This window comes from Bidens hawaiensis, unplaced genomic scaffold (assembly GCF_021521415.1).
Source record: "Bidens hawaiensis isolate Kalapana, Puna unplaced genomic scaffold, B.hawaiensis_p1.1 tig00024057_1, whole genome shotgun sequence".
Taxonomy (NCBI): domain Eukaryota; kingdom Viridiplantae; phylum Streptophyta; class Magnoliopsida; order Asterales; family Asteraceae; genus Bidens; species Bidens hawaiensis.
Genome location: NW_027493795.1, coordinates 36145 through 180323, shown reverse-complemented (window position 1 = coordinate 180323; position 144179 = coordinate 36145). Strand labels below are relative to the sequence as shown.

The 144179-nt window shown below is 39.4% G+C and overlaps 9 protein-coding genes and 2 pseudogenes across 11 annotated transcripts in view; 4 read left to right on the top strand and 7 right to left on the bottom strand.

Annotated features, from left to right (window-relative positions):
- LOC143568692 (U-box domain-containing protein 5-like) overlaps positions 1-1060 on the bottom strand; it is a 4711-nt gene extending 3651 nt beyond the window's left edge. The window contains exons 1-2 of the mRNA XM_077054780.1: positions 654-1060; positions 72-152 (exon numbers count right to left, since the gene is read on the bottom strand). Of these exons, the coding sequence (XP_076910895.1) occupies positions 72-128 (57 nt within the window). The 5' untranslated portion in view covers positions 129-152; positions 654-1060. The remainder of the gene's footprint in view (positions 1-71; positions 153-653) is intronic.
- A 47431-nt stretch (positions 1061-48491) lies between these two features.
- LOC143568684 (protein RADIALIS-like 3 pseudogene) lies at positions 48492-49003 on the top strand (annotated as a pseudogene).
- Positions 49004-50730: 1727 nt separating this feature from the next.
- LOC143568683 (GATA transcription factor 18-like) lies at positions 50731-52217 on the bottom strand. Its single transcript, XM_077054774.1, has 2 exons — positions 51679-52217; positions 50731-51354 (listed from the first exon to the last, which is right to left on the bottom strand). The coding sequence occupies exons 1-2, from the start codon at positions 52096-52098 to the stop codon at positions 51064-51066; spliced, it is 711 nt and encodes a 236-aa protein (XP_076910889.1). The 5' UTR covers positions 52099-52217; the 3' UTR covers positions 50731-51063.
- A 15056-nt stretch (positions 52218-67273) lies between these two features.
- Positions 67274-69252, bottom strand: LOC143568702 (rRNA biogenesis protein RRP5-like). Its single transcript, XM_077054788.1, has 5 exons — positions 68399-69252; positions 68112-68320; positions 67825-67968; positions 67529-67702; positions 67274-67291 (listed from the first exon to the last, which is right to left on the bottom strand). Exons 1-5 carry the CDS (start codon positions 68622-68624, stop codon positions 67274-67276), a joined length of 771 nt encoding a protein of 256 aa, XP_076910903.1. The 5' UTR covers positions 68625-69252.
- A 2536-nt stretch (positions 69253-71788) lies between these two features.
- Positions 71789-74630, top strand: LOC143568682 (uncharacterized). 2 transcript variants are annotated; one of them, XM_077054773.1, is made up of 8 exons: positions 71789-71929; positions 72729-72803; positions 72915-72998; positions 73118-73187; positions 73296-73387; positions 73492-73533; positions 74346-74426; positions 74525-74630. In XM_077054773.1, exons 1-8 carry the CDS (start codon positions 71879-71881, stop codon positions 74600-74602), a joined length of 573 nt encoding a protein of 190 aa, XP_076910888.1. In that variant the 5' UTR covers positions 71789-71878; the 3' UTR covers positions 74603-74630. The 2 variants fall into 2 exon arrangements, with proteins under 2 accessions (XP_076910888.1, XP_076910886.1); XM_077054771.1 differs by having other exon boundaries at positions 72915-73025.
- Positions 74631-76770: 2140 nt separating this feature from the next.
- Positions 76771-81958, bottom strand: LOC143568691 (ATP-dependent DNA helicase DDM1-like). Its single transcript, XM_077054779.1, has 16 exons — positions 81886-81958; positions 81666-81749; positions 80301-80547; positions 79720-79817; positions 79270-79616; positions 78999-79188; positions 78734-78909; positions 78598-78655; positions 78285-78474; positions 78096-78191; positions 77917-78011; positions 77720-77839; positions 77511-77630; positions 77323-77421; positions 77150-77251; positions 76771-77073 (listed from the first exon to the last, which is right to left on the bottom strand). The coding sequence occupies exons 2-16, from the start codon at positions 81732-81734 to the stop codon at positions 76828-76830; spliced, it is 2253 nt and encodes a 750-aa protein (XP_076910894.1). The 5' UTR covers positions 81735-81749; positions 81886-81958; the 3' UTR covers positions 76771-76827.
- Positions 81959-83757: 1799 nt separating this feature from the next.
- LOC143568690 (U1 small nuclear ribonucleoprotein 70 kDa-like) lies at positions 83758-88703 on the bottom strand. Its single transcript, XM_077054778.1, has 10 exons — positions 88438-88703; positions 87419-87533; positions 87250-87329; positions 86822-86897; positions 86668-86732; positions 86511-86573; positions 85120-85201; positions 84863-85025; positions 84645-84710; positions 83758-84559 (listed from the first exon to the last, which is right to left on the bottom strand). Exons 1-10 carry the CDS (start codon positions 88534-88536, stop codon positions 83950-83952), a joined length of 1419 nt encoding a protein of 472 aa, XP_076910893.1. The 5' UTR covers positions 88537-88703; the 3' UTR covers positions 83758-83949.
- A 1208-nt stretch (positions 88704-89911) lies between these two features.
- Positions 89912-93140, bottom strand: LOC143568681 (proline-rich receptor-like protein kinase PERK5). Its single transcript, XM_077054770.1, has 7 exons — positions 91899-93140; positions 91708-91794; positions 91429-91499; positions 91276-91352; positions 91038-91185; positions 90502-90663; positions 89912-90251 (listed from the first exon to the last, which is right to left on the bottom strand). Exons 1-7 carry the CDS (start codon positions 93004-93006, stop codon positions 90063-90065), a joined length of 1842 nt encoding a protein of 613 aa, XP_076910885.1. The 5' UTR covers positions 93007-93140; the 3' UTR covers positions 89912-90062.
- Positions 93141-95631: 2491 nt separating this feature from the next.
- Positions 95632-96695, bottom strand: LOC143568701 (uncharacterized). The gene is made up of 3 exons (XM_077054787.1): positions 96286-96695; positions 96041-96068; positions 95632-95970 (listed from the first exon to the last, which is right to left on the bottom strand). Exons 1-3 carry the CDS (start codon positions 96642-96644, stop codon positions 95635-95637), a joined length of 723 nt encoding a protein of 240 aa, XP_076910902.1. The 5' UTR covers positions 96645-96695; the 3' UTR covers positions 95632-95634.
- A 3690-nt stretch (positions 96696-100385) lies between these two features.
- Positions 100386-103093, top strand: LOC143568699 (U-box domain-containing protein 4 pseudogene; annotated as a pseudogene). The gene is made up of 3 exons (XR_013141610.1): positions 100386-100514; positions 101029-102596; positions 102827-103093. The product of XR_013141610.1 is annotated as a U-box domain-containing protein 4 pseudogene (transcript).
- Positions 103094-141913: 38820 nt separating this feature from the next.
- LOC143568698 (putative F-box/FBD/LRR-repeat protein At4g03220) lies at positions 141914-143440 on the top strand. The gene has a single exon (XM_077054786.1). The coding sequence runs from the start codon at positions 141914-141916 to the stop codon at positions 143438-143440; it is 1527 nt and encodes a 508-aa protein (XP_076910901.1).
- Positions 143441-144179: the final 739 nt, after the last annotated feature.

The window sequence follows — 144179 nt, the reverse complement described above, 5'->3', positions numbered from 1 at the left end:
CACATGAGCTCGAAACTCGATAATACAATGGTAAATTACATAATTAATCATAACTAGCAAGAAATTTGTACCTTGATGTCACTCGGTGACGGTAATTGCACCACAACTCCAGTTTCATCAGTCCCCATTAGTGTAACAGAGATATCTTAATCCTGCAACAAGGTTGAAACTTGAAACACCAGTTTTTTTTACCAAATTCTTCTCTTTGAAATTTGTAGAAAAATAATTGTATTTGGCACTGCTTTATAATATGAGGAATTCGAGAAAGACCGAAAGTTCTTTTTTTTACGGAATTTACGCAACATAATCTGCAACTTTCGGTAAGATATAACTCTTATACAATATTTTTATTTATAAAAAAGGTAAGATTAAATATCAAAGACACCAAAATAAGGGAAATAAATGAGTATTAAAATGTATTGATTGTGATTTATGGAGATATTTATTTACAATATATGAAGTATGAACCAATAAAAAAAATACCAAAATCTAAGTGAGAAACCAATTGCAATATAGAAATATGCAAGACTGAGTTTAACAAAGACCGGTCTCTATAGCAGTTCTTAAGTAGAAGAAATAATCATAAATAATGAATAATAAACCCTCATAAACACAAGAAACACTTCATCAAGTTAAATAATGAATAATCTTACCTATTGATTATGATCACCAAGGGACTCTGATTATATGGATACACTCACAACCCTAAAGATTCTTCTTTGTCAAAGATGAGCAAAACCCCAATTCAGAATTGCATCCCAAGATGCAAAATGATCACAAAATCTTGATTATTTCAAAGAAATTCAAGAATTGGTACACAAGAAGCTTTCTTGATCAAAAAAAGACTTCAAAATAAGAAAAGCAAACACCTTTTTTCCTTATCCAAAACCCCAATTCAGAATTGTTCTCCAAGATGTAAAATGATCACAAAATCTTGATTTTTTCAAAGAAAATCAAGAAACTGTACACAAGAAGCTTTCTTGATCATAAACAAGCTGCAAAATCAGAAAATAAAACCTTTTTTTTCTTTATTCAAAACCCCAATTCAGAATTGTACCACAATATGATTAAGAATTGGTACACAATATGATTACAAAATCTTGATTTTTTTAAAGAAAATCAAGAATTGGTACACAAGAAGCTTCCTTGATGATAAAAAGACTGCAAAACCAGAAAACAAAAACCCTTTTTTCTTTATCCAAACACCCCAACTTCTAGTCTATTTCCTGCCAACCAAACACCCTCAAAGGATTAAACACAATTAGCAAGGTCAAATCCAACAACCACCAATAAAACTCAACAAATCAAAGAATTTTTGTTGATAATAAAGTTGTTGTTGTTTAGCTAAAGGTGCCCAGAAAAGAAGGGAAAAGAATAATAATATTTTATAAGTAAGATAGCACAAGAAGATGAAAGGCTAATTAATCAGAAAGAAACTAGAGAGGTTTGTCATGGGGTCAGTGATAAATATTGGCATCTTTAAGGGATAGGAGATGATGGGATGTGAGATGGGTCTACCACCTTGAGCTAAAGCTAAAGCTACAAGAAATGATTCTCAAACAGAGGAAAAGTATTATAGAGGTTGACACAACACCATAAGTTGAAACTTGAAACTAGGAGTTAAGTTTACATATATTGTCCTTACGGCCATCTCCACTTTGGTGGGATGGTAAAGGCTTTGGCCTTTGGGTGAGAGGTCCAGGGTTCGACTCCTGGCAATATGTGGTATAATGTAAATAGTAGGAGGTAGGCTTTAACATTCAAAAAAAAAATATATTCTCCTTATGGTATATATGTTTCATGGTTTTAATCTTTTTGTCTTTTTATAATATATGTTACATATGGTGTGTAACTATTATACTATCTGCTGTAGGGCTTCGTTGGTCCTGGATTCATCCTTCAATATTGTGTTATATCGTGCTAACTAGACGTTGACTAGGATTTAGATAAAGCCCATGTTCACTCACTTGACACTGTTGTGAATAAAGTTTCTACTCGCGAGCCACTTTCCCAAACATTTTCCTCCAATTTAGCGCCCGTGAGTGGGCTCGCGCTTACCTGTCTCTAACACCTGTTGCGGTGTTTGCGAGTGACATGGCAAAAAGCCACCCTTTGCGCTCCTATTGAAGCTTCGACAACGGATGGTTTTAGTTGAATTATAGCTTCCTTGGTATTAACACCTATTAACTCGATGTTGAATGATTGTTATACCCTTTAACGTATAATCATTGTCGTTCTTTAAGGTTGTTTGTGGGGATTAACGTCGGGGGCGTTAACCTCATGCACATAAGTCATAGCTCCATAATGGCCACCCTCACACTTTTTCCATAGTTAACCCAATGCACCCCCCACCCACCCTTACCGCCCCACAACGTCCCTCTGGTGTAGTGTTTAACATCTCGTAATGCCCTTAAACCTGCAACGGGTGCCACATGGCTATTTAATGTCGTGGAGGTACCCCCCCCCCAACATTCAGTCTAATCATCGTCTTACACGTCCATCTATATCAAGGACGACCCAATTAATAGGCGCCCTTGACAGCTGAGCATGGTTTTCCTTATTTCGGAACTAAACTCTTCTAACGCAACAACATCGTTGTGGTTTTCGCTAATGCTTAGGAGTGAAATAAAACCCGGTAACATATATATTACTTGAAAATCTTTTCTTACTTTTTTCTTCGTTGTCCCGTTGATTTTTTATATTATACAAAGTTATCATAAAAGGTTTAATAAAGGTTAAATCAAACTCATAAGCAATTTCTCTTCTAACAACTACATTTTTTGCTCTCATCAAATAAAAAGAAACAATGATAAGTTATGGGTTGCATAAATCCAGCTTATAGATTTTTTTTACCTATCCAATGATTTATTCTTAAAACATATTTCTGGTTATCGGTTAAGTTTGAGTTTTGACTAAGACATTGTACTAAGGTGTCAATTTACTGTGCAATTAGATATTTTGTGCTCATTCAAACAACAACTTCAAATAGACATATGTTGCATACCAATGCTACTTTTATAATGTTTGAAATACCAACAAGGGTTAACATGATAAAATACCATAGGAGATTATATAGACCAACGATGGGTTATGATACATGAAAACTTGATTAGAGTTTCTAAACGAAAAGACTGGGTGATTAGGTGTAAAAGAACGAGTATATAAAATGGGTCATGAAATTTTCGACTATCTTTAAGACTTTGAGATGAGATGAGAGATGGTTTAACAAACAATAAAGATTGTATCCGAAATCCGGAAAAAAATATTAAAATATCATAAACATAATATTGGTAAATTATAGGGATCATTTATGTAATTTATTTTAAATTTTAAAACAATAAAAAACACAATGTTTTGATGAACGACAAAAGTTTATTTGGTCAAACGAATGCAGCCAAACAACAATTGGGCTCATTGAATGGAACTTAATTGCCCCTATAGCCTCCTTTTGTGAATTTGCTTAATTTATATTTGCGCGTTATAAAATTACACACATACTTTTCCTAGTTAAAATACAAATATATTTTTACAATAAATAAAAGGTATCTATATTTTCCTTGCATGGAAAAATGATTTTAATTAGATGGGTTAACTGATTATTTATACGAGTATATGATAGGAATCAAACACTCATTCATGTTAAACTTGTCTTACTCGACGTTGTGTTAGAGGAACCGTAGTTTGATTTTTGGACCAATGATGGTATGGACGAATCGACGATACATAATGGTTAATTCATATGGAAACCAAAAACACGAAATTATGATAAAACAAAACCTAACATGTCCAAATCATGTAAAAGGTACATATGACTAAATCTATTAAATTCTTTATAACGCGTAGTTTCGTATATAAAAGACTAGTACTAGACAACGTTACTAGAAGTAGGGTGTGTTTTTATTTGGCAAAATATATAAGACCATGTGTAGTGGTGGCTTTGCCACCTGCGTTATGGCTCAAAACGCGGGGGTACCCCCCCCCCCCCACGTTATGTTGATTTCAATTTTGCAAGCGTTTTATATACAACGCTGATAATGGCACGAAATCCAAAGTTACCGTTGCAAAATTGACCGTTGGAAAATTAAAAAAAAAAATTATTTCCTATATATTAAACCATTTCATCCCCAATCAAACCTCATTAAATTTATAAAAATTTTCTCTTTCAACTCTATAAAAATTCCTTTACACCAAATTCACTATATATGGATCCTCCATCTATATATAAACAGTTTTTCGGGCCCGACCAACAAGCCGAGGACGTGGAGGAGGAACGGGCGGTTACGAGTGCGATTATGCTCGCGACACAGTATATGAGTTCCGTTACAGGTGCGATTAGCTCTCCACCCCCCGTTTCAACAAGAGCATATATCGAACGAGATAGTGCCGAAGCCAACAACCGGTTGATGGCGGATTACTTCTGCGACACGCCGAGATACAAGAACCCGAAGACCTTTAGGCGTCGTTTTCGGATGTCTAAAAATTTATTTATGCGCATCACCAATGATTTGGAGCGTGAGTTTGATTACTTTAAGCAAAAGGCTGACGCTCGAGGGACGCTAGGATTCACGGCTATTCAGAAGGTTACGTCAGCCGTGCGCGTGCTCGCCTACGGAAACACGACCGACATCAACGACGAGTATTTAAAGATGGCCGAAAAAACAACTCGGGACACCTTGAAGTATTTTTGTTACGGTACGTTTTGTTTTTTTTTAAATAGTTTATCACTTGTTTATTGTGATCATTTATTTTTATAAAAATTTCGTAAAATATAGGAATATTTAAACTATATGGACCACATTATCTGAGAGAGCCCAACGTTAACGATCTACAACGTCTTTACGAGGCACATACAAGGGTACATGGTTTCCCCGGCATGATAGGAAGTGTAGATTGCATGCATTGGGATGGGCTAATTGTCCAACTGCATGGCGAGGTCAATTCACACGAGGTGACCAAAAGGGACCAACGGTCAGCCTTCAAGCGATCGCTTCATACGACCTTTGGATTTGGTCGGCATTCTTTGGTGTTCCCGGTTCCAACAATGACATAACCGTCTTAGAGCAGTCTCCTGTGATGGAGAGTTACATATCTGGGACCGTTCCCGTCGCTTCGTTTTTGGCTAACGATAACTTCTACGATCATGGGTACTATCTGGGTGATGGAATATATCCAGAGTTCGCGATAATTGTTAAAACATTCAGAGACCCAATGGATGAAAAAAGACAGTATTTTAAGAAAGTGCAAGAGTCTACGAGAAAGGATATCGAGAGGTGTTTTGGTGTTCTTCAACAACGATGGCATTATGTTAAAAATCCTTATCGTCTGTGGTCTTTAGAAAGAATGAGATGTGCTATGTATGCGTGTATCATAATGCATAACATGATCATCGAGGACGAGGGAAAAGCAATATGTCCAACTTTCATACCGGACCCGGATCCACCACGGACTCCGGCAAGTATGGAGCAACGACTCGAAAACTCAGATTCCGTGCGGTCAAGAGAGATACATAACGCACTAAAGGAGGATTTGGTCCAACATCTTTGGATGTATCGGCCTCTGCCTGGTGAAAACGATGAGGAGGACGAGGACGACGACGAAGAGGGCGAAGACGACGACGACGACAACGACGAATAGTTTTTTTTTATTTTTTCTTGTAATATTTATTTAATAAAATATTATTGTTATTTGATTTTTCTTATTAAAAATTAAAAAAAAAAAACAAAAAGTGTAAAAGTGACTGGGCGTCACGTGGCGCATAACCCCTGGATGTGGAGAGTTATGACTACAGCCTGTTTTTGTACAAAACCATAACTCTGACTGGGCGCCACATGACGCATAACCCCTGGATGTGAAGCTTTATGACTACACATGGTCTAATCGTCAATTCAATCTTCATGATGCTTTAAATTACATATATTTAAATAAGAGAATGTGTGGTAGTTTATACTTCTATAATTATATTTCATCAGCATAACGCGTCAACTTTAAATTAATAAAATGAAATATTGATTATCTGAACAGTGACTAACAATTTATATAAAGTGATTTAATTACATTATGACTGAAGAAACACTAATCGACCCCGGGCAGATTACGGATAATCTGGGGGTTAAATAGATGTTTCCCACGAGGGGTTAGATCCAGCGAAGATGGTTCTTCTGATAACCTGCAAAACAGACACCGTGAGCTCGTCACTGAGAAGAGGGGGTACCTCCTTGTGACCACCCTCCGGCGTGAGAATCAGACTAGATTGCTCTTGAATATAAGTGTATATTAAGAGAATGACTAGAGCAGATATCAGGTAATATATCAAGATATGAGATGAGATAAGATAATACCATTCCAAGGTGTTGGAGTATTTATAGCCGAAGGTAGGTTTCCAAGCAGGTACAGCCGGCTGAATAGTGTTCCTGTTCTGCCAACTGTGGGCTACGCACATGCCGTGCTGGTGGTTGGTGGGTAGGCAGCGCTGATAGTGACCAGGCCGGCTGTGTACTATTCCTGTCCCACCAACTGCAGGCTACGCACGTCCTCCGACAGGTTGGTGAGTAGGCAGCGGCTAATAGTGACATACAGTACAAGAGCGTGCTGCTCGTCATACTGTTGTCAGTGAGCTGTCGTATCCTTGGTCAGATCTTTTGTCCATACCTCGTCAGGTACAGTACAAAAGATCCTCCAGTATCGTACGGACTGGCTCATTTGGGCGGGAGTTTTCCCGGCTTTGTGCGGGAGTGTTCCCGGCTTGCTCACTCCTTCTTCAGGTGACATTACTGAATTATTTAAGAGTTAAGTGCCTTGTGCGTGTAGCCTTACTGCGCGGGTAGCCTTCCCTGATGGCTTGTATCCGCAGCTGCGGGAACAGGCGGGGTACTTCACCATTGGGAGGTATTTCCTGCGGGAACAGCTTGCGTACTGCGCGTAAGGACGTCACGTCTCTGAGCATGGTGGGTCCTGCGGATCCAGTTGGTTTCTGCGCAGACGTCCCTCTTCAAGGTGAGTTCTGCGAGTTTAGCCTTTGCGCAGACGTCCCTGTTGAAGGTGAGTCTTGCGGGTTCAACTACGCAGGCTTCCCTCTTTGAGTGAGTCTTGCGGGTCCAACTGGGCTCTGCTGGGACCTACCTCTTCAAGTCCCCCCAGTCCAATGTTCTTCTCATGAATTGTTAATAAGTGAGGTGAGCTTTTGGACTTAAGCAAAGGGTTTTGAAAAGGGTTTAGTTTTAAGGTTTTCCATGGGGATTCTTCCCGCGGAAGTCCTAATGTCACGTGCAGAAATTCCCGACTTTCCTGCTTGATCTTTGGGTATGATGCGGGTAGGTCTGTAACCTCCTCGCAAGTCAGGAGCGTTGAGTCCCACTTGTGTAGATTCTCCATGAGGTTTTGGTAGTTTTGAACATAGTGATCAATTATGTTAAAACAACCAATTCCATCTTGGAGCTTCAAACAATTTAGTTCTCGACGTTCCCGCTATGCGGGGATGTTATTCCCGTTTCCGCAAGCATGGCCCAGAAGATCCTTCTTGGTTTCAATTCCCTGCGGAGTGCTAGGTATGTGAAGGGTTTTGCCTTGACACTGTACCCGCACTCGTCTTATAGTTACTTTACTTCCAAGGTATTCCTGGCTTCAATTCCCTGCGGGTGCTAAGTATGTGAAGGGTTTTGCCTTGACACTGTACCCGCACCTGTCTTATAGTTACTTGGTTGCCGAGGTATTCTTGGCTTCAATTCCCTGCAGGTGCTAAGTATGTGAAGGGTTTTGCCTTAACACTGTACTCGCACCTGTCTTATAGTTACTTGGTTGCCAAGGTAAGGGGTATAGTCCCGCTTACTTTTGAATCTTTGTGACTTGCGTCATAAACGTTACATGACTTGCGCATGTATATTTTAGTTTATTTTAGCAATTTTCCCAGTGTTTTGAATAAGTTAACCGTTCGACGCGCGGCTGTCAATAGGTTAGTGTTCAGTTTCCTCTATCATGATTGTGCGGGTAGGACCGTCACTTTCATTTAGTGGGATGACCAATCTTCACCTATAACTGACCTGCGTGAAGGTTTGCCGTTTTTTGTGTTTATGCGGGTTTTGCCGCCGTCCACACGCAACGACTTCTTTCCATATTTATGCGGTGAATACCGGCATACCGTCCGGAAAGTTTATAAGTGTAAATGTAAAGCGATCAATACAATGTGAAAGGAGAATCATTTCCATTAGAAGTGGCTCCAGGCCGTTTCTTTATAAATTTGGAATTGATCTACATGTAACACTTGCGTAATTGAGCTCCATTCCACGTTCTTGGGATGGGGGTGCCATCGAGCCTTTCGAGCCGGTATGCGCCCTTTCCCAAAACTTCTTTGATAATGTATGGCCCCTCCCAGACAGGGGCCAGCTTTCCTGGGCGTTCTTGGTTCGAAGCCTCGTTGTTACGCAGTATGTAGTCTCCGACATTGAAGTTGCAGAGTTTTACCCGCGTGTTGTAGTACTTTTGCATCTGTCGCTTGTAGTTCTCTTCACGCGCTGCGGCTAAGTCTCTGCGTTCCTCGGTTAGCATAAGGTCTAACCGTCTTTCCGCATCATTGTCCTCTGGTTGAATCAAGACCCTTGGTGAGGGTAGACCAATTTCGACCGGGACCATGGATTCAGTGCCATAAGTGAGGCTGAACGGGGTTTCTCCCGTACTTGCCTTTTTCATTGTTCTGTGTGCCCAAAGGACGTGTGGAACTTCGTCCACCCAGCCGGATCTGTGTTCCAATAGTCTTCTCTTTATGCCGTCGACGATGCTCCTATTTGCTCTTTCCACCTCACCATTACCCTGCGGGTGCGCCACTGAGGTAAAGTTGTGGGTGATTTGAAGTTCTTTCAGCCACTGTTGTAGCTTCTTGTCAGCAAAGTTGGTGCCGTTATCGCTCACCAAATTCTGTGGAAGCCCGAAACGACAAATAATAAATTCCCAAATGAATTTTTTGATATGTTTTGCGGTCGTTTGGGCTAAGGGTTTTGCTTCTATCCACTTGGTGAAGTAGTCGATGGCGACCACTAGAAACTGGACGTTCCCTGCTGCTGTGGGAAATGGGCCTGTCACGTCGATGGCCCACTTCTGAAATGGCCATGAAGAGTTAACTGGAACAAGTTCGTTCTTCGGGCGATGCGTGTTAGGTGCGTAGAGTTTTTTTTTTATTTTTTCTTGTAATATTTATTTAATAAAATATTATTGTTATTTGATTTTTCTTATTAAAAATTAAAAAAAAAACAAAAAGTGTAAAAGTGACTGGGCGCCACGTGGCGCATAACCCCTGGATGTGGAGAGTTATGACTACAGCCTGTTTTTGTACAAAACCATAACTCTGACTGGGCGCCACATGACGCATAACCCCTAGATGTGAAGCTTTATGACTACACATGGTCTAATCGTCAATTCAATCTTCATGATGCTTTAAATTACATATATTTAAATAAGAGAATGTGTGGTAGTTTATACTTCTATAATTATATTTCATCAGCATAACGCGTCAACTTTAAATTAATAAAATGAAATATTGATTATCTGAACAGTGACTAACAATTTATATAAAGTGATTTAATTACATTATGACTGAAGAAACACTAATCGACCCCGGGCAGATTACGGATAATCTGGGGGTTAAATAGATGTTTCCCACGAGGGGTTAGATCCAGCGAAGATGGTTCTTCTGATAACCTGCAAAACAGACACCGTGAGCTCGTCACTGAGAAGGGGGGGTACCTCCTTGTGACCACCCTCCGGCGTGAGAATCAGACTAGATTGCTCTTGAATATAAGTGTATATTAAGAGAATGACTAGAGCAGATATCAGGTAATATATCAAGATATGAGATGAGATAAGATAATACCATTCCAAGGTGTTGGAGTATTTATAGCCGAAGGTAGGTTTCCAAGCAGGTACAGCCGGCTGAATAGTGTTCCTGTTCTGCCAACTGTGGGCTACGCACATGCCGTGCTGGTGGTTGGTGGGTAGGCAGCGGCTGATAGTGACCAGGCCGGCTGTGTACTATTCCTGTCCCACCAACTGCAGGCTACGCACGTCCTCCGACAGGTTGGTGAGTAGGCAACGGCTAATAGTGACTTACATTACAAGAGCGTGCTGCTCGTCATACTGTTGTCAGTGAGCTGTCGTATCCTTGGTCAGATCTTTTGTCCATACCTCGTCAGGTATACAAAAGATCCTCCAGTATCGTACGGACTGGCTCATTTGGGCGGGAGTTTTCCCGGCTTTGTGCGGGAGTGTTCCCGGCTTGCTCACTCCTTCTTCAGGTGACATTACTGAATTATTTAAGAGTTAAGTGCTTTGTGCGTGTAGCCTTGCTGCGCGGGTAGCCTTCCCTGATGGCTTGTATCCGCAGCTGCGGGAACAGGCGGGGTACTTCACCATTGGGAGGCATTTCCTGCGGGAACAGCTTGCGTACTGCGCGTAAGGACGTCACGTCTCTGAGCATGGTGGGTCCTGCGGATCCAGTTGGTTTCTGCGCAGACGTCCCTCTTCAAGGTGAGTTCTGCGAGTTTAGCCTTTGCGCAGACGTCCCTGTTGAAGGTGAGTCTTACGGGTTCAACTACGCAGGCTTCCCTCTTTGAGGTGAGTCTTGCGGGTCCAACTGGGCTCTGCTGGGACCTACCTCTTCAAGTTTTTTCAAAACTTCTGGAAAGATGGTTAAGGTTACTCCTGGAAAGATGGTTAAGGTTACTCCACGTGTAGTCATTGGCGCCATCCGTGCTGAGGTGAATTGACGATTAGACCAACTGGGCTCTGCTGGGACCTACGCAGGCTTCCCTCTTTGAGGTGAATTGACGATTAGACCATGTGTAGTCATTGGCGCCATCCGTGCATAAAAGCTAGAACTTATTCTTTTTCAGTTTTTTCAAAACTTCTGGAAGGATGGTTAAGGTTACTCCGTTGCCAAGATCAACGAGTGACCAAGAAGCCCCGGTAACCACAACCCCAGCGACTGGGGGGAATACCGGCGAGTACACAAATTTTACGAACACTACCCCGGTTATCCAAGCCGGGGCAAGTGCAGTAAATTTTACGAACACTACCCCGGTTACCCAAGCCGGGGCAAGTGCAGTAAACAATCATCCCTTGGGATTCATTAATGCCCAGGCGGAAAGACAACGGACGAGGCTCCCCCGCCAAACACTTGATCAAGTTAAAGCGTGGGCTGAAGCACGTCAGAAGGAATTCCAAGCTGAGTTGGACGAACGCTTACGTTCACTCCAACAGGCTGACGAGTTCGGAAGCACTCGACAACAGCTCAACATGAGCAATGAGTGCGAATCCTCGGACGATGATCGGGAGGAATCCGACAGTGACGCAAACCCTCGCCATAGGGCGAAAGGGAAGCGTAACGAAACGGACTTCCAACCGAGAAGGAATTTTGGAGAAACCTTCAAACGGAACGCGGGGGGAAACCCACGTGACTTCTCCAAAACCTTCAGACCCACTGCTGCAAATGCGGGAACATCCAAGTTTGCAAGGGACATTGCGGAAGCAATCGCCCCGAAAAGTGCCAAGTAGATGCCCAACATCGGCACTTATGATGGTATATCTGACCCAGATGATCACCTGAACAGATTCATAGCGGGGGCAACCGTCAGCAACTGGACGGAACCCACGTGGTGTTTTATGTTCCAGATGACGCTGGTCGGAGCGGCTAGAGCGTGGTTTGACCGTCTACCGGTCCACCACATCTACGATTGGGCGGACTTCCAACAAAAGTTCAGCCAACACTTCAGTCAACAGGGGAAATATACTGAAGAGCAGTGGACGATCCTCAACTGCGTTAGAGAGGTGGATGAATCCTTACTAGACTTCATCACTCGCTTTAACTCGAAAAAGTTGAGTCTGGGCGTTATAAGCGAAGACCTTGTTCGCGCCGCTTTCATCCAGGGCGCCGAATACCCAGAGCTTATCCGCACGTTGACGGGTAAGGACGGCATGCCATCCACATGGGATGCCATCATGACGGCGGCCAAGCGCTTTGCTGAAACAGAGAAGCAACTGGGTGGGGATCTGTCCCAGACTACAAATCTCTATACGCAGAGGACTAGAGAAAACAACGTCCGGACTGCCTGGCAAAACAAAAAGAGGAAGCTAGGCATGTGGCAGTCAAGGGTAAACTTTGACACCTCATCCAGCTCTCGCTCCCTAGTAGGCGGAAGGGATAACACGCACCCATCAAGCCGACACCCCAGGTGGACGCCACTCACCAAAAGCGTCACGGAGATATTTGCCACCGAAAAACTCCCATGGCCAAAAGCTCCAACAGTCCGGCAGCGACCTAACGTGGACCAGAGCAAATCCTGTGACTTCCACGGAGCAAAGGGTCACACCACTGAGGAGTGTACATCCTTGAGGAATATTATTGAAACATTCGTCAAGGAGGGCAAACTTACACACCTGGTGGCATCAATCAAGAATGGGGGGAAGAATGACAACCGATACAAAAGCAACGGACGAAAGCCCGTTGACGCATCCACATGGTTCATAGTAACATCAGAGGAAGAAAATGACGGACGACAGAACCATGCGCATGGAAGGAAGCTGAGGTCCGCTTCCCGCGAGTGCCAGGAGGACCCAGCAAAGAAGGCCCTATCGTCATCAAAAGCCAGCTGGGGCATTACATCACTTCCCGCACTCTTGTTGACAACGGCGCCTCGTCAACGGTTATGTACAGGCAGTTCTTCGACAAGCTAGATGACGAAGACAAGGAACGCCTGGAAACGGTCTACGCCTTGGTGGAAGGGTTCGACGGCAGCACAAACACCCCTATGGGTATCCTATCTTTCCCCGTCACTCTCACAGACGGAAAACACTCCCGCACAGAGGATGTGGACTTTGTCGTAATGAGGAAGCCACACCACACATACGACATTCTCTTCGGGAGAGACGGGATGGCAAGATTCAATGTCGTGGTATCTTCAGTTCACGGCATGATGGGATGGCCAACAGCTGAGGGCGTGGCGATGGTCACTGGTATTCCCCAGGTATGCATCGCATCTGTCTCATCAACACCCAAACCAAAGATGGCTAAACCCACAATCACCGAACCAGAAGAATGGGCTTTCAATGGCAAATACCCCGACCAGGCGGTTACCATTGGCCCAACAATCACTGATCCTACGCGCACCTTACTCAAACACTTACTACAGAAAAACGCTGACATCTTCGCATGGAAACCAGCTGACATGACTGGTGTACCTCGAAGTAAGGCAGAGCATAAGCTCAAGTGTGACCCGGCTTTTACGCCGGTCATACAAAAGCGTAGAGTAATGGGGGCGGAACAAGCTAACGCGTGTAGAACCCAAGTCAAGGAACTCCTTGACGCGGGCATCGTACGCGTTAGCAGATATCAAACTTGGGTTGCAAATCCCGTTATGGTACCGAAGTCTAACAAGCAATGGCGCATGTGCATAGATTTCAAAGACTTGAACAAAGCATGCCCCAAAGATTGTTACCCGTTACCCGAAATTGATCTTAAGGTAGATTCGTTAGCACCGTTTCGCCTTAAATGCTTCCTTGATGCGTATAAAGGGTACCATCAAATCCACATGGCCGTTGACGATCAGGACAAAACCGCATTTCGGACGCCCGATGGCACATTCTGTTATCAAATGATGCCATTCGGACTTAAAAATGCCGGGTCCACATACCAACGCCTGATGGACAAAGAGTTTCATGCCCAAATTGGAAGGAACTTGGAAGTCTACATGGATGACCTGGTCATCAAAAGCCTTGACCCAGAAGCGATGTTGAAAGACATCGAAGAAACATTCAACACACTCAGAAGGATAAACATGAAGCTCAACCCGAGCAATTGTTCCTTTGGGATGGAAGAAGGGAAGTTCTTAGGAGTCATTGTTACAAAAGATGGCTTCAGAGCGAACCCTGAAAAGGTCGAAGCCATTATCAAAATGGAATCACCTACTACCATCAAGCAAGCTCAGACACTGAACGGACGCCTAGTTGCACTTAACCGCTTCTTGGCAAATCATGCGGATAGGTCGTTCCCATTTGTGTCGACGCTGAGAAACTGTTTAAAGAAAACGCACTTCCGCTGGACACCAGAAGCGGAAGCAGCTTTTCAGGAAATTCGGTCACGCTTGATCGAACTCCCAACGCTCACAGCACCAGAAGCGGGAGAGGAATTAATCTTATACCTCTCCGCCACAGATAGAGCGACTGGGGCCGTCCTGCTAGTCGAGCGAAAAGGCATCCAGATGCCAATCTACTATGTTAGCCGTCTCCTAACAGACGTCGAAACCCGGTACTCTACCCTGGAAAAATTAGTCTTAGCACTTGTACAGGCTTCATGCAGGCTAAGACGATATTTCCAAGGTCACCCAATCACTATTCTCACCAACTTCAAACTTGCAAACGTTTTAGGCAAACCCGAACTGTCGGGACGCCTAGCCAAATGGGCAATAGAATTGGGAGAATACGCGATAAAGTACAAGCCAAGGCCAGCCATAAAAGGCCAGGTCTTGGCCGACTTTATTGCCGAAGTCCCCGCCTCGCGGGAGAAAGAGTGCCAGGACGAGGCTCAACCCTCTCCAGCACAGGACATCGATGATGTCTGGCGACTCTACACTGATGGAGCAGCCAGCAACGAGGGCTCAGGCGCAGGGTTAAAACTAACCAACCCAGCAGGCCAAGAATACACTTACGCTATTCGACTAGATTTTCCAAGTACGAATAACGAAGCTGAGTATGAAGCATTCTTGGCCGGGTTGAGGATTGCGCGTAAGATGGGAGTAAAGAACTTGGAAGCCCATGTGGATTCCATGTTAGTAGCCAATCAGATAAACGGGACGTACACGGCCGTGAACGACACAATGGCCCTGTACCTTGCTCAAGCAAAAACCCTCATGCGCGATTTTAATGATTGTAAAGTCATACACGTCAAGCGTAGCGAAAACAAATCTGCGGATGCGTTAAGCAAGCTTGCGTCATTGGCTTTCACCCACTTGGGAAAGGACATCCGCATTGAACTCCTTGGAGCACCATCAGTCCCACACAAGGAAGTCTGTGTCATCCAAACCGGCACGGAAACATGGATGACACCAATAATAAATTACCTTGCGGCGGGTATACTACCAGAGTCGAAAACACAGGCAAGAAAACTACGCTGTAAAGCACTGAACTATCAACTCATCGATGACATCCTTTACAGACGTAACTTTCTTGGCCCACTCCTCAGATGCGTTGACGACCAAGATGCCGACTACCTACTAAGGGAAGTACACGAAGGCATCTGTGGGATACACGCAGGTCCATGCGCAGTTGTAGCTAAGCTAAACAACGCGGGATACTTTTGGCCAGGGATGCATACGGATGCACTGGCATACATCAGAAAGTGTAGGTCTTGCCAACTCTACGCACCTAACACGCATCGCCCGAAGAACGAACTTGTTCCAGTTACCTCTTCATGGCCATTTCAGAAGTGGGCCATCGACGTGACAGGCCCATTTCCCACAGCAGCAGGGAACGTCCAGTTTCTAGTGGTCGCCATCGACTACTTCACCAAGTGGATAGAAGCAAAACCCTTAGCCCAAACGACCGCAAAACATATCAAAAAATTCATTTGGGAATTTATTATTTGTCGTTTCAGGCTTCCACAGAATTTGGTGAGCGATAACGGCACCAACTTTGCTGACAAGAAGCTACAACAATGGCTGAAAGAACTTCAAATCACCCACACCTTTACCTCAGTGGCGCACCCGCAGGGTAATGGTGAGGTGGAAAGAGCAAATAGAAGCATCGTCGACGGCATAAAGAGAAGACTATTGGAACACAGATCCGGCTGGGTGGACGAAGTTCCACACGTCCTTTGGGCACACAGAACAATGAAAAAGGCAAGTACGGGAGAAACCCCGTTCAGCCTCACTTATGGCACTGAAGCCATGGTCCCGGTCGAAATTGGTCTACCTCACCAAGGGTCTTGATTCAACCAGAGGACAATGATGCGGAAAGACGGTTAGACCTTATGCTAACCGAGGAACGCAGAGACTTAGCCGCAGCGCGTGAAGAGAACTACAAGCGACAGATGCAAAAGTACTACAACACGCGGGTAAAACTCTGCAACTTCAATGTCGGAGACTACATACTGCGTAACAACGAGGCTTCGAACCAAGAACGCCCAGGAAAGCTGGCCCCTGTCTGGGAGGGGCCATACATTATCAAAGAAGTTTTGGGAAAGGGCGCATACCGGCTCGAAAGGCTCGATGGCACCCCCATCCCAAGAACGTGGAATGGAGCTCAATTACGCAAGTGTTACATGTAGATCAATTCCAAATTTATAAAGAAACGGCCTGGAGCCACTTCTAATGGAAATGATTCTCCTTTCACATTGTATTGATCGCTTTACATTTACACTTATAAACTTTCCGGACGGTATGCCGGTATTCACCGCATAAATATGGAAAGAAGTCGTTGCGTGTGGACGGCGGCAAAACCCGCATAAACACAAAAAACGGCAAACCTTCACGCAGGTCAGTTATAGGTGAAGATTGGTCATCCCACTAAATGAAAGTGACGGTCCTACCCGCACAATCATGATAGAGGAAACTGAACACTAACCTATTGACAGCCGCTCGTCAAACGGTTAACTTATTCAAAACACTGGGAAAATTGCTAAAATAAACTAAAATATACATGCGCAAGTCATGTAACGTTTATGACGCAAGTCACAAAGATTCAAAAGTAAGCGGGACTATACCCCTTACCTTGGCAACCAAGTAACTATAAGACAGGTGCGAGTACAGTGTTAAGGCAAAACCCTTCACATACTTAGCACCTGCAGGGAATTGAAGCCAAGAATACCTCGGCAACCAAGTAACTATAAGACGGGTGCGGGTACAGTGTCAAGGCAAAACCCTTCACATACTTAGCACCCGCAGGGAATTGAAGCCAGGAATACCTTGGAAGTAGAGTAACTATAAGACGAGTGCGGGTACAGTGTCAAGGCAAAACCCTTCACATACCTAGCACTCCGCAGGAAATTGAAACCAAGAAGGATCTTCTGGGCCATGCTTGCGGAAACGGGAATAACATCCCCGCATAGCGGGAACGTCGAGAACTAGATTGTTTGAAGCTCCAAGATGGAATTTGTTGTTTTAACATAATTGATCACTATGTTCAAAACTACCAAAACCTCATGGAGAATCTACACAAGTGGGACTCAACGCTCCTGACTTGCGAGGAGGTTACAGACCTACCCGCATCATACCCAAAGATCAAGCAGGAAAGTCGGGAATTTCTGCACGTGACATTAGGACTTCCGCGGGAAGAATCCCCATGGAAAACCTTAAAACTAAACCCTTTTCAAAACCCTTTGCTTAAGTCCAAAAGTTCACTTCACTTATTAACAATTCATGAGAAGAACATTGGACTGGGGGGACTTGAAGAGGTAGGTCCCAGCAGAGCCCAGTTGGACCCGCAAGACTCACCTCAAAGAGGGAAGCATGCGTAGTTGAACCCGCAAGACTCACCTTCAACAGGGACGTCTGCGCAAAGGCTAAACTCGCAGAACTCACCTTGAAGAGGGACGTCTGCACAGAAACCAACTGGATCCGCAGGACCCACCATGCTCAGAGACGTGACGTCCTTACGCGCAGTACGCAAGCTGTTCCCGCAGGAAAAGCCTCCCAATGGTGAAGTACCCCGCCTGTTCCCGCAGCTGCGGATACAAGCCATCAGGGAAGGCTACCCGCGCAGCAAGGCTACACGCACAAGGCACTTGACTCTTAACTAATTCAGTAATGTCACCTGAAGAAGGAGTGAGCAAGCCGGGAACACTCCCGCACAAAGCCGGGAAAACTCCCGCCCAAATGAGCCAGTCCGTACGATACTGGAGGATCTTTTGTACTGTACCTGACGAGGTATGGACAAAAGATCTGACCAAGGATACGACAGCTCACTGACAACAGTATGACGAGCAGCACGCTCTTGTACTGTATGTCACTATTAGCCGCTGCCTACTCACCAACCTGTCGGAGGACGTGCATAGCCTGCAGTTAGTGGGACAGGAATAGTACACAGCCGGCCTGGTCACTATCAGCCGCTGCCTACCCACCAACCACCAGCATGGCATGTGCGTAGCCCACAGTTGGCAGAACATGAACACTATTCAGCCGGCTGTACCTGCTTGGAAACCTACCTTCGGCTATAAATACTCCAACACCTTGGAATGGTATTATCTTATCTCATCTCATATCTTGATATATTACCTGATATCTGCTCTAGTCATTCTCTTAATATACACTTATATTCAAGAGCAATCTAGTCTGATTCTCACGCCGGAGGGTGGTCACAAGGAGGTACCCCCTCTTCTCAGTGACGAGCTCACGGTGTCTGTTTTGCAGGTTATCAGAAGAACCATCTTCGCTGGATCTAACCCCTCGTGGGAAACATCTATTTAACCCCCAGATTATCCGTAATCTGCCCGGGGTCGATTAGTGTTTCTTCAATGACATAAATTAAGAAGTAGTAGTGTGTGATTAATGGGATTTTGTTAAAGGGTTAATAACGATATAAAAAAAAGAACATAAAACCAAACATTTTTATGATTTAATACTTCATTTATATTTTATAACTCGTTTTATACCCGTCATGTTGTTTAACATTTTTGACTTGTTTAATATAGTTACGGAACTTACATGTATGATGTAGTTTCTATGGTTCTAAGAGATTTCCTTTTGCAGCCAAGTTTTGAACACAACTGTTTTCTTTGACTCTTGTTTACATTCGGCTGTGACTAGTATTCAAATATCTTGATTCTAATCTGGTTAATATCATCATAAAAGCCTTACACAAACACAAATGCAATGCATGAGGAGACAGACTGTGACTGTTACCACGACTCGGGTCCTCAAGTTTAAGACGACATTAAGGTGGCTACTGATTAGTTACATAGCCTGGGTTAAGGATTTATATCACGATTTGTTTAAATATATATAATTTTTTTTATCATATTATAACTTTATTCCTTTGGTTTTCTTTTTTAGATTGCTATAGCGTATGCAAGTACAATAAAGTACTAGTTAACATTAAAGAACAAAGAGTCAAGAGAAATAATGATACTCCTATGTCTATGTGGATGGACCATCAACACGAAGCTAGACAGAAGTTGTATTTAGCTTCTATTTTCAACGCCACTAATATATCAGTTGAGTATATATACCACTTGTTGGTGATCAAGACATGTATTGTCTATTTTTATAATTATAGTTAAAAATAATGCTGTATTAATATCATTGTATGTATATCAATACATTAATATATATATATAGAGAGAGAGACACACACACACATGTATGTATGCATGTATGTGTGTGTGTGTGTATGTGTGTATGTATGAACCCGTTGTTGAATATTTTATTGTGGCATGCTTATAGATATCTAAGTTTTGATACAAGTTTTGTTCAAAATCAAACGAGCAATTAAGTATTTTCTTCTTTTCCATGATGAACTGAACCATACCATCGAAACAACTTCAGTAGCCATACTAGTATTCATATTTATGGTTTCCGATATAAATTTTGTTAAAATCGGAGTTGTATTGCAGTACGGTATCTTTTATATATCGTAAGCTATAGCAAGTGTTGGTACCAACGATTATCATTACCCCATCTGAACAACATCCGCACTGGTATCGGTACCATTAGACTGTTATGAATAATCATTTTTATGGTTTTTGATCGATATTAAACATGTGTCGACATCCTTTTATGGATATCATGATTTCATTTTTTAGGCTTTCAGTTGTGGTACAGGTGCTGGCTGACTTGATTATGGTCAAAGTTCCACTACAACGCATAGAAGAATTTATGTACTTTAAATATATAAAGCATTAAGAAAAAGGTAGAAATGCAAAGTTTCCTAGCAACATCACATGTATGATGTATTGATAAGAAAATGAAAGTGCACATTACTACATTAGCATGATTTTGGACATGAGGGCCCTCATATGCTTCAAAAAGCAGACCAATGGCAAGAAGTAATTATGTTCCTTCAATAAATAAATAAAACAAAGTATAATAAAAAAATACTATGATAGAGCCCGTGTGATACACGGGTGAGTTTAAAAATAAAACAAAATAAATAAATTTAATAATAACACACCTTATGGATTCATAAGATATAAATAATTTCCTGAAATACATTTATTAGTAAGAATGATCGTTATTAGTAAGAAATACATATATCCAACTCAAATCTCTCACAGCTTCTTCGGGTTCGGGATTTTTCGGGTTAGGTTAATTGGGTTTCTAATATCCTATAAGAAAAAAAACTACATTGATAAATATTAAATATAAATGTAATATATTCTTATTTACTCGTAATGTAAAACCAATAACAAAATAAAAATTAAACTGATAAAACATCCTAAAAAGAGTAACATTTAACGAAGTTCAACCAGGATAAACAAGACCAACATAATCGTCTTCAGTATGCCGTGATTATGTTGTTGGATTGTAGTTGCTTTTAGTCATAAATTAAAATATTAATAAATAAACAATTGATTCATAATAGGTGAAATGAGAACAATCAATTTGGACTAAACTCTAATAACCTCAGCAACTAAAGCTTAAGCCTATAATACCTAATATATATATATATATATACTTTTAAAATTAAAAGTTTATTCGGGTTTTTCGGGTTAACCCGAAACCTAGAATTCGGACCCAAGAACCAACCCGAATTACTTTGGTTCGGGTTCGGGTTAGCCTTTTCTTGGGTTCAGGTTTCTCGGGTCATGTTAGTTGGGGTTCGGGTGAAGGTTTTTTTGGTTTGGGTTCCGGGTAAAAGTAACAGCCTATAAAGGTGCACAAATTGTTTTTTTTTCTAATACCCGATTTTGGGTATAGAATCGGGTTCGCAAATGATCGGATATTCATACCTGGGTCGGGTTTGGGTCCGAGTATACTCTAAAACCCATACCCTATGCATAGGGTTCAGGGCGGGTATAGAACCAGGTGCTCTAAAACCAAGTATTTAAATACCTTATTTCCAGGTATTGAAAATACCTTATCGAGTATCTTTCGGGTATAGATTGGGTTTTTAAGGATCTACACTTTTTTGGGATACTTTTTGGGTACTTTTCAGATATTTTCTCTAGTATAGATCGGGTATTTGAAAACCCGGTATCGTATTGAAAAGAACCCGGTTTCAGGTATGGAGCCGATTCCGTTTTCGGGTATTACCGGGTACAAATCGGGACCGGTTCCGAATACCATTGTTGGTACTAAAATGTATACCCTATCCGTACCCTACAAGTAGGATCTGGTATAAAAAAAAACCCTAGTTCGGGTTTTTTCCGGTTCCCGATTCAGGTTTTTTTTTCACCTCTAATTATAGCAGGTTGCTACGTTGGGTTGAACAAGACCCGGTCACAAATATAGTGAGTGACACAATAAATTTGACTCCATCAAATACAAATATAAAAATAATATTAATTATTGAAGAGGTAGGTCCCAGCAGAGCCCAGTTGGACCCGCAAGACTCAACTTGAACAGGGACGTCTGCGCGGTTGGACCCGCAAGACTCACCTTAAACAGGGACGTCTGCGCAGTTGGACCCGCAAGACTCACCTCGAAGAGAGACGTCTGCGCAGTTGAACTCGCAAGACTCACCTTAGAGGGACGTCTGCGCAAAGACCAACTGGATCCGCAGGACCAACCATGCTCAGAGACGCGACGTCCTTACGCGCAGTACGCAAGCTGTTCCCACAGGAAAAGCCTCCCAATGGTGACGTACTTCGCCTGTTCCCGCAGCTACGGATACTAGCCATCAGGGAAGGCTACCCGCACAGCAAGGCTACACGCACAAGGCACTAACTCTCAAATAATTCAGTAATGTCACCTGAAGAGGGAATGAGCAAGCCGGGAATACTCCCGCCCAAAGCCGGGAATTCTCCCGCCCAAATGAGCCAGTCCGTACGCTACTGGAGGACCTTTTGTACTATACCTGCCAATGTATGGACAAAAGATCTGACCAAAGCTGCGACAGCTCACTGACAACAGTACGACGAGCAGCACGCTCTAGTACTTAATGTCACTATCAGCCGCTGCCTACTCACCAACCCCTGTCGTGGCACGTGCATAGCCTGCAGTTGGTGGAAAAGGAATAGTACACAGCCGGCCATGTCACTATTAGCCGCTGCCTACCCACCAACCACCAGCACGGCACGTGCGTAGCCCACAGTTGGTAGAAAAGGAATATAATACAGCCGGCTGTACCTTCTTGGACACCTACATTCGGCTATAAATACTCCAACACCTTGGAACGGTATGATCATCTTCTCTCTAGCTATTTCTCTTAATATACACTTATATTCAAGAGCAATCTAGTCTGATTCTCACGCCGGAGGGTGGTCACAAGGAGGTACCCCCCCTTCTCAGTGACGAGCTCACGGTGTCTGTTTTGCAGGTCATCAGAAGAATAACCATCTTGCCGGACCTAACCCTCGTGGGAAACATCTATTTAACCCCCAGATTATCCGTAATCTGCTGGGGTCACTTAGTGTTTCTTCAATTATTAAACTAGCTAGGGTCCGGTCGGATCAGGTTGTTTACCAAATGCTCGACCACCCAGCTCCAGAAGAGTCGAAGATGATCACATATTTATTACTTCGAGTTCTTTAATATTAATTTAAACTCTAAATCTATAAGAGACAACCGACATTTATTTCATGTCTTTAAAGTGTAAAATATATATGTATTTTGCTAAGCAAAAGCATAAATCTACATATGATAAGGTGTGATCCAATTAGATTATGCATCTAAAACTTGAATTTGACATGTTTATTATTTGTTAATCATAACTCAAGTTCAGTTTCTTCCATGGCTAGTCCGTTTTGTGCTTCAAATGAAGAGGAAGTCGATCACCTATAAAATGGGTGCAGATTTCTTGTCAATGTTTATACAACCAAACCGAATAACACTTAAGATCTATATAACGTCATAAATAATATAGAAAATAAAAACCACACACAACGATGAGTGGAAAAATATTTTTTTTGGTTGGCTTAGAAAGCTCGGACCTCCTTGGTTTTCAAGAGGGAGGATTGATCCTCTCCAAAAACTAAAATATGTCTGATTTAAGTAGTATGTTTTGGGCAGAGTGGTGTTATTCTCAAACTTACTTTTATTCTTTGTATCTTTTGGACATGTTATTTCTTTTGTCTAGCGTGGTGTACTGGTGTCATTCATTCTAGTATATTATTTATAATAGTTATAAATATAAATATAGCACATGTTGCTTGTTATATTAAATAAAAATCATTATAGTTATATTAATAGTATGTCGGGTTAAGCCCCCGAGCACTATCAAGCTCGCTTAGCCTTGAGCTTATTTATTAAAATAGCTTCAAGTTAGACTTGATGCTGTTTAAACTCAATTTAATTCGAGTTTTTAGCACGCCATTATTCTTTTAACTAGTTTAACATAATTCTTCTACCAATGAATGTGTTGACCCACTGGCCCACATGTAAGTTTGTGATCATTTTATACAATGCATAATCTAAATAACAGGTTACGGGTCATCTTCTAATGTTCATTTACTTACTAGAGAAGTTGTTGCTTTTTTCCTCACTGGTCTTATTTTTACCTACCTTTTTTATTTTACTTTTGACTAACGAAGAAACACTAATCGGCCCCGGGCAGATTACGGATAATCTGGGGGTTAAATAGATGTTTCCCACGAGGGGTTAGATCCGGCAAAGATGGTTCTTCTGATAACCTGCAAAACAGACACCGTGAGCTCGTCACTGAGAAAGGGGGGTACCTCCTTGTGACCACCCTCCGGCGTGAGAATCAGACTAGATTGTTCTTGAATATAAGTGTATATTAAGAGATTGCTAGAGCAGATATCAGGTATAAGATTAAGATACAAGATGAGATGAGATGAGATGATCATACCATTTGGGGTATTTATAGCCGAAGGTAGGTTTCCAAGAGGGTATAGCCGGTTGAATAGTATTCATGTTCTACCAACTGTGGCCTACGCACGTGCCATGCTGGTAGTTGGTGGGTAGGCAGCGGCTGACAGTGACCAGGCCTGCTGTGTACTATTCCTTTTCCACCAACTGCAGGCTATGCACGTGGTATGACAGGAGTTGGTGAGTAGGTAGCGGCTAATAGTGACATACAGTACAAGAGCATGCTACTCGCCATACTGTTGTCAATGGGCTGTCGTATCTCTGGTCAGATCTTTTGCCCATACCTCGTCAGGTACAGTACAAAAGATCTTTCAGTATCGTACGGACTGGCTCATTTGGGCGGGAGTATTCCCCCTCCCGCCTTTGTGCGGGATTGTTCCCGGCTTTGCTCATTCCTTCAGGTGACTACTGAATTATTGAGAGCTAAGTGCCTTGTGCGTGTAGCCTTGCTGCGCGGGTGGCCTTCCCTGATGGCTTGTATCCGCAGCTGCGGGAACAGGCGGAGTACACCATTGGGAGGCATTTCCTGCGGGAACAGCTTGCGTACTGCGCGTAAGGACGTCACGTCTCTGAGCATGGTGGGTCCTGCGGATCCAGTTGGTTTCTGCGCAGACGTCTCTCTTCAAGGTGAGTCCTGTGGGTCCAACTGGGCTCTGCTGGGACCTACCTCTTCAAGTCCCCCCAGTCCAATGTTCTTCTCATGAGTGTTTAATAAGTGAGGTGAACTTTTGGACTTAAGCAAAGGGTTTTTGAAAAAGGTTTAGTTTTAAGGTTTTCCATGGGGATTCTTCCCGCGGAAGTCCTTATGTCACTTGCAGAAATTCCCGACTTTCCTGCTTGATCTTTGGGTATGATGCGGGTAGGTCTGTAACCTCCTCGCAAGTCAGGAGCGTTGAGTCCCACTTGTGTGGATTCTCCATGAGGTTTTGGTAGTTTTGAACATAGTGATCAATTATGTTAAAACCACCAATTCCATCTTGGAGCTTCAAACAATGTAGTTCTCGACGTTCCCGCTATGCGGGGATGTTATTCCCGTTTCCGCAAGCATTGCCCAGAAGATCCTTCTTGGTTTCAATTCCCTGCGGAGCGCTAGGTATGTGAAGGGTTTTGCCTTGACACTGTACCAGCACTCGTCTTACGGTTACTTTACTTCCAAGGTATTCCTGGCGTCAATTCCCTGCGGGTGCTAAGTATGTGAAGGGTTTTGCCTTAACACTGTACCCGCACCCGTCTTATAGTTACTTGGTCGCCGAGGTATTCTTGGCTTCAATTCCCTGCAGGTGCTAAGTATGTGAAGGGTTTTGCCTTAACACTGTACTCGCACCTGTCTTACAGTTACTTGGTTGCCAAGGTAAGGGGTATTTTCCCGCTTACTTTTGAATCTTTTTGAAATTTTGAAATTCAAAGAGTTGGTGAAAGGATAAGAACAGTCCAAACTGTTGAAACGTCGTCCGACGGTTTCTTCTGACTGTGTCAGGACGTGCAGGAAGTTATGGTGACGTGACAGTACATGGTCATTCCATACGCTTTTTCAGACGCGTGGGCGCGATTTTTCGGGCGTGGCCGCGAAATTAATGGCACGCGTCCTTTCAACAGCTGTTGCCAGCTTGCACTTTGCCACGTGTCATAGTTTCATTGCACCTGCGATTTCTCTCTCTTCCGCATTAAATTCATCGCATTAATTGCGATGAGTATATAAAGGGGGATAGGGTCTTGTAATTCACACTTTCACTCTTCTCTTCTTGTAAACGATTTCCGGCGAATACTTTCTGCCAAGCATTCTCCTGAAATCACTCTTCTTTACCTCCAAACCATGTCTTCTACCTACGATTTTGAAGCTGCTGCCGAAGAATCTGACGTGCACGTCGAGATCCCGACGTCTACGTCTGATAAAGACGATAAGAGCACTGCTGGCGAATGCCAGTGTGCTCTTCCGGCCGACCTCTATCGGTACGTCGTCCGGAAGTTCATGCTCGAGTCGTTCGAGCCTGAGTTTCCGGAGCCACACCAGACGGTGTACGATGCCCCCCAGGGCAAGATAGGGGTGTACGCTGCATTCTTCGTTTATGGGAATCTCAGGTTCCCATTGACGAAGTTTGTATACCGTGTCTTGGAGAGGCACGGCGTGCATCTGACGGAGGTATACCCGATGGCGATCGCCAAGATCCGCCACTTTGAGTGGGTGTGCCTCATTCTGGGCGTGGAGCCCCATGCTGACCGGTTGATGACCTTCTATTCTTGGAGGTGCATCCAGGGGTGGTACACCTTGGTCAATCGGATCAAGGGGTTGAAGATCTGCGCTACCGAGCGCAGTCTTCGGTCGTGGAAGCGTGAGTTTTTTTATATCTCCGCTCGCGTCATCCCCCTTGCGATGACCTTTAAGAATGGGAGAGCACTCCCCGCCCTTCACGCCCTCAACTACCAGGAGGCGGAGTGGTTCGCCAAGATCTCCCGGGTCCAGACTCCGGTCTACCGCTTTGCGGAGTCTGGGATGGTGATGCTTGGGATGAGCCGAGTGTGGAAGGAGGCGTCACAGGTTCCCATCGTCCTCGAATACGGTTTGAACTCTGTCCCTTACGGTATGCTCTGTCTTCTTTGTTTATATAGGTTTGTCTTCTAACTGTTTTTCTTTTATTTCAGAGGGGAACGACTTGCAGTCGCTCCTACATCCGCGGGAGGCTGATAGTCCCGCTCGGATGGGTACTCGTGCTCTAGATGAGAACGAGTTGTCCATCCTTGAACAGACGGCGGATCGGTTCGTGGAGGTCTACCCGCCAGGCCACGAGATCCTGAGCGCCAGGCGGCCAGGTAAGGAGTTATTCAACCCTCGACCCCTCAATGCTGAAACCTCTGCTGGAATTCCTCTAATCTTGTGTTCTGATGAGGAATCCGCAGATGGTCCTCCGTTGGTGCGGAAGAAGAAGGCTGCCGGCGGGAAGGGGAAGGCGAAGGTTGCCTCCACTGCCGATCCGGTGCCTCGGTCTGATTCAGAGACTGACAGCGAGGAGGTGGCGGGGAACCCTGGTGGTGATAAGACCACTGCTCCGGAGGCTGAGACGACCGTCCCCTCCGAGCAGCCCAGGACAACGACGGTGAGCGGCGTGAAGAGGCCGGCTCCATCGGGTTCGTCCCCGCCTGTTCGCACTTTTAGGCTCAAGAAAACCCGTAAGTACAAACTTCTTTTTAACTTCATATCTTTCCGCCATTATACTTATATCTTCTTTGTGCAGGCGTGGATGCTATCGCATTCCAGGGTGGAGCGGGGAGGAGCACCTCCGGACCCATGACGGTAGGTTTGGTCAACCTACCTGAGGCGATGACCCAGTCGGCTGCGCCTGCTTCCGTTGGTTCAGTTGCTCACCCAGTTGAGCCAACTGTTCCAACTGCGATGACATCTCCGCCGGCTGTCAGTGCCATATTTACTGAATCTGTTACTGAGCCGGCGGTGACTATTCCTGCGGGTACTTCCGCAGCGGCGACCACGGTTGTGAGTTCACCTCCGGTGAGTTCACCTCGGTTGGTTTCTACCGCGGCGGCCTCCATGCCTCCTCCGAATTCGGCAGCTACGGCCGATCCTCCAGGTATGCTTGGGGCTTCTCGCCAACCTCTGCCTCCTTCCCATCTGCCTGACCTCTTGGATGGATTTCCCTTGGGTTCAGGTGATGGGTTTGGCGGCTATCGGCCTGTTGTCGACCCTACAGGTGCGTAGGGTTCTTTTGGCCTTTTTTTTATCATCTTTTCCTAACTGCTTTTTGTTTTTTGCAGTGTCGGATTCCAATGAAGTGTATGTTCCACGATGGAACATCCGCCGAGGAACAACCCTTCGCACGCATGTGGAGTGCGTGGAGTGGGCTCGTCACGCAGCTCCCGGTGGTGCGTTGGGGGAAGCCATGGCTAGCTACCAGGAGGGTAGGCTAACCAATGAGCTTCGGGTTCTCCTGGCCCGGATGCAGCCGCGCGTAGATCTGCTTTGTCGTGAAAACGACAAGTTAAAAGCAGCTCGCATCCAAGAAGTAGCTCAGGCGCGGGCTGTCCGGGAGGAGAATAGGAGGCTTACCGCAGTGGCTGCGGAAAAGGAGAAGGCCTTCAAGGCCCTCGAGGTTGAAGTTCAGGCCTGGCTCGAGGCTCGTTCCAAGGCTGCCCAAGCTGTTAATGAACAGCTTCGGCTGGCTAAGGAAACTGCACGGAACGCAACCGAGAGGGCCACCAAGGCTGAAGCTGTTGCTGAGCCTTTACGCCTCGAGAATGAGGAACTTAATGCCAAACCAGAGGCGCTCCAACAGGCTCATGATGCCTTGGCGATGGAAGACGCCAAGAAGCTCCAAGAGATCTTGGACCAGAGGGGGGTGCTTGACCATACTGAGCGGAAGCTAAAGGGCGTTGAAGAGGCTGCGGCTAAAGAAGTGTTGCTTGCCAACCTTAACAAAAGTGAAGCCGAACGCGCCCGTAACCAAGCTCAAGCTGCCCTCCAGGAAGCTCTGGTTACCAAGGAATGGCTTCTTCGAGAAGCGTTGTCTCAGGTAAGCTTAGCTTCATAATGTCTTCACGCTTTTCTTTGTAAATAGAAAAGGTTTTGATACTTGTATATTTTTTTTGTAGATTGTGCATCGAGTCTTCACGGACACATCATACGACGATGCCATGAGCGCAGCCCTCAACGCTTCTCATGAGGATGGGGAAAAGGCCGGCTTCCTGCTTGGTCTAGGGTTCGTTGAGAAAGGCATCCCGCCTTCCAACTTCCCTTTGTATGATGTGGATACTGAAGCTGTTTATGACCAAGCAGTGAATCAGTATGCCGCCTTCCCGCATCCGGTGGTGGAGAAGGTGAACGAAGTTGCTGCTGCTGATGATGGGCTAGCTATCCTTAAAGCTTTCCTTGAACCGCCACGCTCTACTGATGGTGCTGGTCCAAGTGGAAGTGGTCCTGAAGCTTGATCCTGAAGATCCCTTCCCACTATTTGGATAGGTTTAGCTTGTATAGATTTATATTCTTGTAGGCGGGTAGTTACCCGGCCATTCTTGTAATGAATATTATGAAATATAAATCTTTGTGCGGGTAAGACCGCTACTTTCACTGGATGACTTGCTTTATAAACGTTATATGACTTGCTCATGCATACTTTAGTGTAAATTAGCAATTTTCCAAGTGTTTAGAATAAGTTAACCTTTGAACGTGGTAGATAATAGGTTGAAGTTTTGCTTCCTCCTTCGTGATTGTGCGGGTAGGACCGTCACTTGCACTTAGTAGGATGGCTAAACTTTACCTATATCTGACCTGCGTGGAGGTTTTCCTCATCTTTTTAGAAATTTTCTAAGTGTTTAGAATAAGTTAACCTTTGAACGTGGTAGATAATAGGTTGAAGTTTTGCTTCCTCTTTCGTGATTGTGCGGGTAGGACCGTCACTTGCACTTAGTAGGATGGCTAAACTTTACCTACATCTAACCTGCGTGGAGGTTTTCCTCATCCTTCTGTTAGAAATTTTCTAAAGTATTTTGAATAAGTTAACCGTTCGACGCGCGGTTGTCAATAGGTTCGGTTTCCTCTCATGATTTGTGCGGTTAGGACCGGCACTTTTATTTAGTGGGTTGACCAAAGTTTACCTATGACTGACCTGCGTGAAGGTTTGCCGTTTTTTGGGTTTATGCGGGTTTTGCCGCCTTCCCCACGCAACGACTTTCCAGGTAATTATGCGGTGAGTACCGGCATCAGTGTTGAATAAATTAACCGTTCGACGCGCGGTTGTTAATATGTTAGTGTTCAGTTTCCTCTTATCATGATTCGTGCGGATAGACCGGCACTTTCATTTAGTGGGATGACTGAACTTTACCTTTAACTGACCTGCGTGAAGGTTTGCCGTTTTTTGGGTTTATGCGGGTTTTGCCGCCTTCCCCACGCAACGACTTCTTTCACACTTATGTATGCGGTGAAGACCGGCATATCCGTGTGGAAAGTTCATAAGTATAAATGTAAAATCATCAGCGTCGATGTTCTAAGGAGAATCATTTCCATTAGAAGTGGCTCTGGGCCTTTTCTTTACAAATTTGGAATTGATCTACATGCAAACTGTGTAATTGAGCTCCCTTCCATGTTGGGATGGGAGTGCCATCGAGCCGATATGCACCTGGTTCGGGATCTCGTTGTTTACGCAGTATGTAGTCTCCGGCATTGAAGCTGCAATTTTATTCGTGTTTTCCCCAGCTGGGGTTCTACACGCATCAGCCTGCTCAGCGTTCGTTACGCCACAAGGTGTGCGAGCGTCCCATCTCTGACAAATGCTTCGACGATGTCCTTTACGTCTGTGCAGGCTTCAGTGTTGTGGCCTTTTGTCCTGTGAAAGTCACAGTATTTGCTCCGATCAGCATTGTGACGATGTCGGATTATTGGAGCCTTTGGCCATGGGAGCTCCTCAGTGGCGAATATCTCGGTGACGCTTTTGGTGAGTGGCGTCCATCTGGAGTTCTGGTTCGACTGTACATTATCCCTTCCGCCTAACCGATGTTGCAAGCCGGATGAGGTGTCAAAGTTTACCCTTGACTGCCAAATGCCTAGCTTCCGCTTTTTGTTTAGTCGGGCGGTAAGGACGTTGTCTTCTCTTGTTTTCTGGGTGTAGAGGTTTGTGCTCTGGGGGAGATCTCTACCCAGTTGCTTCTCCGTTTCCGCAAAGCGTTTAGCTGCTGTCATGATGGCATCCCATGTGGATGGCATGCCATCTTTACCCGTTAAGGTGCGGATGAGCTCTGGGTCGTTCGCGCCCTGGATGAAAGCAGCGCGAACAAGATCTTCGCTAATATTACCCAGACTTAGCTTCTTTGAGTTGAAGCGAGTGATGAAGTCTGGCAAAGATTCATCTTCCTCTAGAATGCATTTTAGGATTGTCCATTGCTCTTCGGTATACTTTCTTTGTTGGCTGAAGTGTTGGCTAAATTTCTGCTGGAAGTCTTCCCAATCGTAGATGTGGTGGACCGGTAGACGATCGAACCACGCTCTAGCTGCCCCAACAAGCGTCATTTGGAACATGTAACACCACGTAGGTTCCGTCCAACTACTGACGGTTGCCCCCGCTATGAACCTGTTCAAATGATCGTCTGGATCAGATATACCATCGTAAGTGCCGATGTTGGACATCTGTTTGGCACTTTTCGGGACGATTGCTTCCGCAATGTCCCTTGCAAATTTGGACGTTCCCGCCTTTGCAGCAGTTGGTGTAAATGTTTTGGAGAAGTCACGTGGGTTTCCACCTGCGTTTTTTGGTTTGAAGGTTTCTCCAAAACGCCTTCTCGGTTGGGAGTCTGTTTCCTTACGCTTCCCTTTCGCCCTATGACGAGGGTTTGCGTCACTATCGGATTCCTCCGAATCATTGTCCCAGTACTCTCCGAATTCCTCAGGCTGTTGGAGTGAACGTAAGCGTTCATCCAACTCAGCTTGGAATTCTTTTTGACGTGCTTCCGCCCACGCTTTAACTTCATCGAGTGTTTGGCGGGGGAGCCTCGTTTGTTGTCTCTCTAACTGGGTATCGGTGAATCCCAGTGAGCGATTATTTACTGCACTTGCCCCAGCTTGGGTAACCGGGGTAGTGTTCGTAAAAACTGTGTAGTCGCCGGTATTCCCCTTAGTAGCTGGGGTTGTGGTTACCGGAGTTTCTTTAACCATCTTTCCAGAAGTTTGAAAAAACTGAAAAGAAATGAAGTTCTAGCTTTTATGCACGGATTGCGCCAATGAAGAAACACTAATCGGCCCCGGGCAGATTACGGATAATCTGGGGGTTAAATAGATGTTTCCCACGAGGGGTTAGATCCGGAAAAGATGGTTCTTCTGATAACCTGCAAAACAGACACCGTGAGCTCGTCACTGAGAAAGGGGGGGGGTACCTCCTTGTGACCACCCTCCGGCGTGAGAATCAGACTAGATTGTTCTTGAATATAAGTGTATATTAAGAGATTGCTAGAGCAGATATCAGGTATAAGATGTAAGATACAAGATGAGATGAGATGATCATACCATTTGAGGTATTTATAGCCGAAGGTAGGTTTCCAAGAGGGTATAGCCGGTTGAATAGTATTCCTGTTCTACCAACTGTGGCCTACGCACGTGCCATGCTGGTAGTCGGTGGGTAGGCAGCGGCTGACAGTGACCAGGCCTGCTGTGTACTATTCCTTTTCCACCAACTGCAGGCTATGCACGTGGTATGACAGGAGTTGGTGAGTAGGTAGCGGCTAATAGTGACATACAGTACAAGAGCATGCTGCTCGCCATACTGTTGTCAATGGGCTGTCGTATCTCTGGTCAGATCTTTTGCCCATACCTCGTCAGGTACAGTACAAAAGATCTTCCAGTATCGTACGGACTGGCTCATTTGGGCGGGAGTATTCCCCCTCCCGCCTTTGTGCGGGATTGTTCCCGGCTTTGCTCATTCCTTCAGGTGACTACTGAATTATTGAGAGCTAAGTGCCTTGTGCGTGTAGCCTTGCTGCGCGGGTGGCCTTCCCTGATGGCTTGTATCCGCAGCTGCGGGAACAGGCGGAGTACACCATTGGGAGGCATTTCCTGCGGGAACAGCTTGCGTACTGCGCGTAAGGACGTCACGTCTCTGAGCATGGTGGGTCCTGCGGATCCAGTTGGTTTCTGCGCAGACGTCTCTCTTCAAGGTGAGTCCTGTGGGTCCAACTGGGTTCTGCTTAGCCTTGAGCTTATTTATTAAAATAGCTTCAAGTTAGACTTGATGCTGTTTAAACTCAATTTAATTCGAGTTTTTAGCACGCCAATATTCTTTTAACTAGTTTAACATAATTCTTCTACCAATGAATGTGTTGACCCACTGGCCCATACGTAAGTTTGTGATCATTTTATACAATGCATAATCTAAATAACAGGTTACGGGTCATCTTCTAATGTTCATTTACTTACTAGAGAAGTTGTTGCTTTTTTCCTCACTGGTCTTATTCTTACCTACCTTTTTTATTTTACTTTTGACTAACGAGTCAAGCGTTAAAACTCACGGTGTATTTACTTATACTCAAGTCCACCCAATCATTATCAAACAAGTGATTGATTAATAAGAAGGTGTAAGCAGAAAAAAATGATTAAGTTGAACACACATCAATAAAAAACTACGATTTGTGGTAAAGTAAGTAAATAATCAATCAATCAAGTCTTGTATATCCCACTGCATAGCATGCTATCGGTAGGGTTAAGGGAGGGTGAGATGTAAGCAAGTCTTTTAAAATAGCAACTTAACTTGTGTATGAATATTACCAAAAGGATATATACAACAAGTATATCATAATAACATCATAGGATATATATTTAGATTTTAGTATTACATCGGTAACATTTCGTTAGTGAAAGCAAGGTGGGAAAAAAATTCAAGTAACGAAGTTCATATACGGTAAGTAATGACATGCTGACAGAAAGATAATAGCCATGTCAATCTAGTCTATAGCAATTTATATCAAATATCATATTACATTTTGGGTTATTAATCTACTAATTCATATATTGAACACAACCAACTTAGTCAAAAGTTGCAATGCACCAAGCATGATCATGACATAAAGCAATCATTGTCATTTTCCTTAGGGTATGCAACAACCTCTTAAGTAATGTTGTTTAAACATGTTAATGTGGGGCTAGCCCATTCAGGGTCGTCTCCGAGAATTTAAATAACTCGACCGAGCCAAATTAAAAGGCTCGTAGGCCTTAACGAAATTTTTTTATTCGCTAGCGTACACGGATAAAACTTTTATCAACCAATTTATTATAAGCATAACACATTCTGAGCAGTAATTATCTCATAAACCATCGCAAATAACCTTATTTTTAACACAAAAAAACATATATATGTTATATGTATAAAAAAAGTTTATGCTCTCGAAACTTATGTGTCCCGAACGATTGTGCGGTTCGCACACCCTCCGAGCCTCCCCTGAGCCCATTCAATAGAAGCATCTGTCTTTTAGAAGCAAGGTCTCAAGTTCAAACATGTGTTAGGGCATAAAATACATTTATTGCTATAATAGTAGAGCATGAGGAATATTTGCCGTTCAAAAAGAAATGTTGTTCAGATCCAAGCATACATGTCACCTATATTAGTAGAGCATACCAAGTGCAAGTGTGTAAGCCTAGAAGCCTAAATTATAAAATTTGTGTTATTAAGTTAATAAGTTTAATGAACATGATACAACTAATAAGCTTTGCCTTTTTTAACATTTAAATTTGAATCAATGTACAATTATATTGCACTTGTTGCAAATCATGTTAAATTTTTAGGTTTTCACCTACTTTCTATTATTTTAATAATAATAAAATAAAATAATATTAATTAGACTTATTCAATATTGGTAACAAGGCTTGACTCCTTCACAAATAAAATAAAGTCTAACGGGATCGTTTTGCAACTTTGAATACAAAATAATCACTAGATATTGTAATTTGACATTTTTATTTCCTTAAGACCTAAGCATTGACTTCTAAATCCAACATATATTAATTTGAATTGATCTTATTTTGGTTTATACTTTGGATATGGATGTTGAAATTCATAAATGAATAAAGTGCGCAACTGGACTAAATATATTTATTATTTAACAAACCAATAAATATAAAACGCTGGAAAGAAAATGATAGCAAGAATAAATAATTAATGCTTTAGAAAACTAGCATGAACTCACCGTCACTAGAGGAAAAATTTTTTAAAATAGGAAATATTAAAAGTGTGTAATGGTTCGTAAGAGCAAGAGAGAGAATTTTTTTTGGGTTTCTAGGTATTCCGTCATTTAAAATGGCCGAACCGACCATGATAGCATAACCTGTCAGAAACTGTCTGTTGACATGGACGTTAATTTTGTGTTCCGCCATTTGCTACCTGTCAGAAACTGTCTGGTGACATGGACGTTAATTTTGTGTTCCGCCATTTCAAATGGCGGAACAGGCGGTTTTTATTTCACTTCCGCCATTTGAAATGGCGGAACACAATTTTTACCCCTTATAGGCTGCCCCTATACATTTTTCTCACTTTCGCCATTTGAAATGGCGTAAGTGAACAGTATTATCCTGACACATCTGACGAGGGGCTGTTGACCAAAAAACTATTCACTTCCGCCATTTGAAATGGCGGATGTGAACAGTACCGACAAGTAATGACCTGACATGACCTTTCTGGCACCTTTTCGACCACACTATTCACTTCCGCCATTTCAAATGGCGGAAGTGAACAGTGACTTTATGACACCTTTTTTATGCATGTTTTCTTGACCACATATTTAAACTAACACACTATTTTAATATAATATTCACTCATGCCATTTCAAATGGCATAAGTGAACAATAAAATTTATAAATAAAAATATATTATTACTTTATATATAAAAATATCATACGTAATTAAGATCAAGGTTGCAAAATTCGCTAGGCGGACCCTAGGCGGTCGACTAGGGAGTTGGGAGTACTCGGCCTTAGTCGGTGAGTACTCGGCCTTAGTCGAAGAGTACTCGGGAATGGCTCACCGACAACTCGGCCTAGGCGGGGATTACTCGGGGATTACTCGTTGAGTACTCGGCGCCTAGGCGCGATTTTTACAACCATGTTTAAGACTCAAAAAAGTATATTTTAAATAGGCGTTTTAATTGTTTAGTAACCATACCTATATTTTTTTTTTGAAATTGACAAATATGACAAATCTCATGCTAAATCGGCGTTTCTGGTACTCAACCGTATATTCGTTGGCACAATCGTCGATTGTTTGTAGTCTTGACTCAACTCGGTAGCGTCCCTCCGTAACATCAAAAGCAAACACCGGATGTTCCCGCGATCGTTGATCACGTTTATTAAACAACCCGCATAAGCGAGGGGGTAATGCCTGAAGTCGCACTAAAACGCCGATTTGTCATATTTGTCATTTTCAAAAAAAAGTTATAGGTATGGTTTATAAACAAATTAAAATGCCTATTTAGAATATACTTTTTTGAGTCTTAATTACGTATGATATTTTTATATAAAGTAATAATATATTTTTATTTATAAATTTTACTGTTCACTTACGTCATTTGAAATGACATGAGTAAATATTATATTAAAATAGTGTGTTAGTTTAAATATGTGTTAAGAAAGCATGCATAAAAAAAATGTCATAAAGTCAATGTTCACTTCCGCCATTTCAAATGACGGAAGTGAATAGTGTGGTCAAAAAGGTGCCAGAAAGGTCATGTCAGGTCATTACTTGTCGGTACTGTTCACATCCGCCATTTCAAATGGCGGAAGTGAATAGTTTTTTGGTTAGCAGCCCCTCGTCAGATGTGTCAGGGTAATACTGTTCACTTACGCCATTTCAAATGGCGGAAATGAGAAAAATGTATAGGGGAAGCCTATAAGGGGTAAAAATTGTGTTCCGCCATTTCAAATGGCAGAAGTGAAATAAAAACCACCTGTTCGGCCATTTGAAATGGCGGAACACAAAATTAACGTCCATGTCACCAGACAGTTTCTGACAGGTTATGCTATCATGGTTGGCTCCGCCATTTCAAATGGCTGAACACCTAAAAACCCAAAAAAAATTTCTCTCTCCTATAAACCATTACACCCCTTTAATATTTTCAATTTTTAAAATTTTTTCCTATTAGGAGTCATAAAAACATATATAACGGGTGAACCGATGACAAAGCTATTAGGCCTGGTATTTTAAAACGGCCTGATTCAACTTAAACCATGTTCCGAAGGCCTGTTACACAACTTGACCCATAACTCATACTTAAGTAAGTATGTTGCTTTTATTGGTAAAATATATGGCTCGTGTAAATTAACGAAAGTGTGTTGCTTTTATTGCATAGTAACATATTGGCCCATAAGAACCGAAACTTTGTTTTTAGTAAGATTGTGTTTGCTATCCAAAAGGGGGTTGCGGCGCAGCTTGTTGCCCGCTTACCTGCAACTTCATTGTAAATCGTTTGGATGTTTTTATGATTATTTAATATAATTTTTGTGACAAAAAAAAAAATAAAAATTGTGTCACACCCCCCAAACCATCCGAACACACAATATTGCACAACTTGTGAGACTCTTTCTATCATCAAAATGAAAATCGATACAAGAACTTAGAAAACAAACAACCGTTAAATGTTAATTTATACCAAACCTAAACTTGGCAAACTAAACATAACCTAAACAATGTTGCCCATTTTACGAATTTTTAGTACTAGATTAAACTTTAAAGCAAGGCATTGCTACAAACATCAATTTGACAATTACATATATTCCATTAATATCATAGATAAAGTTCTTCTTTGGAGCCACATACCTTTTATCAATCCAGCTAGTAGATCTAGTCTTTTGTCTACCAAAATATTGTTGGTCCATTTTTGTTTCCTTTCTTTAGATTCTTTGGTAATGAATGATATTTGCTAGTGTAATAATGCTAGGCGGTGCATGATTAGATCTGATAAATTATGAATCAGCGAAACCTTAACCCAACCAGTATCATTACAACTTGTTAAACCACCTGTTACGGGCTAACAATTCTAGCCACCTCACCCTCAAAGGTTGCCAAACACCAAAACGCGGGTGTTAAAGGAGGGAGCCAAACATGGGGGCGCCACCCCCTTAACGAACGCTAGAGAGAATTTTGGTGGGAGGCTTTGGAAACTCAACCAATCACCAAATTTCGGTATCAGTACCGGTATAAAAAATTCGCGATTTTTAGGACCAGGATTTTTGAGACCGGGACCGGTCGGCACCGGTATGTTCCCTATGTCATCCTAATTTAGATATGAAAGCCATCAGAAGCTTTTCACTTTATGTAATATAGTGGGCAGGTTCCATTACCAAGAAGATGGTGATTCAAATCTAATTAGGATCTGTAGTGGTGCCAATAGATTATATATGTCAACTTGGATTATATTACAGATTCCTGATCATATATAACTAGAATCTACAAATATATTACATGGTCCATATTATAATAGAATAATTATAAAAGATGGAAGAATCAAGCCATTAACGCAAGTAGAAACCTGTCAACTTGGAAGCAGTATACGTACTAAAAATAATCACAAATAAGAGACTTTTCTTTTATTTCAAATAATTTGATATATAGACTTTTTTAATGAAAAAATAATATAAAATATATCACCGAATTACAAAGAATGTGTCTTTGATGTATCTCTATCCATTTTAATCTATGTTAAATATGGTGGAAACAATATGAATTTGATATATAGATTTTTTTTATTTTTATTTTTATTTTTTTTTTCATTTCAAATTTTTCATTATATAGAAACATAGATATTACATCAACATAGCAGGTAGACGGACAACAAGCTGCGCCGCCACCCCTTTCTGAATTGCAAACCCTAACCTGCTAAAGACATACCCCTGCCCCTTTGGAGTCAACACATTACTATGCACAACCCGTTGGACCCTGGTTAGGAACCGGATAGCTTCCGGTGCCAAGGAGCCAAAGGTATCAAAAGCCAGAGGGACAAAAACATGTTGGTTCTCTTCGCATGCTTTAGCATGTTTCTCCACCTTCTTCGTTTCAGCCATTTTCATTGCTTGCCCAGCTACAAACCCATTATCCCTCAAACCAGCTAAAGGAGATACCCCCTGTGAGGTCAACACAAGCGTGTTTTCCCCCGGCCCAATCAAAGACGAGCAAATCTGCCGGTCATAGAGTGGATCTCCCTTCCGTGGGGTCTGTAAGGAAGTTTACGGGGGCTTCCTTTTAAGCTGATATCCCAGCTCGCCTTAAGATGTCCCAAAGAACGTGCCGCACCCAATCATGTCGGTATTTGAACCCAGATATCTCCTTGCAATGAACCGTTTGCTCTCCGAATTTATCCAGGCAAGCCTTACGGCAGATCAGACATGTTTCGTCTTCTGGGTACATTGAGATCATCAAACGGTACTTAAGAATGGCCCTATACTCGACCGCAGACGTGCTTTGGCCCAAGCCATCAATCGGGATAACGGTCAGAAAATCTTGGGCATGAGGACCTTGTAAGCATTCAATAACCGCCTTCTGTTGGGGGACAATCTAAAAACTTCTCCCAGGCTCTGAGCGATTTTGCCAAAAAGGGCATTCGCCAAAGTTTTTTGAGGCTTTGGTGGGGCGGTGTCCTTATTAGAGAAACCGACAATGTCAAAGTCTGGGAGAGCGCCATTTAGGCGTTCCAGTGCCTGCACGTAGTCTGAGTCCAGGTCGACAACCCCGTTATTCCTTAAGATGTGATTATGTAGCTTCCAAGACTGAGCCCTCGACACTACAAAAGCGTAAACCCCATGTAAGGCCCCGAACCCGGTAGCCCTACTTTAGCGTCGGATTTACTCATAAACACAGTCCTTCAAATCAGAGTTTATTAAAAACTTTACGCGGAATATAAAACTTTCATAAAACATTACATGTCAGTTCATAATCATGTCTTAAAACATTCCTCTTGTCTTTCAAAATCAAACATAACTTATAAAACATATCAGATCTTCAGATGCCAGGCTTTAGTCTTCTGCCATGTGTCCTCCACTCAAGCCAGCTGTCTCATCCTACTCACCTGCGTGCATACTAAAAGTCAGCTACGCTAAGTGAGTTCTAGTTAATCATACAATATCATACAATACCTTCTTACATACATACGTACTTAACCTCATAACTTTCTTTCATACACACATAAGTACTCATACCTTCATCCTTACTTACATACTTTCTTTCTTACTTACATACTTTCTTTACATTCATAATCATACGTTTTAAAGAGCCTTTCGCCCTATAACCTCACAGATATTATAAGGGTCTGGTCCCTAACATCACATATATTATAAGGGTCTGGTCCCTAACATCACAGATATTAAAGGGTCTGGTCCTAACATCACAGATATTATAAGGGTCTGGTCCCTAACATCACAGATATTATAAGGGTCTGGTCCCTAACATCACAGATATTATAAGGGTCTGGTCCCTAACATCACAGATATTATAAGGGTCTGGTCCCTATCATCACAGATATTATAAGGGTCTGGTCCCTTGTTTTCGAATATTAGTAGGGTTCGATTCCCTCTTCGTTACCATACAACCATACATCATACCTCGAGTATTATTAGGGCTCGGTACCCTTTTCGTAACCATACAACCATACAACCGTCATTTCCTTCTTTTGTTAACTTTATTACGTTCATACACATAAACATACATATCATACTTACCATATTTACAACGTTACAACCTGACAGTACGTGCAATATCCGAAGATCGTTCACGTACCATCAAGCAATCATTCATACATATCATACTTACCATATTTATAACGTTACAACCTGACAGTACGTGCAATATCCGAAGATCGTTCACGTACCATCAAGCAATCATTCATACATATCATACTTACCATATTTATAACGTTACAACCTGACAGTACGTGCAATATCCGAAGATCGTTCACGTACCATCAAGCAATCATTCATACATATCATATCATTCACATAAGGCATACACTTATCTCTTAGGATAAGCGTATTAACAAACATATTGAGTATGCACACAGCCCCGAAAACATAACACATAAATGGGGCTAGAAACTCACCTGAACTCTGCTTCTTTTTCTGATAGCTGTAAATCCATTCTCTATTTGAGCTCGGCTGACTGTACAAGTTACACGTATCAATACTCGCCTGATCTAATCTGGTGGCCTAGTATTAGCTTACTTTAACTTATCGCTTTATAATTTATTTTCTAATCAAACTTGGCTTTAGGCGAAGTTAACCCTCGGGCGAACTTGGCTTCGGCGAAGTTAAACCTTAGGCGAACTTGGCTTCAGGCGAAGTTAAACCTTAGGCGAACTTGGCTTCAGGCGAAGTTAAACCTTAGGCGAACTTGGCTTCAGGCGAAGTTAAACCTTAGGCGAACTTGGCTTCAGGCGAAGTTAAACCTTAGGCGAACTTGGCTTCAGGCGAAGTTATCCTTAGGCGAACTTGGCCGTAGGCGAAGTTATCCTTAGGCGAAGTTACGCTTGAAGGCGAAGTTACGCTTGAAGGCGAAGTTCATCAGGCGAACTTAATCTTGCAGGCGAAGTTATCGCGCTGCAGATCTGTTTGCCCATAACTCCTTCGTTTCTTAGCCAAATAACTCGATTTTGGTACCCACGGAATCGTATGATCGGCGCCTACAAAACCCAACCATCAAATCGGCCTAAAATCGACGTTTTAGGGGTCCGATTTGGGCAGTTTGGGTTTCGGGTCCGGTTAACCCATCCAATCCTAACCATTTTCAGTAATATTAGCTTTGTTGGATTTGTTCTTACCTTACCAACTCAGATCTATCAACAAAATCTCGGGTCTCGGCTTCGAATCTTGATCGGTTAGAATGTGTGTGTTTTGAGTGTGTTTAGGAAGTTTGGTGAAAATGAAAATGGTTGGGATTTTGGGGGTATTTATATCCCTGAAATCCCATTCTCATTAATCCAAATCCATAACCAACATCCATTACCCGACACTAGCCCGACCCATACCAACTCCTACTCTTTTATTTATTTCCTGATAACCCGAGTAAACTTTCCCTCTATTAGTAAGTAATATAATTAATATCACTTTGAAATTTCGGGATGTTACAAGTCTACCCTCCTTATAAGAGGTTTCGTCCTCGAAACCTGCTTAATCCTTGTAAAAGGAATACTTCCTGTATTCACATTCTTTCTTGAACCGAGTTAGCTCCCTAACTTACCGGTTTATCCTTTGTCTTACAATCAACGAGTGATGTTAATTAATTTTAGCTTCCTAGGTAGCCTGTCCATGAAGTCCTTGGTGATACACTTTCTTATCCAGACTTTGCAAGTGCATATCGCCTCCACAAGTGTACTCTTCTTTCTTGTCCTTTAAATTGAAACATTGCACTTACTATCATTACACTTAGCACTGAATGATCATTCCGTCCCATTACAACCTTTAGCAAACATACTGCTTTGCAATACGTTCAAAACATATTAATTCCAAAAAGAAAAAGAAACCTCTTCAGTTTCTTCTTAATGGTTACTTCTTAGAAATCCCTTTGTCTATTCCTTGAGAAAGAACACTTCTTGCAATTCTTAAGCGCATCCATTGCATAACTTGTCGGAGAACTCCTTAAGTCACCACTTATACCTTCTTTCATTTTCAGCTCTGCATCAACATGTAAGGTTCATGAGTTATAGCTGTCCAAGGTAGCTTGATCATGAAGTCCATGATGATACATCTCCCTCTTTCTTGACTAATCAAGCCTCGCGTTGTCCTATGAATCCATTGTTGTTTGCCGTTGCATATCAGGCTGCCTGACCTATCGTAACCAATTACCTTAACCGACTTCCTTTCTGGCATGTCTTGACTTTCTTTTATAATACCATTCTATCCTTTCCGTTCCAGAGGACTTCCTTCCATGATCACATGATTATCGATTACTCACTAATCATTTGTGCCAAGACTCGTCTAAACCATATCTACGCTTTCCTTGCATGTCTTTCCACCTTTTGTCCCTGGTTTCTAGCATCCTCTTGCGGTGTGACCGTCGGCTCCATATTCGTAACACATGTGGTTGTTCTTATCTGTGTATGCAAAGTATCAAGTATATCCATAGCTGTCACATACCATGGACTCATCTTCATTTGACTTCTACTTAAGCATGTGACTTCCATTAGTATACGCCTTCATTATAACCGACATCTAGACTTATGACCTTCATCTAGGATTTGGCCTCGAGGATACCCATGACGTGGAATCCTCAGGTGACCAAATATGATTTTCACATCATAAGTATTATCTTTCAACTCTCGGTGTAACTAGGGAATTCATTTATTTATTTTTTTATCTTGCTCTCATCCTTTATAACTTTTAAAGGTACCTTGTGGATCTTGCTAATGCAATCCGGAGTACTAATTAATTTATACTACTTAAATGTCGTGATATCTTCTCCACATTCTGGCCGTCAGCAACCATATTAGCCTCACCAGGATAATACTTGATTCCACAGTCATAATCCTTTATCAGCCTCACTCATCTTCTTGCCTCGTATTCCGTTCCTTCTGCTTCTTATGAAATGTGTCAATGGTACCCCTTGAAAACTTAGCCAACGATTACTCTTTCTTCAGCGTTTCCAACTCTTCTCTCAAGTGTTCAGCATGGTCGGACTTATCCCTTGAATAATCAAAACTATCTTCTGTGAAGGCAACGACATATTTGTCCTAATATTGGATGACATACCTAATTCATCATAACCATAAATGTTGCTTGAGCATTCGTCTATCTAAACGGTATCACGAGAAACTCGTAGTATTCATATCGCGTTTGAAATGTTGTCTTAGGGATGTCTGCCTCCTTCACTTTCAACTGATGATAGCCTGCTCTGAGGTCTATTTGCGAGGACCAACTCGCACCTTGCATTTGATCAAACAAATTATCCATTTGTGGCAATATATATTCTTCACAGTAAGCTTGTTCAACTCATAGAAATCTATACACATCCTCATACTTTCATCTTTTTTTTTTTTTTTTTTATCGGAATGACGTTAAGCCTTGAACTTTCCTTAATATCATAAACCGTCACTGTACCGTCACCCAAAGACTTAAACATTATCAACTCATTCTTACCTTCTATACGAGCTTTAAGCTCAAACGTCAAATCCAGTCCCAAACGACATCGAACTCTCTTAAGGTCAATCATAAAGAGTAGCAAGGAACTCACATCCTTCTAATTCTACCTTACAATTCTTAACCATCCTCATATTTTAACGAAAGTATCGCTAGTGGTCTCTTCCATATGGTCTCAGGTACACAACTAGATTCTTCTTAGCGTCTTCTTTCATATTCACTACACTATGTAGCCTCATCCTTTCATGCATGTTTACTCAGGATATCTTGACAATCACCGTCCTTCTCAATCACCTCCGCTTCCTCATCATTCGCTTCGTTACTCCCGATCCCAGCAAGTTCCTTTATGGAGTTAACCATTGCAGACATACTACATTTCTTGACTCATTCTAGTTGGCTTATCTCCGTTTCTTTCATGTTGCCTCCACTTGGACTTCCTAGTTCGAGCTGCATTTGATGCTTCAGAGAACATTTTTGGCATTGTAGTGCGATACAATTTTAGCAACTCCATTAATATTTTACTACAAGCTCCCAGTGTGGTCCTTCTTCAATACTTCCTAAAGTTGAAGTCCTGCTGCTTTCGTACATCGCTTTGTCACCCTCTTCAAAAAGGGTGTCTGGTTGGAACGTATTTTACCACAGCGTCCAGTACGACCTCCTTTGTATCGGTCATCTATCTTATCTCTAAGGAAACACAAACGTTATCTCTCTAGGAATTATTTAGCACATGATTCGTAAGGTAAATAGTTAATGACAGTGGCCAAGTGTAATTAACTCTTAACATTACTCCTCAGGTTCTACATATTTCCCGTTGCGATTTCACTTGTGCTAGTTTCTACTTCACACACAACCATAATCATACATATAACCTACATTCTTATCCTTAGCAATTAAGCTAGCATACACACATTCCTTTTTTTTGCAATTTAGCTAACATTCAAACATTCTTTCTATAGCAATTAAGCTAACTTCCTTACACCTTCTTACGTTATACATGAAATTAATCATATACTTTTACCTTTACCGAGCTTGTTTGTGTGACACATGGCTATCTTGAACTGGCATCTTCTTTCATTTCTTACTTTAATCCCATTCTCTGTTCGAGTCTAAGCATGTAGGATGCTTAAATCTCTCGAACTTTGCTCTGATACCAACCTGTAAGGCCCCGAACCCGGTAGCCCTACTTTAGCGTCGGATTTACTCATAAACACAGTCCTTCAAATCAGAGTTTATTAAAAACTTTATGCGGAATATAAAACTTTCATAAAACATTACATATCAGTTCATAATCATGTCTTAAAACATTCCTCTTGTCTTTCAAAATCAAACATAACTTATAAAACATATCAGATCTTCAGATGCCAGGCTTTAGTCTTCTGCCATGTGTCCTCCACTCAAGCCAGCTGTCTCATCCTACTCACCTGCGTGCATACTAAAAGTCAGCTACGCTGAGTGAGTTCTAGTTAATCATACAATATCATACAATACCTTCTTACATACATACGTACTTAACCTCATAACTTTCTTTCATACACACATAAGTACTCATACCTTCATCCTTACTTACATACTTTCTTTCTTACTTACATACTTTCTTTACATTCATAATCATACGTTTTAAAGAGCCTTTCGCCCTATAACCTCACAGATATTATAAGGGTCTGGTCCCTAACATCACAGATATTATAAGGGTCTGGTCCCTAACATCACAGATATTATAAGGGTGTGGTCCCTAACATCACAGATATTATAAGGGTCTGGTCCCTAACATCACAGATATTATAAGGGTCTGGTCCCTAACATCACAGATATTATAAGGGTCTGGTCCCTAACATCACAGATATTATAAGGGTCTGGTCCCTAACATCACATATATTATAAGGGTCTGGTCCCTAACATCACATATATTATAAGGGTCTGGTCCCTATCATCACAGATATTATAAGGGTCTGGTCCCTTGTTTTCGAATATTAGTAGGGTTCGATTCCCTCTTCGTTACCATACAACCATACATCATACCTCGAGTATTATTAGGGCTCGGTACCCTTTTCGTAACCATACAACCATACAACCGTCATTTCCTTCTTTTGTTAACTTTATTACGTTCATACACATAAACATACATATCATACTTACCATATTTATAACGTTACAACCTGACAGTACGTGCAATATCCGAAGATCGTTCACGTACCATCAAGCAATCATTCATACATATCATACTTACCATATTTATAACGTTACAACCTGACAGTACGTGCAATATCCGAAGATCGTTCACGTACCATCAAGCAATCATTCATACATATCATACTTACCATATTTATAACGTTACAACCTGACAGTACGTGCAATATCCGAAGATCGTTCACGTACCATCAAGCAATCATTCATACATATCATATCATTCACATAAGGCATACACTTATCTCTTAGGATAAGCGTATTAACAAACATATTGAGTATGCACACAGCCCCGAAAACATAACACATAAATGGGGCTAGAAACTCACCTGAACTATGCTTCTTTTTCTGATAGCTGTAAATCCCTTCTCTATTTGAGCTCGGCTGACTGTACAAGTTACACGTATCAATACTCGCCTGATCTAATCTGGTGGCCTAGTATTAGCTTACTTTAACTTATCGCTTTATAATTTATTTTCTAATCAAACTTGGCTTTAGGCGAAGTTAACCCTCGGGCGAACTTAGCTTCGGCGAAGTTAAACCTTAGGCGAACTTGGCTTCAGGCGAAGTTAAACCTTAGGCGAACTTGGCTTCAGGCGAAGTTAAACCTTAGGCGAACTTGGCTTCAGGCGAAGTTAAACCTTAGGCGAACTTGGCTTCAGGCGAAGTTATCCTTAGGCGAACTTGGCCGTAGGCGAAGTTATCCTTAGGCGAAGTTACGCTTGAAGGCGAAGTTACGCTTGAAGGCGAAGTTCATCAGGCGAACTTAATCTTGCAGGCGAAGTTATCGCGCTGCAGATCTGTTTGCCCATAACTCCTTCGTTTCTTAGCCAAATAACTCGATTTTGGTACCCACGGAATCGTATGATCGGCGCCTACAAAACCCAACCATCAAATCGGCCTAAAATCGACGTTTTAGGGGTCCGATTTGGGCAGTTTGGGTTTCGGGTCTGGTTAACCCATTCAATCCTAACCATTTTCAGTAATATTAGCTTTGTTGGATTTGTTCTTACCTTACCAACTCAGATCTATCAACAAAATCTCGGGTCTCGGCTTCGAATCTTGATCGGTTAGAATGTGTGTGTTTTGAGTGTGTTTAGGAAGTTTGGTGAAAATGAAAATGGTTGGGATTTTGGGGGTATTTATATCCCTGAAATCCCATTCTCATTAATCCAAATCCATAACCAACATCCATTACCCGACACTAGCCCGACCCATACCAACTCCTACTCTTTTATTTATTTCCTGATAACCCGAGTAAACTTTCCCTCTATTAGTAAGTAATATAATTAATATCACTTTGAAATTTCGGGATGTTACACCCCAACATCATGAGCCGAAAGAAGGCCTAAACCCCCCAAGCGCATCGGTAAAGATGCAAGTCGCCACTGAAGATCAACAAAGAACGGGCCTCCACATACAACTATATCTTCGATGGCTTCTCGAAGCCCCTTATCAAAACAGGATACAACATCATCCATCATATGGGGGTGGCATGTTCGTAACCTAAAAAGCAACTTAGCAACCCCCATGCAAGACCTAAGCAGGAGGAGTTCGATCTGGGGGTCCCTATGGCAAGGTAAGAGTTTCATAAGATCAACCGCACGAGATGCTCTCCGCCTCGCCAACTCCTTAATAAAATAGGGATCTTGACTAACAGCCCCTCCAAGGAGCTTTACCCCTCTCTCTGGTCTACCAATCTCACTAGGGAAAAGTCCATCTTTGACTTTCACCCTATTACACACTGACCAAAAAACCTCAGTTTTCTTAATATTAAGTTGCAGCCCCAATGATGGCCCTTCCGAGCTGGTATATAGATGAAAGAAACAATGATATTAATTCCTTTCTTCAAGCAATGTGAGTAGGATGACAACAAAATAGTTTGATTTACCATGTAAATAATGACTTGTTGTAAAAGTCAAGAATTCTTTTCTAGAAAAAGTAAAACAAAAATGGTTGGTAGCTATTTGTGAATTATATTTCTAAAATTTAATAATTTTATCTAGTGTACGTTTATTTTATTTGGTGATACCCGTCTGGTTACATGAAAACAATACTATACTTGTTACACGTATCAAAGCCAAATATATTAATACGTCATGTAATACTAGAAAAGATAATAAATGAAAGTTTTTATTCGTTGGAGCTGTTAGAAGCTTTAATTTGTTAAGAACTTTAAATATGGTTATAATCGTGATTAGTAGATATCTTAAGAAGCATTTTAAATGAGTTGGGATCAAGTTCCAGATGATGGGAATTCCGTTTATAATTTTTAACCATCTGAGATTATAAATGTGTAATACCCATATGAAAGTATGAAACTCCTGATTAAAAACCTGACAAGCATATGAAGGAGCATTTTATACAGACATACGGTTTTACCATCGTATATGAGACATAATATACCAAAATCAATCTCAAACCAAACCAATTATTATTATTATTATTATTATTATTATTATTATTATTTGAACATCTAATATTTTTGTAACTATTGCATCCCATATCTTAAGTGAAACTAGAACCCACAATCATTTAGAAATGATTATAAAGCATACACCTTTACCACTAGACCTATGATTATTAACTTAGTATTTATACAACAAAGGTTACTTCTTGATTAAGGGTCTAATCAATTATCTAACATATGTGGCCGGGTTAAAGTGTTAAAACTTAAAAAATAAGTATACAAACCCAGTATGGCCCAAGCCCAAATACTATGTGAAGTTTTTCTTGATACTGATTCTCCCATATGCACGGTCTGTGGTTCATAAAACAAGATGACGTGTTTATTAATTCACCGTATTGCCGACGAACCCTACCACCTTTTCCTTCTGTTTATAAGGACCTAGCTTCCTTTAATAACCAACATACTTCAAACCATCACTTGACTACTTACGTGTGTACCAATCAGTCGATATATAGTCTATTCGATGGCATCAAACTCGGTGTATACAAGCTGGACTCCACAAGAAAACAAACTGTTTGAGAGAGCTCTAGCAGTGTACGATAGAGACACTCCTGATCGGTGGCAGAAAGTTGCTAGGGTGGTTGGTGGGAAAACCGCAGAAGAAGTAAAGAGGCATTATCAAGTGTTGATTGAAGATGTTATGCGCATAGAGTCGGGCAATGTTCCTTTTCCTAAGTATAGAGGTTAGCGTAGATCGAATGCATGTGAACAGATTAATAATGTGATTATTCGTCAGTCACTAAAGAAATGAATTCGCTTTCATTCGCATATTTGATATTTACGATCATCTGGCTAGTAGAGTGGAGTGCTAGTAATATACTAATATTGTTCGTTCCTTTAATATATTGTATTTGTATGCATTAATGTAACGTTAAATATTATGAATATTGAGATATCATTCAAATGTAATGGTTATAACCCCTCCCAATGGCCTTTACTTAGCATATATGTAACATTATTTTCCAAAGTTGCCATATGATTATCTCTTCATAAAATTATATTATTTATAGCATAAAAATCTAATTGTCATACCTTTAAGGAGAACTAAGAAAATTTATAATTTTAATTAATACTAAAAAATGCAATTGGCTTGTAATTGCTATTGAAGCAAGAATTATGTTACTAGTTATAGACAACAACACCAAGGATTAATTTATGAAGGTGTCCCTTGGTAATGGATACATTTGACTATCATCTAAAAGCACGTACGTGGATGAGAATCTTTTTGAGATTACCGATATTTTACCAAGGCGGGATGAACGACAGAAGGCCCATCGGTAATGGGTCTAATGAGCCTGGGTGAGAATCTTATCGGAAATTTAATCAATAGAGAAGAATTATGAGGGGATTGTCCATCAGCAAGGGTACGTTTCCAACAAAACAGGAAACTAGGGCTCTTGGCATGGTTTTATTTCTTAATTTTAACGGACTCCCTAAGTAATTATCGACAGGAAAATGGTTGTCGGTGGTATTCGTCGGTGATACCCTTTTATTTAGTAGTGTGAAATTAACTTGACTTATAAGATTCGTCGAGAATTAGTTGCTTTATTTCACAAGTGCTAGGCATCTAAATTCTATCAAAGCAAGTCATCATACTCAATTGGTTTTTCTTCCACATTATGTACATGGCCAACAATTATCTCTTTCTTGGGTTCTCGTCTTTCGTGGCTTCTTAGGCCATGTGTAGTGGGCAAGAAAAGGGGCTAAAAGTGGAGGATTTGGGGCGCGAACACCGCCCCCTAGGCGAATGGGGGGGTGCGACATTAACTTGTCCGGCGAATTGTTTTCTTGGTGGGGCCAGCTTGTATGGATTGTGTGTGCATATATATATATATATATATTACTAGTTGTAGCCCCTACATCATTACGCCCCAAAATCAAATTCTTACCCCTTGCTAACTGGGCGCCACACGGCGCAATTCGCCCCCAATTGTAGCCCCTCCACTACGCATAGCCTTAGGGACCCCTTTGGACCTTTCAAATAGTTGAGAGTACACAATATCCTCATGCCACACGATTGATGTAGTATTTAGTCTCTTAACTCAAAAAATTTGTAACCATATTTGTTTTGCCATAATAGCAGAGAATTACTCGAAGATTTTATGGCCAAAATATTATCCCAATCGACAACTTACGATCATAAGTTAGATACATGATCAACGGATACATGTAACAAAGTAAACGTTCGAATATATCATAGATATTAACCGCAAAGCATCACATAGTTGATTTTACACTAGTTGTACATCGCATTACCTATTTTTTTATACTATTTTCGTTGCACATATGCTACATGAATATATGTAAACTTCTTCATTGTTTTGTAAGAAACATGTGTGTATGATATAGTAAAACTTAAATCACAAAAGATGAATTTATACAATTATTACTTAACTGATATTTTATTGGTATGAATATTTTTGAAGAATCTTATTTGATGATTATAAACGTTATAGATGATTGACTGGAATCCTATAGAAAAAAGCAAACATATATTGTATGTTACTCCTTAAGGAATATAAAGCAAGATGCCTGTAAATGAAACAGCAAATCAGAGACAAGTATGAAGTGGAACAAAAAGAATGAAGTAAAGATATTCATATTAGATTAAAGTTCATATAAATAAATAACAAACAAAAATAATTTGACTGGCAAAAGTGAAAAAAGGCTGCTACTAGTAAATCTAAAGCTTAAGAAAATAAAATAAACATAAATTAAAAAAAAAAAAAAAAGCAAGATCTAATCTTAACACATTCGTCTCTCCAACGTAAAGAATTTTAAACAAGAAAAAGTGGACCCCACATTCGCCACGTCATATTTAATTTAATTTTTGTACTTTTTTTTTGTTCTGTTTTAATTTAATAAGTAAAGTCATGAACAAGCCCTGGTCTGTCAGTGACGTTGAGCCGCCACGACATAAACGCCGAATCTCTGTCGTCCACGTCATCCATGAACCCATACTCACTTGTTTTATTATAGCTTGATTGTGAGTAGTGATCATTAGCCCATTGGTTACCACCATTCATCATATATTGGTGGTTATATCCCTCCGATGAATCGCTACCACCGTTTGTAACTGCGGCGGCCGCAGCAGCGTTTGCGCGTCTCTCCTCTTTCTTGTATCTGATCCCGCACGCATTGCATAATGACTGCAAAAGAATAAAAGAAAACGGTTAAATATTATTGATTGGTTGGATTCATCTAGATAGCTGAAATAAAAAAAAATGGTCAAGACACGAGAATTGAGATGAGGCTATTTTTGGTTCACAATGTGATTCCAAAAATTACCTTTTGGATTCGATTGTCTCGATGTCTTATATATGGTTCTCGTCTTATAATTGTAAATTTCAGTTAAAATTAATGTTTTATTGTTTTTCTTCCGGTTACGATTTTCTAATCGGGAGAAGTGTTTTTAATTCAAGTTGAAATTTTTACAAAAAGAAAATTATTTGTAGATTGAATAATTAAAGTACCTTAGGGCCACGAGGTCCGTTCCTCCAAAGCGGAGTAGAAGTGGTGTCACAATTCGAGCATCGTCTAGAAAATAGACTATCAGCGTTAGCAGTGGCAGAACCAGAACAATTACCACCACTTGCACCACGATTGGCTTTATGAGCCGATGGTGTAGGCGAGTGGTTAGACGATTGCAAAATATTCCACCAACTAGACCCACGACGTTTTTCGTGGTGTGATTTTTCATAGTCGTCAGTCGAGCGGGTTGAGGGCGTGCCCAACGACAAAGTGCAATCGACCGAAGAAGGTGATGATGAACCATAAGGGCACATTTCCTCTTCGTATGACATTGGATATATTGTGGAAAATGAGTTAGGTTGATAATGGTAGTGACCACATGAACATGGACCCATCATGGTTGAGCCAGTGCACCTGTTCATGGTTAATGTGTCAATGAGTGTTAACTTGGGTTTGGTGTTGGTTGCTAGATATGATGCAATGAGATGATGAGGGGGTTAGGGGTGTTTATATAGGTATACATGAGTGGGTCCAGTGGAAGTGAATATTCCACATATGTTTTATTTGTCGTTTCGTTTTCTTTTGTTCAAAGCTAGGTTGATTTATAAATATTTTCACTTTTTTGTTTGTTTTATGCATATATTACATTGTTATTGTAAAAAGTAAAAACAAATGCATTATTAATAATTAATAAAGTTCTAAAGACAAATATACTAATCATCAAGGTTTAGGTTGGTTAGATTGATCAATTTTATATGTTAAATAAAAATTATAATTAACTAAGACATTTATTAATACATTTTTTTTAATAATAGAGGGTATACATTAAGTTTTTTCTTTTCCGGAACGACCAACAAAATCCGGTCATCTGAGTACACTCATTGGCAAAAGATGGCGCACGATCACGACAGTAGACGTCACTTGTGACCCTACCCACCACCAATTCAGAGGGAAACCCATCCCCCGTGACCCGAAGACCCATTATGATAAAAACCTGTGATTCACGCATGAAATTTATTCATGAAAGAGACTCAAACCAACAATCTTCTCTAAAAAAAGTTACCAAGGTACCACTTGAGCACTAATTCTCTGATCTTTTTTTTAAACGGAACTCCTTTGATCATTTTAAGTTGTTTTAAAACACACTAACGTGTTATCTTTAATTAGTTAGTTTGCGTGACAATGCACATATTGGAAATTAAATTATACCTCAAAAAAATAATTAAAGGGGTAACAAGAATAAAGGATGCGTGGGATGCAATGATGAATATGATAGATTGCTTTTTAGCTTTGCGTCTTCTCTGTTTGTTTAACTTAAATCTTAAGTCTTAGTTTCATCAACCAATTATCTATATTAGTACTTGAAGAGGTAGGTCACAGCAGAGCCCAGTTGGACCCGCAAGACTCACCTCAAAGAGGGACGTCTGCGCAGTTGAACCCGCAAGACTCACCTTCAACAGGGACGTCTGCGCAAAGGCTAAACTCACAAGACTCACATTGAAGAGAGACGTCTGTGCAGAAACCAACTGGATCCGCAGGACCCACCATGCTCAGAGACGTGACGTCCTTACGCGCAGTACGCAAGCTGTTCCCGCAGGAAAAGCCTCCCAATGGTCGACGTACTCCGCCTGTTCCCGCAGCAACGGATACTAGCAGGGAAGGCTACCCGCGCAGCAAGGCTACACGCACAAGGCACTTAACTCTTAACTAATTCAGTAATGTCACCTGAAGAAGGAGTGAGCAAGCCGGGAATACTCCCGCCCAAAGCCGGGAAAACTCCCGCCCAAATGAGCCAGTCCGTACGCTACTGGAGGATCTTTTGTACTGTACCTGACGAGGTATGGACAAAAGATCTAACCAAAGCTGCGACAGCTCACTGACAACAGTACAACGAGCAGCATGCTCTATTACTTAATGTCACTATCAGCCGCTGCCTACTCACCAACCTGTCGTAGCACGTGCATAGCCTGCAGTTGGTGGAAAAGGAATAGTACACAGCCGGCCTGGTCACTATCAGCCGCTGCCTACCCACCAACCACCAGCATGGCATGTGCGTAGCCCACAGTTGGCAGAACAGGAATACTATTCAGCCGGCTGTACCTTCTTGGAAACCTACCTTCGGCTATAAATACTCCAACACCTTGGAATTGTATGATTATCTTATATCTCAATATATTATCGGATATCTTCTCTAGCAATCTCTTAATATACACTTATATTCAAGAGCAATCTAGTCTGATTCTCACGCCGGAGGGTGGTCACAAGGAGGTACCCCCCATTCTCAGTGACGAGCTCACGGTGTCTGTTTTGCAGGTCATCAGAAGAACCATCTTTGCCGGACATAACCCTCATGGGAAACATCTATTTAACCCCCAGATTATCCGTAATTTGCTCGGGGTCAATTAGTGTTTCTTTAGTACTACTATAACTTTTTAAAATTATATTTTGTAAATAGCCTTGGTATGTATCTATAAATTTTAAAAGAGATGATCACTTATGTCAAGCCTTGGCATGTAATAAGCTAAAATTGCACACTTTGTTAGGTAGGTAGCCTTCAAGAGTTTATACATATAAAACCTGTGAAAACTGATCGAATTCGAGTCTTAGACATATACAAGAGGAACTATATATGAAGTTAAAACATTAAGGTCTTGTGATAAATTTGGTTTTTCTAGTATCATAGTGACATTCGGCTGATGGGTTTTCTTTGGAATTGGTGGTGGGTCAGAACACCAGCGTTGTCTGTGATTACAGGTGTGAGTGACCTTTTGACAATAAGTGTAACGAGGTGGTCGTGCTTTGTTTCATTTGAAAGAAAATGAAAAAGAAATAATAATAATAATAATAATAATAATAAAAGGGATAAGATTCAAAATGTGATGATTGAGAAGAGTGTTTTGAGGGGGTTGGGTTGTTCTTTTGGTGAATGGTCAAAAGAAGCCACGTGACCAACAGGAACAGTCTTCCATAGATACATACACTTCTCCGATCACGAGGACCACCATCTCTTTCTTCAATTACGTTTATACCCTCATCTTAATCTTATACTTATTTAATTCCTTAAATTAAAGAAACAAACATATTCTTACGTTGTTCATATGAACATGAAGTTCTTAGGTTCAACAACTTTTTTCGTGTTGTTGCAAAAAATAAATATAATAAATTCTAAGCTTATTTTAGTTGGAAAAATTGCACAAAATGATACAAGTCTTCAATGGTATTTTTTTGGTCTAGATCAAAGAGATCGTGTGTTAATAGAGATAATTAGTATAATTTAGACATACTAAACACATAAGTTACTTTCTGTTATCCTTGTGGTGTCCAACATTTTGCTGGTCTTTTTGTATTAATATACCGCCATTTAAGACAAAAAAAAGTTGGAAACCAAGTAGGTTTCAAAATAGATCGAGTATTTTTTTTTTGGTCTTGTATATGGCTTTAGTACGTAATTGTTTCAGTAATCTGAAATTTTTGATGGAACATATTTATGCATTTCGACTACCAATGACGATGAAGACTAGGTATTTAACTCTTTTTTTTTTCTTTTTGTATTTATGATTGCATTTCTTTCTTCTTCTTCTTTTTAACAAAAAGCGGCTTGGGTTGCGATTGTTTATGTTATTCTTAGTAGTTGTTTAATATTATGTTTTTAATTAGTATTATGTTTCACTTATAACTTAACATCATGTAATGTATTAAAATTAAGATTACACATTGTTTTTAAATGTTAATATAAAAACAAAATAATAACAATTTTATGTAAAATAGTAATAACGTGACAATTTCAACACAATATAAAAACAAAATAATAACAATTTTATTTTTTGAATGATACGTGGAATTGGCTCCTTTTATATTTCATAGAAACATTCAAACGATTTACAATGAAGTGGCAGGTAAGCGGGCAACAAGCTGCGCCGCAACCCCCTTTTGGATAGCAAACCCAATCCGACTAAAAACAAAGTTTTGATTCTTATGGGCTGATACTTTACTATACACAACTTTCTGAACCCTATTCAAAAGGTCCACGGCATTCGGAGCTAAGAAACCAAAAGTGTCAAAGGCGAAGGGGATAAACACGTGTTGATTCTCCAAACAAGCTCTCTCGTGTTTAGCAACCTTGCCCGATGCCGCCTTCAATGCTGCCTGGCCTGCTACAAATCCAGTGTCCCTAATCCTAACAAGAGGGGACACTCCTGTGAGGTCGACACAAACGTGTTTTCCCCCTACCCACCCAAAAACAAGTATATCGGCCGGTCGTAATGTAGATCTTCCTTCTTGAGGATCCGTAAGAAAGTTTACGGGGGCTTCCTTTTTAGCCGAAATTCCGGCTCGTTTAAGAACATCGCATAGAACATCCCTCACCAAATCATGCCTGTACTTAAACCCAGACAACTCTTTGCAGCGAACCGCATGCTCGCCAAAAGAATCCAAACAAACCTTACGGCAAACCGGGCACGGCTCATCTACCAGAAACAAAGGGATCATTAACCGATACTTCAGGATGGCCCGGTACTCCAAAGCCGACATATGTTGGCCCAATCCTTCAATAGGGAGAACACTTAAGAAATCTTGAGCCCAAGGAGCCCGAAGACACTCAAACACCGCTTTCTGACGAGGGGATAATTCAAACTTCATTTCCAAACTCTTGATGATTCCACTATAAAGGGCACTCGCCAAAGCATGTTGGGCTTTAAGGGGTCAGTGTCTTTATTAGAGAAACCACTAAATAGTAATAGCGTGACAATTGCAACACGCGTGGAAAATAAAATCATACCCTCATATGTGGTTTTATGTAAAATTTGTGTGAAATGAGATGACGCTTATATGATAGTCCGGTTATATTTTTTGTTTTTCTCAGTTGTTAATGGTTTGGAAAGCTAAACGAACCGAACCGAACCAAACTAAACAATCTTTAGAAGCCGTAGCCAAGGCATGAGCAGTGGGAGGCGGACGTGGCTAGGGGACCGGTTCGATGGGAAACAATGTGACTAGGTTTGGTTTGGGTATGGTGTGGTGTGGGGTCCAGGCCAGGGTGGTGACTGGGTCACACTCAGAGTCTTGATAAAGATAAAGAGGGAATCCACAGATTTTGTTATGATTATAAAAGAGAGAAAGGGGGTGATAGAAATGGTTGATACAATTGCAATCATCAAAGCAACCTATTTTCCTTTGGGTTTTGGACTAAATCTTTGACCCAAATTATTATTATAAAATACATGGAAAAAGCATCATTATTATGCATTCTTGGTCTAAAAAACGTACACATTTTGTCCTACAATCATTTTCCTAAAAGAATATAATCTCTAGATGACTTCAAAATTTAAAAGTATCTCAACTAAAATTTAACAAAAAAATTATCCAACTATATTGATACAATTTAAAAATATGCGGCGTTATTCGAGTTTATTATCTATTAGAGTTATTATTATTTGATTTATCATTTATTTTTCTTAATTTCACCCTACAACGTTACGCATGTTAATTTTCTTCTAACGTATAAATTTACGTACACATTCCTTTCCTACGTGTTTATTTTCTTCACACATTAATCTACACGTACGAAGTTATGTAAAAAATATCGTGTAAATAAAAACTTGGTATATATAATCACATAAATCAAATACGTCCGAATAAAAACCTGTTCACGCTTAAATATATATAGATTAGTTACAAGTTATATAAAAAGTGAAACTTCTAGACCCTCACACAAACGACGAGATTGAAACGTCGTTTTAGAAACGTATTTTTAGAAAAATTAAATGTTTTGTTGAAAAAACTTATTTTGATGCACATTTTATTTGAATAATAAATATACAAATATATGGGAGAAATGTGGGTCAAACATAAATATATTGGTCAAAAAGAAGATGTTGTGTTACTTGGGTTGTAATCTAGGGACAAGTATAGGACAGGAACATCTTAGAAAACAAACAAACAAAAGTAAAATGGGCCCACATTGATAGCCAACTCATAGTTCTCATCCCCAAGGAACAAACACAACTCCTTTCGAATATGAATCCAATCGACAAAAAGATTCAAACAAAACATCAAAACACTTGGAGAACGAGAGAATCAGATCGTCTAGAGATCTGTGTACAATCTAACTAAAGATGCGTTTATTAGATATAACAATAAAAACATATAATATAAACAGCGGTATGATCAACGACAAAGCCCGAAAGTTTTTTTCCTATGTGTTAAGTATTTTTCGGTGTTTGTATTTATTACTATGTGAAAAGTTATCGGAGCAGATTGGGTCACATAATCAACTTAATTTACAAATGAACATATAAACATATAATTTACACATAAACATATAATGATATAAACTAGCAAAGCTAGCTATCGATGATTGCCGTCCGTATTGGGTTAAACAAATAGAACATAGACAAGTTTGTGAGGAACCGATGTTTTTTTTAAAAAAAATCATATTTTATTTAATTGATAATCAGGTATATTAAATGTTAATTGAGTTATTATTTAATTAAAATGTCATTTCTTGATTCATCTTAGCCACTCTCCTTATTAGTTTTAAATGAATCATCTGGGCCATTAATTTAACATTGGGTTTACGAGTTTAAATAATTTTCGTTAAAGACTTTGTAAATAAAATGTAAACTAAATTACAATTTTTTTCTTTTCTACCACTGCAATTTACAGTTTGGGTTCTCTAAAAGACTGACTTTCATTCACTATCATTTTTATATGCATTTTTACTCGGTTTTAATCAGTTACACTGACCTATATCCAAAAACTCAGTTAAGTCTTAGCACATGCCAACCATTTTCACTTAGTAGAGGCCTTGCATCTAAAAGAAAGCTAACAAGTTCAAACGTGAAAGTAAAATTATTAATGAAAAATGTAAGAGAAGTAACATTTTGTGAAAAAAAAAAATCTATAGCAAACAAACATCATATACATGGTTTACTAATCTTAGCTACTAAGAAACATGAAATTATGATTATAAAAAAAGAGGAAAGATCCGGTCTAAGTTGTAATTAAAGTCATGCATGCAAAACTTGAACCAATGTTATGGAGCACGTGGATTCACATTGATGGTAGTCTTACATATATATGATGGATCATGATTAGCCCATGCATTCTTTCGTAGCCGCAATGTGGGACCTACAATATCTAACTCACCAACCTTCCTTCATCATTGAACTATTACTTTAGTTGCTCAAACAGTGTGTCTGGTTGACTGGAATATATCACTTATCTACAAAAAGATTATATTTTGCAGAAATCTTGTTTATCAATTAGGATTTAAAATTTGATATTTAACTTATTTGAGATTTCTTTAAATAATATGTTATAGCCTTATAGGTACGTGAAACTTTATTAGAGCATCTGTAATGTGTCAAGTTCACGAACATCTTCATACTAGAGCAGAGACGTACAAACAAACCACAAACGTGTCACAATATAGAGAAGTTGTTGAAAAAAGAAATTACACCAATGAGACGGTCGAGACCAATCTAAAGAAACGAACTTTGCCATGTTTTTATTCATAAAAAACGTATTTGTGATTGCTTTGATCTCATCAGTTACCTTTGCGGATGAAGTTATATGTCTTTCACTATATAAGTTGTAATCGTTAGAGCTATAACATTTTTTTACCAGTTTAACATCATCAAGAGAATTTTCTTTTACATATATGTTGGAAATCTAACTTTGACCAAAATTTCAATATCAACAATGTCATTTAATTAACTATACTAAAAGCCTAAAACAATCCTAAAAGTAAAATTAACATACTGTAAAAGGTTTTAATGACATCATGTAATACCGATATTATAAATTAATACATCACCCTATATCAGTCTTGCTCATACTCATTTTAACTCACCTTTTAATTCAATCACTTATTTTTATCCTTCTTTATGTGTAATCCAACGTAATCATATTCATTTTTGATAATAACCAAAGTTAATGTTTGGATTACTACAAAGATCTTCTAATATGAATATTCTAGAGAAGCATCCTCGTATGGATGAGAGTTTTGAAGTGCTAAAAAACATGATTCTTAAAAGGAGAAACAACAACATGAATTAATGAATACATGTTTTTTTCTCTCTAGAAAATAAATAAAAATAAAAAACTTAGATGTGCTTTGAGGGCCCAAGATGATATTAAAGAAGTGTAGCAAATGAGTTTAAAGGAAAAGGAGGTTTGATGAAGAAGACAAGAGAGAGATAAAAAGGAGAATATGGGGTTTTATGGGAGAAACCCCTAAAACAAGAGTCTTGTGTACTTTGGAAAAGTTAAAGATCTTGAACCAAGACAACTCCTACTTCTTATTGTCTCCTATAAGGGGATCTTATTTTATTTTTTTCTTTTTCTTTTTCTTTTTTCTTTCTTTTTGTTCATAACTTGCATATATCACATATGACTTGTTACATCATGTCTACTACTATTTAAATTAGGAGATCACAAATTATGTCTATGAAGAGAAAAGCAATAATCACAATATGTAAGTTTAGGTAAAAACATTAATAGGGATTACAACAAAACCAACTTGTAATATAGATATGTCTTCCGACTAATAGTTTACGTCACACTTAACATCAAACGTTTCAAAATACTTGAAATGCTAGAAAGACGATTAGACGTACCTAATTATAAAAAGACAATTCAATAATTAAAATAGGATCGTGCTATTGGCACACTCCCACATCTATTTAGACACCCCCAATATGGTTCATATTGTCCAATATGAAGCATAAATGACCTCAAATCAGACACAAAAGTGTTTTATGTCATACATGATTGTACATACACGGAATCATATGCAAAGTGAATGGGTCCCACGAGTCTAATCTCTCACAATATGCTCCATATTGGTCAATATGGTGCATATCAAGCTTACCATGTTTCCTCTATGAAGACAAAAGCATATTCACTCCTATCAACTTATAATCACGAGTATACAGGTCTCCAAAACATGAATCTTCCTACCTACTCAAAATCAATATGCTCCATAGTGGTCAATATGGTGCATATCAGTCTGACAAAAGCATATTCACTCCTACCAACTTATAATCATGAGTATACGGGTCTCCAAAACATGAATCTTCCTACCTACTTAAAATCACATGCATACCACAAGTCAAGTCTGTATTTTCAGTCTATATGCTCAATATTGTCCAATATGAAGCTTATTAGGTAATTATATATCACCATAACACCATCCATCACCTACGACTCTGTGAGAAATATAACTTTCATTCTCTTTCACATGTAATAACACTCATTGTCAAAATTGTCACAATGTCGTGGTGGGACGGGAACTATTTTTTCGGCGAAAATTTTAATGATCAGTCAGACATTCCTAATTCCTACGAGAAACCGCTGCAGCCAGCCCTAAACGAGGAGGAGGTCGTCACTGGTTTTCATTCACAAGACAAGAGGCCCGTGTTGCCAGACCTAAACCAGGCAAAATATTTATTTCTTAATTTACAATTGGTTTTATCTTAATGCTCACCTTTTAACCACAAACATGTTTCAGGAGCTTCTCCATCACGGTGAATCTTCGTACGGACAACATGATTACACGAGCTATAGATACGGGGGTGAACCTTCGTATGCACAACACGATTGTTCAAGAAACGAATACGGTTGTGAACTTTCATACGGACAACAAAACTACGAGGATTACGGCTACGGTAGTGAAACCTCGTACGTACAGAAAAACTATCCGGACAAGGCATATGCAGACGAACAAATCAAGAAGGAGTTAGTGGATGACGAGGAAGACCCTTACTCGATATGAGAACTACTCAGTTACGTCCATTTCCATAAATCTAAGTCTAAAAGTGTCTTTTTCTTAGGAATTTAACTCCCTTGAAGAGTTAAAGGATTGGGTAAAGAATAGGGGAACCGATAACGGCTACGTCATTGTAACTAAAAGATCGAAGAAAAAAGAAGAAAATGGCGCGAGTGTATGGCTTCAATGCAGTCTTAGCGGCGAGTACAAAAGTAAAGCCACAACGAGAAAAACTGGCAGCAAAAAAATAGGTTGCCCCTTCTCACTTAAAGGGTGGTAAGACACAAAGCATAAGGTTTGGAGGTTAGACGTGTTGAACGCGGAACATAACCACAGTCCTTCTGAAAATCTAGAGGGTCACCCTTATTTGCAGTTCGATGATGGTAGCGAAGCGCAAAAGCATTGTAAGAAGCTATGTAAGATGAGTATCGGAGGACATGTCGCGATCGACTGGAATTTACAAGAGGATCTTCGTGAGGCTGAAAGAGCTCGGGAGATCATCGGACACGATACGCCATAGGACCGGTTGTTTGATATTGCGTCCCAGCCGTCGTTTAGGGAGTTTGTTGTCAAGTTTATCTCCTCTTTCACTTTCACTCCTCGACCGGCTGATCGTCCAGAGGAGTTGGACGACCCGTTTGTTGAGGTTCGGTTTCGTTTAGCGGGAAAATGGTATGAGATGTCACTCACCGCCTTCGCGAAGCATAGCGGCTTGTACACTGAGCCGGAGACGGTGACGCCATTTTACACGGAGGGGGTCACAGGATACGATTGGCAAACCCTTGTTAGTTTTTGGATGGTGATTGCCGAGACTCCTTTTGGTAAATCGACTGGGAAGGTTAATGCCATTACAGACCCTCTCTACCGATACTTACACAGGCTCGTTACTACATCCATTACACCACGGGATTATAGTCGTGACCAATGCACGTCTTGTGATCTGTTTTTCTTATATTGTCTTCTCTACCGGAGGCCGTGCGTCCTCGCGAGGTGTTTGGTGGATTACTTTGCGACTGCCCATCATCGTAAAAAGCAAGGGTCATTATACGGGGGGGGGGGGGGGGGGGGGCGTACATTACCATTATCACTCAATCTTTGGTCTCTTTCCGGACGGGGACACACGGTTGTCACCGCCGCTCCAGTCAAAGAAGTTTAATAAGAAATCGGTGTTGAGCATGCGTTGTACACGCATGTTCGATGGGGCCCTTCGATTCGCTCTTGGGACCACAAGATTTTTGTTCATGTGCCATTATCGACGGTGATCCTGGTTTATCATGAGGTGTTTCCAGGTGAAGACGGGGCTCATGCTGACGATCCGATTGATCATGATATACCACAGTCACCTCAGCCGCAGATGCAACGGCGACAACCTCAGTATCCTCAACACGTCTATTCGGATTTGCCTCCAGCTGCACGGGCACTCGCTCAGGACTATGGTATCCGGATCGACCGCATTGAAGACTTGTTGGGGTGGGTGGTTGAGACATTGAAGGATTTGAGGCAGGCCCACGGATTACAGGAACGACCACTACCATTGCCCCGACAATATCCGACGGCCTATCAGGATTCGCCCGCCGCTCAGGATTCGCCACCCGCCCAGGATTCGCCGCCCGCTCAGGATCTACAGCCATAGCTTAGGTTGTTGGCTATCTTAAATTTCAAATATCAGTTGTAATTTTGTTATGTATGTACAAACTGATTATATATTTATGCAAATTTTAATTTTTCTTGTCAAATATCAGTTGTAATTAGTTTTCATATCTACCCATATGATACATATTGGTACATATCATTTTATAACCAACTTAATCACACACACAAAATTCACACTGATATGCACAGTTCATATGGTCCATACTACCTATATGATCCATATTGGTACATATTATCTTATAACCAACTTAATCAGACAAAAAATTCACACTAAGGTCCATATGGTCCATATTGACCATTAAGTTACATATTGGAATAACAACCAGACCAAAACTGACATGGCCAGCTTTTTATCTGTTAGATGGGTTGATATGGGTCATATTGATCAATATGACCCATATGAGGGGTGTGTAAATAGAAAAGTGGGGTGTGTCAATAGACGGAGCCTTAAAATAAATGTATTGACATGCTTTCATTTATCATTGGTAAGACAAAGAGAATCTGTATATACTTTAAAAGTTTGTTTACTCCTTATTCTCTCATCAATCAATCGTTGATCGACTACACCAATCTTTCTTAAAAAATGATCATATATAATCTTGTAAGTTTTGTTATTTTTTATTTTGTTATCATATCGTATTCACAATATTAATGTACAATATAATATATCGGTGGAATCAGTTCTATGCCCGATTTGTTAAGACAAGGTGGAATCAGTTCTATGCCCGATTTGTTAAGATAAAGTGGAGTCAGCGGAGCACTTGATCGTATCGTGCCAATTTTCTCAAACAATCTAGAGTCTTATTGAAAATTGGTGTAAAACAATCTTTGCTTTCTCAACTCGTGACATTTTGGAATTGTATAAACATTCCTTACTACCGAAACGGATGGCTAAGGCTTTTCGTGTGGTGTGCTTAACAACGATTTGGTGTGTTTGGAAAGCAAGGAATTCAGCGGTGTTCAATAGGAAACAAATTTCTATTAATGACGTAATTGGGGTGATTAAAGCATTGAGTTTTTTGTGGGTAAAACATAGTGCAAAATGGTCGGTGTTAACGTGGGAGAGGTGGAACACGTTTAATTTGAACTCTTTGTAAGAGTGTAGTATGATGAATTTATGGGTAGTACTTTTTTTCTCATGGATGTTTGTACTCGCTACTAGCTTCTTACTAGTTGTTCGTTTTAATATATAGTTTTGTTAGTCGTTAAGAAAAACGTACAATACAAGTTTAACAATAAAATATATAGGCTATTGATGAGTTAGTAAAAGAATGTGTGTAGTGTTTAATATCGTGTATTTTAGTTAGTTGTATATATCGAACACGAATACTTTGTGAGTTTTTATAGGTGTAGGCGTTTGGAGCTTAAACGAGCTAATATATGGAGCATTCGGGATTGGAGATGATCAAGTTGAAGGTGAAGGGAAGCAACTGGAGGCTTGGAATGGATCATGTGACTTACGACCATCTGGACAGAAAAATGTTATAACTTGATTTTCAATGGTATAAAAAGCTCGTTTTCACTATAGGCCCTAATTTCTTGATACCCTAGCAGCCTCGGGCGATTTTGGGGCTATTCTTCACCATCTTAACACCTCCCAATTATCAATTCTTCAATGGTTTCAAGATTCCACTCAACATTGAAGCATTCATGATGCGGAGGCAATGCTAAACCTTTCGACCACTTCAGATGTGGTGTTTTTGTGTAAACTAGTTTTGTTGGGATTTCTATCCAATATTTGATTAAGTTTTAATTAATCATTCGGTAAATCTAGCTTTACGTTTATGTGATTTGATTAAACATTTGTTTCTCTTGGATTTACATATATCATAAATAATTTGGTTTGAGTTCATCAAGTTCTTGTCGTCATTGAACCGTTTATCATTAATAATTGATAAGTGATATGTTTTATATCAACGAACTAGTAATTAGGTAGATCGTTCAGTTGTATCAATTCGTTAGATTAGGTTTTGTGAATCGTCACAACCAAATTACAGTATCTAATAAATATTTATCAAACTTAATTAGTCATGTCTATGTGATTATCTAATGGATTTAAGTTATGATAAGTCAGTTTACTGTATAACCTAAACCTGAAATGTTGTCACCTTTAGAAATTAATCGTATTTTCATTAAACAAACCGATTATTAAACTGTTTGACGTCGTCTGTCCGCCTAAATATAAGTAACCAGTATAATGAATTGTAGCAGCACTTTTTGATAGATTCTCTATAGATATGACACCTTACTTACACTTGCTGATAAAAAAATATGTTTCACTCTTTGATTTGTGCCCATTACCAGGCTAATGCCTCATCCCTTTGGTGTCCTATACACTCGTGTCATTGGGCATCAACCCACCAGTCCATAACACGCTTCAGTGACATGTTTGCTAGAACCAAGTAGATATAGATTATTCTTTGTTTCCAGAGTTTTGATGTGAGGTTAATAAATGCATTACACCCATTTTAGCTAAAAAAAAACCCATATATTAACAAGGCATCACATAGCGCAAAACGTCCCCATAAAGACTTAATTCACTACACATGGTCTTATGTTTATTTTGTTCGTCGTGCACACCCGCACAGCCACATACAGTTAAGACGCGCGTAAACATACGGGTTCTTACACCGTATTAAATCAAGCTTTAGACTTGTCATCCTTAGTCCCTTTCGTTTTAATATTTAATCATTACAACTAGAAGTTTGTATTGTTTATGTTTTTATCACATAACCTATTACAATATGTTAGTTATAGGACCTTTTATAAAATAACATCCACACAACATTTATAAAATATTATGAATTATTTTTGTAGAAAAACGGAGATGCTACACATCGACCACAAAGTGGATCGAGTCACAATTTTCGATGAGCCGATTCTCATTAATCTGGCTAGTCGCCTTTGGTTTTGGTTGTTCGGGACGCTCCTCCATCATAGTCTCTAGACTAGAAAGAAGACTTAACCACAAGTGTTGTTCACAAATCCATGAAATCATACAATCTTGTCTTATCTTTTTGAACAGCAAAAATCTTCTTGTGTGAAATCCACCCACTATGGAATGTGTAGGCATGCCTTAACACCATTGTTCTTGACCACCATGGATGGTATTTCAACCACCAGGGGTGTGCATCAGTCGGTTTGGTATTGGACTAAAACCGAATCAAAAACCGAAATGTCGGTTTTGAGTTCTTGAAAACTGTTCGGTCTCTGTTTTCATCTTTTGGATTAGATATGGTTTGGTTTTTTCAGTTTTTTTCATCTGAGGTTGAAAATTTTGGGCTGAAAAAGAAAGCATTGGCCAAAAATAATGGATTTGGACATAAAACTTTAATAATTAATTGATTATTATAAATTTGGGGTAAACTCTTTGGCTTAGACTATATATTAAACTATTATAAATTACACACACAACCGAACCTAGGGGGTGTTTGGTACAGAGAATGGAATTGTAGAGAAATGGAATAGAGAAATGGAATTGCAGAGAAAGAGAATTGGTCTGGAGAATGAGAATTGACTGTTCTGTTTGGTAGTACAGAGATTTCAGTAGAGAAATATAGCTGAGAATCATTTCTCTTGTTTGGTACATAGAAAATAAACAGAGAATTATATCAACTTTATCATTAGCACAAGTATTTTTTTCATAACAAATATTTATTAAAAAATAAAAAACATATAAAAAGATGCATAAATTCCAACCAAAATATGCATTGATCAAACCAATTCACATACAAAACATAGTTTTTAAGCAAAAAACATCAACCATAGTTAAAACCAATTCACATACAAAACATACTTCAACCATACACAACTATCCCATTGAACCATCGGTATACAACTCGACCATCTCAATTTTCTCTTCTATTGTCAACGCAAGAAAAGAACGTCCTAGATCCACATCTTTACCAATCAAATGAGCTGCTTTGAACCGTTTTTATCATAACTCACAATATCAGTTGTTACACAATGAATTTCAAGTAAACACCAGAAGAGTTTATAACCCATGCTAATGCTTTTTTTGCATGCTAAAAGAGTCCCTATCGACCAAAGGATTTCCTCTCCTGTACTACTTGGATGTCATTGGCTATCTCATTATTTTTTCACTTTCATGCCAACCTGTGCAAAAAAGTCTTTTGTGAGATAGGTTTCATTTGAATCAAAGCTAACTCAAAGTCTCAAACCCATTTAGATCCCTATATTTGGTGTAACGTTTATGTCAATGTTAAAACTTATATAACACATCACTGACTATTTTTAGGCTACCACACTATCATTTGACCAATTCAATCTCAAAGTTGACATTTTACTTCAACTCAACTTTTTAAGAGAAATACCAAATATGCCCTTAACAATATGCAATTTATGCACTCAATCTCACTCAAGAATAACAATTATGATCTCAAGTCTAAAAATTTGTTGAAATGGCTCACCATCCCTTCTTGAAGAGAGTCCAAAGTGAAGCTACTATGCAACAAAGCAAGACGAATAGAGAGCCAAATCCTGTGCATCCCTTTTTCGTTCTTGTCACCATCTAATTTAAGTACTATGCATGAAACCAGTTGACCAACCTTATATACAGATGAAAGAACATCGCCTTCTGCGTCCTGTTTGAAAAAAAAAATTATACATCAAAATGCAAATTTTTGCAAGAGGATATAAAGAGTAGATATTCTGAAAAATCCAACTCTAGTAACTGGTAACTATAAAGCTTTTGAAAGATTACTACCTCTTTCATTTCATCATGTAACAGAGGATCTGTTGCTTCAGAGGCACGAACTAAACCACGAAGACCACCTGGAAGACTAACTACAAGATCTTTATCATTCACTTCTGATATTACACCCCACAGCTTCATTCCAGGAGTAACATTCTGAAAAAATCCAGAAAAGAAAAAGAAAACATTACGCAACTTTGATCATAAACTTTATGCAAAAGAAACGGTCTGTAAGTTGCATAATTGCATGTCAGAATAACATGCTAACAAAAACAAAAATTAAACATACAAAAATGTACCTTCAAGGTGATCTTATTAGCAAACCTAGGAACCTTCTGACCTTTCACATCGCCAAAAAGTGAACCCAGGTCATCCTCGGTTGAACGAGTCACGCTTTTCTTTCTATCTTTCTTTGTTTTCTTCAAAACCATATTCCCTGTTTCAAACTCTTTGTCAACCTCCGCCCGAACTTTATCTACTTCTTCCCGACTGAGTGAACTCTGTCCACCTACAATACTCAAAACCTTACATGAATATCTATGTGTGACTCAAAAAAAAAATTGTATACACAGTTGAAGACTTGAACCTCTGGGGAAGTCTGGGAAATCATCTTCATGCTGAATTGGTAAAGAATCTTTAGACACGCTCTTTGACTTTTGAGGCGTCTTAAAAGGCTTTTTAGATGGTTTTTGAAATGTCTTAAGCCTGTCTTCTGAGTTCTTGTTAAAGGGTTTCTTGAAAGGTTTACCCATGTCCTGCACATAAATAAAATTCAGTAAGTAGCACATAATGTTTCTACCTTGTAAATGCATAAACACCAATATCTGAATTACATACCAAAATATTTAAAAAAAAGCATAAAAAAAATTTTAATAAGATGTTATGTCATTAAATCTGTTTAGTTAAATGATTAAATTGTGTTTATGTGTAGGGGTGTTCATGACCCAGTTTTGATGATTGCTAGGTTAAACCATGAACCAAACAGTTGTAACGTTTATGAAGTCTTAGTCTCTAAACCAGAATCAAACTGATGCAAATTTGAAACTGAACCGAACCAAACCTTATAACGGGTTTACTGGGCCTTTAAATTAATATAAAAGCATAAGCTATTACATTTAAGGATGATCTCATATATCAAAACCTGACTGATACCAAACTTACCCAACAAAAATTGGCCATATCAAATGTATCCATTTCATATGTTTTACATAAATAGCCTTCTCTTATGTTATAATTTAAGTTAAGAAAGTTTGAAGTGTAAAGAGAAAGAAAGTGGCATAGTTAGAAAAGGTTGTAGTTGATGAAATAGGTGGATTTGAAACTGTAAATGTTTCGAATGAGTAATATACTTGATAGTGAGTTTTCAGTTAGGTATATTGTATATGGTATTATTACAAATTTTAAGGGGCATATATAAAATACAACCTACATTTAGAATAAACATAACACGTAATTATAAATCAACAATACAACGTCAACATCACCCATCAAAATTTAAGCAAAAGTTAAGAAAATTAGATTGATTGAACAGAAATTGTAAGACATAAAGTGACACAAGTTTAAAAGAAGATCAGTGTTATTAAAGATGGCACTCTAAGAAGCTTGATTAATGGAGGGCGACGAGAGTTTTAAAATGAACGAACACGGGCTGATCAAACATAACGATTAAAGCATTAATGAATATGGCAGTTCATGTAGGTGTTATATCAATAATCAATTACAATAACAACATGTATGACATAGGTAACTGAAATAGTAGATACAGTTAGAGCTTGAAGTTTTAAGTTTGCATATGTAGTTCTGGTTTACACAAGTAGCCTATGCATACTAACACACACAAATTCACAGATGATGCTATGCATAGCAGCATACTTACACTGTCCATCGACTATACAGCTAGACATTTATTATAAATATATGTGATTAAACAGTCAAATTAGGGATTGCATTAGCTTACAAGTTGAACCAAATTTAGGGCTTTAACACCAGGAGATAAGAAACAGGATTAAAATGATAAATAAACAAACCCTAACCTAAGTACAGCTGCTACCACTGGCTGAAGAATTGGCTCCGGCGACGGAGGTCGTGACGGCGACTGTAACAAACGGTGGATGTGTAGAAGAAACGGCGACGGAGTGAGTTATAGCACCCGAGACCACCACCGCCGTTGATTAGAGCTCCAAAACGAAACCCGGAGAGCCTTTCATTTGCAGAAGAAAGAGTTTGAAAGGAAAAGGAGGAAAATGGGAGAAATGAACGTCGAGAAATCCAATTCTCCGCCGTTTTTAGAGAAACAAAATCAGAGAAATGGAAATGGTTTATTTCCATTTCTCACATCTTTCTTTCATAAACAAACAAGGGAATTCTTTCCAATTCCATTTCTCACCCCTCAATTCCCTCTACCAAACACCCCCCTAAAGTTTGATTTTGAAAAAAACATACAACCAAACCTTCAGTTTTTTATTTGCATCCCATAAGTCAACATAAACTCCTTTACTACCTCCCTCGTCGATTCTACCAATAAAAAATATATCTCTTCCTCGTTCATGTGATTTTCAACCGATCACACTTACACACTCAATATCTTAGACCCCCCGCTATGGGGCTCCAACGGCTGACCTCGCGGGCGCGGAACACTGCAGTGGGGCGCGGTCCAACCAAGGGCGCGGTGGTGGCCAGCAAGCCAACGGCCGGCGCGAATGGAGAAAATAAGGTGCCCCCCCCCCTCCAGCGGCTATATACCTTCGTTCTAGACAAAACCCATCGCTTCCTTTTCATAGATCCGATTAAACCAGAGATGGTCGGAGGTGGTCAGAGGTCCAGACAAAACCCTTTTCATCTCAGATTTGCTTCATTTTCTTGACGAGATTGAGATGGAGATGGTCGGAGGTCTTTGTTTTGGCAGAGGATGAGGTTGAGTTGTTGAGTTTGATATATAGGGTTTGGGTGTATGGTGTTTTGGCAGAGGATGAGGATGAGGATGAGGATGAGGATGAGGATGAGGATGAGGATGGTTTGGGTGGTTGGTGTTTGGTTTTTTAGTTTTATAAAAAAAATAAAAAAAATTAAAGGGGCTTCGAAGCCCTTGCACCATAGAGGGGCTTCTTTGGGGTGGGGCTTTGAAGCCCCCAGTGTCCACGTGACGCTAACGTGGCACTGGGGAGGGGCTTCAAAGCCCCTCATCATAGAGGATAGCCTTAGTTAATCCATTTATGCATATAATTTAAATATAAGACTTTAGTCATGTTGGATAATGCAAACCAACCATTATACATCTTTTTATAGGACGTTTTTCATTTGTATTATGCAATCACTAGTATGCCCTTGTCCTTGTGTAAAGTACCTACCATATTGAACAATGGAAATATTTACAAGATTTGGCGGCAGTTGGGCCCACTCACTCTTTCTATTTCTTTTAATCGGACAACAATCCTACAAATAGGTGACAAATTTTATCACATCTAAATACACACACGAGTGAGCCTATAAACACTAGCCTGAAAGCACGATAGTGCAGTGAAATAAAACTTGTTCGTTCAGTTTAAGGATCCAACTAATGAACGTCACATACTCTCTCAGTCTCTCGTTATCACCCGATCAAGGGCGAAGTATAGTGAGGGCCAGGGGTCCCACGTGTGTTTTTACACAGCATTGTAGGTTTACTTATTTTTCGCCCAAAAATTTTATATGTAGTATAAATTTACCTATTTTTGTCCAAAAATTTGAGCTCCCCCTCGTGTGTAAATTCTTTTATAATTTTTTTTGGTCAGGCCCTAACGTTTTTTTCCAAGCTTCGCAGCTACACCCGATACTACCAAAACTAAATGATGGAGACATGAATCACACCCGGTCCTGTCGAATAAGTCTTTCACATTCTATCCTCCCATGAATTGCGAGGATTCACCAAACGCAGAGACTTGAATGGCAAACACTCAATTCCAGGTTTCATTTTCTAACCGACGATTGATTAATAATAATATCCATAATTAATTAGTTACTTGTATACTGATTTTGTATTTGTTAACTTAAGGTGAAAGAAGCAAAGATAATACTGGGTTCTTCTTCAATGGCTCGTAGAAACATCTTGCAAGAGATGGGTTATCATTTTACTGTTATGGTGACTGACTCACTCATGAAATATAATATCCCCTCATTTCTCTTTTAATTATTTATTATTTCGGATTTTTAATCAGTATTCATTGATTTTCGGCTCTCTCTGGCTCAGGCTCGGTTCGGTTCGGTTTAAAAAAAGAAGTTTTTAAAACCCATTTGTTTAAATCAACAAAATAATCCATTGAATAAAATATCATATACTGCTTGTTTATATATGTACATACATAAATACACACATATATATAGGGGTGCAAACGAGCCGAACTGCTTGCAAGCTACTCGAGCTCAGATCGATAAAAAACTATAAACAAGCTGTGAACTTTATCGAGTTCAAGCCAAGGCCGAGCCTTAAATACAGCTCGTTTAGTTTTAGAGCTTGAGCATTGTATGGCAAGCTCGTTTAGGCTCGTCGAGCCTTTACGGGCCTTCTGTAGTTTTTAAATTTCACATTTTTTGGACTTCCATGTATCAATTTTAGACTGCATAATCGAGCTCGAGCCGAGCTTAGGCTCGTTTAAGGTTTTTCTCTAAATATATAAAATAATTAAAAATGTATATAAATTTATTAATAAATAATAAACGAGCCGAGCTTGAAAAAACAACTTAGGAGCTGAGCTCGAGCTATAGAAAAGACCTTAAAACGAGCCAAGATCGAGCTCTCATAACTCAAAATGAGCAATCCACCCTTGGTTCGGGCTTGGTTTCAAAATGAGCCAATTTGAGCGAGCTTTATTCGATCTTTTTTCGGGCAAACTCTGTGCCACGAGCTTTTTGGACAGCCCTAACATCCGTTCATGATTTAGGCTGCAGACATTGATGAGATGGCTATCAGGAGGGAAAAGCCAGAGGATTTGGTATTGGCTCTAGCGGAAGCAAAGGTATCAGAGAGAATATATTAGTTAGCGTTTATTATTATACCGTTATCGTAGTTAGAAGATATTATTTGATTATGTTTCCTATGTAATTATTTTTTATTTCAAATAAATCAGGCCGATGCCATCGTTTCAAGGCTTGGTATCGGAGGTCATAAGGAGCAAAAGGCACACCCGACACTGCTAATAACAGCTGACACAGTATGCCTAATAACTATTCTGTTTCGAGTTAAATATATTTTTTATAAAACGCGTACGAAATATAACATAATTTATGATATTTGATTATTGTTTCTCGCCTACATTTGGTTTAATTTTAGGTGGTGGTGTATGAAGGGATGATTCGAGAAAAGCCGTCGAGCAAAGAAGAAGCGCGACATTTTGTTAAAGGTTTGTTCGGTTTACTTGTTACCAAGTACTCGTTAGTAACTAAAATGTTGATGTGATTCAACTCTTCAAGTTTATAAAATCATTGACTATTTTTGTTCTTTTTTTTAGGATATTCTGGAGGTTGTGCAGCCGTTGTCGGGTCTGTAGTCGTAACGAACCTTACAACCGGGATCAGGAAACGAGGATGGGATAGATCAGAGGTATTCTATTTGTTTTTCGGTAATAAGTAGATTATTTATGATTTAAAAAACAGTGTTATAAACTTGTAATAAACTAAATTTGGCTGATTGTTGTTGCTGTGCAGGTTTATTTTCATGATATACCAGATGAGGTCATTGATAAACTGGTAATGTAAAAAGAAAACAACACTCACTCCTTCATTCCATGAAAATCGTAACATTTAACTACACGAATAAAGCTAAAAGAAATGTTGAACCGTTAACTTAATGTCTTAAATAGTTAAAATGACAACAAAAGAGTAGGGTGTAAATGATCCGAGCCGAGCTAAGCTGAGTTCGAGCTCTTCTCGTTTTGATCTTTATTTCTAAAGCTTGGCTCAGCTCGTTTATTATTCATTAGTTAATGGAAATACATGTATGATTCTTTTATATGACTTTGTAATTATTGTTTTTATATATATTACATAATATATGTTATTTAGTTAATTTTAACAATATTATATATATCTAAATATATAATAATCATTTTGATGCAATATATATTAAATAAAAGTTATATAAATATTAAATAATGAGCTTCTTTTGGCTCGCGAGCCTACTTGAGATCGATAACTGAAACTTGGGATTTTCAGTATACAAGCTTATTTCCACGCTCAAGCTCGTTTAAGCCCTGCTCGATTCGATTTCGAGTAGCTTACTGTTGTCGAGCAGCTTAGCTCGTTTTCACCTCTAAAAACACTAGGATTTTAGTAGACCCAATACTCATATCAACATTATCAGTTCGTTGTACCAGTAATATCGATTACAAGTAATTTCAAAATAAAAAAACCTGCCCGAAGAAAATATTGCAATTTGAGAAAAATATACATGAATGACCTAATTGGAACACTTTTGAAAGTTGGTTACTATTTTATGAGATATTACCTATAAAAAAAGTACACATGAGCATCCGCCAACTGCTCGTGTTTTGATATGTTAGATAGATGATGGGGTAACACTTAATGTTGCTGGAGGACTGATGCTCGAGCATCCGCTAACTGCTCCCTTTGTTGACACCGTGGTTAGTATCTTCCTATCAAACACACACATGCATATATCATAACATATATATATATATATATATATAAGTTTTTTTATATTTGATTACCTGGTTTGTAGATTGGAACTGCTGATGGAGTTATGGGACTTTCGAAATCGCTCATGCAGAAGTTACTTGAGGAATCTCTTCAGTCTTGATTAGCTGCTCAAGTTCAAGAATTTTAACTTCTATTCTATAAAATCTGAATACCATCTAATTTATTCCTTTTGTCATCTTGCAAAATATTAATTGCATTTAAGGCATTACTAATGTTTTGTACTACTTGATCAATCTTGTGTCAAAATATTTGTTGCATTTGCGTTACTAGTGCCTAGTGTGTTACTCAAGATTTGCTACTTAACTTGCTGTACTTAATAAGTTCATTAGTTGTTAGTTGTTACTTTATTTGAAATTAATGAGGTAGCATCCAAATTACTTTTGCGTGAATGTAGTTTTGACTCGTGATTAGTTTGGTGAATTTTATATATCGAACATACTACTCAGCTTAGCCGAGACGTATGTGAATCATGACCAGCTCTAGGGTAAGCCACTCAGACCCTAGCTTTAGGCCTCAACTTTCCTTTGGTCTTATACATGGATATATTAGTTTAGCTGTTTAGGCCCAATTTTACTTCTTATAAGTTGGTTTGGTTGGACAAATTTCATAACAGTTTAATGATATATTTCTATAATATGCGTATGTGAGTGATATGTTCTTGTTTATGGTTTAGGAATTTTATCTTATCGTTTCCATTGTTTTTGCATTATTATGGCATGACCTAACATGTTCGTTCTTTTTGTCATGTATATTTATAAAAATAAAATTCGGAAAAGATCCTCGAAGTTTTAAATTTGATTTAGGCCTCCACAATAGTTGAGCCGGGCTTTTGTGTAATTAAAAATCTTATGCAGGAACTCACCAACTACATTGATAATTTGAAAGTGCATAAAATAATTAAAAAAGTACAAATAATATAAGGTCTTGTATTGGAGTAACCATTTACCATTAAATGTTGAAAGTTTTATTATTATTATTATTATGACTAACACCCTTTAACAAAGATTATTGATGTATATGGACGTATGATGGTTGTTAAATCATTGTGATACATCTTAAGTAACATGTAAGGTAATTAGTTAGTTAATTTAAAGGAAGCAAAATAAGTAACGTTTCTCATTTAGTCATTATCCTCCAACAAGTTTCAACTTAACACTTTATAAAGTCTCATATCATGAGTGTTAAAAGGAATATATTGACTACGACATTCACATCACATTGGCAAATGAGGAGTAAAAGCTTCAACTCTTCTGACCTGAATAAACTCACCGGAGACATAGACTCATCCCGGAATAAACTCAGATACGAGAAGCTTTCCGATTCAGATGATCAACCTGCTGACAGCCCGAATGGTAACCGAGCATGGCGGTTTATAACTAAAATATTCACCTTCATGAAAGCCGAAGGAAGTGATACAAGGCGGCGTTCCGTGGAGAGGACGACTGTAAAGTCATCGTCGTGGCGACCGGATCCAAACAGGCGATGGCCGGTTCAAGGTTGGTGATGGTAATTCAAAAAGAATAGCAACGCAGCTTGTTACACGTTTGTGTTTTTTGTTGTATTCTTTGAGTGTTGCACAGAATAAATGGTCTTAATTTATGCTCTTTGTTGTTGAGTTAGGATTATAATTAATTTATCCATTTTTGCATAAAGTTTAATATAAATAAAAATAAAAATATTCAATCCTTATAATGATGGTGTAATATTTGGACCACAAATCACATAATATTGATTGATTCCATATTAAGTTTGGTAGCCAAGTTTATAGTGACTCAATAGCCATTTATTAATGTAAATGCATTGGTCCCATTTATAATGTTATGTTGGTATAGACTATATATGTTCTTATTGGCCGTTTCATATAGAAAATGTATTGATTTCATGTTTAATATTATGAACACAAATTGAGTTAACGTGAAGGATTGAATAAGACATTTTTTGTAATCAAATGTTAGTGCAACAAAACAAAAAAGGAACACCTATGTCACACTTAAATGTGGCCCATCATCAACACAATGGCCAGTAATGTCACACGGTTAAAATTACCCTTTAAAATTCCCATCACCCAAAACCGTGTTTGTTCTAAACTAGACTTGTTTAAATTAAATACAATGCAAGATTTGGTATCACTTCAAATTTCTTTCTTCATGAAAGAAGAGATCATAACATAGTTTCTGCCAATTCCCTCTGTTTCAATTACATGGACCGTAAAATCCCATCTCGCTACTACACAAAAAAACAAACACCAGTCCAAAGTTTTCCCAAAAAGCGGACCATGCATGGCAAATGAAGTGAAACCAAAAGGGAAAAACAGCTAATAAGCGGTTAGTTGTTGACGGTTGAAAGCATCCCTCCAGTTGCAGTTGGTATCACCACCTCCCAGCCAGGCCCTTTAAGTGGAAGCAAACTTGTCACATAGTTCGGCTTACCGTCTGCCTTTGCAGGCCCCGTGGCAACCAGATCACTCCGATCCAGCAGCTTTTCAAGATCCTCGTCACTAATATCCGTCTGTATCATTTTATCCTCCTCACCATCATCGTCTCTCAAAAGTGCCAGCAATTCCTCTTCTTCCTGAAAAAATATATATATAATAAGGGCCAAACTTGAAATATGGCATTACTAGAGGGAGCAATCATGTAATATATACCTCGACGTTATCTGCTTTTGTTCTCTCCTGTTGAAATTGACCTTTTCCAATCACCACATACTCAAGCCTTAGCTTACTAAATGCACGTTTCAGCATGCGACCCTGCAAATATTATTTATTTACTCGAACTCCTCTTAAACCATTAAACTGAATAGCAGAAGAAATAATAGTACCTCAACAGATGAAGCTGTTGCAAGCCTATAAACATGAACAGGCTTTGTTTGACTGATTCTGTGACACCTATCCATTGCTTGTAAATCCATTTGAGGATTCTGTACTCCACACATCATTCAAAGTTAATAAGCCACTTTGAATCATACAAGTTTAACGAGTCAAAAGACATGAAAGGTTTGGTTTTTACCCAGTCACTATCGTACAATATGCAGGTATCGGCTGCAGTGAGATTGATTCCTAGCCCACCAGCTCGTGTGCTCAGAAGAAAGATTCTATACTCGCTGTCCACATCATTGAAGTCCTGGATCTATTATTGCATAATTGTAAAAAAGTAAATAATTAAGTAACAGTAAGTTGAATTGACTGATAAATACATGAAACATTATAAAAAGTTACCTGTTGTCTTCTATCTTCCAATTTCACATTGCCATCAATTCTGCATACTGCCATACCTTTTTCATTAAAGTAGTAATGCATTATATCCAAAATCTTAGTCCACTGAGAGAAGATTAAAACCTGTTTACCAAAATCAAGAGTTTAAATTAACCATTGATATCAGACGTGCATATATAGTGACGTTATATGTTGCATACTTTGTGCTTGCGAGGAAGCAATTTTTCCAGCAATCTTTCCAGCAACTGAAACTTTCCACACTGCGAAACTATCTGTTCTACAGGGGGATAGAAACCTGTTACAAAAAATAGCAAATATATTATTTTAAATTCTGAAAAAGTTAATAAAATATATATTTATTGGTGGAAATATAACATACATGAACCCTCAAAAGCCGCTTCTAGAAGATCAGGATGGTTGCAGTTTTTTCTAAGCTGAAGCATCACATTAAAAAGCTGGCCTTTCATGCCACGGCCTGTAAAGTTTCACAATACAAATATCAAGCACTAAACATAGAAAAGAAACACGAAACTGTTAAACTTGTAAACATAATATGTGTATAAAATACCAGTGTCAACTTTCTCTCTCAGATATGTTTCCAGTGTCTTGTTGACCAGATGATCCTGAAAGTTCTTTTGATGCTCAGTAAGATTAGCATATATTATAATCTCTTTCTTGCGAGGAAGTGAAAGCTCAACATCCTCTTTCATTCTTCTGAGCAAAAACGGACGCAATATCGCATGCAATTTTGCCACCACCTGCAATTAAAAGATAAATTAGTTACCCTGTTTGTAAGATTAGCATATATTACATACCCTGTTTGTAAATTTGAACATAAAAGAGGGTTAAAAAGATAAATTTATTGTGTACATAGTACATACTCTTGCTTTTCTTCCTTCTTCAGCTTCCTCAGTGTTGGACTTTCCAGAAAAATCAAACCTAAATTTACAAAATATTATTATCAAACAGATCATTACAATCTCAGTTGTAGTTAAGGAAAACTGAAAACGTAATTACCATGACTCAAACTCCTCATGGGATGAAAAGATATCAGGCAAGATGAAGTTGAGTAATGACCAAAGTTCTGCTAAATTGTTTTGCAGAGGTGTACCAGTTAACAAAAGCTTGTTTTCAACATTTAGCCATTTCAATTCTCTCAATAGCTTGCACTTAGAGTTTTTCAATCTGTGACCCTGCAAGTCATGAAAAAACAAATGTTTGTTTAGATAAATACAAACAAGAGTCCGGAAACAAGATTAATCAAAAATGTAATTATAATCACCTCATCAACCACAAAGTATTTCCAGTTGTAATGCCTCAGGTGTTTCTTAGCATCATTCATGGCTACTTCATATGAGGTAATCACAATGGGAAAATCTGGTCCTATTTTTTTTGGCATTTGCTTTCTCCTTATTTCTTCCCGCACATTCCTATCACCATGATAGATAACAGCTTTCACTGAGGGCACGAATCTTCACAAACAATAAGAGAACTGTATAAGTTAATTTATTTAACAAACAAACAAAAATAAACCGAGTATTACTAAATGTTACCTGGTTATCTCATTCAACCAGTTTGACAGGGTAGACAAAGGAGCAATGACCAAGTAAGGCCCGTCTAAACCCTTTCCTTTCAAGTGCGCAAGAAAACCAATAGTTTGGATTGTTTTGCCAAGGCCCATTTGATCAGCCAGAATACCATTAAGCCCATTTTGCCAAAGGGAAATCAACCATTTCACACCTTTAATCTGATACGGTTTCAACTTCCCACCAGTTAATAAGGGAACAAGCTCACTCTGCTCTTTTTCAGCTCTCTCTTCCTTACTAAGATTAATATCTTTAGCGGGAGTGTTTTCTTCGGATCGGTTAAGCATGGCTGCTACAGCTGTCTTAGCCCGCCTCTATATAAAGATTCACAAAATGAAGTGAGATTCCTTGGTATGAATAGAAGATAATAAAATTAATAACTTAAAACTCATATATGTAAACAAGATAAGCCTTTACCGTATTGTACTGTGTGGTGGCTTTTCTTTTTTTACCACGGCCTTTCTTCTTCTCCTCTTTTGCCTCTTCAACATCTTCAGCCAGCCCGTTCTGCAACTCAAAAAATGTCACGAACTTGAAAACAATAAACACGGTGCAAAACCAAAAAGAAAATGTGAAAATACATTAGTGATATCATCCATTTTCTCGAATGACGCCCTGCTTGCGGTGCGCACATATAATGTATATATGTGTGAACCCTTGGGTGGGCAAAAGTAAAATTGCACTAATTTTGACGTTATTTTACTAATCACGTGAAAATAACGTTAAAAGTGGCGGAAGGTTAATCAGGCATCATGTGGTGGCGTTGATAGCCGAAAGACAAGGGCACATGCACCAATCTGCCGGTGTCCCGATGATTGAGTGTTATGTGTCTTATGTCCAAGGCTTGATTCAAAACTACTATCGAGCCGGGGGTCTCACCGGAAGCAGCCTCTCTATCCCTATGGGATAGAGGTAAGGCTGTCTACATCTTACCCTCCTCAGACCCTACCATAGCATTGCTATTGGTGGGATATACTGAGTACGATGATGATGATGATGATCCATTTTCTCGAATAAGAACTCAGAGTAAAGCTGAGTCTGAGTAAGAAGTTCATCCAGTTTAGTAAATTGTGTGTCGTTCAATGTAGGTGCTTCTTTTTCCACGTTTTCTTCTTCTAGCCTTTGTTGTTCAAGCTTTTTTTCCTCCTCGGCCATTGCATCTGATATAAGCAAAGTATCCCCATTTTTAGCCTCGAGAAACGTTTCTTCATCCAGCGTCACACCAACTTTCTCCTTGCAGATATCCTTCAAAATAAACCAATAACAGCATTTAAGAAAAAAGCTAAAGAATCACAACCTTTAAAACATAACATCTAAACACAAACATCCATCAGCATCATATAGTATAGCAATTCAATTCACACAACACATACTCATTTCAACAGTATCAGTCACGACAAAAAGACACTAAAAACATCATTAAACCCTAAAATCCTGCAATACGTTCAAATTTAAACTGGCATCAGTCAATTCTGAGCTACCAAACAGCACAAACACTCATCCCAAAACAACCTACTTTTTTACATAAAAGATGATCAAAAAACTAATAAAAGTAGTATAAACAACACATATCAAAAACTTGAATCTAAGCATATACAAAAAAGGTTCTAAAAACCACATCATTAAACCCTAAAACCTAAGAATGTATTCAAAATTACACAAGCTTCAGCCATTTCATAGCCAACGGGCAATACAATCACTCATCTCACAACATTCTACCCGTTTTTCACATAAAATAGATTCTAAAAACTAGTAAAATTAGCATAAACAAACGCACACATGCCGTCAAAAGGAATAAACTAAGCAAAACAGAGCAAGTTACAGTATGCAAACGAAACGATGGCACTGAAACACGTCATTAAACCCTAAACCCAAAAAACCTTAAATATGAATAAATTTATACTGGTTTCCTCCATTTCAAAGCTACCAGACAACACAAACACTTTTCTCAAAACATTCTTCTTTTTTTACTTAAAATAGCTTCCTCAAACTAGTAAAATTAGTATAAACAATTAACACACGCACACATCAAAAAATATATTTTAAGCATATACAGACTACAGAGCATAACAAATCACACTACATACATTCATATTTCAACAGCAGTTGTCACAACAAAAAAGGCACTAAAATACACATCATTAAACCCTAAACCCTAAAAACTAATAATAAATTCAAATTTACACTAGCTTCAACCATTTCATAGCTACCAGACAACACAATCACTCTTCTCAAAACATCCTACACCTTTCACACATAAAATAAACTCTAAACATTATCAAAAGCAGTATAAACAACACACACACACACATACCATTAAGCATAAAAACTAGCAAAATAATAATAATAACAGACTAACAGACCTCTTCTTCAAGCACGGACGTAGGAGAATCTGCTAACGGTTCCTCCGTGGCTTCATTTTTAGGCACCATTTCTCACTCGAAACCCTAGAAATCAAATAACCAAAATAAACACAATAAAAGACTAAATACATAACAATAAACCATAACCAGACACCACACACAGTATAGAAACAGTTTCAAAACAAAAACCTACAAAAAAAAAAAACGGTTGAATACATACAGATCGAGAGTACGTATACGTATAAACAATAGTTAGAAAGTAGAATAATATTATTATCAGATGAATGAAATTAGTGTGTAAAAGTAAGTAACTTACTGGAAACGCGGTTGGTGGAGGAAATGAATGGAGAAGAGTGGGAAGATGGAGAAGAAGAATGAAATGAAATGGGGATTATTATTATTATTTATTTTTAGGGATTGTGTCTGATCGAGGAGTGGGCGGGAAAGTTTAAATTTCTTTTGTGCCCTGGAATGAGGAAACAATTACGAGTGGTGCCATCCCACACGCCCAACACTAGTTATTTTTATTTTCGAATTTTGTCACCATTATCGAGAGATAGTGTACGACTGTATGTATGGGATAACTTGTTTCTTTTTTTGAAAAATAATCAAAGAATTTCATCTCACTCTGTGGTGTTATGTAATCGTCGGGTATTAATTAACTAACTTATAAACAGGTTTTGTGGTTTAGGTGTTGGTTAATTAATGATGATTAAGTGGTAAGGTAGAGACTTGGTGTTATATGTGTTTTAGGTTTGATTCTTGTCGCTATCATTTAGTTTCAGTAGGACCTGGTAAACGTGTTTTAGCATGTCTTGAGGATTCGTTGTTCGTTCAAAAAAAAGGTTGGTTAACCAATTCTTCAATCATTTTCATATCATTTTTTACTTTTTTTTTTTAAAATATGTGGTCCATATGGCATGGGAAGGGCACCCAAATAATTTAACAACTTGAGTTGGGGGCGCCATTGCTTTGGGTGAAGGGGGTGACGCCTAGGTGTTATTGGTGGTGGACTGGTGGGGTGGTGTATGGCGCCCCTTTTGGTGACATGACAAGTGGGTTGTACCTCAAAAGTGTTGACGACATTTAAGTATTCTTGTTATATCTACACGCAAGATTTAAATAGTTCACACTTAGATTAGGGAAATATATCATTTAAATGTCCTTTTGAGACTTTTAACAAATATGTGAATAGTAAGAAAATAAGTAGTAGAGGGTTACACAATCATTTATATATAATATTTAGAACAAAATATATATAACTGTTTATACAATTATCGCAGTTGATTACATTAAATTAATTTGTATAAAAATGTCAATATGCAATATGAGACGATGTGCAAAGCGGGTTGCAACATTAGACCCATGCTTACAAAACATCGTGTCGCAACGTTGTGAACCGGGATGAGTCACATCACAGGTATGAAGGGAATGCTTAGCAAAGATCGAGAAAAACTAGTCGGTGAATGGAGTTAAACCCCTCTATTGAATTAAAAGTAACAATTTTAATCAATACATGTCGTTCCCTTGAACATTACTGCATTACATATGGTAGACTATCTCCAATGCCCATTCTTGCCGGCATCGATGGCTAACATGGAGGTCGCATGTCGGCATATGGCTTTGAGGTTGAGTAGTCCGCGGTGCTCCGCACGTAGCTACATAAGCTATACATGATCTTTTTGTTTTTTCCCTTTTCTCCCAAATCAATAAACTTAATGTTAAAGATAGCCTGTACATGAGAAGGATAAATATGGTATTGTTTGAGTAAAAAGCTATATGTCATGCGAACTAAACTTGTATGTGAGAAGAATGAAATGTTGTGATACATTTTCAAAATTTGAATAATATTCTATTCTTCATATATGTTCATGTCCACGGGATTGAATCTCAATGAACAGTCACAAACGTTCTATCATTGCAAGTTTGCAACAAATTAATATTTTTGGGCAAACTTGATTTGTGTGACAATATAGAAAACTAAACTTTAGCATATAATATCTTGATGGGCTAAAAACCTTATTACATATAGGTTACATTTAAGTTTTTATTTTATAACTTCGCAATAACATAGAAAGAAAATAATAGAAAACACATTAACATCACACACCCTTTAAGCATCCGAAAAATAGAAAACATAAACAACTAGGCAGTAGCAATCTCTTAAGAAATATCAAACATGTTCAACGCATATAAAATTTAACACGGACATAAAAAAACAATCCACTCAAAACAACAAAAAAAACAGACCTGACATGAACCACACATCATAACCTGAACCCCTTCAGTACTCGTACTCACGCGAAAGCGACCTGTCCGATTGCCTATACGAACGCCCATCTTCCTTGTCATGTGGATCAATACTTCCTGGTTCATAGTTTTCTTCCTCCATCTGATAATAACGATCATGATCACGATCATGGTGATCATACCGTTCTTGATCATAGTAACCATCATAGCCTCCTCCAAGATCCCGTTCATCGTCACCCCGCTTATCATCCCCATGCACGGGTTGATCATACATCTCCTCCGGATCAACACGGTCATAGCTCTTTTGCCTATCCCCATGCCTGTCTCTCTCATGTCGGTCAGCCCGATCGTACTCATAGTCTTTATCACGTGACCGACCACGGTCACGGTCCATATGGTCATCACCCTCCCGATCCTTGTCACGGTCACGACCGCTGCGATCACGACCGCTACGGTCACGGTCGTGATCCCGGTGTCTATCACGGTCACGGCCACTACGATCTCTGTCACGGTCTGACTTCCGGTCACGGTCCCGATGGTGCCTGTCTTCCCGATGTTCTCTATCTCTTGGTTTATCATGAGACCGTTCCCGAGACTTTTCACGTTCTCTCTCCTTAACTCTTTCACGAGACTTCTCACGCTCCCTGAATTATTGCAATAACAAACAATTATAACGAATCACCCATATATAAAGATATATTATATTAAATGATTTTTATATTGTGTTACCTGTCTCGTTCTTCATGTGCTCTTGGCTCTGCAGATCGAGTGGTTCCCCCGGATTGCTGTTGTTCTCTGACCATCATACAAAACCACGTTGATATATTAATAAGAAAATCAAATCTTATTTTACCACTCTATATTCATTTGATCTTGTAATATATAAGTTTATCAACCATTAATGCATTCAATTTAGTAATTCAAAATTTCACAGCAAAACAATTTACCTTCCAGAGTGCCTTTGGTTGACTTCTTCACCTCCAATCCTAGTTGTACCAAGCCCACCACCGAGCCTACGAGGTCGCCAATTAGGAACTGTTCTACCACGTTCAACATCCACAAGCACCCGCTTATTATCAATCTTCCTTCCATCGGCTTGTTTATACGCAGCTATACATACAAATCAACCATCAGATACGCAAATAATGGCATAGAAAGTATGTGGCGATTTCAACTCATTTACATATAAAATCTAAAATCCAACCTTTCATATCGCGTGTATGCATGTATTCAATGAAAGCATATCCTCTTGGTTTGTTTGATTCTTTATCAGCAACCATGCGGACCTGAGACTCTTGCGCGTTAAAAAACAGAGCAAACGCATACTAGCCCATATCTTTCTATTTTTCTATCGTAGTATCATGCTATTAACTAATATTAATCCAATCCAAGCGTGAAGTCAAGAAAAAGTTAGCAGTTATAAATTTAATAAACCTAATGCACGGCGGACAAGCACTAAGCCTCAATAGCCGTGCTCACCTTTCAATCAAATGCTTCGCAGGCAAGATGCATCATCACCATCACTTGCTAGAGTTGCACAACAATATTGGACCATACTACCCTTCCCTTACCAGGGATTATTATTTATAGAAAATTTACTATACATGATAGCTATATAAAAATACCATAACATCTTCTCAACATTTGAAATGTTTTCGATAGGATATGCAGATTGCAGATGCTAAACTTAGAAAAGTTAAATTTCAGTAGCAAAAACCGCAAATACTGAACTTAGAAAAGAAGAGAAGAGATGCACTCCCAATATGTTTTACCAAAAAGTTGTCGGTCTTCATTTGTTGCAAGACTTAATGGCCAAATGGCATACGTTTGTCATTCATCTGCTCAAATAGGATACGGTACAAACTAAGGAGCATAAAGTACCTTTTACCTTGAAACTTACTATAGCTGAATGATGGTTATACGCTTTACTAAGATACCCAGAATCTTGAATTCTTGAAATTGTGATTTAACCAGAAATATAAAAGAGGGGAGAGAAACTAATAGGGTGGGTGGAGGATAGGCGATAATACCTGAGGAACTGATTTCAGTGAATCTCCAACGAGCAAGAAAAGGTATATAACTTTCTCAAACTTACAATTTTGTTTGTACTAAGTACTAACCACTTAGACGTAATCACATTGATAATGGAAAGTTAAACTTATAATACCTTAAGTTCAACATTACAGAAATCACATGATAATGGAGGCGACAGTTGGCAGACCAAATTTCTTATCATTTGTTATTAGTATTTTGGTGTAAATGCTGAAACTGTACTTTATAATCCCCGTTTTAAGTTGCCATAAACAACCGCTGATTAAGAAGTTCAATGTTTTTATATATTCCATTTATCAAGATAATCCATTTACTAAAATATGATTAAATTTGTCAAAACAGTTTGCTGGAAAATTTATCACAAGAAACATAGCTGGTCAGCAAAAAAAAAGTTGATTTTTTCTGAAATTCAAATTTTCAGAAAGGTTTCTGTCAGACAACAAAAAAAGATGTTGCCGACATTATATACCACAAAAAATCAAACCTCTTACCGAAAAAGGCAATAACCTTGAGCCCCTTTAAAGGGTACTCTACAAAACCTACCCGTTTGATGGGGCCATATGCCTCAAACTCCCTTTTTAGTTTGCTCTCAGTTGTCTCGTAGTTCTGACGGTAAAAGATTATCAAGTTAATTAAATTAATAAATAAATGAAATAAGTAAATCCAAAATGCCATCAATGCAAAGGACTGTATTACTCACAAGTTTAGCAACAAACAATGTCTTGTAAGGATCTCCAGATATATTTGGGTCACTGTTGGGATCATCTGCATAATAAAAAGACAACGGTATTCAAGTCACATATTAACTACTAGAATATCAACTTAAAAATTAATAAAAAAAGATGCCTTCTTACATTTCTTAAGTTCCTCAGCTGCCTTTTTTGCACCTTCTTCAAGCCGTAGCTGGTGAATCCTAGCCTTCTTTTGACCCTGACTCACAAAAAAACATAAAGCTGTAGATAAATAGTTTTACCTTTACAACATCATTCATACTTTTTTAAAGATACTCATATAAACATAAAACGATAGATGTTCATTAAAAACAAAAAATCTCATATTGCTGAGGATTGCAAGAAAGAAGCTTTTTAAAGCTTAAACAGGCACATTTAAAACCTTCCCAGGACAAATAAACATAAACAAACTAAAAATCCCATGAAGCCATAATTTTCACCATATTGTGATGCGAACCAAAATATCATGCTTTTAGTTTCATTCACAAAAAAGTATATCAATCAAAAGATAATTGCATATGATGAATAGCTTGCTAGATGCAACAACTTACAGGAGTTTCACCCTTTTGAATAGGTGGAGCATATTCAGGATCAGTGGGCTCAGCAAAATTGCTAACAAACTGCGCCATGCCTTTCAAATAAAAAACAAATAAATCTTCGAAACAAAACCACATCAATGACATATAACAAAATTAGAGTTATAGAGCATATAAGAAATACCTGTGTATGGTGGACATTTTCTCTTCTCTGGTGGTGGCTTATACTCCAGAGGAGGCCGTGGCTCAAAGAGCTTCAACAGATTATTAGTTAATCCTGTTGGATGACTTTGTCCAATCTGCAAAACACAAGGTATTAAAAATCAAAATCAACTACTCGCACAGAAAAACTGACATAACATGAATCTAAAACTGGGAAAGCATCTCCAATCAAATTGAGATTAGTGACAAAACCTAACGTTCATCAAATCAATTTCACATCATCTCCACTCAATAACCTAAAACAAATTATGTTTCACATCATCTCCACTCAATAACCTAAAACAGATTGTGTGAATCTAGTTCTCAATCAGAACCATAAGTATTATCAATAGCTAAAACTAAGAACACTGATATGAAGCTACATGTTTTGAAAATAGAACTGGAAAGCAACATCAGTCATGCAATCAAATTGAGGTTGAGGACAATCACTAACGTTTATCAATTCAATTTAACATCATCTCCACTTAACAAACTATGTGAATCTAGTTCTCAATCAGAACCCTATGTACAACCAATACCTAAAACTAACAACACTATTAGATACCTATCTTCAAATCCACTGCAAAGAAAACACATGTTCAACACCTATACTTCACTTTCAACCACACAAAACCAAAACAAAAACCTAAACCACATAAACAAACAAGGAATCAAAACCTAGGGCAAGAGAAACACAATACAAGCAAACTTCAATTAGAACATAATCAAAACTAGTGAGTTAAGTATAGAAGAATACATCAATACACTAATGGAATCAACTAGAAGCTGAAAACAAAACCTAATGTTTATCAATTCAACTCACATCATCTCCACTCAATAACCTAAAATAGACCACATGAAACTAGTTCTCAACCAGCACCCTAACATGTTCAACACCTATATTTCAATTTCAATCACACTAAACCAAAACCTAAATCACAAACGTACAAATAACCAAAACCTAGGGCAAACTTCAATTAAATCTTAAGCATCGAATCATACCAGCTTCATCTGCATAAGATTCGCACGATTCTGCTGCTTAGTGCGAGCCTGAACGGCGGCGTTGTTGCCGCGCATGAACGCATCGTTGTAATCACCCATGGTTACGAAATCGGATAGGAAACTGTTACGATTTCACCGTGACGTAAGCTAATCGGACATCTACGGCGGTGAATTAAAACGATTTGATGGCAGTTGGTGGCGGCGTAGATCGGTTTTGTTACCTAACGGTGGAACGAACGAGGGTTTTGATGATGATAGACGATAGATGTATGATGTTGGATCGGATTGGGTCGGGTCGAATTGTTTGGTAAACGGTTAGCCGAGATCCACCGGTTTGGGCCATCTACCAATATTAAGACGGCCCCAATAACCAATTGGACTTTGATTTGGGTCGGTTTTGGTTTGATTCGGTTCGTTTATTATTTTTTTTTAGCTTAATTGGTCTAAATTATTTGGTTAATTAATAAATAGTTAAGAGTATTATATATTTAGACTGAAATATTTTAGTTATATGTTTATTAATTCTTAGAAATTACTAAAATAAAGTTAGGTTTTACAAAAACATAAAAGAAACTGTTGGTTTTTATTTCGGTTATATGCACACCCCTAGTAACCATTAAGCAATAAATAAATTAGTAAATTCTTATTATGTATTTATTTAAATATTTTAAACAAAGTAACAAAAAAAGAAGGTATTATCAAATTCATGTTGCTTTTCATGTGAGGCTTTAGATAAATAGAATATATTATATACATTGAGTCAAAAGCTATGCCTCGCCTTAAATATCAACAACGTGTTTTGGGGCGTTGTGAATGAAAGAGAATTCCATAGTTAAGATTACTCATATGAGAATACAACCAAGACATGTGACTATCTAGGAAGTTCTTACCAAGGCAACAACAAACAAATACATGAACTTATTGTAAGTAAAACGAATAATATTGACTAATATGAGTGGTAAATGCTAAATCTGGTGCAAAATAGTTACTCCCTGCGTCCCTTTGAAAGTGTCCGCATTTCCTTTTTAGTTTGTCCCATTACAAATGTCCACTTTCAAACTTTATTAATTAATTTCCAAACTTACCCTTAACAATGCAAGTATTCAAACTTTCTTAAATTTTATCTTTTTGTATATGTCAAGAGCATTATAGTCATTTGTTAAGAAAAAAGTGAAAGCATTAAAACTTTTTAAACTTTGTGTTTCGACACTTTTAGAGTGATTGAGGGAGTACTATATTTTGTATTCAGGCCCCACATGTCGATAATATATTAAAGTTACCATTGTTTTATATGCATGAGCTTTGTAAATCACTAAATAAAGCTCATAAAATTTTGTAAATTGCCCTTCATTATTTGCATATATACACCTGCTACAATGTTTTAGTGCCTTTTCTTAAGGATACAGTTATTGTAGAACTAAGTATATAAATATTTCTGGCAAAACACACACGCGCCACTTTCTTGTTCCATTCAACTAAAAATCTTTGGCCCAGTATTGATTTTGTGCTAACTACAAATGCTACATTACTCACTAGATTTGCAAAATCAACCTCATACGTACCATAGTAGCACCTAACAATCACCTTAGCTCTTAACAACATGTGATATCCAAGTTTACAATGTTTCATCTATACTGTCCGGAACTACCAATATCGCTACCTGAAGATTCTCCGGTCGACATCACCATCTTTCTGAACTTAAGCATGTCATCATTGTAGGCTTGTGTGTCATAAACTCTTGATTCATTTGCGTCTGTTGTTTCCTTCTCATCCAAGCTATCTAATGATGCAATCCCTTCTAATGCTCTCACAATCTGTATTTTCATGTGAAAATACAATATTAATTAGTATGCAAATATGTGTACAAGACATACTAACTTCATTGTCTTAGAACACGTCTATTGGGTGGGCCAGCCTGGTTGGAGAGGGTCCACCCAAATCCATTCCTTCTTAATAATGAGTTATATAGTTAGTGGACCCTCATGAGCCATGAGAGTCCAACCAAAGCCACTCAATGTTCGTGCAGACGTGAACAAACATACAAGCTACAAATAACTAATTAACCTGGCTCATTTTAGGACGCCTCCTAGCCGAATGGCGGACACCTGCCTCCGCGCAAGAAGCCATTTGTTCCATCTCGTTTTGATTATAGTTTGATTTCAAGCGTGAGTCCACAAGCTCGTTGTAGTCTCCATCTTCCTTCGCCTTGGCAATGAGTGGCCTTGCCTGTTTTTGAGTTTATTAGATAAGTAAGATAAATCATTCACCCTTTTATATATAAAATCTAGAGACTAGATTAGGTGGCATATTCAACCAATTTATTTATAAATTAGTTGGTTTGGCTTATTTTTTTTCATCACTAACCGGGCGAGTAGTTAATAAATAATAATAACTAAAAATAAACAAGTTACAACTAGCTAAAAGTGTAACTTTAATGCATAAAACCTCGTACATCATTTTGTTCAACAAACTCATCTTATTCTACTCATTAATTAGTTATAAAAAGTGTTTTAACTCGACCGAACCTAACAAAGAATTTTGCAACCTCGTATAAGATCATCAAAGTTGAGAAAATGAAATAAGTTGGCTGATATACTAACCCACTCTACCAAACTGTCATTCATGTATTCAGACTCGGGATCAATCGGCTTCCTTCCTGTCAAAATCTCCAACAACATGACACCAAATGAGAAAGTATCAGACTTCTCTGAAAGCTTCCCACTTGAAGCATACTCTGGAGCCAAGTACCTATCATTTGTCCCATAAACTGAAGAAAATTATTTGTAAAAACTAACAAAATTCGTGTAAAACTAATCATTTAAAGCATAACTAACTTACCCGAAAGTTCCCATCACACGAGTAGAGACATGAGTATTGTTATCGGTTGTTAGTTTAGCCAATCCAAAATCAGCCACCTATGTTTACATTCATGGCATGTCATAAACTATTAAACTTGACTTCAAATGTCAAATGTCTTTTGTAGTATGCTACCTTTGCTTCATAGTCATGATCAAGGAGAATGTTGGCAGATTTTATGTCCCGATGAATGATCCTAGGATGGCCTGCAATAATGAAGGTGTCGGTTTCATATTTTTAATGCGGAAAACCTCGAAATTATTCTTTTTTTTCAATGATTCGGATTGTTATTAGAATAATAATATTTTAGTAATCCTAACAGACGTAAAAAAAAGTATAAAATAATTTACAAATCAACCCGACCGACCCATTGTGACCCAGAACCCAACCCAATTATGAGTGTTTGTGTCGTACAATCTTCATGGAGATAAGCAAGTCCTTTGGCGGATCCAAGCGCGATACGCATTCTAGTTTGCCAATCCATAACCACTTGACCCTTTCCTACAAACAAAAGTATGGTTTCATAATGCATGAACATGGAATGTGAAGTATATTGTTTTGAACTTTTGGTGAACATGTATTAATAACAAGTAAACACAACTCACCATGAAGATGGAACTCCAAAGTGTTATTAGGAACATACTCGTAAACAAGCATTCTCTGACCATCACTAATACAATATCCCACAAGTGAAACCAAATACCGATGGTGCACCCTACTAATGATCTCAACTTCAGCTTGAAATTCCCGCTCACCTTGCCCGCTACCTGATTTTAAGCTCTTTACAGCAATCTCTTGCCCGTTAGGCAACACCCCTTTATGAACATACCCAAATCCCCCTTGACCCAAAATATTGTACTGGGTGAACCCTCCGGTGGCGGTTACTAACTCATCATATGAGAATTGATACTGGCTAAATGCCATTGGCATTTTCACTGATGCCACCGACGCTCTAGGTCCTAGAAATTCATTACTGGTGTTCATAGGAGGTGGTTGAGGAGATTGTCCCCAACCACCACCGCCATTACCTACTTTGACCACATGATCGGGTTTACCATAGTAGTAGGGTCCACCTACTTCTGGACCTTGTTCCGGAATATAATAACCTTTTTTCTTTTTCCTTTTGCATAAAAGACAAATGACTACTAGAGCAAGAAACACTGCAACGGCAGCAGCTATTCCTCCGATGATGATAGGAATATTGGTTGCACTATAATCTGGATCGGGTGATGATTTCGGGGCTGACTTTCGGTTTGATGGACTCGGTATCTTTCTAGCATGATCCGGTGCAGATTTGTCAGAACCGTCCCCAGGGTTTGGAAGAATGTTTGGGGACGGAGGTGCATCTCGTGAAGGGATAGTACCCGGTGGTGGTGTAGAAGTGGCGCCAGGTGGGAGAAATCCCGGATTAGGTGGTGGTTGTACAGTGGGAGGTGGAGGGGTACCTCCTGTATTGCCTCCATTAGGGGCGGGTGGGGGTGATGCATTAGGAGGTGAAGGGGCAGACGGGGAATCCCCTGCCCCTTCACTGTCATTATCATCAGCAGGTGGTGATTTAGGTGGTGGAGGGGTTGGTGGTGTTTTTGAAGGCTTAGGTGGTGGCGGTGAAGAACTAGAAGGTGGAGGTGGTGAAGAGTCAGGCGGCGGTGATGACGAGTCTGAACTTGGAGACGGGGTTTCAGGGGCCGGAGCTGACTTGGGGGCCGGAGCCATATGTTAGAATGAACTTTTCCGGCCCTCTGATAAAATCTGCCGGAAGATTCAAATATTCATTAGGGATTGTAACTTGTAACAAAATTCTTGATTTTCCTCCACCATGCAAATTTCAAACTACATATTAAAACAAAAGATCATACATCCAACATTTATGAATCATAATAGGTATGCATGAAGATTGAAAACAAAGGATGGTTTTGTTTATCATCATCATGATCAAAAATCCAAACTCCAAATCGAAGGAAACAACATTCATTACATTCATGCATAATTTCCTCATGACACATATTATATTACAATCTATCTTGTGATGTGACATGATTATAAATTGTTATCAAATATTATTACCTGAATGAAGATTACAAAGGGATTCAACAAAAACATAAGAGAGAGAGAAAGCATTCTAAATTTGTTCAATTAGAATCAAACCGTGTGTTTTCCCCCCTATTACATTCCTACAAAAATGGTGCTAGATTCTTAGTTGCATAATATCCTAACCTAACCTAACCTAACCTAACACGTGTCATTTTTTTTCTCATGCCAAGATTTAGGCTACTCAAAAAACCACAATCAGGGTTTATTCATTGCAAACTAATGACTAAGAATGTATAATGTATTACATATTTTTTTATTTCAAAGACAATTTAACAAAAAAAAAAAGGCTTTTTAAATCTGATTTCATACGATCCGGTTACCAATCCCTATCGGTTTCTATCGGCTTGGATTATTTCTATTGAAAGCCGGTTTTGGATTAGAAGTGGTTTGGGTTAATCCGGCTTTGATTTTGCTGACTAAATCCGATCTAATTTTATAACCATTTTGATTTAGAAAGGAACAAAGAAAATCGGAGTTTAAAGTTCTGTTTCATAATACCCAGGGGCGGCAATTGTTGACACACCACAAAATACGGCCCGTTAGAAAAATGTCCGGGTTTACCCGTATAAAAATTGGTTGGTCAGTTAACCCGTTTATGCATTAAAATAAATCGTAGTTATATATTTATTTTTGTTTTTTTGTTTTTCTTTTTTATGAAGATACACTCGCACTTTCCGATCTTTTTTGTAGATTTTACTTCCTTTTAAAGAAAAATATTTATATCACTCATTTAGTCTACCGTCTCTAAATTATATCGATTTTGTTTCTAAAGAATCTTTTATTTTTGTTTATAAACGGCTTAGACAAGCCTTATTCAGGTCGACCCTCAACCCACAACCTGGCCCCACTTAGAAAAAGAAAATCTCATTTTGCATTTGTATGTATTAAGTTAAAAATATTGAAACATTGTAAAAATTCTCTCAATTCTTATATAATGAATCCTACCCTTTACATACAATTGGTTATTATTAGTTTTGAATATGTATAACTAATAAAAATAAACATATATATTTCATTCTAGAATTACCACTCAACATATACGAATATTTACATTCTTTAATGTTACATGCATGTACGCTAAAACAAATCTTATCAAACGATTGTGGTACTTTTTGTCTCATTTAGCATTTTATCTTTGTAAACATTAAAAACAAAACAATAAGTTTGAACTCCTTTTTGTCCGTCAAAATGTAATTATAATTTATATTCGACAATCGACATCATAGAAGACTTTGTGTCCAACCTTCACACATACAAAACAAATTATACGTCCATGTGAAAAAGAGTATTCTTATTATTTGCTACATCTTTCATTAAAAATATATATATAACAATTTTAAATATGTAGTAAAACTATTGACCTATTTTTATTTATATACCAACATCCATCACAAGCCTTTTGACAATTTTTTTGAATATCAACTTTCTTTTTAACTATTGTTGTCTGTGCCCGTGGGAAATGAACCCAAAACCTTTATAACCAGATATTTTAAAATTATGTCTTTTTGACACTTGATTACATATATCCGGACTAGCCTTATCAGTGTTTGGGTTTACAACTGGACATGTTATGTATAACCCGTCGTACATCCCCTCTTATACAAAGGGTACCCTTTGGGGACTTTTTCCGTGAATCCCATCTCTATTGGACTGCCTCTCTCGGTGAAAGTTTGTTATTCGAATTGATCTCTAATACGGAGTAATTTTTTTTGTAGCGTTGAATATAACAAATTATCTTACATGTCTATATGTAGACGACCAAAATCATGAAAATAGTGTTTGAAGTATGATACTATAATGAATGATCAGTTGATTCGAGAATAAGTCACGACTATAATTTGCACAATTTTTGTTAAGATTTGTAATGTTTGCAAGCATTATATGTAACCCAAACTTTATGGATATGATAAGTAAAAACTCATTAATATACATTTGTGAATGAATGAAACTTAGTTTACAAATGAAGAACGTGACACGAGCTGGTGCCACCATGTGAACTAGTGACGATCTTGTGACATCAACCAGTTGATTTTTATCTTATATATAATAAACTAAGTTGAACGAGATTATGTTTCGACGCTATTTTATACATTGAAAGTGTTCAATATCATTTAACATGAACTTAACTAGTATATATAATATCACAAATCAGAATACTAGCTTCTAAATTACTAGAGGATCCGATAAACATATAATTACAATCATAACAATAACAACAATTATTATTTCATTAAAACAACAAAAAAAGATTCAACGATCAACAAACACAGTGTTCCAAATCTCCGAGAAAGCTTGCATGATCACACCATGATGATACCACGAGTTCAACGACAAGAAACACTCCAAAAGTTGCTTCAAATCACTCTCCTCGTACATTTGATTCTCAACAATCATCTCCATCATCGACGTCTTGAAATCCTCGTATGGCTTCTCCAACTTCTTCACCACCGCAAAGCTTTCTTTCACCTTCCCCTCTACTTTGCATGACATAAGTTTTTTAAACACTGACAGTCTTGTTGGCGATCCCCACTCTGGTGACACCTCACCATCTCCTCCACTGTTGTGTCCACTAGCGGACCTAGAGTGGAAAAAAAGTTAGAGCTATATACATTACTGGCTAAAATCCCGATCGCTCTTCATAAAATTTTATGATTACCCCCATTAACTTTTGAAAATGACCACCCCTAAGAAAAAGCAAATTAGAAATTTATAAATTTTCAAATATATTTTCAATGTAAACAATTAATCTTAGTCAAACACTAACAGAATTTATATTAATCATTAACTAAGCCCTTTCTAACCTAAACCAGACTAAGAAAAATTAATATCTAGCTATAGTTAACCGACCACATAATTTATATTAAAATTTCTGACCCTTATGAAAATATTTTCTGGGTCTACCAGTGATTGTGTACTCCCACGTCTGAAAAGCTTCTACGAGGTTGATCATGTTCTCCTTCGTTGTCCACGGAGTAACTGGTGCTAAACCGGTGGCTATTTATTTTCGCCTTTGGTTTAGTGCAACGGGTTTTCTTATCGTAGAATAATGGAACCGGCAATGAGGGGAATCGAAAAGCGTTGAAGGAAGAATGGTGGGGTGTTGGTATTGATGGTGAATCATGCATTTTGCATGGTGATTTGCCGGTGAGTTCTTTGTGTCGTTGGCGTGGCGGAGAAGAGTGTTTTGTTTGGCAAGATTTGAAGATACGGAGGATGAATTTCACCATTTTAGTATGTGTGAAATGGACAAGTGTATTCATCTAGAATATGAAGGTATATATAGGCCTTATAAGGCTATAATATATAGGGGTTGGATAGTCGATAGGGCATGGATACTCGATTTCAAATAGATTAAACTGATAATCAAATCGAGTTGAAACTGTTTAAAATCTAATTGAATTACATTCTCGGTTTTTGGTTTGGTTCGAATCCATAAACCCGCATTTGGTTCAAAATTAATAACAAAATAATAGTTATTTAAGTTTTGTTATTTACCCGGTCCAATTTCAGCATTTAACGTTATTTTATTTAGCCTATGCCAATGCATCGTAGATAATGGTAAAGAAAACAAAATAAAAATTTAATGAAAATAATAATAATAAAGTTATATTTGATCAAAACCGAGCAAAGCCAAATTTCGGTTTGACCTGAAAAGATCTTCAAACTGAATAAACCAAAAACCAAACTAATAAACACCCATAGATATGATATATGATATGTGGATGACATATACTCTTTAACCGGTAAATAACCATAGATTTGGGCAGTGTAACGAGAGGAGTTCAAAAAAAGTTTATATTATACATGCGACAATCTTTAAATATTTGTTAAGAACTTTGATGTTGTAATACAATATCTGAGTATGGTCCGACTGGTAAACCAATAGTGCGGTCGATCTAATAATATGTATAGTTTTTTTAACATCAATAAGTACATGCATACATACATACAAATAAAAGAAAATAGAGAGTAGAAGTTATAAAAAGTACAATTAGATTGATAGAAAACTAGTAAACGTACAATTCAGCTCAACTTTTCATTGAAGGGTCGATTCAGTTGAAACAAAAGCTCAACCTAGTACTTTGTCGTTCTCCATACACCTTCTTGATGAATGAATGATAGATTACCACTTGTACGTACCCTACCATTATTACCCATGTCAAGTCACAAGTGTTACAAGGAGTTACAATATTTAATATTAAACAGACATTGTTTCCTCTTTGATAATGAAGCAAAACAGGAGATACTGAATTTAGATTCAATCATTCAAATATTACGAAAAGGATTATTTTTATTAAAAAAGTTATTAGTTGTTATGAACTTATATGTGCTTTAAATGTTTGTGTGTGTTCACATAACATACGAAGGATGATTCCTTTAAACCCGAAAATGCATGTTAAGTGTATGAATTATCACACAAATAAAAAGTTTAGAGCGAAAACAAACACCTTGATCTATCTAAAATAACACTACATACTACATCTAGATATCTTTCTATCCAATATCAATCATAAATAAGCAGATAAATCCTGAATTTACTTAGATGTACACATATCAATAACTTTGTAATATCAATCATGTTTGTAATAGCTAACATCTTCTGTATGATTCTTATCCCTTTCCCTAGGTCGTTCTTTGAGGGATCATGATGGCGACGATATTGTTGAATCTATTTTTGGTTCTAAAAACCTAGAAAATGTGTGAAATGATAAAAAGGTGCGTAGAACGAGAAGAGAAACCTAACATGCAACAAGAAGCGTATTGAGTGTTTTCAAGAACTCCAAAATCGAATTACAAGAAAATTAGATAATCATATTAATGTCAACTTATTTGCTTTAGTTAGAGAGATATACTAATTAGTCAACTATGATAACATGAACAACAAAAGATAAGAGGGTCCTTACCGTTCTTTCAATATTTGGTTTTGATTAGTTATTTTTTTGCGTTGTATTTTCTCTTTGACTGTTTTTGTCTGTATCAAAATCTATACTTTTCACTCAATGAGTAGTGTTTACATCGAAACATAAGTCAAAACGGGCAACAAACTCCACCGCTAGTCCTTTTTGCATAACAAAACTAAGTCGTATGTGTGAGTCTGTACATATACAAATATATTATACGAACTAATAAAAACCACGTATCAGTTCGTATAATATATTTTGTTCATGATGAAACTTTAGTTCCCAACAAGAGGCTAGGCCCCTTCTCAAAATAGCAAGAGGTCCCTGCCCAACAATTCCCAAATGAAACTAACGTGCATTCTTGTATTTGTAAGTTTTGTAGTACTTTTCTTCTGTTTACATTGAAAGTTATTTTTTTTGTTACTGATTCTTTTAGTTAAACTTATTTAGTTAATTGTTCTATTTTTTAATTTAACTTGATTGTTTATGTTAAATGATTATTGAAATAAACTAGTAATTTCACTACATTCGATCACATATTCACAAGGTGACAAAGCAAGACGAATACTTGTACCACATTACAACTCGGTCACCATGTCAATGATCCAACAATTTGATATTCTCGTTATAGGTAATTCAATCATATAGGTGCCATGCATGTTCAAAGTTTACTGAAAATATATTTGTATCATACTATAATACAACCAAATTAAATTGAAATCTGAAATACCAAAGTTAATACATGCTGCATCACCTTGAAAAAAATATATAACAAAAGTATGCAAGACAAAATTGCAAATTCTATAAATACCAAATTACTACAAGCTCAAATAGTAGACAATTATGTATGTTCCGTGAGGGCAAATCAGTAGATTTGCATTAGATCAGAAAGCCAAATTTGGCATTTCAGCACTCAGCAGCCCATAAAAAGTAAAACAAACCTTTTTTTTAAAAAAAAGTTCACAACACTTTATTTTAAAAAAATGCCATCCCTCAAAATCACCAACAAAACATATCATCAAACCCAAAATCTTTATCCATCAAGCAAGCAAGGAACTTAATTTGTTAATAAATTCCCAAACTACCCTTCCACACCTTCATAACTGGAAGTGATTTCCAGTTAACCAATTAACCATTCATTGATTGGTCAACCAATTAACCATTCATCTCTGCTGAAACAGAGGTTGAAGAAAGCAGGGGATCATTCATAAAATTAAAGATCGAATCGAAATGTTTGGTTATAATGTAATCATCAAACAATTGATGGATGATATTCAAGTTGTTGGATCATTGACATGGTCCCACCTAGTGCTGGTTACCAATCCCAACTCATATAGTAACAAATTCAAACCTTCAAATTATCAACTTCAACATAAAAACAAATAAAATGATCAAAACTAAAATCGCTTTCTGTCTTATTACTATTATTATGATCACCAATCTCCATTCAAAGTCATATTATCAACAATTAAAACTATTCAAACTCACATGCCAACAATCTACAAACAAAAATTATCAACAAAATTATTAACGAGAATTCTTTAACAAACCGAGCGCCTCCAAAGCCACCTGCTCTTCAGCCTCTAAAGCTACACCATCAAGATCCTCGGCAACACCAACACCATCAGCCACCAGTTCCTCAGCCGCCACCACCGGCTCTACAGCCACAGCTATGTTACGTGCTCTCCGCAAGGACCGAGAATTCTTTAACAAACCGAGCGCCTCCAAAGCCACCTGCTCTTCAGCCTCTAAAGCCACACCATCAAGATCCTCGTTAACACCAACACCATCAGCCACCAGTTCCTCAGCCGCCACCACCGGCTCTACAGCCATAGCTATGTTACGTGCTCTCCGCAAGGACCTCGGACCTCGCTTAACATTTTCAAGATTTTTACCAAGCCTTTTAGCTTCATGGGTTGAAACACGAAATTGACTTAAATGACTAACCACATGTTTGGGTGCTGAAGGACAAGCTGTTACATTACCTTTTATAGACAAGAGATGATGAGAAATTCTTGTTGATGTGGCAGACATCATGATTTTAGGACAATAGTTGCACTTGGCATCAACTTTTTTGGGTCTACTGTTAGTAAGCGAAACATGTTCCCACGCAGGGTGCTTAGACTGCAAATGATTAACAGGGTTATTATCAGGATCAAGATTAGGGTTTTCAGAAGTACTGGGATCAAGATTAAGGCTTTCAGATGGTGGAATATTAGAAAAGTTAGGGTTATTATAAGTTTCAAGTGGTGGTTGTTTTCAGCCATTGTATTGTAGAAAAGATTGTGATTGGGTGTTGTTACTCAGTGAGCAAATGATTTACAGCAGAGGAGCATGGAAGGATCAAACTTGCTGTTAAAACTAACAAAATAGCCCTTGGTTTTGGGTGAAACATACCCCTGTTAATTAATTACATACATACCCCTGAAGAAATATACAATTATAAAAAACATACCTATAGTTGGCATGCAATCCGGCGGAGTCCAGAGATTACACCCTGCGAGAAGATCTGTGGATTGTGCTCCGGATCCGAACCAGAACCTCGGTGCCTTGATCTGAGTGACTGACAATGGTGTTTTGAGTTTCGTGGTATTCTTTAATTTTTTGGGATAAAAAATTTTGAGTTTTCAAAAACCCAACTTTTGGTATCTGGTACACTTTGAACCCGAAACCGACCCATGCACCCTGCTATTGCAAACTTTTATGTTCTTGACCTTTTTTTGAATAACATAATCGATTGCAGCATTGCGTGCAGAGTATTAAACACATGGGATACGAAAAGCAATCGGATATTATCTCGAAAGCTATAAAAGATCAAGTGGAGGGCATCGAATCGAGCTCGGGTATCAGGTCAAAAGTTGCTGACTTGCTTAACTTAAACTCGAATCAAGAACTTTTAATCGAGTTAGTCGCTCTCGAATCATTAAAGGAGAATGCCGAACAGTTAGAACATAGAATATTGAACAAATGATTAATCTTGTTACTTTCATGCATGACTGCTTTGTTGAAACAAAGCAGTCACAAAGCTGCAGCACGGTCCCGATCCCACCCGACTTTTGCTGCCCGTTATCACTCGAACTCATGACCGACCCGGTTATTGTGGCATCGGGTCAAACGTACGAGCGAGGGTATATTCGTAAGTGGATTGATCTTGGTCTTAGAGTTTGTCCTAAGACAATGCAGAACCTTGTTCACATTAATCTTATTCCTAATTACACGGTTAAGGCATTAATTGCAAGTTGGTGTGATTTAAACAATGTGGAGAATTTAACCGTGTCTAGTGGGCCCAACCATGAAGAATATTCTCTCGAAGAACAAGAACGTCATGCCCGTTCGTGTTCAGAAGATTCCGTGCCTGGAGTTTCTGAAAACGGGCATGAGGTGTCTGTTTCACCGCCAGCAAAAGAATCTTTAGCTGGTGGTGGAGTGGAACCGGAACCGGAACCAAACCCGAGTGAATACTCACCTGGATTAAGACCCCAATCACGAACCAGAATATGGAATAGACCGTCTCAACGGTTCGGGCCAAGAATCGGTTTGGATACCGAAACTGAAAACGAAGTTGAACAACTAGTTGATGGTTTAACTAGCACTTCACTTGAAACAGTTAAAAACGCCACTTTGGAACTACGATTACTGACCCGAACCGATAAAGATATACGAAATGTAATAGCAAAATGTGGGGCGATCGCGTTATTAATCGAGCTTCTACATTCACCCGACACAAACATCCAAGAAAATGCGGTTACTACCCTTTTAAACTTGTCAATAAACGACGTAAACAAGACCATAATCGGTAACTCCAACTCTATCGGGCCGTTAATACACGTCCTTGAAACCGGGAGCTCAGAGGCTCGAGAAAACTCAGCTGCAACACTTTATAGCCTCTCGTTAACCGAAGAAAACAAGATAAAAATCGGGCGGGCTGGAGCTATCGGGCCGTTAGTTAAGTTATTAGAAAATGGGACCCCGAGGGGGAAGAAAGATGCAGCCATAGCTTTATTTAACCTATCTACATTTCACGAAAACAAGGCCCGTATTGTTAACGTGGGTGCGGTTAAGTTTTTCGTGGAGTTGATGGACCCGACAACCGGGTTGTTTGATAAGGCAGTTGCGGTTTTGTCAAATCTAGCTACAATTCCTGATGGTCGGGCCAAGATCGGTCAAGAGGACGGGATACCAGTGTTGGTTGAAGTTGTGGAGTTGGGTTCGGCTCGGGGTAAGGAGAATGCGGCTGCAGCTCTTCATCACGGGGCGGTCCCACCGTTGGCGGCTTTGTCACGAACGGGTACACCGAGAGCTAAAGAAAAGGTACTCTTTTTTTTCTGTTTTGGTTCGGGTTTTTTTTCTGTTACTGTTTTGAATAATGTGGGGTCGGTTTTGTTATCATGTAGGCGCAGTCGTTGTTTTTTTGTTACTGTTTTGAATTATGTGGGGTCGGTTTTGTTATCGTGTAGGCGCAGTCGTCGTTTTTCTGTTTTAATTAGGTTTTTTTTTGTTACTGTTTTGAATAATGCGGGGTCGGTTTTGTTATCGTGTAGGCGCAATCGTTGCTTAGTTACTTTAGGAACCAGCGGCGGAGCAAATAGCGAGGCGATGAGGAAAAGTTAGTCGATTTTTCGGTTGCAAATATGTTGTTGGATAGTTAACAAATGATAATTTTTTTATAACTACAACAATTGTTTTAAGAATTTATAACATATATGATGTTACATATGATAATTAATTGTTATTATTTATACTCTCAAGAGTTGTATTGTATGTTGTACAATTTTTAATGTATGGTTAATGAAACCATTTGGAAACAAGTAGTGTTTTTAACTATGATTCATCTTTCTAACTTTATTTAATGTTTTAGGTCCATTTATATTTGTTGACAAATAGAAATCATAACTTTTACTTTATTTTATTTATGTGGTTTCAAAACAATTTAGAATATTTTGATCGAGGTAAAAGTTAGTAATTGTTCATTAGACTCTCAAAGTTACTTTTAAGTGGGATGTGTTATGATACAATAACACTGAGAGGAAAAGAAGTAATCACAATTCATCAATACCCACTTTTTTGCAAGGAGGCTTTAAAAAGTGGGGCCCAACCCTATTTTAATCAATCATTTTTCTTAATACCGTATTTAACTATAAACCTCATCCACAACGCTTGTTTTATAAGTTGGCTAGTTAATACCAACTGTCTACGTGGCAACGACGACTAGGGGTGAGCATAAAACGGTTGTCAGAACCGAGGAACCTGAACCGAACCGAACCGGTGCCTCAGAACCGCTAATGTATGTACCGGTTCGGTTCTTGGTTCTCAGAATTTGCATTAAACGGTTCCCGGTAAAACCGGCGGTTCTAGATTTGGAACCGAATAACCGGAATATTCAAAACGTTTTAAATAAATATACCAATCCCCATTTTGTTATAGAGTAACTTATTAACCGGCATTCATTCAATCATTTTTTAATTCAAATGTTCTTTCTTTACGTTTAAGAACTAACAACCATGATCAATTTGGATTTAAGCTATCAAGGTAATTTAATATAAAATGATATGATCTTCAATTAATCTATCGTTGCTAATGATTTATTTAACTTCAACACTTAGGTTTTAATAAAAAATATAATAGATGTTCATGTTGTAATCTAAATTAGTTTTATTGTGAAAGAAGGCATACAATTGTATAAACTTGTTTTGCAATTTGCAAAGTTTGCATAACTCATTTGATAAATAAATGATCGAACCGGTTCTAGCCAGAATCGATTAGCAAGAACCGGATTTAGCGGTTCTGGAACCGAACCGATTTACTATAATAGGTTCCGGTTCTATTTTTCACTCATTTTCGGTTCCGGTTCCGGTTCGGTTCTGAACCGTTGCACAGCCCTAATGACGACGCCTACATGACGCTTTAATTAAGTAAACCATTACACATAGTCTAAGCGAAACACTTATTAAATGTATATAATATATAGGTCAAAATATGACGACTTGTCAATTGTCATTGAAGAAACACTAAGTGACCCCGGCAGATTACGGATAATCTTAGGGTTAAGTAGATGTTTCCCACGAGGGTTAGGTCCGGCAAAGATGGTTATTCTTCTTGACCTGCAAAACAGACACCGTGAGCTCGTCACTGAGAGGGGGGGTTCCTCCTTGTGACCACCCTCCGGCGTGAGAATCAGACTAGATTGCTCTGAATATAAGTGTATATAGAGAGAAATAGCTAGATAAGATAAGATAATGATACCGTTCCAAGGTGTTGGAGTATTTATAGCCGAAGGTAGGTTTCCAAGCAGGTACGGCCAGCTGTATAATATTCCTTTTCCACCAACTACGGGCTATGTACGTGCCATGATGGGAGTTGGTGGGTAGGCAACGGCTGATAGTGACATGGGAGTTGGGGGTTCCTCCTTGTGACCACCCTCCGGCGTGAGAATCAGACTAGATTGCTCTGAATATAAGTGTATATAGAGAGAAATAGCTAGATAAGATAAGATAATGATACCGTTCCAAGGTGTTGGAGTATTTATAGCCGAAGGTAGGTTTCCAAGCAGGTACGGCCAGCTGTATAATATTCCTTTTCCACCAACTACGGGCTATGTACGTGCCATGATGGGAGTTGGTGGGTAGGCAACGGCTGATAGTGACATGGCCGGCTGTATACTATTCCTTTTCCACCAACTACGGGCTATGTACGTGCCACGATGGGAGTTGGTGGGTAGGCAGCGGCTGATAGTGACGTTTTGTACTAGAGCGTGCTCCTCCTCGTACTATTGTCGGTGAGCTGTCACCCTGTGATTGGTTCATGGGCTGCTTTGGTCAGATCTTGTCTATTTTGTCCATACCTTGGCAGGTATAGTACAAAAGATCTTCCAGAAGCGTACGGACTGGCTCTTTTGGGCGGGAATATTCCCGCCTTGCTCATTCCTTCAGGTGACATTGCTGAAGTATAAGAGTTAGTGCCTTATGCGTGTAGCCTTACCGTTAGTGCGGGTAGCCTTCCTTCTTGGCTTGTACCCATAGCTGCGGGAACAGGCAGGGTACTATACCAAGGGAGGCTTTCCCGCGGGAACAGCTGGCTTACTGCGTGTAAGGTCTTCTCTCTGAGCATGGTGGGTCCTGCGGGGCCAGTTAGTCTTTGCGCAGACGTACCTCTTCAAGGTGTGTCTTGCGGGTCCAACTGGGCTTTGCGGGGACCTACCTCTTCAAGTCCCCCCAGTCCATTATTCTTCTCATGAATTATTAATAAGTGAGGTGAACTTTTGGACTTTAAACAAGGGGTTTTAAAGAGGTTTTTGTTTTTTAAGGTTTTCCGTGGGGATTCTTCCCGCGGTTTTCCTAATGTCACTTGCAGAAATTCCCGACTTTTCTGCCTGATCTTTGGTTATGATGCGGGTAGGTGTTTAACCTCTTCGCAAGTCGGGAGTGTTGAATTTCACTTGTATAGACTCTTCTCGAGGTTTTGGTAGTTTTGGACATTGTGATTAGTTATGTTAAACTACCAATTCCACCTTGAAGTTTCAAACAATCTAGTTCTCAACATTCCCGCCATGCGGAGGTGTTATTTCCCTTTCCGCAAGCATGGCCCATAAGGTCCTTCTTGGCTTCAATTCCCTGCAAGTGCTAAGTATGTGAAGGGTTTCGCCTTGACACTGTACCCGCATTTGTCTTATGGTTTTTTGCTTCCCAAGGTAAGGGGGTATATTCCCTCTTATTTTTGAATCTTTTTGCAATTCGAAGAGTTGGTGAAAGGATAAGAACAGTCCAAACTGTTGAAGTGACGTTGGCGTCTCATGACGATTTCTTTTGACGGTTTCAGAACGTGCAGGAAGTTATGGCGACGTGACAGTATATGGTCATTCCAGACGCTTTTTCAGGCGCGTGGGCGCGAATTTTACGGCACGCGTCCTTTCGACAGCTATTGCCAGTTTGCGCTTTCCACGTGTCGCCATTTCATTGCACCTGCGCTCCCTCTCTCCTCCCATTAAATTCATCGCATTCATTGCAATGAGTATATAAAGGGGGGAGATGGTGCATTTCAATTCACACCTTCACTTCACTCTTCTTCTTCTAAGCGATTTCCGGCGAATACTCGTAACTTCTCTGTCGAGCATTCTCCTAAAATCGTTCTCTTTCCTACCTTAAAACATGTCATCCGTTCATGATCCTGAGGTTACTGCCGAAGAGTCCGACGTATACCCTGAAAACCCGATGTCCACGTCTGACAAGGACGACAAGAGTACTGCTGGCGAGTGCCAGTGTGCTCTTTCTGTCGATTTGTATCACTACATCGTCAAGAAGTTCATGCTCGAGCCCTACGAGCCTGAGTTTCCAGAGCCTCACCAGACAGTGTATGATGCCCCCAAGGGCAAGATAGGGGTTTATGCCTCATTCTTCATGTATGGGAATCTCAAATTCCCATTGACGAAGTTTGTATACCGTGTTTTGGAGAAACACGGTGTACACTTGACGGAGGTACACCCAACGGCGATCGCTAAGGTCCGCCATTTTGAATGGGTGTGCCACATTCTGGGCATTGAGCCCCGTGTCGACCGCCTGATGACCTTCTACTCCTGGAGGTGCATCCAGGGCTGGTATACCTTGGTCACCCGGATCAAGGGTTTGAAGATCTGCGATACCGAGCGCAGTCTTCGGTCTTGGAAACGGGAGTTCTTCTACATCTCTGCCCGCGTCGTCCCCATTGCGATGGCGTTCAAGAACGGGAGAGCACTCCCCAACCTTCACGCCTCAAACTATCAGGAGACGGAATGGTTTACCAAGATCTCCCAGATCCAGACTCCGGTTTACCGCTTTGCGGAGTCTGGGATGGTGATGCTCGGGATGAGCCGGGTATGGAAGGATGCCGGTTCTGGGACGCCGCAAGTACCTATCATCCTCGAATACGGTTTGAATTCTACTCCCTACGGTATGCTCCGTCTTTTGTGATGATTTAGGGTTTTTCTTCTAACTGTTGTTCTTTTTATTTTCAGAGGGAAACAACTTACAATCGCTTCTGCAACCGCGGGAGACTGGTGGTCCCGCTCGACTGGGTACTCGTGATCTCGACGAGAACGAGTTGCCCATTTTGGAGCAGACGGCGGATAGGTTCGTGGAGGTCTACCCGCCGGGCCACGAGATTTTGAGCGCCACGCGGCCAGGTAAGGGATTCTTTAATGCTCGCCCTCTGCATGCTCAGACTTCTGCTGGAGTTCCTCTAATTTTGTCATCTTCTGATGAGGAATCCGCAGATGGGCCTGTCTTCGTGAGGAAGAAGAAAGCTGCCGCCGTGAAGGGCAAGGCGAAGGTTACCTCCGCCGTCGACCTATGAGATCAGTCTGACTCCGAGACTGAAAGCGAGGGGGCGGCGGGGAACCCTGGTGGTGGTGAGACAATTGTCTCGGAGGTTGGGACAGCTGTCACCTCCGAGCAGCCAAGCGTTACGACGGTTACTGGCATGAAGATGCCAGTTCCATCGGGTTCGTCCCCGCCCGTCAGAACCTTCAAGATTAAGAAAACCCGTAAGTGTACTTTTTATTTATCTTTCCCGCATTCCTCTCCGCCATTGGTTTTAATATTTTGTTAATCTTCATGCAGGCGTGGATGCAACCGCATTCCAAAGTGGTGCGGGAAGGAGCGGTTCTGGACCCACGACGGTAGGTTTGGTCCACCTATCCGAGGCGATGACTTGCGCCTGTTTGCAGTGTTGGTTCAGTTGCTCATCCCGTTGAGGCAACTGTTCCAATTGTGACGTCATCTCCGCCGGCTGTCAGTGCCATCTTCACCGCATCCTTCACTGAGCCGACGGTGATTTTTTCTGCGGGCTCTTCCGCAGCAGCGGCCACGGTTGTGAGTTCACCTCCAGTGAGTTCACCTCCGATGGTCTCTACCGCGGCGGCTTCAACCGTGCCTCCGGCACCGGCGACTACCTCGTCCCCGGCCGGTTCATCAGGTATGTTCAGGGTTGGGGCTTCTAGCCAATCTCTGCCTCCTTCCCATCTCCCTGACCTCTTGGATGGATATCCCTTAGGTTCGGGTGATGGGTTTGGCGGCTACCGGCCTGTTGTCGACCCTACAGGTGCGTAGGGTTATTTTGGCGTATTATTTTTTTTTACTGTTTTTTGTTTTTGCAGTTTCAGATTCCAATGAGGTGTATGTTCCACGGTGGAACATCCGCGGGGAACAACCCTTCGAACGGCTGTGGACTGCGTCGAATGGGCGCGCCACGCCGCCCCGAGCGGTGCGCTGGGGGAGGCAATGGCTAGCTACCAGGAGGGTAGGCTAACCAATGAGCTTCGAATTCTCCTTGCTCGAATGCAGCCGCGCGTCGAGTTGCTTTGTCGTGAAAATGACAAGTTAAAGACGGCGCGTAGCCTGGAAGTGGCTCAGGCGCGTGCATTGCGGGAGGAGAACAAAAGGCTTGCCATGATTGCTGCGGAGAAGGAGAAGGCCTTCAAGGACCTTGAGGTCGAGGTCCAGGCCAGGCATGTGGCCCGTTCCAAGGCTACCCAAGCTGTTAACGAACAGCTTAGGTTGGCTAAGGAAACTGCGCGGAACGCGACCGAGAGGGCCACCAAAGCTGAAGCCATTGCTGAACCTCTGCGCGCCGAGAATGAAGAGCTTAAAGCCAAACTAGAGAGGCTTCAGCAGGCTCATGATGCTTTGGCCTTAGAAGATGCCAAGAAACTCCAAGAGCTCCTGGACCAGAAGGGTATGCTTGACCGCACTGAGCGTAAACTGAAGGGCGTTGAAGAGGCTGCTGCTAAGGATGTGTTGCTTGCCAACCTTAACAAAAATGAAGCCGAACGCGCCCGTGATCAAGCTCAAGCTGCCCTCCAGGAAGCTCTGATCACCTAGGGATGGCTTCTACGAGAAGCGTTGTCGCAGGTATGCGTAATTCCGTAATTTCTTTACGCTTTTCTTCATACTTAGAAAAGGTTTTGATATATTTTTATTTTGTAGGTTGTGCATCGGATTTTCACGAACACATCATATGACGATGCTATGAGCACAGCCCTCAACGCTTCTCATGAGGATGGGGAAAAGGCTGGTTTCCTGCTTGGTCTGGGGTTTGTTGAGAAGGGCATCCCGCCTTCCAACTTCCCTCTTTATGACGTGGACACTGAAGCTGCTTACGACCAAGCAGTGAACCAGTATGCTGCCTTCTCGCATCCGGTGGTGGAGAAGGTGAACGAGATTGCTGCTGCTGATGATGGGCTAACTATTCTCAAGGCTTTCCTTGAACCGCCACAGCCAACTGATGGTGCGGGTTCAAGTGGGTTTGGAGGGAGTGGTCCTGAAGTTTGAACCTTGAGATCCCTTCCCATCATTAGGATAGATTTATATATTTGTAGGCGGGTAGATACCCAGTCATTCTTGTAATGTTTGAATTTTTATGGAATATAAATGTTTTGTTAATGCCTTGCCTTGTAAACCTTATATGTTGTGCTCATGCATATTTTAGTTTAACTTAGCAATTTTCTAAGTGTTTAGGATAAGTTAACCTGTCAACGTGGTCAATAATAAGTTCAAGTTTTGCTTCCTCTATCATGATTGTGCGGGTAAGACCGTCACTTTCACTTAGTAGGATGACCAAACTTTACCTATATCTGACATGCGTGAAGGTTTTCCTCATCTTTTCCTTAGAAATTTTTACCGTTTTTATGTTTATGCGGGTTTTGCCGCCTTCCACACGCAACGACTTACTTCTTTCCACACTTATTTATGCGGTGAATACCGGCATATCAGTCTGGAAAGTTCATAAGTATAAAGGTAAGGCTATCAACACAATGTGATAGAGGAGAATCATTTCCATTAGAAGTGGCTCTAGGCCTTTTCTTTACAAGTTCTTCTTTCCACACTTATTTATGCGGTGAATACCGGCATATCAGTCTGGAAAGTTCATAAGTATAAAGGTAAGGCTATCAACACAATGTGATAGAGGAGAATCATTTCCATTAGAAGTGGCTCTAGGCCTTTTCTTTACAAGTTTGGAATTGATCTACATGTAACATTTGCGTAATTGAGCTCCATTCCATGTTCTTGGGATGGGGGTGCCATCGAGCCTTTCGAGCCGGTATGCGCCTTTTCCCAAAACTTCTTTGATAATGTATGGCCCTTCCCAGACCGGGGCCAGCTTTCCTGGGCGCTCTTGGTTCGAAGCCTCGCTGTTACGCAGTATGTAGTCTCCGATATTGAAGTTGCAGAGTTTTACCCGCGTGTTGTAGTATTTTTGCATTTGTCGCTTGTAATTCTCTTCACGCGCTGCGGCTAAGTCTCTGCGTTCTTCGGTTAGCATAAGGTCTAACCGTCTTTCCGCATCATTGTCTTCTGGTTGAGTCAAGACCCTTGGTGAGGGTAGACCAATTTCGAACGGGACCATGACTTCAGTGCCGTAGGTGAGGCTGAACGGGGTTTCTCCAGTACTTGCCTTTTTCAGCGTTCTGTTTGCCCAAAGGACGTGTGGAACTTCGTCCACCCAGGCGGATCTATGTTCCAAGAGTCTTTTCTTTATGCCGTCGACGATGCTCTTATTTGCTCTTTCACCTCACCATTACCCTGCGGGTGCGCCACTGAGGTAAAGGTGTGGGTGATTTGAAGTTCTTCCTGCCACTTTTGTAGCTTCTTGTCAGCAAAGTTGGTGCCGTTATCGCTCACCAAATTCTGTGGAAGTCCAAAACGACAGATAATAAATTCCCAAATAAATTTTTTGATATGTTTTGCGGTTGTTTGGGCTAAGGGTTTTGCTTCTATCCACTTGGTGAAGTAATCGATAGCTACCACTAGGAACTGAACGTTCCCTGCTGCTGTGGGAAATAGGCCCGTCACATCAATGGCCCATTTTTGAAATGGCCATGAAGAAGTGACTGGAACAATTTCATTTTTCGGGCGATGCGTGTTGGGTGCGTAGAGTTGGCAGGACCTGCATTTTTTGATGTATGCCAGCGCATCCGTATGCATCCCCGGCCAAAAGTATCCCGCGTTGTTTAGCTTAGCTACAACTGCGCGTGGACCTGCGTGTACTCCGCAGATGCCTTCGTGTACTTCCCTTAGGAGGTAATCAGCATCCTGGTTGTCCACGCATCTTAGGAGTGGGCCAAGAAAATTACGCCTGTAAAGTATGTCATCAACGAGTTGAAAGTTCAGTGCTTTACAGCGTATCTTTCTTGCCTGTGTTTTTGACTCTGGTAGTATACCCGCCGCAAGGTAATTTATGATTGGTGTCATCCACGTTTCCGTGCCGGTTTGGATGACACAAATTTCCTTGTGCGGGACTGATGGTGTTCCAAGGAGTTCAATGCGGATGTCCTTTCCCAAGTGGGTGAAGGCTAACGATGCAAGCTTGCTTAACGCATCCGCAGATTTGTTTTCGCTTCGCTTTACGTGTATGACTTTACAATCGTTGAAATCGCGCATAAGGGTTTTTGCTTGTGCCAGGTACAGGGCCATTGTGTCGTTCACAGCCGTGTACGTCCCGTTTATTTGGTTGGCTACTAACATGGAATCCACGTGGGCTTCCAAGTTTTTCACTCCCATCTTACGCGCAATTCTCAATCCGGCCAAGAATGCTTCGTACTCCGCTTCGTTATTCGTACTTGGAAAATCCAGTCGAATAGCGTAAGTGTACTCTTGGCCTGCTGGGTTGGTTAGTTTCAACTAGAGGTGTTCAAAAAAATCGGTTATAGAACCGGTTTGGTCGGTTTAACCGAAAACCGGTTAATAGAAAAACCGGTTATTAAAAAACCGGTTAGACCGGTTATTGAACCGCCGGTTAGTACTTCGGTTACTCATTCGTGGACAAAAACCGGTTATTGAACCGGTTTGTAAAAAAACCGGTTAAATTTAAAAACCGGTTATTAAAAAACCGGTTAACCTAAAAACCGGTTAACCGGTTAACGGTCAAAAACCAGTTAACCTAAAAACCGGTTAACCGGTTTTTAGCTTAACCGGTTTTTGACCGTTATAAAACGGCCATATGACCGTTTGGGTCCTTTTTTGCCCGTTTTTTCTTGATTTCTAGCCGTTTTTTTTAACATTTTACCCCCACAAACAACTATATATAGTTTAGGTTGGGTAGGTTAGCTCACACTCGATTATACAACTCTACTAGCTCTAAACGTTTATTTCATACGCGATTATTTTGTTATCTCACACTCAATTATACCACATTACCACTCCATACGCTCTTATTTCGTAGTCGTTTATTTCATACTCGTACTCGTTTATTTCATACTCGATTATACGCTCTTATTATCATGGCCTCCCAAAGTGCTGCTTCATCCGTCAACATGGGAAGTAGTTCGCAGCCGGAGATGACGAATCAAGGAGGGGTGTTTACGTACGACGTTGAACCGGTACGTCAATAGTTTTCAAACTTTGTGATTCAACAAACACTTCCTTTCAACCACTTCGACAACCCTCAATTCACGGAGGACTCGACTAACTACACCAGCTATAGAGATGTCGATTTGCTACAAGGATTACTTGGACTCTTTAGATAGGGCACAACATCAACGCTCACTCGAGGGGGAAATGGAGTATGAAGCGGGCTTGTATGAAGACGAGGTCAATGAAGGACACACTCAACCAATGACCGATGAAGAAGCCGCGTACGACGATTACCTAAGAAATAGCTCGGGATCGGGTAGCGAAGAAAATTAGTTAAAGAAACAGCAAACATGGAGGCAAATCATGAGTAAGAAACAGCAAGTTGTTCATGTAATCGTGTCTAAGCATTCTTTTTCCTAATATGTGCTCTTATTTACTTGTTGATTTTGATTTTTCTAATTTAGTTAAAGAAACAGCAAACATGGAGGCAAATCATGAACAAACTGCGATTGGAAACAACAGGAGCATCTGCTAGTTCACGATTTAATGTTTGTATTTTTGAGTTAAATCATGAACAACAGTTCTTGGCAGAGATTTCTTCAGTGTTAATGATTTAATGTTTGTATTTTTGAGTTACGAATATGCGATAACGATTTAATGTTTGTATTTTTAATGTAAAAACTATAAATGAAAGTTATGTGTTTTTAATCTTTGGTTTGTTGAAAACACATTCACCAACACACACTCATACTCATCTTCCAAGCAAAGAACCCTAACAACGAAAGCAAAGAATGGCTTCGGTCAGTCCGTTTTGCCTTGTAGTTACCGGTTTGCCTTGTAGTTACCGGTTTGTTTATACTGTGAAAAAATAATGGTCTTCATTAAGTACAAAATATAAAAAAAAAATATTCGTATTTAAAACCGCGAAATTTAAAAAAAAAAAAAAAAAAAAAAAACCGGTTAATAAAAAAAACCGGTTAATAAAAAAACCGGTTTATAAACCGGTCCTAACCGGTTAGACCGGTTAGGGTTTTGACAGAAAAAAACCGGTTATTAACCGGTCCGGTTATTAACCGAACCGGTTTTTTTCCGGGCCAAAAAAAACCGGTCCGGTTAATAACCGAACCGGTTTTTTTAAAAAAACCGGTTTGTGCACCTCTAGTTTCAACCCTGCGCCTGAACCCTCGTTGTTGGCTGTTCCATCAGTTTAGAGTCGCCAGACATCATCAATGTCCTGTGCTGGAGAGGGTTGAGCCTCTTCCTGGCACTCTTTCTCCCGCGAAGCGGGGACTTCGGCAATAAAGTCGGCCAAGACCTGGCCTTTTATGGCTGGTCTTGGCTTGTACTTTATCGCATATTCTCCCAATTCTATTGCCCATTTGGCTAGGCGTCCTGACAACTCGGGTTTGCGTAGAACGTTTGCAAGTTTGAAGTTTGTGAGAATGGTGATTGGGTGACCTTGGAAATATCGTCTTAGCCTGCGTGAGGCCTGTACGAGCGCTAAGACTAATTTTTCCAAAGTAGAGTACCTGGTTTCTACGTCTGTTAAGACGCGGCTAACATAGTAGATGGGCATCTGGATGCCTTTTCGTTCTACTAGCAGGACTGCCCCGGTTGCTCTATCTGTGGCGGAGAGGTATATGATTAACTCCTCCCCCGGATCTGGTGCTGTGAGCGTTGGGAGTTCGATCAAGCGTGACCGGATCTCTTGAAAAGCTGCTTCCCCTTCTGGTGTCCAGCGGAAGTGCGCTTTCTTTAAACAATTTCTCAATTTGATGGTAGTAGGTGATTCCATTTTGATAATGGCTTCGACCTTTTCAGGGTTCGCTCTGAAGCCATCTTTGGTAACGATGACTCCTAAGAACTTCCCTTCTTCCATTCCAAAAGAACACTTGCTCGGGTTGAGCTTCATGTTTATCTTTCTGAGCGTGTTGAAAGTTTCCTCGATGTCTTTCAACATCGCTTCTGGCTCAAGGCTTTTGATGACTAGGTCATCCATGTAAACTTCCAAGTTGGGAATGAAACTCTTTGTCCATCAGGCGGTGGTATGTGGACCCGGCATTCTTAAGTCCGAATGGCATCATTTGATAACAAAACGTGCCATCGGGCGTCCGAAATGCGGTTTTGTCCTGATCGTCAACGGCCATGTGGATTTGATGGTATCCCTTATACGCATCAAGGAAGCATTTAAGGCGAAACGGTGCTAACGAATCTACCTTAAGGTCAATTTCAGGTAACGGGTAACAATCTTTGGGGCATGCTTTGTTTAGGTCTTTGAAATCTATGCACATGCGCCATTGTTTATTAGATTTCGGTACCATGACGGGATTTGCAACCCATGTTTGATATTTACTAACGCGTATGATGCCTGCGTCAAGGAGTTCCTTGACTTGGGTTCTACACGCGTTAGCCTGTTCCGTTCCCATTACTCGACGCTTTTGTATGACCAACGTAAAAGCCGGGTCACACTTGAGCTTATGCTCTACCTTACTTCGAGGTACACCAGTCATGTCAGCTGGTGTCCACGCGAAGATGTCAACGTTTTTCTGCAGTAAGCGTTTGAGTAAAGTGCGTGTGGGATCGGTGATTGTTGGACCAATGGTAACAGCCTGATTAGGGTATTTGCCATTGAAGGCCCATTCTTTTGGTTCGGTAATGGTTGGTTTAGCCATCTTTGGTTTGACGGTTGCTCGCATAACCGGGGGCTCAACGCGGCAATCGTATTCCACAGTCTGCCAGAAATCCTCGATATTGGGTAAGGATATCGGCAGAGTCGTAGTGATAGCGTGGAATATCCTCGAGCGAATGAGGAATGTGATTATCTCGCGGTAATCCTCAACACCGCTCGCTTCCGGGTCTAAGGTGATGAACATGTTGTGACCTGGGAAGAATTGCCTCTGATTATCTCCATCGTCACCTCCAGCACCTCCAGCACCTGCTACTGCAGCCATATCTGCAACAAACGAACCCAGTTAGATAAACGTTAAGGCGTACCACAAGTTCGCTTGTTACCATGTGCGAAGTTGTGATAAAATCTGTATAGGCGAAGTTAAAGTTGGGGCGAAGTTGGGGACAACTTCGCTTCATCTTTAAGTTCGTCTAATAATTAACAAATTAAAAGGTCCAGGCGAAGTTAATGATAACTTCGCCTCACCACAACATCACCTCAGGCGAAGTTGAGCCTCAGGCGAAGTTACGGATAACTTCGCCTAAACCTTAAGTTCGCCTGAATCTGAAACGGCGACAGTAAGGTCGATTCAACATCGAAAATCTGGTGTTTCGGTCAATTTTGACGATTAAGAACTCCCAAACACAAGATATTAAGGAAATCCGGACGATCAGTTTGCTCATGAACACGTAAAAACAAGCTTTGAAATCGGGTATAAGGTTCGAACGTCCGAGGTCGCTAACCGGGTGTCGAAACAACCGAGGGTTAACAACATTGAACATCGATTATAAGATATAGAACCCAAACACACCTTGAATACTGATTGAAATCGAAAAAAAAGATAATCAGATGATAATCGAATTTAGTTCGCTGTGATATTCGAGAATAAGTTCGCTGATATATAAAATAATGAACGAATGACCTTTGAAAATCCTTATATAGGGGCGGAGTTATACAGGCGAAGTTACGGTTAACTTCGCCTAGGCGAAGTTATTCACAAGTTCGCCTGTTTAACAACATCGCCTATATTTACAAAATCAACCCTTATAATTTGAACATTTTGCAATTAACTCTTAAAACTTCCCTTTAAGAATTAAATAACACGATCAAGTCCAAGTAACCAGTTATAAAATCATAAACTACCTAAGTACGAAAAAACTTTTTAAAAAAAATTAAACTACAAGGGATCAAATTTCGGTCTCGATAGGGACTACTACGTTTTAGAAAAGATCCGAACAGGAATCATACTAACTACGTGACTGTCACATAGATCCGTGTTTAGCTGTATTATGACAGAAGGAAACAGGTTGTAGGCAGGTAAATAACTTAAGAAGGTTTTCATCGTTTCTGTGATACGAGTTAAGTTCAATTAAGCTCAAAAATTAAGTGGGCAACAACTCAGAGATTATGATTGTTGGCTCAGCCGGGACCGAGACGATCCGAGCAGGTTCGGGACGGAAGGTTTCAACCACAGATCAAAGATAAAAACAAACACTTTATTGATAAACGCGAACGGTTACATGCTTGTTTAAACAGAGAAATCACGATCTATGGCAGGGGGAGGTCGAGCATGGCCTCCCCCCTCATCCGGACAGCACCTGGGCTCCGGGCACGCAAAAACCTCGAAAACCTTCCCTGTTCACGACTGAAAGCTGGTATTTATACCCGCTGCCATTCGGTCAGGACTCATTCGATCGAATGAGTCCTATTCGATCGAATGGCAGACTCATTCGATCGAATCAGAAACTGGTTCGATCGAATGAGTATCCATTTGAAAATGCTCTTTCAAATGGATCACTTTCGGCGTGAACCACTACCTAGGTGTACAGCATACAACATAAACATTCTAAACTATTCGCCAAGCGACGGCCACAAAATGTGCACCAACAAATTCCCCCTTGGACGTTGCTTGCGAATTGCTGTAGACACCTCTTGCAATCTTCAGTCAAATCTTCTGCTTTATCTTGATAATCACGTTGAAGAATACCATCATTGCAGCAAGATTCCCCCTTAGACTGAACTCTCGGTTAATGATGCAAAGTGTTCTCCATTGCTGACATCTTCAGACTAAATAATCTGTTTAAAACAACCAACTGTAGAAATTCCCCCTCAGACGTTGACGTGTATCCCAATATATAGACATGACAATACATGCACGCTTCCGCTGCGCGACTTACTATCGGCGAATCTTCACCCACACGGTTACTTCACCAACATGTATTGGACAAATGACAGAGGTTTCCAATCCACAGCTACTCCCCCTAAACAGATTAGTTTGTATGCAGATTCATCATCGGAGACAAAGACACATCATTAACTTCGTGATTGCGAATCACCAATTTTCAACAGAATTCCCTCCACAAAGCGGAATTCTCACATGCGGAAAATAAATATTTAACATGATTGGCCCATAAATAGTCAGATGCTCCTGACTACCCCACAATAACTCAAACTCAGATTCTCACCACAAAGCAGAATCTTCAGAATGCGGACAATAAATTAAACTTGGTTGGCCCATAAATAGTCAGATGCTCCTGACTACCCCACAATAACATCATACCTCATCAGTAATCACTTTTCTCTGTTCTTCTATGTTCTTATAACAATCACCACTGTAGAAGCTCAATGAACAAAGGGGTTATCCATTAAACTTGTAGACGATAATTCCTTCAGGTAATTGTGCTTTGTTCATCTTCAAATTTGCCGCTTTAACCGTTAAACATTTAAACGCTCTGACTTTGCCGGCAAATATCAGTGAAAATTTCACTGTCACCAAACTTTTTCTGGAATGTGATCAACATGTATAGGATGTCCAGAAAAATCTTCATCACTGACCCGACAATTAACCGAAAATTTCCCGGAAATTTTGTCGAAAAAATTTTATTTTCGCCAAACTTTTTCAGAAGACTTCCCGACTGATAAAAATGGCTTGGGCAAATTTTCGTGTAAGCAGGCGTTCCAGACTTTTTTTTTTTTTTTTTTTTTTTTTTTTTTTTTTTTTTTTTTGGTCTGGAACATGTTCGATCGAATGAGAACTGGTTCGGTCGAATGAACCACAGATTCGATCGGATGAAGCACATATTCGATCGGATGAAGAACTGGTTCGATCAGCTATTTGAATTTGACACTTTGAGCGGGAAAAACCAGTTCGATCGAATACAAACTGATTCGATCGAATGAAGACATCTGGTTCGATCGAATGAACAGGCTGTCTGGGCGGGAAAACTTGCGTTTGAATTTGACACTTTTGAGCGGGAAGACTGATTCGATCGAATCAGTCAATCGAATAGGCCTATTCGATCGAATGGGGAACTCGTTCGATCGAATGTACTGATTCGACTCCTTCAACGCCAGCCCAGAAAACGCGAAGAACACGAAGAACACACCAACAGTTTAACGTCCAGAACGCAGAAAATCAAGAGCTCGGCTTGCTAGATCGGTTGTTAGACCTTTCTAGCGGTAACCGTGGCTCTGATACCAATTGTTGGCTCAGCCGGGACCGAGACGATCCGAGCAGGTTCGGGACGGAAGGTTTCAACCACAGATCAAAGATAAAAACAAACACTTTATTGATAAACGCGAACGGTTACATGCTTGTTTAAACAGAGAAATCACGATCTATGGCAGGGGGAGGTCGAGCATGGCCTCCCCCCTCATCCGGACAGCACCTGGGCTCCGGGCACGCAAAAACCTCGAAAACCTTCCCTGTTCACGACTGAAAGCTGGTATTTATACCCGCTGCCATTCGGTCAGGACTCATTCGATCGAATGAGTCCTATTCGATCGAATGGCAGACTCATTCGATCGAATCAGAAACTGGTTCGATCGAATGAGTATCCATTTGAAAATGCTCTTTCAAATGGATCACTTTCGGCGTGAACCACTACCTAGGTGTACAGCATACAACATAAACATTCTAAACTATTCGCCAAGCGACGGCCACAAAATGTGCACCAACAATGATGCCTCCTATCCATTCTAAACAAGTCACCCCGAATTGACTTCGACCCTTAGTGTCTGATTAAGTTTGTAATTACTCTTCATCTGCTTCCCGTTCTCTTTCTTACTCCATGATTAAGAAGTCTTGATATTTTGAACTCTAGAATGTTTCAATAACTCATAAGTTTTTTTTTTTTTTTTTAAACGTAAACATTTACATAGACTTCAGAGTAGTAAACAACTGCAAGTCCCGAATCTGGATCACTGCAGTTTCTTGAAACGCTATCTTCACGGGAATCAGAACACTTACGGGCTCGTGTATGACTGGGTAATCGCTTTTCTGCCTATCATTCGGAAAGATATATATGAAGACATGCAAAACTCGTAAGGAGTTTCCACGTAAAATCAAGTAGATTTAGTTTGTATCACATCTACTTTTACGCACCATAAAAAGTTACCATGACATACAATGACTGTCCTGAAGCCTTTTAAGCCTAATAACTTCACTAGTTAAGCACACAGAATCAGTATATCTATCATTTTCCAAGGTTGGATCAATTTTCTGTTAAACATAGCAAACGAACTTCTTACGAAGTAGTAGACTTGAAAAATAATTTCATTTCCCTATTTAAAAAATTTTAACATTAATCGCCCCGACCAAAACAAAGTCTTCAGGTAAACGGCTATCCCGAAGATCCAATGGATCAGCTGGACCGACCACATACAAGTATGTGTCCTTCTAACTAAGTATGATCGACTAATTTTAAGCGAAAGAATGAAAACTCATCATAAACCGCTCCGGTCACTTCAGTCCTTTGGTTAATGGCTATCCTCAAATTCTACAAGTAGAAAATGAGGACCAAAACATATCCGAAGACAAGTCCTTCAAACTGAGGCAACCGACATATTTTTAAGCGATAGTGACGTTTTTGTTTTGTTTTGTTTTTTTTTTATTTTTATTTTTAAATATAACATGAAAAGCATGGTTACTCGGGATTGATCATCCCATTCAGCTCGATAAGGTTTTGAAATCTTGTTTTGTCAAACGCTTTAGTATAAAGATCAGCGAAATTATCAAGCGTATCCACCTTTTCAAGCACAATCAGTTTCTTCTCAGCACAATCCCGTATAAAATGATGACGTATGTCAATATGTTTAGTTTTACTGTGCTTCACGGGATTGTTAGTTACTGAGATTGCAGCTGTGTTATCAATGCAAATAGGAGTAAGTAAGAAATTCAGACCATAGTCGCGCAACTGTTGTTGAATCCAAAGAACCTGGGAGCAGCAGTTGGATGCTGCCATGTATTCTGCTTCACAGGTTGAAATTGCGACTGAAGTCTGCTTCTTGCATTGCCACGACACCAATCTGCCACCAAGAAACTGACATCCTCCAGTTGTTGACTTCCGACTCTGATTGCACCCTCCATAATCAGAATCTGTGTAAGCGACTAGCTCCAAGTCTCCTCCTCTCGGGTACCACAACCCCAGCTTCGGTTTGCCCTTGAGATACCTCAGTATCCTCTTCACACCCTTCAGATGAGATTCTTTTGAGTTTGCCTGAAAGCGTGCACAAAGACAAACAGCAAACATTATATCAGGCCTAGAAGCAGTTAAGTACATTAAAGAATCTATAATAGCCCGATATTGAGTTGGGTCCACATCTGCATCACCGTCTGACTCAGCACCCAATTTGTGATTGACGCAGATTGGAGTGTCGAATGGAGTGCTGTCCTCCATCTTGAAGCGTTTGAGCACATCATGGACATACTTGGTCTGATGAATGAACATCCCATCCTTCTTCTGATCAACCTGCAATCCTAAAAAGAAAGTTAGTTCACCCATAGCACTCATTTCAATCCTCTTTTTCATGACGGCCTCAAAATCTTGACACATGGAGACTTTTGATGCAGCAAAGATAATGTCATCCACGTAGACTTGCACCAGCAGGAAGTCGCTTCCATCTCTCTTGAAGAACAACGTGCTATCTATCTTCCCTCTTTCAAACCCATTTTCAAGCAAGTAATCTGATAAAGTTGAATACCATGCACGAGGTGCCTGATGTAGTCCATACAATGCCTTGCTTAACTTGTACACGTGATCAGGAAAGTCTGGGTCAGGAAAACCCGGAGGTTGCTCAACATACACGACCTCATCAACTTTCCCATTCAGAAACGCACTCTTCACATCCAACTGAAATACCTTCATCTTCTTATAAGCAGCGAACGCCAAAAACAATCTAATGGCTTCCAACCTTGCGACAGGAGCGAACACTTCATTATAATCAATCCCCTCTTGTTGATTAAAACCTTTAACGGCTAGCCTCGCCTTGTTTCTTATGATAATCCCTTTCTCATCTCTCTTGCACTTAAACACCCATTTTGTGCCTATCGCATGCACATGCTTCGGTTTTTCAACCAAAGTCCAAACTTCCATTTTCTTGAATTGAGCCAACTCTTCTTGCATAGCTTCGACCCACGAGCTGTCCTTGAGAGCCATTTGATAATTCTTCGGTTCAATCTGGCTGATAAAGCAGGTGTACAAGCATTCGTTGATTATCCCTGTCTCCTTGATGCTTGTGTAAACACAGGTGTGCTCATTCAAGCTACGTCTTGTTTGTACACCGGAGGACACATCACCAATCACATTCTCCAAAGGGTGATCTTTATGAATTCTCGTGGTCGGAACAGAACCGACATGCAAATTGTCTTCCAAGTTAGAAGAGAGCTCGTCAATGGTTGTTTCATGCTGAGAGTGAAATGGATTGAAAAATTCTTCTTCAGTCGAGGTAGCAGGGGTATCGACAGCATTTGATGAGGAAGGTTGACATTTATCGATCAGCTGTCTTTGCAATAGGTTTTCTTCCTCATCAAGGATCATCTTCGTAGCAACTCTCTCTTCTTCTTCAGCAATATCCAAATACGGTATGTTAAAAGTCTTAAAAAGTTTAACATAGTCGAAAACTCAGCCGGTCCGTTGCTTGGTTTTGGCAGTTGGTAACTTGTGATATCGGTGTTACACACCACCTCAACCTTGCTGGTCGATGTATTAAAGACACGTCTGTTGGGAGTCCCAACAACATAACCGACTAAGATTCCTTCATCGGCTACTTCACCAAATTTAGAATTTGTCTTTAAAATCGAACAAGGGGACCCGAATGGTTCAAGACCACTCAAGTTGGGCTTTCTCCCATGCATAAGCTCATAACACGTTTTACCAAGTCTTTTAACAGTTAAGACTCTATTCAGAACATAACAGGCTGTAGCAACAGCTTCAGCCCAAAACACCACAGGAAGCTTCGAATCAGCCAGCATTGTTCTTGCTCCTTCAATTAATGTTCTGTTCTTCCTTTCAGCCACTCCATTATGTTGCGGTGTATACGGAGCGCTGTATTGGTGTTCAATCCCTTTCTGAAGGCAGAAGATCTCCATCTCAAAATTCTTGAACTCCGTTCCATTGTCACTCCTGATAAACTTAACCCTTTTATCCATAACGTTCTCAACTTTGGTAATCAAATTCTTCACCATCTGAGCCGTTTCGTCTTTTGATTTCAGGAAATACACCCACGAATATCGTGAGTAGTCATCAGTGATCACCAAGCAATAAGAAGTACCTCCTAGACTTTTTGCATTCACGGGACCGAAGAGATCCATGTGAAGCAACTCTAGAGTACTGACAATAGAATTGACCTTCTTGGTGTGATGGGATTTCTTGTGCTGCTTTCCCTTCTTGCACGCTATACATTTATCTTCAAAATTGAAATTCTTCAAGGGAACGCCCAGCACAAGTCCATTCTTGACAATGTTGTTCATCTTCCGAAGATGAATGTGCCCCATTCTCCTATGCCACAGTTCGGACTCTGATTCGCTCGCTTTTGTCATAAGGCATGATTCTTCCGTGGCCATTTCAGTCGACCTCATATCCATAATATATGTATTCCTTTCACGTGGAGCCTTCATCACAATCCACTCCTCTGGTATCTGAAAACCAGGTTGCAACACAATCGCCTCATTCTTTGTAAAATGAACGGTGTACTCCTTATCACAGATCTGTGACACCCTCAGCAGATTGTGCTTCAATTCTTCCACAAAGTTAACTTTCTCCAATGTCATCTTTCCGTTCGACACCGTTCCCATTCCTGTAATCTTGCCTCCACTTTCACCGGCAAAGCTCACTCTCCCTCCTTGAACAGGTTTCAAATCGTGTAACAAGTATTTGTTACCCGTCATGTGCCGGGAACAGCCGCTATCTACAACCCAAAGATTGTTGGCAGCCCTGTTCAACTGTTCCTGCACAATAAAGCAAAAGATTAGAATTTAGGGACCCAAGACCAATTGGTCTTGGATCTATACATCCCAAACTTTGGCTTTCCAAAGTTAGTATCTCGATAATTCCTGTAAGTCCTATTAGGAAACCTCCTTGAAGATTGATTGTGAGGCCTTCCAAACCTTTGTGAATTGAAAGAATTATAGCTTGTGGTTTGGTTATTAGCAGTGTAAAATTGAGATTTGTTTCTATGAAAACCTGAATTAGTCACATTTTTGAATTTTAAATGGTTTTCATTTTTAGGAGCATGATAATTACTATTAGGCTTATTCTCAGTTTTAGTAGGCCTTACACCTCTGAATCACTGCTTCAGAGGGCAATTTGCAACTAGGTGCCCTAATTGATTACACCTAAAACAACACCTATGCTCAACCCTTTTATTAACCGGTGTTTTAGATGTCGAGGCTTTATTACCGCCCGTTCGTCTCACATATGGTGGGACGTACGGGTTTAGTGGAGTACTCTTTTTATTCGTCTTATCTTTCTCTCCACCATTGGGTAATACCACCTCCTCTTTTGCCTTACCAGACTCGGATGACTTATCCGAATCCGATGAGACTGGACTTGGATCAGAAATTTTAACCCTTGAAACAGGCGAACTTGTTTCGCCTCCACTAACATTTGGTTCTTTACAAGTTACTTTAACTGGTACTGTCTGAGCAACCTCAAAGTCAACAGATTTCTGAACACTAGGGTTAAAAGTGTAATTGTGATTATAAGGTGGTGGAACCTCATGATAACCGATTCCTCCTCTCTTAGCAGAGGAACCTTGATCACTAACAAGGTGATCAAGAATAGCAGAGGAATTTCTGAACTGCTCTAGTTTTCTATTCAGTTCCACCACTTTTACCTGATGATCAGCAATCTGTTTTTCTCTATCAGCAATTAGTTTGGTTTTTTCCTCCAAAACTTCATAGCTTAAATTAATCACTTCAATTTTTTCAGCAAGTTTTGTTTTTAGACTTTTAACATCTTTTTCACAAGCTTTTATTTTGACTTTATAGCTATTTTCTCTTGCTTTTGTGAAATGATGATCTTCTTTTAGGGTTTTAAATTCAGCATCCAACCTAACATACTGATCGGTTATAGTTGCTAATTGCTCAGACAAGTTTTCACATTTAGAGCATGTAGGTTTAGAACATACCTCGGAGAGCTAGTCTTTAACATCTGCCATAAAAGCTTTTTCTTCTCCGGTAACCTTCTCACTTTCTTCAGTTTCAACCTTCGCCAAATTTGCCTGCTCAAAAGTTTCTTCAGAATGCAAGTTCCAGTTGTATTCTCCATCTCCTCTGGAAATCATTGCACTATAATCTTTAGAACCCCCACTTTGCTGTGTAGACCTGCCCTGACTTCGTTCCACACGCTCATTCCTGCATTCCTTTGCAAAGTGACCGTTTTGCTGACAATTGTAGCATCTCACCTTCGCCTTGTCAAACCCTGGCTTTCCACCGACAAACTTTCTTCCGGTCTTTCTCATAAACCGTTTCACTCTTCTTACAATCATGGCCATCTGCCATATCAATCTGGTCATAGTCTTCATCCAACATAGCTGGATCAACAACCTTCCCTTGAATGTAGTTCTCATAGGAAGCAATAAAAGAAGCATAGAGACCAAACTGCTCTTCAGCAGACTTGACACTCATAGGCATCTTGGAGTAGTTGTTGCTGGGAACACTTGGAGAGCAACTACTCTTGCTTACCTGGGGTTGAGAACCACTCGATCCACCTGCTACATAGCAAACATCACCATTTGTGTTGACTGACACATGACCCTCATGTGATGAGTTTGCGCCCGACTCTCCCTTTGAGTAGTAGGCAGCAGATTCAGTCTTCGATCCTGAGCTAGTGTTGACTTTAGCTCCATACATACCTGGATCTTGAACCTGATCCATAGGTGTCTCTTTTCTGACCATGTTAAGCTCAAAGGTTCTGAGCTTGTTGACTGCCGTTTCTAGATCATATGTGGGAAAGTCTTTGTCTTCCCTCATCAGCACAGTGTACATCTCCCATTTTGGTGGGAGAGCATCTAGAAGCTTCTCAACTATTTCTTCTTCTCGGTAGGAAATTGAATAGTTGCTCAATTCAGTCATCAGATGGTAATATCGAGTGATAATATCATCTAAAGATTCATTCTTCAAATACTTGAAGACTGAGAACTGGGTTTTGAGCAATTTTATCTTTGAGGCACGGATTCCTACATTCCCTTCAAATCTGTTCTCAAGAGCTTCCCAAAGCTCTCTTGCTGACGTGTACTTTCTAAACGTATGAAGGATCTCTTGTGGAAGAGCCATAGTAATAGCAGCATGAGCCTTGCTCTCGGCCTCATACATCTTTTTCTCTTCTTCTTCCATTTTGCTATACTTTTTGATTTGATCACGACCTTCATACTCCATAACTGGTGGAATATAACCATCCTGGATGCATACCCACATCTTTGCATCCTGGTATTTGACGTATTGTATGAACCGATCCTTCCATGCAACGAAATCGGTTCCCTTCAGCAATCTTGGGGCCTTAGTAGCTGACCCTGCTTCAACTTCCATCTTCACTAACTCAGAGATGTTAATCGACGACATCTTTCCCGAAAAGTAAGAAACCCGAAAAAATCAAAAAAAAATTTCTGAAAAGTACTGTAGGCGAAGTTACGGATAACTTCGCTTAAGCCTTAACTTCGCCGCTGATTAACTTCGCTGAAGAGCTTCGCAGATGATTAACTTCGCTTAAGGTAAGCGAACTTAGGAGGTAGGCGGAGTTATAGAGAACTTCGCTGAGTAGGCGAACTTGAGAAGATAGGCGAAGTTGTGGATAACTTCGCTTAACCTTATATCTTCGCCGAAACCCTACGTATCCTGACGGCAACTTCGCCTGATGAACACGGACGTTTTTGCAGATCTGAAATCTGGATTTTACGAGGTTTTTGACGGTGCAAAGGCTTGAATACGATGGTAGGAGGTAAGATTGACTCAAAAACACAGAAAACACGTCCCGCGAATAGTCGAAACGGAACGATTTCTACACCCGCGTGAATATCCCGAACCACACAATCGAGCAAAAGCTCTGATACCAATTGTAGGTTCCCTGGACGGATCGCACGAGATATCTCGGTCTACTCAGGTGCGGAATCCCTGCGTAGATCGTTACGAGTATAGAACACGAATCACACGAACACACGAAACGAACACACGTTATATATTATAACTCAAACACGTGATGTAATATCACTGTTACAGACTCTCGTCCTCACGTTACAATGAACTTGAACAACTGACATGAACTTAAACAACGATTACAAACCGAGCCGTAACCTAGGACTATTTATACACGACAACTTCGCCTGGCATGTTCAGGCGAAGTTGTCCATAACTTCGCTTGACTAACAAGTTCGCCTGTTAAGCGAACTTGTCAGTAACTTCGCTTAAACATACAAAACATAATTAAACATTACAGACTCGATTACAGACACTAGACTATGAACTACTGACATTATGCACCAACACCCGCTATGAATCTGTTCAAGTGATCGTCTGGGTCGGATATGCCATCATAAGTGCCGATGTTGGACATCTGTTTGGCACTTTTCGGGGCGATTGCTTCCGCAATGTCCCTTGCAAACTTGGACGTTCCCGCATTTGCAACAGTTGGCCTGAAAGTTTTGGAGAAGTCACGAGGGTTTCCCCCTGCGTTTCTTGGTTTAAAGGTTTCTCCAAAATTTCTTCTCGGCTGGAAGTCCGTTTCTTTACGCTTCCCTTTCGCCCTATGACGAGGGTTTGCGTCGCTGTCGGACTCCTCCCAATCATCGTCTAAGTACTCGCAATCGTTGCTCATGTTTAGCTGCTGTCGGGTGCTTCCGAATTCGTCATTAGCCTGTTGGAGTGAACGTAAACGTTCATCCAACTCAGCTTGGAATTCTTTATGACGTGCTTCTGCCCACGCTTTAACTTGATGAAGTGTTTGGCGGGGGAGCCTCGTCTGTTGTTTCTCCAACTGGGTATCAATGAATCCCAGGGGAGGATTGTTTACTGCACTTGCCCCGGCTTGGGTAACCGGGGTAGTGTTCGTAAAAATTGTGTACTCGCCGGTGTTCCCCCCCAGTAGCTGGGGTTGTGGTTACCGGAGTTTCTTGGTCACTCGTTGGCCTTGGCATCGGAGTAACCTTAACCATCTTTCCAGAGGTTTTGAAAAAACTGAGAAAAAGAATTAGTTCTAGCTTTTATGCACGGATGGCGCCAATGAAGAAACACTAAGTGACCCCGGCAGATTACGGATAATCTTAGGGTTAAGTAGATGTTTCCCACGAGGGTTAGGTCCGGCAAAGATGGTTATTCTTCTTGACCTGCAAAACAGACACCGTGAGCTCGTCACTGAGAAGGGGGGGGGGGGTTCCTCCTTGTGACCACCCTCCGGCGTGAGAATCAGACTAGATTGCTCTGAATATAAGTGTATATAGAGAGAAATAGCTAGAGAAGATAAGATAATGATACCGTTCCAAGGTGTTGGGGTATTTATAGCCGAAGGTAGGTTTCCAAGCAGGTACGGCAAGCTGTATAATATTCCTTTTCCACCAACTACGGGCTATGTACGGGCCACGATGGGAGTTGGTGGGTAGGCAACGGCTGATAGTGACATGGCCGGCTGTATACTATTCCTTTTCCACCAACTACGGGCTATGTACGTGCCACGATGGGAGTTGGTGGGTAGGCAGCGGCTGATAGTGACGTTTTGTACTAGAGCGTGCTCCTCCTCGTACTATTGTCGGTGAGCTGTCACCCTGTGATTGGTTCATAGGCTGCTTTGGTCAGATCTTGTCTATTTTGTCCATACCTTGGCAGGTATAGTACAAAAGATCTTCCAGAAGCGTACGGACTGGCTCTTTTGGGCGGGAATATTCCCGCCTTGCTCATTCCTTCAGGTGACATTGCTGAAGTATAAGAGTTAGTGCCTTATGCGTGTAGCCTTACCGTTAGTGCGGGTAGCCTTCCTTCTTGGCTTGTACCCATAGCTGCGGGAACAGGCAGGGTACTATACCAAGGGAGGCTTTCCTGCGGGAACAGCTGGCTTACTGCGTGTAAGGTCTTCGCTCTGAGCATGGTGGGTCCTGCGGGGCCAGTTAGTCTTTGCGCAGACATACCTCTTCAAGATGTGTCTTGCGGGTCCAACTGGGCTTTGCGGGGACCTACCTCTTCAGTCATGTTAGTTTTTTTCCTATGACATTTTACGTTAAGGTAAAATATTCTTGTTTCACAACAAAATGTGACATTTTCCAAAAGTTAAATCAAAACTTTCAAATAAAAAAAAGACCTGGTCAATTATTGATTCTATCCTCTATATAAATTTTAAAAATTAATGAGTCACATTTTTTCTACTTAAATTGCTGTTAAAAATATGCTACAAATAGCCAACAAGATCAAATCCATAATTTTTCACATACATAAAAATAATTCTTAAAATAAGCATACAATGAAAGTGTCATTCCAGATTTAGCTGGGTGGTAAAGGTAAAGACTTGTCTTTGATAATGAAGACCAGGATTTAAATCTTGGTATGAGAGTAGATTTTCTTAAAGTATGAGTATGAAAAGATGGGTATGTATAGCCGTTCAAATTAAAATATGAAAGAAATTTAGTCAAATAAATTTATTTCTCATTAACTTTGTTTCGAACCCACAATGGCGAATAGGACTCGATAGGGATGAGATCGGGACCGTACAGGTACCGACCGGTGCCGGTCCTGAAAATACCGGTCCCGAAAATTGCGAATTCTGGTACCGGTACCGGTATCGAAATATTCGGTTCGGTACCGGTACCGGTATGGGACTGGGATTGAAGGTAAAAATTCGGGAAATACCGGTCTTGTACCAGTACCGAAACTTAAAACTTTGGTACCGATTCGGTACCAAAATCGGTACTGATTTCGGTACCGGTACCAGTACCGATTTTGCTCATCCCTAGACCTCGAGCAATAAATGTCCTATTACACGATATAAATGTACTATTGTGTGATCAAAGGGAGAAAAGAAGTTGATAAACACAATTTTAAGGGTGACATGTTTGATGCATTTGGAATTCTCGAAACAACAAGATTTGTAACGTAAAAACTGTTCATGTTCATACTATTATTGAAGATATAAAAGCACCGGACTTTCTTTGGGTGAAGAGTAAAACAAATGATTCGTCCATTAACTGGAACACTAAGTAATTTCTGCTTTTCCTGATTTCATGATATTGTAAGTTTTTTTACAAAAGTTGTCATTGAAAAAAAAAACTTTAAAGATAAAGTTTTTTTCTAATAGACTTAGAATTGAAAGTAGATATGTGAAAAACTAAATGAGTAGTGTTTACTGTTTACATCAAAATTAAGGGCAATCTGAAAACAAGATGTGTCGCTAGCTTTTTTGAGTAACAAAATTAAATTGTTTAAAATTACATTAAGAGATAAATGAAAGTAAACAAAAATTTGATAATGTGTAAAAGTAAAGTAGATCAAATACAGATTTTTCGTTGTAAAGATAAAGTTCATCTGATCTGTATGATCTTCTCACCATAACTCCATAATACATAAAATAAGACAAGTTCTTCTTTTACATACATAAACCAAAACTTTATTATCGAAACAATATCACTCATAAATATGCATCAATCAAGACATATGAGTACATTGTATTTAGAACCTAAAAACATAACATATGAAATGTAAAACACAACTAATTATGGGCACTTGGTTGTCCCCTTTGAGTTCTTCAAGTCATGATAGCAAGGGCACTCGGACTTGTTCGCGTAAGGACTAGAAGGAACACAACCTTGACACTTGTTGCAACAGGTCTCGCAATATTGCAAGCATCGCTCTTTGTAGCCTGCATTCGCACATCGTTTCCCACACTTCGCGTCACATCCAAATGTAACTACACATCAAATTATTTCAAATGGTTTATATTAATATACGTAGTGATACAAACATTAACACAAAAATCGGTCGGATCTGACAAGAAATTGACCAATAATTTGGGCATGGCCATCTCCGAAATTTTTCAAATGCCAGAGACGAGTACTAAAATAAACCCTTATAAATAAATATTTTTTCAAAGATGGACTATAAATGTGATAACAATAAACAAAAACAAAATTGTTTTTTTAATAGCGGAAATTTTATTAAACTAACCAACTAGCAAGACACAAGACAGACAACTAAAATAAAAAAAATGGGTTTTGAATCCATTCGTTCCACTTAACTTTACATATCCGATTTCTACCACTATACAACTATAAACAAATACAAAAATGCTTAAGTGTTAATTACCACATTTATTATGGGTTTAAACGTTTAACCAGACTGAATTACTTTTTAACCATGCCAATTGTGAGTTTAAATGCTTAAATTGGGCCTATATAATAGTGTTAAATTACCTTTCTTAATGTAGAATAAATATATATAGATATATAAACTTTTTATATATAGAAAAACATTTTAAAAAATGTTAGATCCTTCTATATATCGGCCCTCGGGCCTCGGTTATGTCTGAGGCCCAACAAGCCTGAGAAATGACACTAGATTTGGAAATTATCTAGGCTTGGGAAGGGGCCGAAGACGCATTGGTGGCGGAATCGACTGCGGTGATGAGGAGGGTGGCAATAAGTAGAAATGAAACCGGAAGGTGACTCATTGTGTTAAAGAGTTATGGTGAAAATAGAGTGTTACAATGTGTTTATATTTATAGTGGTATATTGAGTAATGGTGGTGGGTGAACGAGGCATGTGATATTGTTGGACCATGGATGCAATTAAACAACGTACAATGCAACAACTCCCATGTCCTTTATACATTCGATTTATTATTTGTAACTTAGTAGTACAAAGTTATGCCTTTGAGAAGAAAACAATTTGTCTATATTTTTTTAACGGTCAGCATACGGAGGAACGTTTATGGATTCTGAATGGGTGACCCAATGTCAAAAGACCACTGTTAGCTGCCCCAATTTAGTCGTACGGAGCCCTTAAGCGCCTTCAATTTGTCTTCAGTTCCTGGGAAAACCTACACGCTTAAAGGCCCACTGACGATAAACCCGGACGCCCTCAAGATCGAACCGGAGATCACCAAGATCCTGGTTTTTCTTCATTGAGCCACTCATGTTAATATGTTATCCCCAAAGTTTTGTATGTTGGGTGTCGAACCTAGGCCTCCATTGAAGAATCCAGACATGATTACACCGCTTTAGAGGAAAAAAAGTTGTCTATACTCATGAAAATCAATCTGTCAAACCGTAAAATTAGGAGGACATGGTGGTTATCTCAACCCCAACTAACCCGAAAAGCTCGGTTTGTCTTTAAGCCAAAACTGAAGTTAACAATTCGGCCCAAAATTTTCACTAAAACCGGTTGAATGGTGCCGTAAACTAGGGATGAACATTTTGTCCCAAATACCCTTACACGTACCTGTACCCGTACCGAATTAGCTTATTTGGTACGAGTATTGGTACTTATTTTTGTTGGATTTTGGAACAGGTACAATCGGGTACAGGTACGATACGGCTACATTTGGTATTTTGTATATGTTTGGAGTATATAAATGTTTAATTGGGATTCTTCATATTTAATATATAAATGTTATTGTTGGACAAGTACCAATTCTTCTTTAAAATTAAATAATCTAACATCCAAGACTCGAACCAACAAACAAATTACTTAAAGTCGGCGACCGAATTAGGGTTCTTCAGTACTGTCTTATCATTAAATCGACGGCCAATATGGTACATATACTAATTTGGTACCCGTCGCGTACTTGTGAAAGTACCGATACCCGGGCTAATTTAGGTTTTTGTTACTCGTACCGATACCGGTTTCAAGATCGTCAAAGATTTACAAATAAAAAAGGCAAAGTGGTACAAAAACGGGTTTGTACCGAAATACCCATACCCGTACCATACCAAAAAATTTGATATGAGTATTGGTACGAGAAAAATCGGGTCGGTACGTGTACAAAGTATTATAAAATATTAATTTACATTGAAAACTTACTTGGGTTTTAAATTCCTAAGTATTCGGTTTAAAAAATATCGTTTTATAATATTACAAGGATTTTAATTAGCTTGACAAGTGTTAACTATTTGCATTAAAATGGTATTGGAGAATCATCTTTGCTACTCTCAAGACTACATAACTGAATGACATACTTACAAGAGCTAGTTAAGTGTTAAAAATATTGTATTGCTAAACAATATGATTGTAGGTCATGTACCAATCAATCTGTTTTGAAATTTATATTAGCTACATATTTATATATAAGTTTTTTAATAATTTCATTTGAACAAAAGTATACATGTTTATATATTAGGGGTGGTTAACGTGACACACTGGGTTGAATGAGTTGTATCACAATGTATATAATAGGTCATAATGGGTCAGACTAAAAAAAGAAAATGATTGAAGCAGGTCAAAACGGGTTGAAATTTCTGAAGTTTTTTTTTTTTTTTAATATGGAACGAGAAAAACGGAAGAAACTTTTTAGTACTTTTACTTTTTAATTTATTTTTCGAGTTATGATTTTTTACTTATTTTTCTTGAATTTTTTGTGAGTGTTTTTTAAAATGGGTCAAAGTGGGTTTTTGAAAGCTCAACCCATTTTGATTTTTGACCCATTTCAAAAACCCTCACTTAAAAATTCAAAAAAAATAAGTAAAAAATCATAACTTGAAAAATAAATCAAAAAAGAAAAAAGTAAAAGTACTAAAAAGTTTCCTCCGTTTTTCTCATTCCATAAAATAAATAGATAAATCTTGAGAAATTTCAACCCGTTTTGACCCGTTTCAATCATTTTCTTTTTTTAGTTTGACCCATTGTGACCCATTATATACATTGTGATACAACTCATTCAACCCAATGGGTCACATTTGCCACTCCTATATATATATATATATATATATATATATATATATATATACACACACAAGTTAATTTAGGGACGTGAATAGTGTGGTTTGGTGCGGTTTTGAACTAAAACCGAATTGAAAACCAAATTTACGGGTTTTTTTTAAATCGTTTGGTTTTCAGTTTTTGGGTTTGATTCGGAATCGGAGTCGGTTTTTTTGATTTTTCTGATTAATAAAAAAATACTAACCCAAAATATTGCTATTGTGTCTGATATTTTTTTAAAGAAGTTAGTGATTAATAGAATACTCAATACTGAACCAATGTTTTCATAACCGGACCGGATGTTGAACCGGACGGCCTACCGGTTCAACCGGTCGGACCGGCTGAACAAATTTGGTCAAAAAATGACGGCTTAAGCTTAAAAAATGTTTTTTCTTTTAAAAAAAATTCCTTAGAAAACCGGTTCAACCAGTTCGGTTTTTCGGTCTGACCGGCCGAACCGGTTCGGACCGGCAGGTTATCTGGCACCCGAGCGAACTATGTGAACTGGACCGGTCGGTGGACCGGATCCCGGTCGGACCAGTCCGACCGGCCGGTCACATTGTGTTGAACAATTTGGTCTAAAGTATTAAGAGCTAACAAAAGATAAAGAGTCATAAATTCAAATAACATTTAGTCATTGGTAAGTTTGATTTTAATGATTCAAGTTCGGTTATTACGGTCTGTTATGGTATTCTCGTTTTTTGCTATTCCAGTTCAGTTCGATTTTTTCAGTTCTTCATAAAACACAAAACCAAACAAAAACCAATACTTCATCTTTTACTAAAGTCAAAAACCGAACTGTCGGTTGCTAATTTGATTTGACCTTGTCAGTTTGGTTTCTTCGGTTTCTGCGATTTCATTTTGGTATTTTCAATTTCATGCACACCTTAATACTATATTCGAGATTGGTAAACAGCCATATACAACAATTTTCGATTGTCTGTAGAGCTTTCGCCTAAAAACACTACGTCATCTACATGCATGGAATGAGATATCATCGGGATACCTAAGGGGAAGACACCTTAGAAGATGTCATAATTTCTGATTACACTTAAACCAGTACTCTATGGCAATATGTCAAGGCCCCGTTACCGGTGCCTCACATTTGGTGTTGGATTTACTCATAAACGCAGTTCTAAATATCAAAGTTAATTAAAACTTTCGCGGAATCATAAAACATCAACAGTCATTACAAACATTCATAACTTGTTTTTATAACATAACTTAAAACATGTCTTTTAGTTCAAACATAAAAAGTAGATCTTCAGATGCCATCTTCTTTAATCATCCGACGTGTGTCCCCCCTCAAGCTAGCTGTCTCATTCTACTCATCTGCGTGCATACTAAAAGTCAGCTACGCTGAGTGAGTTCTAGTTAATCATACATCATACAATACGTACACTTACCTCCAATTATGAATCCGAAGATACATAATAATTACTTATTAATTTACTTTCATTATGTAATTTCATACATGCGTTCATACTTCAATACTTTCATACTATGTATTTACTTTCCTTTCTATCTCAGATATTATTAGGGTCTGATTCCTTCCTTTTCTATCTTAGATATTATTAGGGTCTGGTCTCTCTTTCTTTTGTCTATCTCAGATATTATTAGGGTCCGATCCATTTCTTGTCTATCTAAGATATTATTAGGGTCTGATCCCTTTCTTGTCTATCTCAGATATTGGTAGAGTCTGATCCCTCTTTACTTCTCTATCTCAGATATTATTAGGGTCTGATCCCTTACTTCCTCATCTTTGTACATTCTGTCTTTACATACCCGTAACATACATATACATTCTTTACTCATTCATACATATTCATATGTTGTACATATATCTATCGTACTCATTCATCTCTTATATACATACCTCCCGTATCAATACGTGAAATATCCGAAGATCGTTCACGTACCGACAAGCTTTTGTTCACATTCAAGATATACATAACTAACATATAAATCATACATGGCATACACTTACCATTTAAGGTAAGTGTATTAATTGTCACATCGAGTATGCACACAGCCCCGAAAACATAGCAAGGAAATGGGGCTAGAAACTCACCTGAATACGGTTACGTTTCACCGTTAACAGTTATTTCCATCTTGAGCTGTGCATGGCTAACTGTATAATATTTACATGTATCAATTAACTGTTACTACTCATATCGTATTTCTATCTTTATATAACCCACAACGAACGGGGTCCGGGGGCAGCGCCCACGGCAGCGGGGTTCTAGGGGCGGCAGCCCCTAGCAGGGTCCAAGGGGCAGAGCCCCTGGCTGAGGTTAAGCTGCCAGGTCTAAGCTGCCAGGTCAGCTTGGAAAAATTTTATTTTCGTTAATTGTCTTAACACATTTTCCATTAAGATTTTAAGTTATTCTCTAATTCGTTAGCTCATTCTCTATAACGAATTGAGCGTAGTTCTTTAGCTAATTCGTTATCTAATTCGTCCCTAATCATCATCTGATTCGTCATCTAAACAAGGATAGATTTGTCACCAAATGGCGAGTAACGAATCACTTAATTCGTTATCGCGATCTGATTCGTTATCATGACTTGGTTCGTTATTATGGCCTGGTTCGTTATCTTATCATGGCGAACGGGCATATAACGAATGAGAATGGTTAATTCGTTATGAAGACACGCGAATATATCCCATTCGTTATGTCTATAACGAAGTACCAACGATTCTTTCAATACTAACGAATCCACATCAGTCTTATCTGAATCTTTGACCTAAAGAGTCAAAGTCAAAATCAATAAGAACAACAAACAGTCAACTCGAACCAGATCTGCAATAAACCTTCGTTTCTTAACCAAATAACACGATTTAGGTATCAATGGATTCGGAATCCAAGCGCCTACAAACCCTAACCGTTTATTCATCGAAATAATCGCGTTTATAGGGTGCGATTTAGGCATATGTATACGGGTTATTTTAGGTTAACAATTAACCCATCAAATGTTAATCAATTTCCATAAGATTTGTTGGTTTTGACTCGTTTATAACATACTACAACAGATCAATGATTCCCCAAACCAAATCGAACCTATATGAACGATTCCTAAATATAAACGTACCTTAAACGATTATTTTATTAATATCTGTTTTAATGTTGATTTGTTTAATGCTATAAACATGCAACCTTTATTATTTTTGTATAGTTATTGCTTTAGGATATGAACTCTTTTGACCTTTTTTATTATCAAAGATTAACTTTAGTAGTTGCTTAATTCGAGGTTGGATTATAAATTGACTTTACAGTATTGAGGCAACCTGAATTATGTATTCGTCACATTCCCGCTTTATTGTTTCTGTCCACCGGACGGGTAAAGTACTAGTTTGTTAAGGCTGGAAACGGTGGCAATGCACGTATAACTTGTAATAAAAAAATTAACATATTAAAATGGTCGTAATGGTAACGACATTGATTCTCTCATCTTGCACGACGAATTCAGTTGGTAAAACTCGGGCGTTGCAGCGGCGAGTAAATGCGAATTCAGTTGGTATTGGCTACGTTCGTTACGTGACAAAAACTATACCTAAAAACAATTTCGATAATTTAACGTATTAAAATAATAAACCCAAAAATTAGCGACGCTCGTATAAAATATTATTAAAAATTAGCATTTTTAAAAGAATTTTTTTTTGTCGGAAAAACTTTGGCATTGGTAAACCCGAGAGTTCTCAGTCCGGGACGTTGTTGCGGCGAGTCGACACAAAATCTGTCGGTTTTGGTACATTCATTATGGTACAAACTAAAACAAAAAAGTTGTTGACCCCGAGCGTTGTCGGTCCTGGGGTTGAGCATTGAGTCGGTAAAACCCAAACGTTGTCGGTCACGGATGTTGTATCAGTGAGTTGACACGAATTCAATTAGCTTCGATTACATCTATTACCGTAGCTGAACTAAAAAAATGACATGGCCAAATTCAATTTTAATTTGTAGTATTATATTTTATAATACTAATATTTTCTGTCCGGACGGAAAAAAAAAACAAATATAGTCGGTCCGGACGAATAAGAAAAAAATCTTGTCGTTGTGGACAAAATACAAAAAATGTTGTCGGTGTGGATGAATAAATATTGTCGGTCAGGATGAATAAGAAAAAAAATCTTGTCGTTGTGGACGGAATACAAAATATCTTGTCGGTGTGGATGAGATTCCAACATCTAAAACTTATTTGAGGAGAAATAAAGATCTCATCTCATTGGACCAAATTCTTCCCAAAGGCATCTTAACAGACGGAATTTAAAAGACACATTTTTCAAAATGTTTAGAATTTGAACGGACCAAGTATGTAACACAAAGAAACCGTCTGGGTGGACTGTATTATGATGGTTAGGTGAAAGTATTGCATTTTTAATAGTTAAATAGCCTAATTTGTATTAAAGATTGTGTGAACTGTTGGTACTTCAAGCATATTTGTGTGTTTCAGGGTTCAGGATGATGAAGATGATTTTTGAGGCATTTTACGGGCTTAGAATGAGTCACGGGAAGTCGGAACGGATCAGCACGAGTCATGAGAAGAAAACAAGAAAAGAAAATAAATAAATTCTGCCAGTTCGTCCTTCGCGCTATGCGAAGGTCTGGTTCGCGCAGCGCGAACCAACGCATATGCTGACCCCGACTATATTGTCCTTAGCGCTACGTGAAGGATCGTTTCGCGTAGCGCGAACCAACGCAATTACGGGATTTTTGGGTTTTTACCATATTTAAGCAATTTTAACCCCATAATCGATGGATCCCGATTTCCAGAGGCCAGAGAGGAACCCTAGGACGATTTTTCATCTACCCGAAGACTCTGATTCGTCCTTTGATCGTATGCATCACTATTTCACACAGATAAGCGAGTTAATCGATATGTTGTTTCTTGGCTAAGCTATTGTGTTCACTTTAGGCTAGGGTTTTGTATTTAGCACTGAGATCAGATTCTTTGAGTTTAGTTATTAATGAACTTGTTTGAGTTTTGCTTAATCTTGTTCTATATGAGTGTTTGGTTGTTTAAACAGTTTATGTTTTGATTGTTCGTTATTGCATCAACTATCTGGTTGTGTTCATCAACATTTAGGGTTAGCTCTTGTGTCATTGAACCAAAAATCATTGGTCATTGCAATTTACTTGATTTTCATAATATAAAACTGGTGATTATCTGGACTAGGTTCGGTTGTGTCAACAATTCGGTTAAGGTATCGTTTGTCATCATAACTCAAGCTTTTAAGTCTAATAATTACTGCGCAACCAATTAATTGAATCTGTGATTAGTGCTATTACATTACCTGAACCTAAAGTGACCATCGTTTCTCATAATCGTTTAAGTTAAAAGTAATCGTTAGTTTATTTTAATCATTCTTCAAACCTGCTTGACATCGTTTGTCCAATTAGTATAATTAAATAATAGTTTATAATAGACTCGCACTTTCCATCGATTCCCTGTGGAGACGACCTTACTTACCCGTACTAGTTATAGGTATTTAAGTCTTAAAATACTTGTTTTTGATTAGAGCACGACATCCACATCATATTATTACGAAAAATTTAGTGAAATAATTTGGTCGGATCCCCCAAGATTTCCAAAAATATGGTCAGGATTGTCAGAATCTTTCCACGTGTCAACTTTTAATTGAACAAAGCGTCGGCCCGGTACATATGATGTATATATGTGTGAACCCTCGGGTGGGCAAAAATGAAATTGCTCTAATTTTGACGTTATTTTACTAATCTCGTGAAAATAACGTTAAAAGTGACGGACGGTTAATCAGGCATCATGTAGTGGCGTTGATAGCTGAAAGATAAGGGTACATGCACCAATCAGCCGGTGTCCCGATGATTGAGTGCTATGTGCCTTATGTCCAAGGCTTGATGCAAAACTACTATCGAGCCGGGGGTCTCACCGGAAGCAGCCTCTCTATCCCTATGGGGTAGAGGTAAGGCTGCCTACATCTTACCCTCCTCAGACCCTACCATAGCTTTGCTATTGGTGGGATATACTGAGTACGATGATGATGATGATGATGATGATGATGATGATGTCGGCCCGGTACAAATTATTTGGGACATTTTTATAAATTTCATTATTTAAGGGCTATTTTAGTTTTTCTTTTCTTTTTTAATTTTTTTGTTTTCATTTAAATCGACTCAAACCTTTTTTTCGTTTATATAGTCAGCCACCCATCGACCACTAACAAAAATTATTGCTGAAATTTGGAGCTCTGAATGTGATTGAGGTTAGAAATCACAGTTAAGTCTTTCAAACTGCTAAGTTCTTCATAATCGTCGATTATTATTATTATTATTATTATTATTATTATTATTCACTTGTCACAGAAATTGCTAATTCTTTCTTCATAATCGGCGATTATTATTATTATTATTATTATTATTATTATTATTATTATTATTCACTTGTCACATAAATTGCTAATTCTTTCTTCATAATCGGCGATTATTTATTTGAAAGATTCTATCTTTATATATAGACTAGTTTTTATCCCCCGTATTACGGGGTTATTTTATATTATGTTTTTCTAATATTTATTTATTTTTTGAATATTTATTTTTTTATTGTATAAAAGTACATAATATACTTATGGTTTGATGATAAATTGTTTAAAAATAAATGAGATGTTATAACCCGATTTAAAAGCTATATGGGTTTGATGAGACCCAAAACCTGTTTATTTTTTTACTATAAAATTGGTTTTTAATTATAAATAATATATATATATTTTTTAAATAAATCATAGATTAATTTTTAGTATATTCCTACTTTATAGGATTTTTATATCAAATATTTGGTGAGATTAGTTTTTAATTTAATGAGATGTTATAATCCGTTTAAGAAATATATGGGTTTGATAAGACCCATACCCGTGAATTCGGGTCAAATGCATGAGAAGCCTACATTTAGAAATCAAGCAAATCTAGTGACTCCAAAAAAAAGGGGAGCGACCACATCGCGACACATAAGATTTTTATGTTTTCGTTTATATATATTATAGATCTTTAGAGTTTGATGTCTTAGCTCCGAAATTTGGGTATTTTTGCCCATGAAAAATCCCAACAAATATTTTCCTACATAGGTGTTTTAATATTATTAATTTTTAATAATAAAGAAAAAAAGGAAAATATATATAAGGTTTTTTGCAAACTCATCCGTATGAGTTTTTACACCAAAATTGGTGTTATGGTTTTAGCCCATGCGGGCTTTGACTTCTTGGACAAGAAAGAAACAAAATCGGAAGTTTGTTTTCTGGATATATATTCAACCGACATCACACAACATATATAGAGAACTGTTTTCTTCATTTATATATATCACGCAAGGAAGGCAAGAGAATATTTTGTGGTGTATCCCTATTCAGCCGACACAAGCAAAGAAACCAGAAAACCTTTGGTTGTTATTCCTCTTCTGCCGTAACAAAACATTACGAAGAGAAGTTTTTTTGTGCTCCAAGGTTTTGGTGTTTTGTGAAGATAAGAGACGTTTTAGAGACCTGGTTTGTTTCTCGTTGGTGTTACCTTTTACTCTTTGTTTTATTTCATATACTTGATGTTAGTTTGTTCAAGTATATGATGATTTGTGTATGCCTTAGTTTTACCTAGAGAAGAATTTGTATTGCTCTTTATTAGTGATAATAGATTTGAAACGGCTCTAGTAGTCCCGTAGTTTTTACTCTCATCTTGAGAGGTTTTCCACGCTAAAATTTTTGTGTCACTTTTACTTTTAGATATTTGTTTGATTCCTCATTGGTTCATTCGGGTCGGGAAAAAGTTTAGTCAAACGAAGATTAATTCCGCACTTTTGTTTACAGTTCGTGGCTAGGTGGTCGTTTTTCCCAACACTAACACTTGTTTATTCTGTTGTCTTTGATACCTTTGTTGGTGTCTTAGCCCCGTGGATTTTTTAAATAAGGTTTAGCGGTCAAAAACTTTTTTTAGTTTACCAAGAGGTTGTGATGCAACTTGTTGCTCGTCTTATAGTAATCGTACTTCTCTTTTTATTTATTAACGTTGTTTCGAAATTTAGTCAAAAAATTTTTTTTTTCTTAAAAAGGATGCTAAACAATCAATAAGAAGATTTAGGGTATTTAATAATTACATGGTTTGCGGTAGGCGAACATGGAACGGGATCGCAATTCGCTAGGTCTCTAAAATTCGGTATGACGGGGTAGGCTCATTTTGGATCGGCCATATAATGTGGTACTATGCATGTAATTTTTCAAAAATTATATATAAAATTTTCCAACTTTAGGACAATAATTTGAAATTAGATCATCGATCTCATTTATATACCTTGGACATTGCATGCATGCAAAATGAGAGACATGCCGGTTAAAAGATTCAAAAGGTTATGTGAAGAAGAAGAAGAAGAAGAAGAAGAAGAAGAAGAAGGAGGAGGAGGAGGAGGAGGAGGAGGAGGAGGAGGAGGAGGAGGAAGAAGAAGAAGAAGAAGAGGAAACGATGACGTTGGCGGACAGGCTATCAAACATGCCAGAATCCCTGCGGCTTCGCATTCTTTCTTGTCTTGACTCCAGGCAGGCTGTTCGAACATTGGTGTTATCGAAATCATGGCTCTCTACATGGACTTGTATTCCGGTTCTCAATTTCACTTCCTATGGTTTCGATTACTTTGTCATCAATGCTTTATCCGGTCGTCAATCCGTGAAGCTGGATAAGTTAACCTTCAAACACGTTGGAGACTGCGGTGACGAGATTTCCCAGCTGGTTTTCGATTACGCGTTTTCACAAGGTGTCGAAGAACTGGAAGCAAGCATCCAAAACATCAAGAGTTGGCCAACCGGGTCATCGGATACACTAACAAGCTTGAAATTTACCAAGATTGGAAGTATTAGTGCGGGTTACACGTTTTTGGAACTAAGATCAGCAGGATCATTCAAGAATCTCACCAGTTTATATCTCAGATCTGTAACTATTGGGGATCTTGATCCTTTCTCAGGGTTTCCAGCGCTAAATAAGTTAAGATTGGACTTTTGTCCTCTTGCAACGGAGGGCAATGCTTTGAACGTACACGCACCGCAACTTTCAAAATTTACCATCTTTTACGGCAGAGAGCAGTCCGTACGTCGCTGTGAATTCACTACTCCAAAACTTAAACATTTCGATTGGCAGGGGAGTGAAATTCCGCACTTGATGGGTAGTTTTCCTTTTCTTCAGGCAGTGTTCGTTAAATACATTGGCCGTCGCCACCAAGAAAAAGCAAGCATCCAAGACATCAAGAGTTGGTCATCGGATTCAATAACAAGCTTGAAATTTATGAAGAGTGGAAGTATTATTGCGGGTCGCACGTTTTTGGAACCAAGATCAGTAGGAACATTCAAGAATCTCACCAATTTATATCTCCAAAATGTAACTATTGGGGATCCTGATCCTTTCTCGGGGTTTCCCGCGCTAGAAAAGTTACAATTGGACGTTTGTCCGCTTACAACCGAGGACAATGCTTTGAACGTACACGCACCGCAACTTTCAGAATTTACCATCTTTTACAACAGAGGGCAGTCTGTACGCCGCTGTGAATTCACAACTCCAAAACTTAAATATTTCTATTGGAACGGGAGGGATATTCCGCACTTGACGGGTGGTTTTCCTGTTCTTGAGACGGTGTCCATCGACTACAACGGTTATTGCCGCCAAGAGAAAGAGAGGATGATGTTTGATGATCTGCTGATGTTGTTTAATTCTTTACGCAATGCCAGATCGCTTGACCTGTCCTCGCCTGTTGTTCATTTACTCACACTGTTTCCTCTAAATGGATCCTCACCGCCTTTCCCGAAGTTGAAGTGTTTGAAGCTGCATCTTGAATCTTTTCGCAATCCACACTTGTTTTTCCAGCGCCCGTGCAGGTTGTTGACAGAATTGTTGGAGCTTGTTCCAGGTCTGAAAGCTTACTTGTTGCCCAGGTCACCAGACTCTTTCTTTGGCGTATGGGTACGAAACAAACCCGGTGAGGTCGTGAGGAGGCTACCTTAAATGCAGTTGCTAGAAGAGGAATTTAAAAACATTTGAGTAAAGTTTTGCTTAGTAATTTTTATTTTTGGGTAAGAAATATAATTTTGCTTATTCGTAACAATGCCTAATTACACTAAGGTGATGATGATAATAAGAATAAGTAAACAATGGATGAATTCCTTTGAGAAAAATCTTCAAGCAAATGGTGAAGGCGTAGTTGATCATTGAGTTTTAGTTCATTTTATTTTAGTTTTTATAAGAATTTTTTTTCTCTGTTAGCAAAATATATATTTAGTGTAACGCCTAACGATGGGTCGATGGCCGCCCTACAAAATATCCTTGGTCTACCGCCATTGCTGCCTTCGACCACCAAGGTGACATCAAGTCATCAACCATTCCGGCTGCATACATAATCAATGTCCCTGAATTCACTTCCAAATTTTTTACAAAATATCCTCGGTCTACCGCCATTGCTGCCTTCGACCACCAAGGTGACATCAAGTCATCAACCATTCCGGCTGCATACATAATCAATGTCCCTGAATTCACTTCCAAATTTTGATAGACTCAAAAAAGTCAACCTTCAAAGAGATAAGAAGCATTTCCCTGAATGCTCTATTTGCAAGTTGAAATGCAGCATATTATTAAAAAGCCAGGCATATTTTTCATTTATATAAAAACTAAATAATATAATGAATCTTAGATGCATGACATAGGAATAGATGATATCAAGTAGGCAAAGGTTGATTCCTCCAAAAAC

What these genes read in the sequence shown, in the direction of transcription:
- LOC143568683 (XM_077054774.1), bottom strand. Translation starts at nt 52,098, where the DNA reads ATGAACAGGTGCACTGGCTCAACCATGATGGGTCCATGTTCATGTGGT. An exon ending in ACGGACCTCGTGGCCCTAAG is followed by an intron (nt 51,355 to 51,678) that starts GTACTTTAATTA and finishes ATTCTTTTGCAG; the next exon opens with TCATTATGCAATGCGTGCGG.
- LOC143568702 (XM_077054788.1), bottom strand. Translation starts at nt 68,624, where the DNA reads ATGCATTTACAAGGTAGAAACATTATGTGCTACTTACTGAATTTTATT. An exon ending in TTTCCCAGACTTCCCCAGAG is followed by an intron (nt 68,321 to 68,398) that starts GTTCAAGTCTTC and finishes TGAGTATTGTAG; the next exon opens with GTGGACAGAGTTCACTCAGT. An exon ending in CTAATAAGATCACCTTGAAG is followed by an intron (nt 67,969 to 68,111) that starts GTACATTTTTGT and finishes GGATTTTTTCAG; the next exon opens with AATGTTACTCCTGGAATGAA.
- LOC143568682 (XM_077054771.1), top strand. Translation starts at nt 71,879, where the DNA reads ATGGCTCGTAGAAACATCTTGCAAGAGATGGGTTATCATTTTACTGTT. An exon ending in TAATAACTATTCTGTTTCGA is followed by an intron (nt 73,026 to 73,117) that starts GTTAAATATATT and finishes GTTTAATTTTAG; the next exon opens with GTGGTGGTGTATGAAGGGAT. An exon ending in GAGGATGGGATAGATCAGAG is followed by an intron (nt 73,388 to 73,491) that starts GTATTCTATTTG and finishes GTTGCTGTGCAG; the next exon opens with GTTTATTTTCATGATATACC.
- LOC143568691 (XM_077054779.1), bottom strand. Translation starts at nt 81,734, where the DNA reads ATGGTGCCTAAAAATGAAGCCACGGAGGAACCGTTAGCAGATTCTCCT. An exon ending in TGGTTGAATGAGATAACCAG is followed by an intron (nt 79,189 to 79,269) that starts GTAACATTTAGT and finishes TTGTTTGTGAAG; the next exon opens with ATTCGTGCCCTCAGTGAAAG. An exon ending in AGCGGCTTTTGAGGGTTCAT is followed by an intron (nt 78,012 to 78,095) that starts GTATGTTATATT and finishes TTTTTGTAACAG; the next exon opens with GTTTCTATCCCCCTGTAGAA.
- LOC143568690 (XM_077054778.1), bottom strand. Translation starts at nt 88,536, where the DNA reads ATGGGTGATTACAACGATGCGTTCATGCGCGGCAACAACGCCGCCGTT. An exon ending in AAAATGTCCACCATACACAG is followed by an intron (nt 87,330 to 87,418) that starts GTATTTCTTATA and finishes TTTATTTGAAAG; the next exon opens with GCATGGCGCAGTTTGTTAGC. An exon ending in CATATGGCCCCATCAAACGG is followed by an intron (nt 85,202 to 86,510) that starts GTAGGTTTTGTA and finishes CAAGAGTCTCAG; the next exon opens with GTCCGCATGGTTGCTGATAA.
- LOC143568681 (XM_077054770.1), bottom strand. Translation starts at nt 93,006, where the DNA reads ATGGCTCCGGCCCCCAAGTCAGCTCCGGCCCCTGAAACCCCGTCTCCA. An exon ending in ATGACAGTTTGGTAGAGTGG is followed by an intron (nt 90,664 to 91,037) that starts GTTAGTATATCA and finishes ACTCAAAAACAG; the next exon opens with GCAAGGCCACTCATTGCCAA. An exon ending in GGCGTCCTAAAATGAGCCAG is followed by an intron (nt 90,252 to 90,501) that starts GTTAATTAGTTA and finishes ATGAAAATACAG; the next exon opens with ATTGTGAGAGCATTAGAAGG.
- LOC143568701 (XM_077054787.1), bottom strand. Translation starts at nt 96,644, where the DNA reads ATGAATACACTTGTCCATTTCACACATACTAAAATGGTGAAATTCATC. An exon ending in GTGGGAGTACACAATCACTG is followed by an intron (nt 96,069 to 96,285) that starts GTAGACCCAGAA and finishes GCTTTTTCTTAG; the next exon opens with GGGTGGTCATTTTCAAAAGT. An exon ending in ATTTTCAAAAGTTAATGGGG is followed by an intron (nt 95,971 to 96,040) that starts GTAATCATAAAA and finishes TAACTTTTTTTC; the next exon opens with CACTCTAGGTCCGCTAGTGG.
- LOC143568698 (XM_077054786.1), top strand. Translation starts at nt 141,914, where the DNA reads ATGACGTTGGCGGACAGGCTATCAAACATGCCAGAATCCCTGCGGCTT.